Genomic DNA, 144179 nt, shown 5'->3' with positions numbered 1-144179 from the left:
CTATTTCTAGTGCTGTCATGTTGATTAATGGTGATCAATAGCATAAAAGTTTTTGAATATATGTGTGTGTATGCATATGTGTGTATGCATATGTGTGTGTGTGTGTGTGTGTGTGTGTGTGTGTGTGTGTGTGTGTGTGTGTGTGTGTGTGTGTGTGTGTGTGTGTGTGTGTGTGTGTGTGTGTGTGTGTGTGTGTGTGTGTGTGTGTGTGTGTGTGTGTGTGTGTGTGTGTGTGTGTGTGTGTGTGTGTGTGTGTGTGTGTGTGTGTGTGTGTGTGTGTGATTAATCGATTTGACAGCATTAGCTATTTCATTAAACCCTGAGAAAAGGTCCAGCATTGTTTGTTTGCAGATGCCACTTTTTATATGTACAGTATGCTTTTTGGAGTCACTGTAATCCCAATATATTGAAGTAGTGAGTAATTATTCAAATTAAACATCTATAGTAATTAAAAAGTAAAACATAATTCAGTGATGCAATACTTGTGTGCTTTAAAATTCATAAGTCAGACTAAGATTCAAGCAGATATTTTTTTTGTAAAAACATAATTTGGGAATTTTCTAATACACTGCCCTGAAGCTCTCTGGCATGAACCATACCTCGTTTTACAGAATGGGAATGTTATGACGCAGGTCATTAGAAATATTTACTTTCAGAAGTTTTTAAGATGTTTTACAAATTCTATACAATTAACTTTACTGCATGGAAAATAGAGGAGTGTCTGGGAGTCTGAGAATACATGATTGTTAGACTAGAGATTATCACCAAGAAGTAGCTCCTAACTTTTACAATTTGAAGACTTCAAACAATTCAGCTGCTTAATAAAGAGACTACAGAGAAATTATTTTTAATGTAGGAACAGGCCTACTCCAATAAAAAAGGTTGTAAAAAGTCGGTAGCTCAAAGAGCTGCATGATCGTTCACCGTGCTGAACGATCTAAACTGAAAGCTATATTGAAAAAAAGGAGGAATGTTAAGTAGTGAAATAACTCCTGTAAAAATCCACAGCTAGAGTAGTGAAGCTAATAATTTTTGAGAGATTTTTTTATTTGTATTTCCTCCATTCAGTTGCTTATCTAAACCTTTTTTTTTTTTTTTACGCACTTCCTTATGATCAAAAACATGATTCTCAACATGTGATTTTAGATCAGTAGAGCCAGTGCATTTTAAAGTTTAGGCTGTAAAGTTTAGGAATTTTCTTTTATTTGGTTTGGCAAGATAAATAAGTCATGAATTGCTTTTATTGGTCAATTAAAAACATTTTAAGTGATTCTCACATGTATATACAGAACGCACAGCATAATATGAACACTTTCTATTAGTGTTCCTTAAACTCCTGTTTTTTTTTCCTGTTGTGTGAACACAGGCAGCAACGCCATCTAGTGTTTCTAGAAGTTGCTACTTCACTGCCAAGATTATAGGTGAGTAATATTTTCAAAACAGTTCTTGTTACTGGTCTCATCTGAGAAGAGGGAAAGAGTATTGCGTTTAGCTAAACACTAGGGGAATTTCCTTTCCTCGAGATTTTGAAGCAAATTTTTATCCTAAAAATACCATGTAAAACGCAGTGCAGCTGCACAGCTCTCAGCAGGAAGCAGCTGCGTGCTGATTGGCTGTGCCGCTGCAACTGCAGGAACCTATGGCGAGCCCGCTGGACGGGAAGGACCAATCAGGTCCCTCTAATATTCCCGCCACAAGGGGTAGCAGAATTTGCATAGCCAAGGGTATAAAAGACCCTATCTCACCAGGTTCGTCAGGTTAATCGACTGAAGCGACTCCCTGAGCAAGCGAAACACGGCAAGTAAACGCAATACTTGTTCCCTCTTCTCAGGGAACCGAGGTTACGTTAGTAACCGAAGCGTTCCCTTTCGAGAGTACTCTCGTATTGCGTTTAGCTAAACGCTAGGGGACCCAATGCAAAACGCCGTGCTCGCTTAACGGCTCTGAAAGCCTGGAGACACCATACCCAGACCGACCTAAGTGGGCCCGTAAATATGATATTCATAGAAGTCCCCAATATGAGTCAGACCTGAGTCGGGCCATTTAATGAGAATAACACGCAAAGATATGTGTAGAATATATATATATATATATATATATATATATATATATATATATATATATATATATATATGTATAGACCAGACATAGTCGGGCCAAAGAATATTGAATGACCAGATCATTTGAGTCATGTAGGGAATGTGCTTATGACTTATACAATACTTAACCCAGACCAGACTGTCGGGCCATAAGGGGTTAATATGTATTACACAGCGAGAAGCCCAGCCTGTAAGGCAGGGACATCCAAATTATAAAACCTGATAAAAGTGGACGGGGAGGCCCAGCCTTCCGCCGCACAGATATCATTCAGAGAAATGCCAGTAGACCAAGCCCACGACGAGGCCATGCCTCTAGTAGAATGAGCTTTGATGCTTATAGGGCAGCTGAGATCTTTGGACTCATAAGCCAGCGAGATAGCATCCACTATCCATCGTGACAAGGTCTGCTTTGTAACCGCGCACCCGCGGGTGCGGCCGCCAAATCACACAAAGAGCTGTTCAGTTTGCCTGAAAGCAGCTGAACGCTCTATGTATATTCTCAGCGCTCTGACAGGACAGAGAAAATGTGCATCTTCCTCATCTAACGATGATGAGAGTGCTGAAAGTGAAATGAACTGTGCTCTGAATGGAGTTGAAAGCACTTTAGGTACATATCCATGTCTCGGTTTGAGGACGACTTTAGAGTCGTTTGGCCCAAATTCCAGACAAGAGGCGCTCACTGAGAGCACGTGCAGATCACCCACTCGCTTAACTGATGCGATCGCTAGCAGAAAAGCGGTCTTGAGTGATAGGAGCTTGAAGCTCACCGAATGCAGAGGCTCGAATGTTGAGCCTTTCATAGCATCTAGGACCGTGAACAGGTCCCATATAGGGACTGAAGGGGGGCGAGGTGGGTGAAGCCTTCTAGCCCCTTTGAGGATGGCCTGTGATGGGGGGCTATTTGTATGTGGAAATAGGCATCCTCTAGGTCTACATTGAAAAACCAATCTCCCGGCTGAATGTGCGCGAGGATTTGTTTAATTTTTAACATTTTGAACGGGCGCTTCATAAGGGCCTTGTTCAGATGTCTGAGATCTAGAATGGGCCTGAAACCACCGTCCTTTTTTGGTACAAGGAAGTAACGGTGTACGGCTTCCACCGCCCCTTTCATTAACAGTTTTGATATTTCAGTTCGAAGCACGTGACTTCTCACCACTGTCTCTACCACGGCGCGAAAGCACAGTGGTCTGCGAGCAAACTGTAGTGAGTAACCTTGTTCTATTGTGTTCAACACCCATTTTGAAATGCCGGGAATGGCCCGCCAGGCCTCGGCCTTCGAAGCCAGGGGCTGAATTAATTTATGGGGCGAGTCGCTGGGTAACAGGGACTCAGTGGCCCGATAATGTTGTGTTAGAGTGGCATTCACCAGAGCGCGTTTGTTCACGGGCTCTCTGACTGGGAGGGAATTGTTTCCCGCCGCCTGAGTGCAGGAGGCCGGGGGACATAGAATATTGGTGCTTGTGTACAGGCGAGCGCATTTGAATATGGGCTCGTAGACTGTGAGGATAATGTTTCCAACCACCTGAGTGCAGGGGGCTGGGGAACATGGGGGAGTGATTGAGTGTAGGGGTACATGCTTTAGGCTGCCACACTGCCTACAGAGAAAAAACCCTTTTTGTGATTCATATGGGTCGCCGTGAAAACGGCGTTTGTGTACAGGCGAGCACGCTTGTTTGCGGGCTCGTTGGCTGTGTATGTAGTGTGCCCAGCCGCCTGGTTGAAGGGAGCTGGGGAACGTTTTGGAAGAGAGCGAGGTGGTAAACCGGCCGAAGCGGGTATTATCCACCTTCTCTTTGTGCCTCTGGCTAGGACGGCTTCGGCGGCTCAGGTTTCGACACATTGCTGGGTCGGGAACCTTGACGCTCTGGCGGTCTGCTGCGGCTCGTAGAGCGGGAACTCTGTCCGGGCTTAGAAGCCGTGCGAGGCTGGTGAGCTGGTGGCACCGCCTTGGTGGGCTGGGCTGGTCCAGCCTTAGCGTGACGGCTAGCGGAGGAGCTGGAACGCTTGGGCAGGAAATGTCTCATTGCCTGTGAGGCCTTTTGAGCCTAGGTGAAGCGTTCTGTGAATCCAACCACAGAGGGACCGAATAATCCTGAAGGCGACATGGGCGCGTCCAGAAAAGCGGTCTTGTCCGAGTCTTTCATCTCGGTTAGGTTAAGCCACAAATGGCGCTCCAACACCATCAAGTTAGCCATGCATCTGCTGATCGCCTGAGCGTTGGCCTTGGTAGCACGCAGGGCCAAGTCAATGGCGCCGCGCAGGTCCTTCAGGGCCTCGGTATCAGGGACAGACTCATCCAGGGGACGGAGGAGTTTGGCCAGGGAGACCTGAAGCACTGCCAAAGAGTGACGCGCTGAGGCCGCCTGGCCGGCGGAGGCGTACGCTCGACCAGCGAGGCTGGAAGTAGTGCGGCAGGCTTTAGATGGGTGTATAGCCTTTGACTGCCATCCCCTGGAGGAGGGCGGACAAAGGTGTGCAGCGACGGCTTCCTCGAGGGGAGGAAGAGCGTGATATCCTTTTTCCTGAGCGGCATCGACAGCCGAGAGCGCGGGAGAAAAAGCGGATTTAGCGTCGAGATGAAAATGGCGCCTTCCACGACTTGGATAATTCCTCATGGACTTCTGGGAAGAAGGGAGCGGGTTTTTGAGCGGTCGGGTGGTGGCGGTTCTCGAAAAACCACTCGTCCAGTCTGCTTCTCGTGGGCTCCTGGGGTTGAGACCAGTCAATACCGAGGTTGTCCACGGCCTAAGTGAGCAGGCGCATAAGCTCAGAGTCAACTGAGGTTTTGCCGTCCATGGCAGTCCGCGTTGAAGTAGCGCGCTCCGAGACGGTGTCTGACCACCCGCTTTCAGATGCAGCAAGCAAAAGGCTGTCATCCTCCTCCTCTTCCGGTCCACCGAAGGAAACAGTAGCAGCCGCCAGATGAGGGGAGCTGTGCTGTTCCTCGGCGAACATGACAGGCGATGGCGAGGCACACGGGGAATGACCGGCGTATGCCCGTCAGAGCTCTCCGGGGGCCTCTGGTCGCGGCGTTTCTTCTTACGCGGCTCGAGAGGCTGAGAGCAAGGATTCGGATCGAAACTGGCGAGCCGAGCCCGAAGGGTCTGCAGCGCCAGTTCATCGCACTCCGGGCAGCCGCCCTGGTTGAGTGCGGCCTGCGCGTGGTCTCGTCCGAGACATGAGACGCAGATTATGTGTCGATCCTCGTCCGGGAGAAAGCCTCTACACGAGGCGCAGGAACGAGACATTGCAACAACGTCTCGGCTCTTTTCGTGAGTGTGTAGCAACGGCAAACACACGGATTGGTATAAAAGGATTTGTGCCGGATGGCGCAGCTGGAAGACAGGCTGAAGGCAGAGAATCCGAAATCCTCAGGCTGCAGAGTTCCGCTGGGTGCGTGTCGACGGAAATTCCCCTAGCATTTAGCTAAACGCAATACGAGAGTACTCCCGAAAGGGAACTATATAGAACAATCACACTATTAAAGTGTACATCAAAGGTTTTGGAAGCTTACTGTCAAATTCAAATACCAGATCTCTCAAATACAAAGGATTAGTTGAATGAGCAGCATTACAGTGGTGCTTGAAAGTTTGTGAACCCCTTGCAGAATATGCGGAAATGTGAATAATTAAAAAAAAAAGAGGGCTCAGAAATGCATGTTATGTTTTATTTAGTATTGACCTGAATAAGATATTTTCCATAAAACATTTTTACATATAGTCCACAAGAAACAAATTGCTGAATTTATAAAAATGACCCTGTTTATACCCTTGATTCCTAATACTGTGTGTTGTTACCTGGATGATCCACGGCTATTTTTTTGTTTTGTGATGGTTATTCAGTCCCTTGTTTGTCCTGAGCAGTTAAACACTAAATAAAAAATAACATGCACTTTGTATGATCCCTCTGATTTTGTTATAATTATTCACATTTTCAAAGATTCTGCAAGGGGTTCTCAAACCTTCAAGCACCACTGTATTTCAATTGGCTGTTTGAAAGTTTTGCCTCACTTCATATGTGTCAACTTCATAGCCAAATTTGCAGCTTAATCAAAGAAAATGTCACTAATACTCATAAATTCATTTTGACTTTTGTGTCTTGGTCTGAAGTTACAAAAATGTTTGCAGTAAGAGCTTTCTTATAGCACCTATGTTTATGTTTTGTTTGTTTTTTTTACATTGTCAACTTTCTTTAGTGTGTAATGTTTCTGTTTGAGCATGAAAAGGTCTGAAAAGTTACAAAGCACAAAGACCACTCCAAAGGGATTTTTTCGTAAGCTCTGAACTCTCTGAAACACCTCGACTGTAGTCTTTTCTTCTGGGAACGTACACATCACAATATCCCCCATCTAAATAATTCCTGCCCAAGGCATATGCAAAATAAAGGGTCCAGGGGTTAGTAGTTGTTGAAAGGGGCGTGACATTTCCAAAACACACTAGAAGCGGCTGACTAATCACAACACACCAGTCCAGCCAACCAATCAGAGCACATTGCGCTTTTTTCATAAGGAGGATCTTCATAGAGACCACTACTAAACAGAGTGTTACTGACAGACTGGGAAGAGAGGTGCTGCAACAATTTAAATTATGTGAAAAATCATGAAAACATATTTTAGCATATATTTCCTATATATGACAAGAAGGTCAAAACAATTAGTTTGGAGGAGGAGGTCTAAACAATTAGACCATATTGTTCCGAATAAAAGACAATGCTTTTTTTCTGAAAAAATTTTGATCTTAAAAAAAAAATGGGTTCGTCTTATATTCAGGGTCTCTAGAGTTTTACATGTCAATAATACACCCGCAACAATAGGTGTCACCAAATATGCATAAAACAAGTGTGTCAGAGTGTAATGTTAGAACATCGCGAGTGCAAAAAGATAGTCTTAAAAACTCAAACAGTCAAAGAAAAGCTTACGGTCTAAAAGCCGCATACTGTCATGTTTGCATGTCTTGCTGACGGGACAAACGCTCAAATGTAGCCTATGCGATTTTAAAACGTAAAACGGTATCCAGATTTCAATTACAACTCCATTAAAATGTGATAATTTATAAATAAGATTTCACTTCAACTGTTAATTCAATTTTGGTAGGCTACATGGTTTTCATTATGAGATGGATAACCAAAATGTTATATAATTCAGATGAGCTACGAGTTATTTGGTAACACTTTACAATAAGGTCTCATTAGTTAACATTAGTTAATGCATTAACTAACATGAACTAACCATGAGGAATACATTTGTTACTGTATATGTTCATCTTTGTTAACGTTAGTTAATAAAAATACAGCTGATCATGGTTTGTTCATGTTAGTTCACAGTGAATTAACTAATGTTAACAAAATTTTAACAAAGCATTAGTAAATGTTGAAATTAACATTAACAAAGATGAATAAGCAGTTCATTATTAGTTCATATTAACTAATGTAGTTAACTAATAAATTAACGGAAAGTGTTACCGGTTATTTTTGTGGTATGCCAAAAAGTGTTTCTTTTTAAATGTGGTTGTTGGTTTTACCAGTATTTACCATACTTTAAATATAAAATGTTAAATATACAGTATGAAAATTATTTTCAAATAAAGCATCGTCTTTATCAAAAAGCCTTTTTCCAAAAGGTACATCTTAAAAAAGGTGGGGTGAGGGTTGTCTTATAATCAGGGTTGTCTTATATTTGGAACAATACTGTACTTTAAAAATAAATACAAATATAATTATATATTGAATATAAAGTGTATATGCATGATTATACTTACATTATTTTCTTCAGACAATACTATGATGTGGTTTAGTAAGCACTTGCAAAATAAATAGAGATTGAGTGTTCTTGAAACACACTTTAAATTCAATACTGTATCAAGCTGAGCCAAACAAAATTTTGTTTCAGTATGTGGCTAATGAGAAGCTTCTTGTAAATTCTTGAGTGAATGTTAGTGAATTAATATCTACTCATACCAAACAGCACATAGATAAACTAAGCTGAACTTATATATTTTATCCATGGCCATATGCATTGGTATTGCTTTTCTCTTTAAATAGCTTTTTAACTAAATTCTGCTGTAATAAAAACCCATGACCTTTACAATTCTGTTAACAACTAAAGCTAAATTTGTGATGCCATTAACAGATGTGATAAGTAGCCAGAATAGCTGTGTTAGTGCAGAAACAAATCAGTTGAACCTGTGATCCTCCAGGATAGGGGTGAGATGGTTTGTTCACATTAACATGTGCATTCATTTTGGTTTATTCTCATCATTTACACAAAGTAAACTGGTTGAGTCACATCTTCTTTGTGTCATTATTTTGTATGCTTTTCTTCACCAACACACCGCACCCCATCAAGTAACATTGGTGTCCCGTGGTGACGTTCTGTGAAAGACAATAGGTCTTATTTTAGTGATTTTCTATTAACAAAGGAATTCTCATTTAATGTTTCTTAAGCATCTAATTCTATCTAATTCATTATCATACTACAAAATATTACAAAAAATAGTAGTATTACCAATTCTGCTCTTGTTTCCCAAGCAGACTAGAAAGTTTAGAGTTGTAGCTACATTTATGGCAGAATTAAAGGTGATGCATGTGGATAATATTTTGGTAACACTTTATAATGAAGTTTCATTTGTTAACATAAGCTAAATACTGTATAATAGTTTAAATAAACTAACAATTAACAATACTTTTGCAGCATTTATTAATCTTGTTATTTATTAATATATTGCTCAATATTAGGTCTTGTAACTCTTTCCCCGCCAGCATTTTTGAAAGAAATTGCCAGCCAACGGCAGCATTTTTGATCATTTTCACAAAAGTTTCATAGCCCCCAGAATATTTTGTTGTATGAATATCTCTGAACATGCAGAATATCTGAACATGCAATATCAAAAGAAAGAACAGACCCTCTGCTTTTAAACAACAACAACAACAATAATCTGTTTTATTCTAACTTCATGAATTCTTTTTTTTAATCAACATTTGAAAGTGGGTAAAAAGTGAGCAAAAAGCTGAGAAAATCGCGTTTTTGTCAAAGACTACGTATGGATCGGATTCACAATGATGATCAAAACATTAGGGGTGTAACAGCTCACAAACCTGATGGTTCAGTACGTACCTAGGTTTTTAAGTCACCGTTTCGGTATGGGTTCGGTACAGCAGGGGAGAGAAAACTAAATATAAAATTGCTTTTTATTTATTTTTATTAAAGAGTTGTTAACTGAACAAATTGTCTCTGTCCTTAAATTAATTCAATTATAACTAAAAGTTTCTTAAAGATAATGCTGTAAACTATATAGGGAGCCCTTACTTGCACATTACTGTAATATAACAACAGAGCCCAACCTATTAGCCTAAATTCAGTTACTATTTATTTTTTGATACAGTATAATAATCAACACTCAAATAACACATTGTATGCAAACATGTAAACTTCACATACGGCAGTTTTTGCATTAACTTCTAAATCTAATTACAAAATTATGTTTTTACTTCAATTCGTTGTTGAAATAGGCTAATCATTTATACACAGTGACTTTTCATGACAGATTTATTTAAACATACATTAAATAATCAAGACTTCAGTAATAGGTTAAGTAGAATATAATGAATATACAGGCTAATATAGTGCACATATATTTAGTGAAAGAGTTTCTTTAGTGAACTAACCAGCTATGGATGGTTTGCCTGAGGTAAATGTAATGCTACCTGCCATTGTTTACAAGCTGTTTTATTGACGTCTTTCAACCGTTTAAACACTGAATGAGCAATTACACAACATATGATACGTTTCAGTAAGTTGTAATGTATCCTCAACATACCTTCAGATGTTGATTCATGTTTATTCTTTGACTAAGAAGAGATGATCACGTGCCGTGCCGTCGCTTGAACTGACGCGCATATACAATGATATGGAACAATATCATATTAAAGGGATAGTTCACCCAAAAATGAAAATTAGCCTATTGCCCATTTACTCACCCTCAAGTCATCCTAGGTGTATATGACATTCTTTTTTCAGACGAATAAAATCGACGAGTTATATTACAAAAGTCCAGGCATTAGAATTGGATTCATAGTTGCTCTGTTTTTGAAGTCCATAAAAAGTGCATCTGCCCATCAAATAACGTGCTCCACGCGGCTCCGGGGTGTTGATAAAGGCGAATCGATGTGTTTGTGTAAGAAAAATATCCATATTTAAAACTTAAATATGTAATAATTCCATGAGTAATAACTTCTGATTTGAGTGAAGGATTACGGCGACCTCTTTTTAATCATGCGAATCTGCTGTAAATAACGGTGTGCCATTTTTAACGATCGGATAATGTTTCAAGAAGTTACAAGCATAAACGCGACTTAGCACAACAATAGCATATTTAGCCTATTTGCCTATTTTTTAGCCAAGTCTTGCTTCCTGCAACCCATACAGGTTTGTAACAAATTAGACCTTTGGTCTCCTTTGACCCGCCCTCAAACACTATTTGTAGCCGAGGCCTGGAAGAGTTTGGTTCGTGTTGTCAATATGTCGAAAAGACGCTGTTTTCTACGCTGCGAAAAGCAAATCCACTTTGCATGCACTTCCAAAGGATGAGGACTCTGGCTTAAATTGATAACCAATGCCGTCATTATTTTTCGTATCACTGTGTACCATGTGCTGAGGAAGATCCAGAGGTGAAATTCAGATATGGTAACGGATGTTTTGTTTCCGACATGCACTGTAAGCAGTAGACTAATCACAAATCAATCAGAGGGCTATCAGATCAATCAGAGCAGAGTAGGCTCTTGGAAAGGAGGGGAATAGAGAAACCAGATTCTTGATCAAACCATTTATAGTGTGATGCTGCAATGTACACTGACCAGCCCAAAAAAAATGCTGTTTGGATTTGGATTTATATAGGCAAATGCTTGAGTCAATGATTGGATCATTATTGCAGTGATTTTTCATGTTATAAGTTTGGCAAAACTTCTTCTAACCCTAATTGATGGAGTGTGTAGGTTTTCACATAGGACAACCACATAGGAAGACACATCATGGTCATTTTATGAATTTAAGGTCTGGGCTCAGAGGTGCCAATTAATGTGTGAAAATGATTCTTCATGATTTCTCCCCCAACATTTATTTTACAATTTGTGCCTGATGAATCTTGACATTGTCATCCTGGAATATGGCCATGATGTGTCTTCCTACATGGTTGTTTAAGAAATGAAAAGCTACACACTCCATCAATTAGGGTTAGAAGAACTGTTGCCCAACATATAACATGCTAGAAACATAATAACTGCAATAATGATCCAATCATTGGCTCATAAGTATTTTTTTGGATCTCCAAAACAAACTTAAGAAACTTTAAAATAGCATGCATTGACTAATGGTTACAAATCAAACTGTATTCTAAAGTGTTACCAACATTATTTTCATGTCAGCTAAATATTTGAGAGACAGCTACTGTTATGAATGACTAGAGATCTGTCAGCAGTTGGTGTGTGTGGAGAGTGTATCTCACCCATAACTCTGGCCTGTAATCTAATTCGGACGCTGCTGTCCCGTCTGCTCCTGTTGACCAGGGTGAGTTCCTCCTGCACAACTCCATCCTGCTGAGCGCTGTACTCACAATCCACCCTCACTCCCCCTTAAAAGAGCAGAGAAAGATGGAAGGCAATGGGTGGGATGGATGCAGATGGACAGGGGTACAAAGACAACACAAAATAAAAGGGACAATAAAAAAGATAGGTAAAAGTAAAAGCATCAGTGATTGAAGATCGAAATCATCATAGAGAAATAATCATCCAACTGAGTGCAGAGTGCTAGCATCTTCTTTTAGAATGTAAAATGTATTCTCGGATACGGCAAACCTAATCAGAAGAAACCTAATATAGAGATTCAACTGTGGGAAAAATGACACCACTATAAACGCACTGTGTGTTTCAGCTAATGGAGAGATCGATGACGGATTGAAATAGGAGTGTGACTATTGATCGTAACATGACGTATAGCATTTGGCTTGATGTGTTATTACACATTAACAGCTCTGATAGAGCTTACACTACTGGTCAAAAATATGAAATAATAAAGATTTTTTTTTTGAAAGACATCTCTTATGCTTACCAAAGTTGTAATTATAATTGATAATTAAGCAGCAAATCAGCATATTTAGACTGATTTCTGAAGGATCATGTGGCACTGAAGACTGGAGTAATAAAGCTGAAAATTCAGCAAGACATTTGAAAATATATTCAAATAGAAAACATTTATTTTAAATTGTAGTAATATTATTGTTGTCTTTATTGTATTTTAATTTTAAAAAAAATTTGCCTTGGAGAAAACAAGTCTCTCAAAACATGAAAAATTTCAATTATTCCAAACTTTCAACTGGTAGTGTATGTTTTATGACATTTTCAAATAATTGACAGAGTATATTGCTTAGTTTTAGATACCCATATATAGTGGCACACATGCATAAGGCAGACCAAGATGTTTTCTGTAATTTCTCATGCTTCATTGGTAATAAAAGGAAGCCAAGGAATTTTGAGGGCAACTTCCATTCATTTCAATAGCAATTCATGTGATTAGGAGTTTCACGCAAAGACGAAAACGTTCGGCATGCAGATATTGCTTATGTTTAATGTTTGGTCATGCGAATGTCCTACGCTGACCAACAGTAGGCCGCTTGGTTTGAAAATGATTTCTGTGTGAGTAGTTCTTCATTCATCGCTACACTTTTGGAAATGGATAATTGACCTTTTTTGCTGAATGTGAACACACCTAAAAGTCAGTATGAAACGGAAGTTGCGATAGTCTTTTCTTCCCTTGATTTTGTCCATCTGGAATTGATTAAATCATTTGATTATTGTGGTTTGCTATTGATGTGATTTCATGTAAGTGAAAACACTTCATCAGAGAATAGAAAGGATGGTGCTGCAAGAGGGAGGGGAAGTTATGATAAATCACGGATAAATCATTTATAATAAATCCTGCAATATTCAATTAATTTCAATTAAAGTTCCAAGAGGTCGGATTATACAGTTATACATTTCCAGAGGGGCAGCCGTAATACCGTATAAAAGAAAAAATCCTCAACACTCAAAATGTAATGAAAGATGAGAATTTTGGCCCTCGAGAACAAAAGCAGTGATGTCTAAGAATTTTTACCAATATTTATGAAAAAAAGTAAATATTTCTCTGGAAATGAATATAAAAAGGTAAGATCAGATGTTTTATCAAGCTACTATTATTATTTCATTTTTACATTTAGACACCTATGTGTATGGTACATAGAAGGCCTTGGGACTGAGAAAACATTCTGGGGTTGCAGGGTTTACCTCTTAAAGGTCCCATGGCATGGCATTTTTCTATTATTTTATAATGTTTCCTGAGGTGTACTTATATTGTTAGTATGACTTTTACATCATAAAATGTCATAATTTAGAAATAAAAGGCATTTTTTCTATATTGCTGTTTGCCCTGTGGCTGAATGCCCTGCTTCAAGAGGCGTGTCTGCTGTGAGACTTCAGTAAAAACGCCCACTGTTGTGATTGGCTGACATCTTTGCATTTTAAATGAGCGGAGGGGGTGTGGTTTAACGAGGTCTACGAGGCACGAGCAGGCACGAGTCTGCTGCCAGAGAGACGGATGGACTTGAGTTCACTTCACATCAGTTCTCAGCATGTCTGAACTGTTGCAGTTACAGCATATACTTCAGGTTATTAGTCTATTTCTAGTCGGAGGGACTGTCACTCATGTCAGAAAGTTAGTAACTTTAGTAAATTATGGATCAGCGCTGACTGGAGACGCGAACCCTTTAGAACGATTCAGTCCGATTTGGTGAACTGGTTCGGTTAACTAAAAAGAACCGATTCAAAAGAATGATTCGTTCGCGAACCGGACATCACGGAGACGGAGCGATTGCTAACAAAGTTATTTATAGTAACTACTGAGTTGTGAGAGCGCTGTCTGTCAGCGCGAGTTTATTGTGTTTGTATCTGAGAGTTCTGAATAAACACGAGTCCCAGTCACACCGAGTCCGTCTTCATCATTATTACCAACTTTGTAACACATGCAAAGTACCATTACAGCTGTCGAGATGAACGAGTTAAAAGTAAGTGTTGATAATAGCATTATTTTTAAAATAAAATAAAAGCGTCAGTGACGCGCGTTGAGTACACAGCGCAAACAAAGACACAACAGCAGTAATCGAATGTAATCCAGTTTATTGTGGGGCTAGGCTGGCTAGCCCGGATATGCTCACGCTTACCCCCTGTCTGCTTAATCTCACGCCGCGTTTGGTGCCTCCGCTGTGGGCCAGATGCAGTACTGGGGGTCGGGGATGTTGAAGGCCGAGTCAGTGCAGCCCGAGCTTCGGCGTGTGTGAAGTTTATCTCTAAAGATCTGACTCTGCCGATGTTGAGCAGAAACTCATGACTGTATGCACATTTTAGAACCGATAGACGCGACGAGGACGTACAAAAACACTGACTCACAAGATAGAAATCACCGTTCTGTCTGGAGAGAGAGAGCTGCGTGTGCAGGAATAATAAATAATTAGCTACACATCAGAAATCACTGATCACAGATCAGAAGGAACTGAAAAAAGACTCCTGTTTTCATTTGTACATCCAAACACTGAGAAACTGCCAGCGTTCACTCGTTCACAAGTAATGATCTCTCCAGCGTTTGCATGGGCGTGCCAGATTCTCTGGGCGGAGGAAAGGGAGGTAACCGTTCCTGCTTGGACGTCAAACCAGGAGACTTCAGGATTGGCTCGTCTGGCCTGTCATTTTCTCAAAGGCAGAGAAAGACAGCCAGAACTCGGGTTTACACCGATCAACATTTCTATCCACTTGGGGACAATATTCAGGCTAGGGGAACTCATATTAATGTTGAAAAACCTCATAAAATGATAATTTAATGCCATGGGACCTTTAAGAAAAGCATGGACCCCTTTTATATTTTTCTCAAAGTAATAAACTACTAAAAACAAACAACGTACATAATCTAATAATCAAAACTCTCATCATGAGCACAAAACAAAGTTAACTAGTAATTAAAAATTTTCCAAATTATAACATTGTTTATTAAGCAATGCTCTTAGGCCCAATCCCATTTCTACCTCTAAGCCCTTCCCTTTCCCCTACTCCTTCGTTTTGCGCTTTCGCGTGAAGGGGGAGGGAAATCTCGATTCTCTTTTGGCTGGAGTGGTAGGGGAAGGCAAAGGGGTATAAAATAGAATTGGGATTGGATAATAACCAACGTGACAACCTGCTTGCACAGAGAGCGTTCTGGGGACTATTTCATGCGCTGCATAATATCATATCACAGAGTTTTGATTATTAGATTATGTACATTGTTTGTTTTTAATAGTTTATTACTTTGAGAAAAATATAAAAGTGGACCCACCGCTAGCCTAGCTTAGCACAAAGACTGGAGGTAAACAGCTCCAGCTAGCCTACTGCTCAATAAATGACAAAATAACGCCAACATTTTCCTATTTACATGTTGTGATGTGTATAGTTACATCGTGTACTAAGACCGACGGAAAATGAAAAGTTGCGGCTAGGAACTATTCTCTCATTCCTGCGTAATAATCGAGGAACTTTGCTGCCGTACCATGAATGTGCATTTGCGCTTAAGTTTTCAGATCGCATATGGAAGCTAAACTATCACAGGAATTCATTGAAAAGTTGAGACACTCACTTTACTCTGCACCGCGCTCTGTTATTATGATTATCCGTGCAGCCGTCTGTTTCTTACATTCTGTGCGTGAGATCTCTCCCCTATGGGCGGGTTGATAACATACGGAACAGCGCCATCTAGTGGCTGTAGTCTTTGCCTCTGGCCAAAAAATCCTCCGATCATGCAAAATGACGATTTTTGCGTCATCGGAGGAATTTTTCCAGAGATAAAATGCATAATTCTCTCGTCTCAGGGGGATTGGAGGGGGGAAAGTACCATCATTTGAATATACAACCGGGTTTCTACTGATACAAAGCCTAATGCTAAATCACTGAAGTGTCCCTTTAATGTCGTGCTTTACGTCTTTAGTGGGAGAGAGAAGCAACGTGGAGCATGTTTGGCTCTAGAAACAAATATTATAGCGCCAAAAGATCATTACCGTAAACGACCCTGAGTGCTTGTGGTTTGAACCGCTCCATTGTTTTGAGGCACTCCTCATTTTAATCTGTAGAAACAGTCGTGCCAACAGAAATACCGTTTGAATATCGCTGCCATAAATAAATAAGAATTGTCAATTTTGATTTAATTGTGAATGATTAAGAATCGTTAATGTTTGAACAAAGGTTCCTTGTTCAATCCCAAGCTAGACTGAGGCAGTATTTTTCATTAACATTGTACCCCTAGGCAGGGCACTTAACTCAGGTTGCTCCAGTGGGACTCCGTCTGTAATAAGTCTACTGTAAGTAGCTTCAGTTTAACTGCTCAACATTTCTCAATAGGGTTTATGTGAATATATGAACACACAGGGGTGGTAAGCACTTAGATAAGTGACAGAGTATTGTAAAAGCTGGTTTAAGACCACCACAAAAAAGCATACCCTCAGGGTGTGGAGTGATGCGTGTTGCACGTAGCCGTGGTTTTGCCGTAGTACGAAGAGCAGGGGAAAGGGTGACATCTTTGCCCAGTGTTGGGACTTGGGGCAAAGAAAAGGCGATTTCATATTTGTGATGGCTCCTTAAAAATCCCACCTGCATAAAGAGTTAAGCAGCAATTTCAGCATGCAACACATCTTATACTGGCAATGCTACTTTTTAGATTATAAAATGTTATTGAAAATGTTTATTATATTTATTATATAATGTTTTTATAACTCAAAACTGGAGAAAACTTTCTTTCACCTTAACAAGATATGCACCATCAGGCTCTAGTAGAGCAGCAATGAGTTTATCCTGAAGCTTTTCATCACAGCTATTGTTAATCGAAGCGTTTTCATCATCGTCAGGGAAACGTACTCCACCTTTTGAAGTGGAGCCTGGTGAAGAGAAAGCAAGGGTGAAGTTGAGATCACAGAGATGGATACTGGACCAGAAGATACATGCTGAGATGATTAATACAGGCTGCAGCCAGTGTGGGGGAGCTGCTAGAACAAACACACTCTGAATGTGTTAAGAGACGATGAGAAAGCAGAATCTATAAATATATAAAGCACATTTAGATGAAATCCTAATGTCCATACATTTTATTTTACTATTATGTAAAAAATGTATACACACACACATTACAGACATTAGGAACATGGAAAAGACACTGACTTTTCCTTCCTGTTGCCATGTCGACATAAGGGATCCAGGGATGATTATTGGCGACAACGTGATTTCATCTCCAAATAACAGACATTGAGTCAGAGAGAATGAACCCTGCAGAGGAACAGAAGATGCCTGAGAATTGTTATCTATGATCAGTTTGTCCTATAATGTCCTATACTGGCCTATATATACACTGAACAAAATTATAAACGCAACACTTTTGTTTTTGCCTCCATTTTTCATGAGCTTAACTCAAAGATCTAAGACTTTTTCTATGTACACAAAAGGCCTACTTCTCTCAAATATTGTTCACAAATCTGTCTAAATCTGCGTTAGTGAGCACTTCTCCTTTGCCGAGTTCATTTTGTCCTTAAAGTTGATGTGTTAGAAGCAGGAAAAACGGGCAAGCGTAAGGATTTGAGCGAGTTTGACAAGGGCCAAATTGTGATTGCCAGACGACTGGTCAAAACATCTCCAAAACTGCAGCTCCCTGGGGTGTTCCCGGTCTGCAAGGAACTGGAAGGAACAGCGGTGACAGGGTCATGGCTCATTGATGCACATGGAGAGTGAAGCCTGGCCCATGTGATCTGATCAAACAGACGAGCTACTGTAGCTCAAATAGCTCAAGAAGTTAATGCTGGATCTGATAGAAAGGCATCATCGCAGTTTGTTGCGTATGGGGCTGCATAGCCGCACACCAGTCAAGGTGCCCACGCTGACCCCTGTCCATCGCCAAAAGTGGGCATGTGAGCATCAGAACTAGACCACGGAACAATGGAGGAAGGTGGCATCACGTGGAACAATTTTTTATGTTCTTGTAAGTAGTCTCTTAATCTCACCAAGGCTGCATTTATTTGATCAAAAATACAGTAAAAACAGTAATGTTTTTTTTAAAATATATATATATATATATATATATATATATATATATATATATATATATATATATATATATATATATATATATATATATATATATATATATATATATATTTAAAAATGTAATTTATTCCTGTGATGAAAGCTGAATTTTCAGCATCATTACTCCAGTCTTCACATGATCTTTGCGAAATCTAACTTGATGCTAAAGAAACATTTCTCATTATTATTAAAGTTAAACACAGTTGTGTTGCTTAATATTTTTGTGTAAATTCTGAATTTCAGGATTCTTTGATGAATAGAAAGTTCAAAAGAACAGCATTTATTATAAATAGAATGTTTTTGTAATATTTATTATTTTCATGAATGTCTTTACTGTGATTTTTTTTTTATTAATTTAATGTGCCTTTGCTAAATAAAAGTTAAAAAAATGTTTTACTTACCAAAAACTTTTTAATGGCAGTGTATCCTGATTTCCAACAGCTAAAACTGTTTTCAACATTGATTATAATAATAAAAAATATATAAAAATATTTGTGTATTAGATAGAATAGAATTAGAATATAAGAATAAATTACATTTTAAAATATAATACAACAGAAACCAGTTAATTTAAATTGTAATAATATTTAACAGTATTATTGTTTTTACTGTATTTTTGATCAAATAAGATTACAATGAGACTACTTTCAAAAACATTAAAAAAAAACGTATCTATGTGTATATCAATTATTTGATTTATTTTCATATTTGGCTCGATTTTGACATTCTAGGAAACAAAGTGGTTCTATTTTCTGAATTGGGGAATAATAATTGGCAGGCCTAATAACAGGCCTCATGAAAGATTTGCCATATTAACCTCAGTTTCTACTGAGAACTAATGATGACGATAAAGCATTAGAGTTGTGGGGGGCCTCCATCCTGTGGTGTTTAACCCAGTGGGATTTTGCTGCAAAGTCAATAAAATGCAAATCAAGACAGCTTGTGGGATGCACAATTAATAATTTAGAAGTTGGGGAAATAACCTGCATGCTTGTTATAAAGGTTTTAACAAGAAACGTTGTTATTATTATTGTTTTTCCCAGAAACGTTTGTTTATATTAATAACTAGATACTGCCTCATTTGCCCCCAAGTTTTACACTTGACACCAATCGGCATGGGTGCATGTATTTTCTTTACTTCTGATGTTTTGTTTTGTTTTGTTTTATTTATTTTCAACTATGTTTTTCTCTCATATCATATTCTTATAATAGCAGCATGAAAAATGTATATCAAAATGTATTTAAAAAATGGATAGGCTATGAAGTAAACATTATTATCATTATTATTTAAGTAAGAATTGCATGATATAGCTGGTCACATGATCTCTGCATGACCACGCCACGCTTTATTTTCAAGAACACAGAACACTTTAAAACGATATTTCACAAAACGGCTGTTCGTTTCTTCAAGTGTAAAACTTTTAATAGTGTGTGCACCCTAACAAAAAAATGTTTTAGCAAATTTATAGAATCAATCCTGCCAGTTTGAAAGCTGTTATCTCGTCATTGCACATAATCTTTCATTTTGTGCCATACATGATGGGTGTAGAACTCTGTGTACAAACCTGAGAGGCAAAGCTGTCCCTGATTGTTTCCCTGTAGATCATGCACGCAGATGGGATTCCAGACCCATCCTGATTAATAGTGACCCAAACGGCAATTTCACATGAAAGTCTTTGGCTTAATCGGGGTCATTACATCAGTTCAGTCAAGGTTATTGCAGAGAATGACACTCACATTCAAACTAAAGAGGCTTATGATACCGCTCTCATCCCAATGACTTCCCAGCCATTCTTCCAAAGCACCCCTGCAAAATCACGTCAAATATGACGGTAAGAAAAAGCGGCTTATGCAACAATAATCGCTCTGAAATCGGTGAGATGGGCGATGCAAGTTATAGATATGTCGATTTTTAATATGGGCCGTCCCCGAGGAACCCGGCTTTAGTGGATAAACAAAACCTTCGAAGGCAGCGCCTGACGACAAGGCATCTCGTTCATAATTTATTAAAGTACAGCATGTTATGTTCTGTGTAGAAACGGGACAACACTGAGCATCGCGTGCCAGTGTCCCGTGTGGCACCACTGACAGTAAAAAAAACAACACCTCGATTTGAAAAGAGTAACTGGTTAAGCGAAATGCGTGTTGTCTATTATCAATTGGTCATATAGTTTATGTATTAGACTTTGGTTTGAACATAATTATAAATAAACCTGGGGAAACGTCTTCTAAAAATGACAAGGCAGTTTATTGCAGAAATATTCAATAACGGACCGACTTTAGGATGGAATTTTGAGGCTTCTATTAGGCTAATAGATTCTGCAATTGGGTTTTAAACTGTGTGCGCGTTCACAGAGACTATACAAACATACACATTGTTGAATATCAAAATAATACTGAACGGAAATACATTGGAAATCAAACTTACCTATCTTGAATGCACTGTACAGTAGGAGCAGGTTTGTGGCGTTGCCTGAAGCGCCGTGCCATCAGTCCCCTCGAACGCAGCGTGCAGCAGGTCTGACGCTGCGCGCGGTCACAAGAAAGGAGCTGCAGCCATTGGTTACTGATGGATGCTTAACGTCTCTCTCTCTCTCTTTTCTTCCTCTCTCATTATATAGGCCTAATCACAAAATTTGCCGACAAGGAGCATGGATTAAAGTACAGGCCAGAGCCCCTGACAATGTTCTGAGTGACACCCAGTAGCCTACTGTAAATGCAAAATAAATGAAGAAGTGCTTGAATGTCTGACAATAATATAATGAAATACAATAAAAGGACACCCAAAATCAAGGATGTTATATGCTGTTGTAGCTTTTTTTTAGGGTTAGTTCACTCAGCAATGATTAATTACGACTCATGTCATTCCAAACCCGTAAGAATTTCGTTAATCAATGAAGATATTTTTTATGAAATCTGAGTGTTTTCTGTCTCTCCATTGACAGCCTACGCAACTACCACATAGTCTCGAGTGACCAGACCTTCAGACTGACGGCAGAAGGTCTAGACTTTCGTTGGTCACGGTCTGCCCAAAAGAACGTTTGACTGACATTTAACGCAACCAGTCACAGTTAGTTTTGTTCTGCGCCATGTTTAGGGCTGTGAAAATGTCAAGTGGATGTCCCTGCAATAACAGAGTGTGCATCTATAAATTATTCATTCATGAACATTGTTCAAGTTTACTGTTACAATGGAGCTGCGAACTTCACATACTTTTCCAGCGTTTAGTTGATCCTGGTAAGCGCTCAATGTCACAGTTGTAAACATGACGGTGTTCTTCTTCCACAACGGAGTATGGAGTCGTGGCATTTGTTTCTAGTCGGACCGGTAAAGAACGTGACACACATATTGCGGACATCCTGTAGAATTCAACCAATCAGAGGACGACTTCAAAACTCCTGAAGTGTTTCCAGATAAGTGTGCCATGTGCATCAGACGTTCAGCCAACGGTCCGTGGGCGTGAGGTAGAGTTGTAGTCAAGTCCACCTAAACCGAGACCAAGTCGAGACCAAGACAAGACCAAGACCAAGGCAGGGAGAGACCGAGTCAAGACCAAGACCAGACCAGCACTCCTTAAATTCATCTAAAAGATCCATATCTACTGTCTGAGAAATGTCTTATATTTAATGAACAATTAGAATAGTAAGACACTATAGCGCTGTTACCATTCAAATCACTAACAATAAAATTCATGGCACAGAAGTTGCATCTGAATTGGTACAATTACACCTGCATAAATAATGTTCAGATTAATTCTAGATTAAAACATTACCATTATCACAGAATCATTTATTCAATCCAATTTGTTCAAAGTAGCCGATTCGTTTAATAACGAAACATTGCAGAATTAGAAAAGGCACAGTTTAAAATTTGTCATTTAATATTAACCTCTTGTTTATTAAATGATTGTATCAAAAAATCAATATCATTTGCAATCATATAATCGCTTATATTCATGAAAACAGCTCTCTTGCTCTTGTGATATTGCTTAATTATATTCTGTTAAAAAAAACGAAATCTCAGAAATTTGTGGGCATTTATATTCATTTTGGGCATTTGACAGTGCTGCTTTGATTTTGAACCCGGCAGCACAGTAACACAGAAATCATATTACAAAGAAGTTATTGATTGCATTTTAAGAGGAAAGTTTTACAACAAATCACATTAATGTTAAATCAGACAATACACCGGCAATTTAGTGATATCCTTGCAGTTGTGGTCTTGAGATAAAATTCAGAGTCCTTTAAATCTGAGACCAATACAAGGCCGAGGAGAAATGCAGTCGAGACAGAGACAAGACCAAGACCTTCAAAAAAATGGTCTTAAGACCACTCTCGAGACCAAGACCGGTCTTACTACAAAGGTCTGAGACTTACCACATTCAAGCTCTGATGCCCAATGTATGCATGTTGTGTTGACTCGAGAGCAGACGTTGTTGCACGTTGGAGATTAATATTTTGTAAATAAAGTAGGGCTGTCAAAAGATTAATCGCGATTAATCGCATCCAAAATAAAAGTTTGTGTTTACATAATATATGTGTGTGTACTCTGTTAATTATTGTTTATATATAAATACACACACATTCATTTATATATTTAAGAAATATTTGCATATACTGTATATACATTTATATAATCTATAATATATATAAATATAAATGTTTTATATATAAAAATAATATTTTTTTCTTAAATATATACATGCTTGTGTGTGTATTTATATATAAATAATAATTAACAGAGTACACACACATATATTATGTAAACACAAACTTAAAAAATCGAGGTTAAATCACTGGAGTCACATGGATTACTTGGTAACACTTTACAATAAGGTTGTATTAGTTAACATTAGTTAATGCGTTAACATGAACTAACCATGAACAACACAACAAAACTCTGTTCAGCATTAGTAAATCTTTGTTAACGTTAGTTAATAAAAATCCAGCTCTTCATGGTTTGTTCATGTTAGTTCACAGTGCATTAACTAATTTTAACAAGATTTTAATAATGCATTAGTAAATGTTGAAATTAACATTAACAAAGATAAATAAATGCTTTATAAGTGCAGTTCATTATTAGTTCATGTTAACTATTGTAGTTAACTAATTAACCTTATTGTAAAGTGTTACCGTACTTTAATGATGCCTTTATACCATACTGGGGCTTGAAAGTGGTAGTTGCATAAGCTGTCAATGAAAGGACAGAAAGCTCTCAGATTTCATTAAAAATATCTTTATTTGTGTTCCGAAGATGAACGAATGTCTTACAGACATAAGGGTCAGTAATTAATGACAGAATTTTCATTTTTGGCTGAACTATCCATTTAATGAGAATGCAAGATATCAAGAAATAGGCTAAGCCCGCAACAGAGAAGTTGCATTTGAAAAAAATATGACGTCGGTTTTACAAAAAAATATTGTGAATTATTAATGAAAGGCAAAATGATTGTTTTTTTATTATTACTACTATTGTGTAACATAAAGTCCCTGGCTTGCAAACAATCCTGTACATTCTTTTCTCGCAAGACCATATATAATTCTCCATGGACCGCAGAGATTCAAAGAGTAAAGACAACCCAGAAATAGAAGAGAAATGCAGTGGCTTATATACTATATACAGATTCACATTTATGTTTTCTTTACTAAAAGAAAAACACATATTTGAACATTACAATTTTTTATGCTTGATGAAGCTAAATACTAATTAAATGGGGGGTTATTTTACAATCATAGCTCCATATAACATCACCACCCAGTGTTGAATTCAGTGTCAAATTACATTTAAATTGATCACATGGATTGTAAGTTAAAACAATAACAATGTTTAAAATTTGGATTGGAATTAAATAACTAGAGGAAATAAAACCTGTGAGCTATATTTCTTTGTTTCCATCCCACTATCCTTTCATTTTTCAGTCAGCCAGCTTGGGTCAGCTGGATAGGCAGGACATATGATAAGGGGTGCCTCATTTTTGCCAGATTTGTTGGTGCATGGGCTGAAGAAAGGATATAAAGACTCTGTAAAGGAGTCTGTAAAGGTAAATATCAGTGACTTTGTTTCTGCATTATAAAAGGACAATTGACCTTTTTCATAGTCCACATACATGCCGACACTCTGCGGTTTTGGGTTTATGTTTATAGGCGTCGATGGTTCTGTGCGAAAGGCATATTCATTCTTGTCACGTAGACTTAGGAACCAAAATCCATTCGCTGGGTTTGCGGCTATTTTTCCTTTCCTGTTGATAGAGCGGCTGGCAATGCCCAAATCCCAGTCCGTCTTCTCACCCACGAAGACCTCCCAGTAATGGCAGCCAGAGCTGATATCTTGGCGGCCAAGTACACACACCACGCGGTCAAACCGTTCGAGTGTGTCTGGCACCATCTGGTAGCGGTCACTGCAGCGCACCTGTTTACCATCCTCAGAGATGATCAGGCGTGGATGGGCTGAGTCTTGATCTAGGGTCACATCCACTGAGCAGACAAACAGAAGAGTTGAAAACACAATGATTGCAGGAATACAATTGAAAGTGGGGACACAAATATTTAGAGTATCTTATGATGCGCAGAGAATAAAAAAAGATATCATACTTGCATATTCCGGCACTCTCCAGGCTTCTACATTTAGAGAAAAGCAGAAGAAAAATATTACTTTAAAAATAAAAAATTGCACAATTAAGTGGCTTTGACCAACATTTGTATCATATACACTACTAAAGTTTGGAATAATAAGATTTTTTTTCATTTTTAAAAGAAGTATTTTATACTCACCAAGGCAAATTTATTTGATGTTATTTATTACCATTTAAAATAACTGTTTTCCATTTGAATATGTTTTAAAATTTCATTTATTCCTGTCACAGCAAAGCTGTACTTTCAGTATCATTATTACTCCAGTCTTCAGTGTCACATGATCCTTCAGAAATCATTCTGATATGCTTGATTTACAGCTGAAACATTTCTTATTATTATTAATGTGCTGCTTAATATTTTTGTGGAAACCATGATAAAGTCAGTTATCATATATATATATATATATATATATATATATATATATATATATATATATATATATATATAATAAATCATATTTATTCAGCAAAGACGCATTAAAGACATAATAATGTTAATATTAATAATTATTAAACCATAAATGTGGTTCTTTTGAACTTTCTATTTATCGAAGAAAAAAAATCACAGTTTTCACAAAAATATTAAGCCGCAATAACTGTTTTCAACACTGATTATAATAACAAGACATAATATTTCTTCTGATCCTGTCAAAAGCAAAAGCAGTGTTTTAAGTGAAGCTATGAGAAGTTCAAATCTTTGTAATTTGTGTGATACTCTTGGGGAGGACGTAGTGCTTTTACACTTACATTTTTGTCTTTTAGCAGACACTTTTATCTACAAAAAATGTGTCATTAGAACCAACAATATTTGTAGTATATGCTTTTAAAGTTTAAGCTAGATCAGTAGTAGACATTAACCAAGGCTTTGAAAAATTCACTATAAAAGAGAAAATGCAGTTCTCTGTAGAGTGTGAATGAGGAAAAAACTTTCAAAAAAGTAGACAAAAAACTTACTTTGTTGATATATTTCCTGTGAGTTTTCCATGGAAGTGCGCAAACCTGACAGTACAACATGCATACCATGAACATGACTGAAAACAATTATATGTGCATACAAAGATAAATTAAAAAAAAAAGATCTGCACTTAAAATCTCAATGGTTTTAAACAAATATTGTGTTTGGTGAGGTGAGGCATCTGAAGTGATATTGAATCAAAGAAGACGCCCTGATTTTGTTCACATGAACCATGTGCAATGTGAAATGTGCATACATGTGTAGGATGTTAAAGAGCATTTCAGGAAGGAACTTTCTCTTACAGGTCGCTGACAGTCTCCTCAGCCTTTCCTGAGCCTCCTCCACCATCTGAGTGACATTTCTCAGCACTGCCCCTGCAGTGGGGTCAGGGGTCAAGGCCACTTCTGCCCAGCTCTTTGTCACAGGTAAACTATTATAGGCTGGATAGGTCTGAGAAGAAACAGCAATAAATAAAATACTGGTTACATATTGGGGTATAAAATACAAAACGAACAATACAATTGACTTTAGGCATGTTAAAATTATTTAAGCTTTAAATAATGGTTGAATATATGGGATAATTTCTTGACTATCATTAACTAAAACACTAAAGTCTGGATTTAAATGAGACCTTGAAGAAGGTGAGATGATCTTGGGATTGGGTAAGCTGACTGAGGCTGCTGCATCTTTGTTTAAGTTCTGAGATCTCTGTCTGAAGCTCACGTATGAAGGCCTGAGAGCGAAGTTCGGCAGCCCGCTGTCCCATCTCCACCACCTCCAGAAGTTCAGCCTGGGACTTCTCCACAGCTTTCATCAACTCAGCAAACATACTCACTGTGCCTACTTTCTCTCGCTCTGCATTCACCTTATAGCAAGCAAATGAGATGAGAAAATAATATAGCAGAAAACCAGTAGAAAATTATGAGAGTGAGGAAATGCTGAAGTATAAATAACATATTTAAAGGCATAGTTCACCCAAACATGAAAAGTTCTATCATCATTTACTCACCCTCTTGTCCTTTAAACCCATATGACTTTCTTCTGTGGAACAATAATATTTTGAAGAATATTCACACATCCTTTCCATACAGCAACAGTTAACGGTGAGATTGACAGTTGACGGAAACCACCATGAAAGCAGTCCATATGGATTTACTAACAGCTTGCGCCAACGTAAACTCTCTTTTGGCGTTTCAAAAACTATCGTCAGGATTTACTAAAGTCCCGCAGTGAAAAATTAGTGCTGAAAAGGCGTGGGCAGTTATTTTTGCTGCTGACCTTATTGTAAATGCATTTGTTGGAGTTTCCCTTTCAGACATAAAATTTATGGGAGGAGAGTATTTAAATGAATCATGCAAGGTTTGCGCTCTGCAATATACTGGTGTTTTGCGCCATTATTTACTGCCCCCCAAAAAACACGTATTAAACCAGACGCTGACTGGTAGATTGCTTTGGTCATTATGGAAATGATCCGGCTGCGTCTGTTCTTTAATTTGTGTGTTGTCAGTAAATCAAGCGCAGAACTTTCCACTCCCATTTGCGCTTTTTTGGAATTGCCCTGTTTAGTAAATCTGGCCCTAAAGGTGCGATCACATTTACTGTTGTTTCACAAAATTTTGCACGTAAAATCCTGTCAATCAATAACGTCTGAAAAAGCAACGCCCCAGTGACAACTTTGTATAGTTTTAGTGTAGAGCTTAAAATCACCATTAATTTTTTTATTTTTTAATGGAATACTAAGGTATTTATTATAGCGTAAATTATTTATCTGTGCACATCATTACTTTTTTGAAATTCATGTGCCATCATAATCTTTAATCAAAATAACTTCCCCTCCCTGATGACGTGTTTACTGGTGCGAGGGCGGGACAACCTGTCACCCACATGACATCACAGCAATAGCAAACTACAGCCATTCAACGATCCAATCAATTCAAGATGGACAAAATCAAGTCCCACCCCACATTTTTACTTGTTCGAGAAGCCGTTTAACTCTGATATACATCACAATAGGAAAGAAAAGACTATTGCAACTTCCGTTTCATGCTGACTTTAACAGATAAATGTAAAGATTCTTCAAAAATGCTCCTTTTGTGTTCCATATGAGTTTGGGACAACATGAAGGTGAGAAAATATGACAATTTTCATTTTTGGGTGAACTATTCCTTTAAAACATTATATGATTATATAGATGCACACACTTGAATTTCTGCGAGCGATGTTTGGATCTCCTCGATCTTCTTCTCTCTGACTGAGATCAATCCTTGTACCTCCACCTCCAAGATACGCAACTGGGACTGAGCAGAGATACAACATGTTAAAATGGGCACATACATAAATAAAAACTGACACTGAGTATTACATTCTCACACTAACCTTCTTAATATTCATCTCTCTCTTGGCCTCCATCACAGAATGCCCATAATGTTCCCTCTCTGCACATATTATGCAAATACACGTCTGGTCATTCTTGCAGAACAGCTCCAAAGTATACCCATGTTTGGGACACTGTGGCCCATTGGAAACTGCTCCAGTCACTCCTTGCACACTAAAGTTTCGTTTAGGTGTCTTGGCTGGAGGGAGAAAAGGAGCATCATTGGATACCAAAGGCTCACTGGATGATGTTTTTTGGAAGCGGCTCTTCATCTCTGGAAATAGCCCACTGGGTAGCTCTACCGGTCTGTGCTGCCCTCCAGGCTTCGCTGCAGAGAAAGGGTTGGTGGGTAAATCTTCAGGTGCACTTCTGGGTGCGCTCATCGTGGTCTCCGCCATCCGTTTAAACTGCTCTGTGATCTCCTTGAGCGTGTGATTGATGTGGAGCTCAGGGCGCTTGCGGAAGCTTTCCTTGCACAAAGGACAGAAGCAGCTTTTCCCCTGGCCTTCCCAGTAGGAAGTGATACATGATGAGCAGAAGCTGTGGCCGCAGGGTGTAGAGACAGGATTGGTGAAGACATCTAGGCAAATGGAACAGGTGAACTGCTCCTCTGACAGGAATTCACCAGGAAATGACATTGTAAATCTGAAAGCATACAAACTGATTGAAAAACACAAAAATATGCAGATACACTCAAACACGTCATCCATTGTTGCATCAACAACTACAATAAAGATGTTTGTTTTACAAATTTATCATTTACACATAGAAAAATCACGATCCTTCAGAAATCATATTTTGATCGGTATGACTTCTCAAAACTTGAATAGATTGCTTTAAAGTGAATGTTTATACAAAACACAATTAAAACATAAAAAACGGCATAAAAAAGGAACAATTTTCAGTTACTGTAAACCATTGCTAACTGAAATGTTGGAATGAAGTCAGACCAGCTACACGTATGCAACAAAGCTGATCTGGGAGCAGTCAACTATCATTACATAATGAAAAAATGATTAAATAAAACATGTTGTCACAAAACCCAAAATACTCTGGCATGCTCTTAGAACACTATGACAAATTAGTTCATCTTAAATGTAAATTAGCAGCCAATCACATGCTTCATTTATGAAACGTGTTTATAATTACACTGTAGGGCTGCTTTAGACAGATGTACCTTGTTAAGAGCAAGTCAATTACATGTCGTCATTTACATTCAGATAGGAAAGATAAGTAGAACCCAACTTTACATACAGACACATATGAGTATATGGAAATATAATCTAAAAGACAAATTCACAGACATAGATACTCCTTTAAAAACTAACCTCTTATCTGTCCTTTTCTTTTCCCCAATGCTTCTGTTTTTTTGCCTCGGTTCTCTTTCGCTCCGTATGTGGCGTATAGCACACCTTCACTATTGTAGAGACCTCTTTGTAACAGGTGTGTCCGCATACCAACAAGCAAACACAGTTAAGCAAACACCTGGCTGCCGATCCAACCAGTCAGACAAGTGCAGATTTTTATAGGTTTTAAAACTATGTTTCCCATCTACGTTTTAAACATTTTTAACATTATTGCTGTTTCATAACTCAGAATAGGCAAACTGTGCAAGTTCATTGTGTGATTTTACTAAAGATAAAAAAAGAAGTTAATGTTAGTTATCAGTCAAAATCTGCTGGGTAATTAAATGTGACAAATCATGTAAAAATGTATCATCTTTCATTGGAAAATGTAACAAAATTTATCAAACTTTGATAATTGCCTTCATCTTACAAACAACTGAGTAGAGTGATCAAACTACATTTTACAAAACTCACATGTCAAGTTTATAATATACTGTATATTACATCAGCATATCAAAGTCAAATTGGATGACTACATGCACTCATCTCAGGATTACGTTCATTTATTACCAAAGTGATACAAAATAATTGAAAATATTCAAATCAGTAATGTCACAATCAGAATCAGTATGCATAGTTTGTGCATAAAAAATGTCTGTCAAAACCAATACATGTTGGACAATGTTCACTAACCCAGCAAAGTTTTACAGTCGGATTGGCAGTGGGGAGAACAAGTATTTGATACACTGCCCATTTTGCAGGTTTGCCCACTTACAAAGCATGTAGAGGTTCAAGAAGTTCAAGATGACGGTCAATCTCCCTCTGTCTGGGGCACCATGCAAGATCTCACCTCGTGGGGCATCAATGATCATGAGGAAGGTGCCAGGGCAACTAAGGAGTAGCTCCGTAAGAAGCATCTTAAGGTCCTGGAGTGGCCTAGCCAGTCTCCAGACCTGAACCCAATTGAAAATCTTTGGAGGGAGCTGAAAGTCCGTATTTCCCAGCGACAGCCCTGAAACCTGAAAGATCTGGAGAAGGTCTGTGTGGAGGATTGGGCCAAAATCCCTGCTGCAGTGTGTGCCAACCTGGTCAAGAACTACAGGAAACGTATGATCTCTGTAATTGCAAACAAAGGTTTCTGTACCAAATATTAAGTTCTGCTTTTCTGATGTATCAAATACTTATGTCATGCAATAAAATGCAAATTAATTACTTAAAAATTATACAATGTGATTTTCTGGATTTTTGTTTTAGATTCCATCTCTCATAGTTGAAGTTGAAGTGATATAAATACCTATGATACAAATTACAGACTTCTACATGCTTTATAAGTGGGCAAACCTGCAAAATCGGCAGTTTATCAAATACTTGTTCTCCCCACTGTATATTCTCTTTAGCATGTAGTGTGAAGTATTTCACTCATTTCCCCGATGATCATACTCATGACTTTCGAAAATTACTGATGCAAGTTGTTTTTGTCTCTTATAACAAAAATCTTTTATTTATAAACCCATGAAAATGCAGATCCGGTTGTAAATAATAGTAAAAAATCACTTTTGAAAACTGTTGTTCTGTTATTACCCCTTAGCAGATCTGTAATCATCAAATTCACCATGATATCAAAATCGACAATTCTTGTTTTTTATATTTCAGTATTTATTGTAAATTATTTATTTGTGCACATCATTTTTTAAAATTCATATGCCCTTGTGATCTTTAATCAGAAATAACTCCCTTTATTACTTAAGGTGACATCTCTTCTCTTCTCTGATGATGGGTTTACTGGTGCGAAAAGTACCCCCCCCCCCCCCCCCCCCAAAAAAAAAAAAACAATTTAAGTAGGCCTAGCCGTTTCACTCAGATATATCAGAATAGGAAAGAAAGACTTCAGTTTCATGCCATGAAAAAAAAAATTAACAGGATAAAAATTAGGAGCAAGAGGGTTTTTGTTACACTAATAACTTGGACATATTTTTACAAAGACTTTATTTAAAAAATGATATACATATTAAATTGAAATACAATTTCTGTTAAAAGCCCTGCGGTGGAGCATTAGTGAAGGAGATCTGCTCCTTTTACAGCCCCTGATAACTCAAAGTCAGGGAAGGGTTAATTTTCATCATTAATAAACAGGGACTTTTTACTTTGAACACACTGTGTCAATTCAATTAGAAATATTATTCAATCACCTGTACTTCTGAGATATAATAATGCGGATAGGTGAGCCTGTCATTGTTCTGTTATTGAAAACGATCTTTTGATCTCTTTAGTGATGATGTGAAGGACTAATTGAGAGCTTCCATGTCTGCCACCGCCTTACTTTTACTCTTTCAACCCAGACACAGATCAGCACTTCTGAAGTAAAGCTGACAAGCGCATTAGGAACATAATGCAAAATATATAATATTACAATTGCATAGTAACAAAAATTAATGAAACCGAAATATCAATCTATCAATCAAAACTTTTATTCAGGACACACATGGTCCAAAAAAACACAAACATAAAACCAATACAGTCAGTAATACCAACACGAAAAAAACAACAACAAAAAACAGAGGGGGATTATTGATGCTAAAACAATAAATACAATGTTTTTTAAAGTGTGATTAAACCCCAAGCTACCCTTTTTGGCTGATTATAAAGAATCTGATTCATTTTAGAATTAAATGAATCTTTGTAATTTATAACTGTCATGCATGTTTGCTGAAATTAACACTTGCTATAGTGTATATGGTAGCTATATATGGTAATATTGTTTGCAAAACATGCATGTCAATAAAGCTGCTTTAAAGAAAGATGAGAGAAAGAAAAAAGTAAGAGTAACAAAATGTGTCAAGCTCAGGTCTTGCGTGTTTGATGTTTACGAAGGTGTCTGTACCATTTGGTTTCACACCTGATAATGCAAACGCCGCTTGCTCTGACCTTGCATTTGTTCTGCGACCCTCCGTATTGAGACCATGCGCTCCGCTCACTTCATTTTTCTTCTTACCTTACAAATGAAGGCATTCGGAATTTTCTTTCAGTCACGTTTGGCTAAAGAGTTTGTCCCACGCACAAGTGCATCTCGTGAAACTTCACTTGCCGATCCAAAAGGGGGCGGCAGGATTGAGCATTTGAGAAGGGTGGTGATGTTGGGAAATGCAACTCAAGAAAATTCAAACCAACCTTTGGGTGTAAGTTTGCAGGGCAGTTCTAAGATCTCCAACCCAGCTGTGAACTTAGCTCACAGCAGGTCATCCTCTACAAATGCGAAAGGATTCTGGAATCAGTTCATGTTTCGTGGAAGATCAGACTTCAGATACGTCCTGCCAATTAAGAACATCGAGGTCCGTCAAGAAAAGTGTCGCGCGCTCAGTTTCTCTCAGGTACGGGCTGTGGACAAGGATTTGTATAATGCATAAATAATCTGTGATTTTGTAAATGTAGTTTTTGTAAGCAATTTACAAAACTGTGTTTTCTATTTCACAGAGGATCTTCAATGAAAACTGTGAAACGTTGGAGCTCCAAAACAACGTCTGTTTCGGAAAATGCGACACGTCGCCCTCTAGTGGGGAAGACGGGGGCTCCTATCATTGCGCTGTCTGCTCACCGGTTACCGTCGCTCACAAGACTGTGAAACTTCAATGCATTGGCAACACAGAAATCACAAGAGTGATTAAAATAATCGCGGACTGTCAATGCGAAACAAAACAAGGACAACATTCACATCATAACGCCGGTCCTGTTCTGGTTGATCCAAGCGTTCATCAATAGTTCATCAAAACCGATAAACTGTAATTAACAATAACTGTTAAGATGTATCTCTTGGTTTAATGTTTAGCTATAGTAGGCTAGTGTTATATAAGATCTGTTTCAAATAGGCTACACACCACATTTTTCTACCCAGCTTTGACAACTGATCAAAACTGGCATTTTAATCTTAAAATATAAGATATATTTTTTCTTTCTTTTTTCAAATTAAGTAACATGATTTAATTTAAAGATACTTTTTACTACCACTACACTCTTAAAACCTTTATAGCTGCACGAGAGACATTGAGAAAACAAGAACTGAAGCTACTTTCACATCTGGAACAAACACATGTAGGCCTAAATACAATAAAAAAACTAATAAAAAAAGAAAACGAACAGTTTGAAGTGTGTGAATGGTCTTTCCATTTTTGTTTCCACCTGCTATTGAATAGTAAATTGTATTCGATGTAACATTACACATAATGTCTATTTACATCGATCGGCTCTGCATGTCATAAACCGGTGGACCAAACCGGTGGAAATTTATAAAATATAAAAAAAAAAAAATTTCTTTCGTATTTGCTTGTGGCAAACGCCCATATCTTTACTGAATTAAAAGAACATGAGTTTAGAGGACGTTAATGTAAGTAAATGCTATTTGTACATGACTTACCCGCTGTGATACATCTTATGAAATATGTGTATCGTTTTGCCGTGTAGTGTATATCTTTCACTAGAAGGGTACATGTTGTTAGTTGGTGTCTTTTGTTTAATCTTACTGTACATTATTTTGCTCTCAAATTGTGGTTTGCGCCATCGGGTTCAAACAACACAACGTATTCTCGCGATAACCTGGAAGTCTATGTGAGACTTCGAGTCGGATATCCGGTCTCTTTTCCGTGGTGGACTCCAAGCGAGAAAGTCCTCCATAATGAAGGTAGGAGGACTGAAAATGCTATTTTATAAGTTTTGTTATTCGCAGTGGGTTCAAAATATATTACGGGTTGCGTTTTACAGTCTCAAAACTATCCGATGTACTTTTCTGAATCGAGTTGGGCTCGAACAATATGAAGGATGGACGTTGATTTTGTTAGATTCGGAGGACGGCCGTGGAAGTGCGGCAACATGGCAGCCGCCGTGATAGACATGCAATGAATAAATGAGCAAACTATATAGTTGTTGCGGGTAATTAGCAAGCTTTGTCGCCAATGGTGGTACGGTGAATTTACCGTTAGGACACGAGAATCGGGTGTCAAACCACTGAACTGTACTGTAGCATTAGCGGTTAGCTAGCAGAGACGTGTCAGATGAAGACCTCAGCATTTTGGCCTATTTGTATAAGACCTTGTAATTATCCCTGGTTTGTGTTTCACTATTATAACCACAGTACATAGTGTAATTGTATCTTTTGTCCAACTAGCTCAATATCTCGTTCCCCGCCACTGGCTGCCAAAAGCTGATAGAAGTGGATGATGAGCGCAAACTAAGGATCTTCTATGAGAAGCGCATGGCCACAGAGGTGGCTGCAGACTCTCTGGGGGATGAGTGGAAGGTGAGTAACGTTTGTGGTGTTTACAACATTTGAACGCTTCACTTGTTGATAGTTGACACTACAGGCCGGTAAAGTTAACCCCAAAAATACCCCTCCCCCATGTTTAATCATGCTTGAGCAGTCGTATCTGTTCAAGCCTTAGACTTGTGATCTATTTAGGAATGTTTTTGGGTAAATTATTTTTAAATGAGGGACCGGAAGCTCTCAGATTTCATTAAAAATATCTTCATTTTAGTTGTGAAGATGAACGAAACTAACACAATTTTAATTTCTGGGTGAACTAACCTTTTAAGATTGCCTGGTCTGAACCCAAATTTGATTGCTCCCCTTGCCCCTGTTGGGCTGTGTTCAGATTGTGGGCCTGTTTATACCTGGTCACTTAAGCCCTGTTCACACCCAGCGATTTTGTCGCCAGCACCAGAGATTCATGTCGCTGGTGGGTAAAATCAACTTCTCCATCTTGACAGCGCTCCATTGAAATGAATGGGATCGTGTCGCTTTGTCGCTGGCAGTGTGAATGGGGCTTTACTGTGTTTTTGCTGATCTGATTTATCAAAACTATTCCATTACACTTGGTCACATAAATGTATCTCCGCAAAACATTTATAAATCCGATCTTCAATTCCTGCGTATTTGCAGATTTAATGGAGTTAACGTCACCGAAAACAACAAATATGAACTGCATTTTTATTGATCAGCTAATTTCAAAATCTAAGACTGCAATAGGGGAGAGTGTGGCAACAGCACTGTTAAAATAATTTAGTTTCTTAACCTTTAATGAAGGTTATTAAGTGTTAAGCGTCTGCGAATTTGTTTTATTTGCTGTAGTTTGTGCAATGGCTTGCTGAAAAGGTACTTGCCTTCAGCGACGCGTGCTACAGTAGCGCAGGCATATCTGGCTATAACATGTCATACAGGGTTCCACTTATCCTGGAAAATTGATTATACCTTATATAATGCATGGAAAATTAGAGAATGTCCTGGATTTTTTTTATTTAAAAACAGTTTATCACTGGCCCAAAACAATTACCATTGGTTGCAGAAACTCTTTAATCTCATAATTCAAAAAAAAAATCTCGCAATTGTGAGTTTACATAATTGTGAGTTATAAAGAATTTGACTTTATAACTCACAATTAAGACGGGATAAGATTCCAGCAACAAGCAACATGTCTGGAAAATGATCGCTGGAAAAGAGTGGGAACCCTGTATATAGCCTATAACTCGCTCTCACATGTTTATTTTTTAGCATTTTTGGGAAGAGTAAAATTGACACATTTGGTTTCAACAACCAGATGAATTTAGACTTTCTGCGATTTCGTACGATTGCATTCATATCGGCAGTGAACCTTACTGGCGTTCACATGAACCGTTCCCCATACCACCCTTTTAAAGTGGACTTGGGTGTGCTTCGCAGGTGGGCACCTGAGTTCAGAAGACCGTGTTTTCATCCAAACAAACCCAGGTGTTCACCAAAAGTGCTAGTGTGAAAGCACACTCAGGCCGGTTTCACACCGCACGCGTTAGCAGGGCGTAAGCAGCGCGTGTTTTTTTCGGCCCCCATGTTAACAGATTAGAGCATTCACACTGCACGCAGAGGCGGCGCGGCAGCGTGTAGCAGAAGCAGCAGTGCCGCGATCGTTTCGGCGCTGAGTCTGTTTTTGCCGCGCTGCTCACGCTGAATTAAAGCCACAGTGGATTGTTCTTGATCAAAACTGACCTGATTAACATGGAAAATAACAAATTTCACCATGAAATCATGTAGTGAAGAGTCCCGTGTGTTTTACGATCACCATATGACATCCAGCGCTGTGAAAAAAATTATAAAATACACGAAAACACAACACTGCCAGAAGTTTATGCCCAAACTTGAAAGGTCCGTTTAAATGATTAAAACTAGAGGCTTATCTTAATTTTAAAGGTTACTTTTATCATGTAAACTACATATATATATATATATATATATATATATATATATATATATATATATATATATATATATATATATATATATATATATATATATATATATATATATATATATATATATATATATATATATATATTTATATTATTTATTTATATGGAGGAAGCATGCTGCTCATCATAAATCAAAGCACTAGACAGACAGGGGTCGGGGGATAACACCGGGAAAGGTGACAATGGACGATATTCGTCTGTATTTGCAATATACAAGCTGCAGTTCAGCTGCGCGCAACAAACGCTGCCAGTGTGAAAGCACAAAGGGTGCGCGCGGCTCCCGCATTCCATACGCTCCGCTCCTGCGCTGCTTACGCGTGCGGTGTGAAACCGGCGTAAGACTGTACAGTGACTGGCTGGAATACACTAAGCGACTTGTAAAATCTGAACAGATTTTAAAACACTATGGCCTGGTTTCAGATGAGGCTTAGATTAAGACCGGAGTAGACCTTATTTAAATTAGGACATTTAAGTAGCTTTTTTTTTTAAAACATGCCATAGAAAAAAAACAATTCTGGGGGTGCTTCTTGAGACTACAATGGCACTAGGGATGGGCATTTTTGTCAATTTCTCATTTCGATCATCGATAGGTCTCAAAAACGAGTACTCGAGTAATTGGGGGCGGGGCATGTGCAGGGGGCGGGGCATGTCCGTCATTGAGATAATGAAAATACTGTTATGAAAATGGTTGTTGACAAATACAAACGTGACATGAAAACGGGTATATGAAAACATGAACATATAAAACAAAAAATTACTGCTAGATTATGATGCATAAATGTCTTTGAAAAAGAAACATCTTTATAAAATGACCGTCTCAAATAACCAAGTCAGTAATATCGAGCATTGCCTTTGAGCTGAAACTGTGAAATAACACCAGCCTGCAGAGCTTGCTAGCTGGTTAATAAACTCAACCAAACGCACCCTATATCAATATTAATATGAGATTATTATGAACCTATAACGACATAAATCAACACAAAAGGACGTGAATGCGCACGTGAACTTCAGCGTGCTAGATTTTACAGGCGAAGGGTTTGAAACGGAACATTTTGAATGCGCTCTTCCCTTAACAACGCTGATACACGGACAACGAAAGCACACAGAAACATTTTATTAAAATCCTGTTCTCATTATAATGCTTTGACAGATTGACTCTGCACATCATGCACTTCATTTTATTATTCATGATCGAGCGTTACAGACATCACTGCGCGTTTTCGAACTCATAGCGAAAAACCAACTTTAAATAAACTAGGTCTACTGTTAAAAAATACGAGAACAGTATAGCAGTGCTCCATTACTAATATCAATGATTCTGAGAAAGAAATAGCCTATCTGAAAAGAATATGACTGTCTCTAAACCATAATGTCGAGCATGAAATATGCGTTTGAGCTGAAACTGAAGAGAATGAACAACAGCCGGTATAACGGCAGCGCTTTTCTAGCTTATTAAGCTCAACCAAACGCTTCTTATATTAGATTAATCAGATATAGACAACATAAAAGTATCTTACAACGTGCATCTGCAGATAAGGACGCGAATGCGCACATGAACTTCACGCGCTAGTCTGAGTGTTATCGCTAGTTTCTCTGTGGATCAGCTGATACACGGGGAACTAAGCACAGATCATTTACAGCATTCTAATTTCCATCGTGTTTTCATTATAATGCTATGTAGGCTATGACAGATTGGCGCTGCACATCTTGCACTAACCATTTAATGATCTCATGATTCCAGACATAACTGCAGTGCACGCCTTTATTTCGCCGCGGTCTGGAGGCGTGCTGTAAAACGCTAACCAATCAGACCTCTGCAAAACGATGCAATAACCAATAAAAAAAGAGACAAATATATTTTTTTCAGGGCGATCATCGTTCTCATGATCGATGATCGCTGTCACGTTCGAGTACTCGATTACTCGACCACTGTTGCCCATCCCTAAATGGCACTGACATATTTTAAGAGATGCCAGTGCAAGTTGCTTTCAGTTAAACGGCTCAAACATGCATTTTAGTACTTTTGCTGATTTTGACAGTGGTTACAGAGAAAATCTTGGTATCATACAAAATCAATTAAACATGCTTGATTATTCTCTGACTGTATGGAATCGTAGTCTGAAGCTAAAAAATAATTTAAATGATTAAAGTTTGTGGCACCTGCAGACCCTTTTGGCTGGTCGATAGCTAAAAAGGGGGGACAGTTGGTGCCTACAGTAACAGTGGAGCTGCTAACGGATAACAATTCATTCATATTTGTGGCTGGTTGTACTGCAAAGCTCTGTCAAACTTTGTGCAGTGCATTTAGTGAATCTGGAAAGGTTCTCAATGCAAATCTGCTGACTCGTTTGCCTCTTTACATGCATTAAATGGTGTCCAAATTCATGTTGTTGTACATAATCGCTGGCCTGGATGCCAGCCGAACTTAGCCCCGCCAACAACATTTTTACTCGGGCAGTTCGGTCTGGACTTGATCCGTAGAGGAGTAATTATGCCCGAACAGAAACTGTTCGGACCAATGAAATCATCAGGGCGGGCTTTAGACGATGATGGACAGATGATCAACAGTAACGTAATCATCCACGTCACCAAAGAGCGCTTGGGTTCAATTTGTTCTAATCCTAAACGGAGAACTTGTTCGTATATGCATTCACCTTTACTATTTCTCGCAGAAATGATGATCGTGTTGGTAAGTGCTCTGTGTATCCTTAAATTCTTTTTTTACAACACCGGCAAAGATCGTTTGCACATCTTTTTCTTCTAACGTTAGGCTACTTATTCCAGCGTGCGTGCAGACAGGGTTGCCAAGTTTTTAAAACAAAACGCGCCGAAATGCTAACGTTCCTCAAAACTAGCAAAAAACAAGCCCAATAGCTTTCCAGAGGGGGTTCTCCGGGGAAAAAGGCATTTGGGGGGCAAAATATGTTATTTTGGCAGGGCTGGCAGCTAAAAATCGCATTCCTGGGTCTGTATATCACATAATTGGGGTCGCTTCAACCCGCGGACATGGCAACACAGTGCAGTTGAGTTCTGTTGACATTTGATAACTAAAGTTATGCGTCGCTCCGTTGCTCTGATTGGTTGTAGGTCTATCCAATTGAGGTCTTTCCTGGTTCAGTTGAAACACGCCCCATAATCACAGCCCAACGGAGCAGTTTCAGACTCATATTCTGACTAGAATTGAGTATGACCACGTCAGGCTACATAATCGCATCCCGTTATGTTGTTCTCTCTACCTTCACAAGTGCCTTTATACTTAATGAGTCACTTCAGTTAGATTAGTCAGTCTGCATCTAGTTTATTACAGAAGCTATGGCTCATTGTTGGAATCATAGTCTGTGTCTGTGGACAAACGACATGATTTTCTGTGAAATGTTAACTCGGACTGCCCAAAATCTGCAGTCTGTCTCAAACACTTTTTCCCAGATTTGCCAAAGGTCAGTCTATTACTGCCCTATAATCGGCTCAAAATATCAAATATGTTTAATGACCTCTCATTGAATGGAATCATAGTCTAAAGCAGTGGTTCCCAACCACGTTCCTGGAGGACCCCCAACAGTGCACATTTTGCATGTCTCCTCAATCAAACACACCAGATTCAGGTTATCAGCTCATTAGTAGCTACTCCAAGACCTGATGTGGGTGTGTCAGACAAAGGACACATCCAAAATGTGCACTGTTGGGGGTCCTCCAGGAACGTGGTTGGGAACCACTGGTCTAAAGCTGAAAAGTCTGTGCCCATCATACACTTCAATTTTTTGTGAAACTAGTCAACTCCAACTGCCCAAAATCTGCAGACTGGCTAAGACTTCCAGCAACTAGCTTTGAGCTCCAGAGTGCAAACCGGGGGAAAAGTTGTGTAGTATGTTCCAACCTTAAAGTGATAGTTCACCCAAAAAATGAAAATTATTTACTAAAGTTGTTCCAAACGCGTATACATTGCTTTCTTCTGCTGAACACACAAGATATTTGCAGAATATAGGTAACCAATGGACCCCATTGTCCTTCATACTATGGAAGTCAAAGTCAATGGGGTCTATCAACTGTAGGGTTTCTGACATTTTTCAGAATATCTTGTTCAGCAGAACAATTTTAAACAACTTGAGGGTGAGTGAATAAGTATTCATTTTTGGGTGAACTATCCTTTTAATTGGACTTTATGGTTGGCTTATCCTAAATATGTAGGTTTAACCTCCTGTACACGGGACTTAAAATCTTTTTCCAACTGACGTTAACATTTACACAACCATGCTTATGTGTTGTAGGGCTATGTTGTGCGCATCAGCGGAGGCAATGACAAACAGGGCTTCCCCATGAAGCAGGGTGTGCTGACCCACGGACGTGTGCGTCTCCTCCTCAGCAAGGGTCACTCTTGTTACCGCCCTCGCCGTACTGGTGAGCGCAAACGCAAGTCTGTCCGGGGCTGCATCGTCGACGCCAACCTTAGTGTTCTCAACTTGGTCATTGTCAGGAAGGGTAAGTATAGCTAAAAGGAAGCTATAATTTAATATGGGATTTATCCAGATTGTTCAGACAACTGTGGATCGGTTTTGTTTGAACCATTCTGTCAAGAATGCAATTGGACTCATAATTCATAGAATTAAATCTTTATGAAATGTACTGCACTCCAGTAGCCCTTTTCTGTTACACTAAAGGAGACTTATGAGTGAACATTTAGCCTAGTATTTTAAGTAACAATAGGGATGTTATTTGTTGCCTAAAGAGCTACGTTTATTATAAAAATAAAAATGGTATGCATGATTGCATTTTTTTTGTGGCACTAGCAGACCCTTTTTGCCTGTTCAGTAGCTTGAAAGGGGGGACAGTGTGGTGCCAACAGCAACAGTGGAGCTGCTAAACGGATAACAACCTGATCATGTTTTAGTGGCTGGTTGTACTGCAAAGCTCTGCCAAAATTATTGAGTTGCAATGAATACATTAGAGAACTATAAAATTGTTCCAAGATGGGGATATTTAGCCAGCGTTGTCCCCAATGCATAGCCTATTTGTAAATGGGAGCAGGGATTTAGTATACATGTCCATAGCATCTAATTGATAGATTTTCCTCTTTCCTTCAGGTGAGAAGGATATTCCTGGGCTGACTGATAGCACCGTCCCTCGCCGCCTGGGACCTAAAAGGGCCAGCAGAATCCGCAAGCTCTTTAACCTGTCCAAAGAGGATGATGTCAGGCAGTATGTGGTCAGGAGACCACTCACTAAAGAAGGTACGACTGTTAATGCCAAGTATTTTTGGTCATGTGTTAGCCTATTTTCTTGATTCATTTGGTCACAATAATTTATTTTCTAAAACAATGGTATGGATGATTTTTACGGCACTAGCAGACCCTTTTTGCCTTTTCAGTAGCTTATAAGGGGGGACAGTGTGGTGCCTACAGCAACAGTGGAGCTGCTAAACGGATAACAACCTGTTCATATTTGTGACTGGTTGTACTGCAAAGCTCTGTCAAATTTTGTGCAGTGCATTTCGTGGATCTGGAAAGGTTCTCAATGCAAATGTGCTGTCTCCTTTACATGCATTATGAGGTCTCCAAGTTAATTTAAGTTGTTTTCATTGAGACTTTTAGTCAAAATTTTATGAAATTGCAAGCACTTTTATTTATAAATGGCATAAGCTGGAGGTCTGGGACATTTGTTTGGAAATACTCACTTTTTAGATGTGATGTTGTACGCAAATGCATGCTTTCCACCCAAATCTTTAATGGGATGGTGATATTCTGCTATTTGTTGAGTCAAGTGACTATTTTCCCTTCAGTTAGATTAGCCTCTCTGCATCTAGTTTATTACCAGAACATATGGCTCAGAAAGATTTAAAATGCAAATCCATCACTCATGGGTGATCATGTTCTTCCTGATAGGCAAGAAGCCCAGGACTAAGGCCCCCAAGATTCAGCGCCTGGTGACACCCCGTGTGCTGCAGCACAAGCGCAGACGCATTGCCCTCAAGAGGCAGCGCACACTGAAGAACAAGGAGGAGGCCGCAGATTACACCAAACTGCTGGCCAAGAGGATGAAGGTATGAAACTGGTTTAATTTTTACTGGAACGTTTAATTGATTAGTATTTTCCTACAATTTAATCTTATGTGCATGAATTAAGCTAAGAAATGCATGGATCGAATCTTCATTATTGAAGTGCTGCAAAAGTGTTAAGCACAAACGGTGTAAATGAAAGGTATGTTACGAAAAGCTTAACATCTTTTTTTTTTTTTTTGTAGGAGGCCAAAGAGAAACGTCAAGAACAGATTGCTAAGAGACGCCGTCTCTCCTCACTGAGAGCCTCCACATCCAAGTCAGAGTCAAGCCAGAAGTGAGACATGTACCTCACAAATAAAACATTTTGTTGAACTTTCTATGTTTTCTTGTTTCTTCATTGACCCTTAGAGTGGTATGTTTCTGAGTTGAATTTATGATTAGTCTTTATCTTGGCCGTTCTACGTTTATTTTGCAACACTCGTGTTGCAAAAAAGTGCGATCATGATGACTAGTGAAGTATTTACACATTTTAAACACTAATTTTACATTAAGCATTATTCGCAAAGCATTTCTTGTGAAGATTTTGTTCCAAAGTTCAGATCTAATCTAGAGTACCTAAATAAATGGGGTGTAAAAAAGCATTAAGCAGAATTTTCTTAAATGGTCATTCCAATATTGGTGTCTTCATTAATATAATAAATAATGGTGTTTTATGCTTATCTCCACAATTTGATCTACCTACCTCCTAAAATGCTCCTTTATGCTCCTTTTTTTCAAGGTTTGCCTGGTTATGTTCATTGCATGTAGAAGCTTTTATCGGGGCAATAACAGTGGATGTATGATAGCTAGCCCTGTTCTCCCCTAAATGTACAAGAACTCAAGTAAATGTCAAGTACCTTTTCTGTCCTTTTTCTTACTCGTTTATGGTCAATGCGGCCAGTGGGGGGCAGCAAAATCACACTAACAAATGTGGGCGCTAAAGACATGGCAAGCCATTTAACATTTAATCCTGTACATTAACAGTATTCAATTTCAGTAGTGACAAATACAGGGTTCCCACTCTTTTTGAGCAACCATTTTCCAGTACTTTTCCAGGACGTTTTTAATTTTACTACGGCGGGAATAAAAGACAAGGATCATGCCAAATATTGCTTTCTAAGTCTTTAAAAGCTGTACAGTTTATTGCCATTACTTAACAATCCAGCATTTTTCAATATGAGCTCTTAATCATACATTATGACTATGGAAGCTTGTTTAAAACCCATAGAATAGAAAGAAAAGGTAATTGTGACTTTTTATCTCGCTATTCTGACTTTCTCGCAATTGCGAATTTACATATTTGTGATATAAAAATTATTTTTTCCTCAGAATTTGACTTTATAACTTGCAATTGCAGTTTAGATCTCACAATTCTGAGAAAAGTCAGAATTGCAAGATATAAACTCGCAACTGCGCAAAAAAAGTCAATTGTGAAGAAAAGACTTGCGAGTTTATATCACGCAATTCTGACTATATCTTGCAATTCTGACTTTATAACACACAAATGTGACTTAATATCAAAATTATGTGATTAGGTAGCAGCTTATGAGTTAACATTCACTGCATACATTTGAGCAGTTAATAGCATTAGCTAACGGCTGCAAGTGGCAACACAAGACTAAACATAATTATTCAAAATACTACACACATCAAACTCCGCATTCCCGAACATGTGCTTTCTGCAACTAGCGCTAATTGTTTGGGTCAGCGATTAACTCTTTATACTCGGCTAAAGAAATAACTTTTTTTTAAAGAATTTTCCCAGACAACAACAAGATTTTCCAGGACATTTTACATTTTCTCTAATTTTCCATGTGTTTTCCAGGACTGGAAAATTTGTCATCAATTTTCCAGGTTTTCAAGGTTTTCCAGGACGAGTGGGAACCCTGCAAATAGCTTGTTTTACCACTGAATGCTTTGGTTGACTAGATGCCAACTATTAATTTCTCACTAGTGTTCCAATTGTTGGTGCCTATTGTCATTTTATTAGCAACTACCTCAATAGATACAGGATTAGATGGTTTCAGGTAGTTTCTAATGAGGATTGAAATTGAAAGACCGTGTAGCAACTCATAATGTAGTAACTGCACATAATGTAATGTGTAATACATTATAATAAAATGTTCATAATGTAATTTTCTCAAAGTAATAGAATCTTGAGCTCATAATGTAATTTTACATTAAGGGTTAGTTCACCCATGAATGAAAATTAACCCATGATTTACTCACCCTCAAGTCATCCTAGGGGTAAATGACATTCTTCTTTCAGACTAATAAAATCGGAGTTATATTAAAGTTCTGGCTAATCCAAACTTTATATTAGCAGTAGTAGTTGCTCTTTTTTTAGAAGTCCATCGAATAACATGCTCCACACGGCTCTGGGGTGTTAATAAAGGCCTGTCATATACACCTAGGATGACTTGAGGGGGAGTAAATCATGAGCTAATTTTCATTTTTGGTTTATTACATTATAAACTCACCAAATCCATGTCATATTTTCATTATTGTAATTATTGTAAACATAAAAATATTAGTATTCCCTTACATTACATTTAAAAAAATCTAAAGCCAATCTCCATGCAGATATTTGTATTATTTATTAAACCTAATGCATTGGTATTCCTTTACAGTACATTTTATTTATTTATTTATTTTATTTTAATTCTAAATCTTAACTTTTGCATTTTAATACTAGTAGTATCAGTAATCTGGTGGATTTTGTAGGCAGGTTAAGACTGGATTTAGATTTTTTAAATTCACTGTAAAGGAACACCAATGCTTTGTATAATAATATTAGCATGAATATTTAAATCTGTTGCATTTCACAGGTAGTTTAAGACTGGATTTATATTTTTTTAAATGTACTGCAAGGGAATACTAATATGAATGTTATTACAATAATGAAAATAGTTTTGGTGAGTTTATAATGTAATACATTTATCATAATGTAAAAAAACAAGATTTTATGTTTTGAGCAAATTGTTACATATGAACATTTTATTACAATAACGTAATACTTGTTATTATGTGCATCTATTACATTATGAGTTGCTACAGACAGTTATCACTATGGAATTACTTGGAACTGAAAAATATGTAGACTACTAGTAACATAAACAGACACTATAAATATGAATAACGCTTGCCATAACAGACCGATACTGGTCTGCGACACCTGTGATGCGTTCTGTATTCTAAATAGATGATTGTGTATTCTATTGCCAGATTGGCTTGTCGATTGCTAATAGACCAATGCCTAATATTTTTTATATAAAATGATTCGCGTCAATACACTTGCGTATTAGTTGCTTATAATTGATGATTGATTGATTCACGGTATTCATTGTGCTGCTTATAATACATCAGCTTTATGGCTTTGGTGCAGCAGGTTCTCACGGCACCTGATGGCAACCTTGCGGGGTTTTTCCCCAATGAATTCCTCCACACGCGTCATTAATCCGCCCTCCCAAAATCCGCAACAATTTGTGAGAGGTTCCTGTGATTTCAGACGCGTGAGCAATAAATACAACAGCACGTGTAATGGGCGGTCACGGCCACACGGTGTTCACGTGGCTGAGGACCAACACAACACAGCGCAGCGCAGGCGAATATATTGGCACATTCTCTCTATCCAGACGGCGACTTCATCGACAACCTCGCGCGACCATGGACCTCGAAGTGGAATCCGCAGAGTAAGGGAACCGTATTTCACTTCTCCTAAGCGAATGCATGGGATTCCATCACTTGCTGTCTTTAATCTATTGATTCCAGATAAAGAAACACAAGTGATAAACTTAATTTTGATTGTTATAGCACAAAATAGATGCTAAATGTCAGAATTTTTCACTATGTATGTGTGTGATAATTTTCACGTAGCAACCTCGTGTTTCTGCAGTCGTCAGCTTCTGCGCTAGGCAAAAGTTTTGAGGAGAATTTATTAATTATAATAGCATACACTTATGGAATGTGTTTCGTACAACGCTGCATTTTTTTACATATAAAGATACAGACAGTTTATTTTGTTAAACTATAGGGTAAAGTTATAAATGTGACAGCTCGTATTACCGTCAATGTTTGCAGCGTGATTCGCTTGATCATGCAATATCTGAAGGAAAACAATTTGCACCGCACTCTGGAGACGCTTCAGGAGGAGACGACCGTCGCGCTCCACACGGTCGACAGCATCGACAGCTTCATCTCCGATATCAACAACGGCCACTGGGATATAGTGTTGCTCGCAATCCAGTATCTGAAACTTCCTGACAAGCTGCTCATTGACCTGTACGAACAGGTAAATAAGTCACTATTTACTTTGAAATAAAAAATATAGCCTCCTCAGAAATGGCAAACTTTACAAACTTTATTGTTCATTTATAAAAAGGGGAAACTAAATAATATTCAGTAGGTTATCAATATCAAGTGCAGAAATTCTTCAGGCGGACGCCTACTCTACAGTTTGTGTGAAACGTTTGCTTGCTTAAAGGGACAGTTCACCCAAAAATCATTTTCTCATCCTCAAGTTGTTCCAGACCTATATGAGTTTCTTTCTTCTGTTGAAAACAAAAGAAGATATTTTAAAGTACCCCTATTATGGCATTTGAAAGGTTCTTATTTTTGTTTTGGGGCTCCCCAACAACAACAACAGGATTACATGCATGCAAGGTCTAAAAACACTTTCATTGTCTTAAAATATGCATTTATTTTTACCTTATTTGCTCAACAAATCTCAAAGGACTCGTTTAACAATTAATTTTTCCAAACCCCTCCTTTGCGTGGCGCTAATCTGCGGTGGTTGGTCAGATCATAGATATCCATAATAAAGGCTAGATGTCTCGTGCGCGCTGCTGGCCAATGGAGTTCGACGTCCGCACCTGGCGGCCATCTTGTCACAGTCAGCTCGCTCACTCGTAACATTGTTTTCATGGGTACTTGCACTTTTTAAATAACCATAACTTGCTCAATTTTCTACCAATTTTCAAACTGTTTGGTTTGTTATAAACGTCAGAGATGTAGTTATGACACTGCATACGTATGAAAAAATATTCATAATTTGTTCAAGCATCCATAATTATAGCCACGTTAATAACGTTTGTAAGAAACCAAACCATTTGTAAATCCGTCAAGATTTCTGTGAGATAAGAGTATTTGTGTTCATGCAGATCGATCGCCTTACATCAGGTACCACAGAGTTATTATCAGCTATTACGGACATTGACCGTGAGATTGCTGAGACAACGCGCGCCATCGAACAGAAAAAGCAAGACTGATATTTACTGAACGCAGAACGAACCTCGCAAAAGACTTTTAAAAATGCCGGTTGACATAAAATGCTGCGTGAGCTCACCCAATCATCATGTTCGGCGCCCAAGTCCCACCCCCGAAAGTTCCTGAACTTTGAAAAAGTACTACCTCGCGAGCAGGGCCGTTTGGAGGGGGAAATATTTACCCGGAACTTCATTTAGACCCTGGTTACAGCGGTCGAAACACACAGAGTACCACCCCAAAGTTCCTAATTCCTGGGGAAAGTTACTGCGGTGGAAACGCGGCTAAAGTAGTTTATGGCACTTCAGGCCGAATGAACATGCAGAATCGGAGTAAGAATGTCTGAGAAGTGAGGTGTTGTAATCTGATTAATCTTGCTGTCTGTCGCTATTTGTTAGTTCAGTGTAACGTGTCACAGACAAATTAATTGCCGTATTTATTTAGGAGCAGGTGTGTGGAACTGTATCAAAATGCCAAGTGAGGCTGAAAATGCGGGCAATATGCTAATGTTTCGTCTTGACGTCACAGCGAACCGGCTTGCGATTCGTTTAATTGATCGACTCTTGCCTTTTGAGAGACAATTACTTTATATCATTCACTTAGAGCTATGTTACACACTGCATGAAAAGTAATTTTCAAAAATCCATAATTGGGGCACTTAAAAAAATTCTGGTAATCAAACAGTTGATGGTAGCCATTGACATCCATAGTAGGGTAAAAAAAATACCATGGAAGTCAATGGGATCCATCAACTGTCTGGTTAACATTCTTCAAAATATCTTGTTTTGTGTTCAGCAGAAGAAAGACACTCATACAGGTTTGGAAGAACTTGAGAGTGAGTAAATGATGACAGAATTTTCATTTTTGGGTGAACTATCCCTTTACAGTAATTTTTCCCACAGTTAGAGTTAGAAGTTTGTCTAAAGTTGATACATTGCTGTCAGGTGTCTGGTTGCTGTTCATACCTGTGTTTTAACTGGGCAAGGACTGGATAGGTTCTGTTGTCGTATGTGTAGATTGTGCTGGAGTTGATTGAGTTGGGCGAGTTGGGAGCAGCCCAGTGCTTACTGAAGCAAACTGACCCCATGATCATGCTTAAACACACTCAACCTGAGCGCTACTCGCACATGGAGAACCTTCTCACCCAGCCATTCTTTGACTCACAAAAGGTAAGTGTTTAAGGCTGATTTTGTAAATTGTATCAATAATTGGATTAATGGTTCAGATGAGATTTTAGATAATAGTCCAGGTGTTCCCAAACTTTTTTGTCAGTCGAACCCCTTAAAATACCCTTAAATTTTTGGTTAATTTTGGTTAATTTTTGGTTAATTTAATGTCACACTTGCATGTTAAAATATTTAAAATATTAATAAGTGTTCTATTTTGATTGTTGTTAAAATTATTTATATATAGGGTTGCTAGTATATAATACTTATTATTATCGTTGTTGTTGTTTTAACTCTAATTATAAAAATGAAAATATACATTTAATACATTGCTGTTGTAAATCACAGTTCTGTATCAGAAAAAAAATGTATAATATCTGATCATTATATTTATATACAGTATCTCACAAAAGTGAGTACACCCCTCACATTTCAGCAATCATTTTAGTATATCTTCTCAAGGGACAATACTATATGAAACTTGGATATATTTTATAGTAGTCGGTGTGCTTCTGGTATAGCAGTATAGATTTACTGTACTCTGAAAATAACTTAACACAGCCATTATTGTCAAAATAGCTGGAAAAAAAAGTGAGTACACCCTAAGTGAACATGTCAAAACTGGGTCCCAAGTGTCAATGTTTTGTGTGAGAACCATTGATATCTAGCCCTGGCTTAATCCTCCTGGGCATGGAATTCACCAGAGTTGCTCAGGTTGTTGCTGGGATCCTCTTCCACTCCTCCATAATGACATCACGGAGCTGCTGGATATTAGACACATTGTGCTTCTCCACCTTCCCCTTGAGGATGCCCAACAGGTGCTCAATAGGGTTCAGGTCTGGAGACATACTTGGCCACTCCATCACCTTCATCTTCAGCCTCCTCAGCAAGGCAGTTGTCATCTTTGCGGTGTGTTTGTTGGAAAACTGCTTATCTGAAGGGAGGCCATCATGTTCTGCCTCAGAATGCCCCAGCACATGTTAGAATTCATGTTTTCCTCAATGAAGCGCAGCTCCCCAGTACCATGCAGCACCAGACCAGGATGCACGCTTTCAACAGACCCATGGCCATCCAAAACGCTTTACATATTGCCTCACATTCACCCATTCATACACAGACGGCGGTGTCAGCCATGCAAGGCGCCATCCAGCTCATCGGGAGCAGCTGGTGTTAGGTGTCTTGCTCATGGACACCTCGACACTTGGTCAGGTGGAACCGGGGATTGTACCTAACCCTTCCGGTTTGTAGACAACCTACATGAACCACTGAGCCACTGCCGCCCAAACAAGTTTATCTTGGTCTCATCAGACCACAGGGCATGGTACCAGTAATTCATGTTCTTGGCCAGGATGTCTTCAGCAAACTGTTTGCGGGCTTTCTTGTGAGCCAGCTTCAGAAGAGGCTTCATTTTGGGACGACGGCCATGCCAACCGACTTGTTGCAGTGTGCGGCGTATAGGTCTGAGCACTGAGAGGCGGACCTTTCGCTTCTGCAACCTCTAAAGCAATGCTGGCAGCAATCATGCGTCTGTTTTTTTTTAAAGCCAGCTTCTGCACCTGACGCACAGCACAAGGACTCAACTTCTTTGATCGAGGCTTGTTCCGAGTGGAACCAGTCTAGGAGAACCTCTGTTTGACCCTGGCCAATGTACTGTAACTCAGATTCAGGGTGTTACCTATCTTCTTATAGCCTAGGCCATCTTTGTGGAGAGCAACAATTCTAATTCTCAAATCCTCAGAGAATTCTTAACCATGAGGTGCCATGTTGAACACCCAGTGGTGAGTATGAGAGAATTGTACTCATTGCACCAAAATTTTAACTGCTCTAATACAAGATACACATATTTGAATGGTCCTGTCAAGCAGACAAAAACATGAACGTGATGAATAGGACATGTGGCTTTGCATGGTTAAACAATGTACCGTTGTTATCTCTTAGGGTGTACTCACTTTTGTTGGCAGCTATTCTGACATTATTTTATAATAATGGCTGTGTTATATTATTTTCAGAGTACAGTAAATATATACTGCTATACCAGCAGCACACCACACAAGTTTAATTTCTATAGTATTGCCCCTTGAGAAGGTATACTAAAATGGTTGCTGAAATGTGAGGGGTGTACTCACTTTGTGAGATACCGTATATGCCTAAAAATTATTTTATTTCACACTGTAAGTTACAACGAACCCTGTTTGAGTGCATGCAAATTTATTGCATAGAACATAATATTATTTGATATAATAAGCTATTTTTCGTCATTGTGCAAGACTTTTAATTCATTAGCTTCTATAGGGAAATAACTAGAAGAAAGTGCAGTAAATGGTGTTTATAATAAATTAACATCAAGCAGTATAACAGGCTGTTTTTTTAAAACTAAAATAACTGAAAATGGATGAAACCGGTAGCCTCACACGTTCAAGTTAGAAATGGCCGCACCCACTCTTATGTTAAAAATAAGGTGGGTTATATGATGATTCACTCTTTTTGTGTCTCGCCTACAGGCATATCCAGTGGGCAGCAGTAAAGAGAAGCGCAGACTGGCTATTGCTCAAGCTTTTGCAGGAGAGGTCTGTTTGGTGCCACCTTCTCGTCTCATGGCTCTTCTGGGCCAGGTTTGCTACCTTTTATGTATGTTTTACCTAACTAGTCACGTTCTAATTATCCGTTGTACCTGTTGTATTGCGTCTATCACATATCTTTTGTTTTTATAGGGCCGTGTATGTGAGGGGGCTCTATACAGGTTACAGGAAACCAAAGCACTAAGGCAGTTTGGCTCATTAGCAATGCTGGTAAGTAAAAAAACACTCTAGTTTTCATGTGATAAGCATATTTTCAAGTCACCTATGTACATAACGCTTTATACAATGTTGATCGTTTCAAAGCAGCTTCCCAAATAACAGGCAAGATTATCAGAACTTTAGCTAACGTTCCGGCAAGGTTCTCTCAAAATTATGAAGAAAAATTCTTCCAGTAATTATAGTAAAACATTTTCAAGTTATCTAGTCTTCAATAATGTTAACATTAAAACAGTATTCATTCATCGGTCATGAAACATGTTTGTATATAATTTAATTCGATTTATTTATATTATTTGGCGTTTTTGCCTTTATAATGATAGGGCAGTAAGCACACAGGAAGCGAAATGTGAGAGAGAGAGAGAGAGAGAGAGAGAGAGAGAGAGAGAGAGGACCAGGAAAGGTCCCAAAGCCGGGACCTGAACTCAGGTTGCACAAAGCGCAATGGCACCACACGTCAACACGCTGCCCACGAGGCTATCGCCGCTGACTAATGAAATGTTTTAGTTGGACATTCGTCTACATTTTTTAAAAATGTTATTACTTGTTTCAGAATCTTCAGAGAATGTCTAAGTAACGTTCCCATAATGTTTGCTGAATGATAAAATGGAACTTTCCCCTAATGTTCGCATAACCATGAAAAAAAGGCTTTTTATAACATTTAAAAAACCGAACATTTTGAACATTCAGAGAACATTCAGAAATTAAATGAATGGGAATGGGAAATAAAAACTTAATGGGAATGTTAGCCAAATGTTCTTATATATAACATATTTCTGTTAGCTGCGTTCACAGTTATGAACAGGAAAATGACAGAATCGATGATGTGAACATCTTCAGATATGAGACAAATTCAAGCTGTAAAGCTGATCTAAAAAAGTTAATAGTGTCATTGTTCAGATGAAGTTCAGTGTTGTTCAGTTCAGTGTTGATTCAGTTTAGTTCAAAAACTGTGTAAAGTTCTTCAATTATGAAACAAGTTTAATTCAGCTATAAGCAGCTCTACAGAAGAAAATAGTCTCATTTTTCGGCTCAGTTTAATGTTGATTCAGTTCAGTTCAATAACTTTGTAGATGTTCATCAATTTCAGTTATAAAGCAGCTGAAGTCAATAGTGTCATCGACCAGCTCAGTTCAGTTCAAGTTTTGTTCTCATCCAGTATTCAGTAAAGTCAAATCGCTAGTATTACTGCAGTGTTTCCCACAGATTAGACAGCAATTTGTGGTGGGGGGTGGGGGTGGGAGGGGGTGTTGTTCCATGTTATACCGGGGGGTATCGATTTCGTATAATAATTTTCATATGTATATAGCCTACTGTACATATAAGGCAAAATAAGTTTGCCTTTTTAGCACTATTTTAAATTATATTTGCTTGCATTCATTAATATTCACTTGTGTGTGCTTATGTAAGTATCATTAAAATATTAGGATGTAAGTTATTAATGTTTTAAAATGTCACATTTAAAGAAATCTAGTGTTTGATCATGTCTAAATATGTATTCAAATGCAAAACCTAAAAATAAGTAAGCAGTTATGATCTGCAATATTAGATTAGATACATGTATATTTATTAAAAAGCCATACAGGCACCTAGTGGGTAATGGCATTACAAATGAAAATTATTATTTTTCCAGCCACAAAAAGACTCTAATTTGCCTCTTTGTATTGGAATTCTCTATTTTAACCTTAATTACTACACTAATTCTAATATAAATAATACAAATATTAGAAGAAAAATATTTTAAGTGGTCATTAATGGACCATAGTTATTGCACAAATAGTATTTAGTACCAAAAGATCTTCTCAAAATATTCAATAAATATTATTAAACTAAAATATAGATTTTTTTTTTACATTGAAAAATAGTTAAGGTGTATGGTCACATTTGACCACCAATGAGTATGAGTGTGACGGAATACCTGAGGGCTAAATACAAAACATTAACATTTAAGGGTTAGTTCACCCAAAAATGAAAATTGTGTCATTAATTACTTACCCTCATGTCGTTCGACACCCGTAAGACCTCCGTTTATCTTCGGAACACAAATGAAGATATTTTAGTTGAAATCCGAGGGCTCAGAAAGGCCTCCATTGGCACAATGCACTTTACACTCTCAAGACCCATAAAAGGTACTAAAGACGTCGTTACAAAGTCCATCTCACTAAAGTGGTTCTACAATAACTTTATGAATCGGCGAGAAGAGTTTTTGTGCGCAAAAAAAACCTAAATAACGACTTACATAGTGATGACCGATTTCAAAATAATGCATCATGAAGCTTCGAAGCGTTATGAATCAGTGAGTCGAATCAGCAGTTTGGATCGCCAAATTTCAGCAGTTTGGCGGTTTGACACGCGATCCGAATCATGATTCGACTCACTGATTCATAACGCTTCGAAGCTTCATGATGCATTATTATGAAATCGGTCATCACTATGTAAGTCGTTATTTAGGTTTTTTTTGCGCACAAAAACTATTTTCGTTGATTCCTAAAGTTATTGTAGAACCACTGTAGTGAGATGGACTTTGTAACGACGTCTTTAGTACCTTTTATGGGTCTTGAGAGTGTAAAGTGCATTGTGCCAATGGAGGCCTTTCTGAGCCCTCGGATTTCAACTAAAATATCTTCATTTGTGTTCCGAAGATGAACGGAGGTCTTACGGGTGTCAAACGACATGAGGGTAAGTAATTAATGACAGAATTTTCATTTTTGGGTGAACTAACCCTTTAATGTTAACAATGTTGCATCTCCATAACTCTCCATAATAAAATGATACTGTAAATATTGTTGACGTAATAATCAATGCACACTATGCTGTACTGTTTACCAAAAATTGCTGCATGTATAGTGAAGCTGTTGTCTATCCGCTTAAGCTATTCAAATGTTTTGACAGCGCTGGTTTATGTGGAACTATCGAGAGCTCCATGAACCATGTGACCGGGTGCGCCGCCTGGAGATTAAAGCATGTCGCAACTCTGTTTTTCAACGCCTCTGGCTTTAACTGTTTTATTTTTAGCTGTATTTTTTTTCTTCTTCAACTCTATGACTTATGCTCTTTTTCTCTTCTCACTTTGTCTTTTCTAAGTCTCTGAAGTGGCAACAGCACCAGGGTCTCTTACCTCCAGGTATGTCATTGGAACTGTTCCGGGGCAAAGGTGCATTGAAGGACATGGAGGAGGAGCGCTTCCCTACTCAGCTCAGTCGCCTCATAAAGGTGCTGTAAACACAGCAGTGTGATATCATTATGTAATTTTATAGCCAAGAGGGGCTTGTGAGAGAGGTTGTGATGTACAACATTGTAGATGCATAGGCAGCAATGGCAATTTCATTTTGTAAATCTAATAATAAAGAATGTGGTAAAAGCTTATATTAAAGAATGTGGAAAAAGACTATGAATGTTTGAAAGAGGTGCACATGTTTTAATTTAAGATAAAAATAAGTAATGGATGTTATGATCTCCATTATAAGACATCTTATCAAAATATATTGCATGCTACAGGACTCGGCATATGCACATTTAATTGCTTTTGTGACCTGAGGCTTTCATCTGTATCCGGCACTCTCTGTGTTGTGTTCTACCTTGCTCGCTTTGGCACACTAGACTTTTGCAATAATATTAACACACGATTTTTTGGGGGGCTGATAGTGTCTCAAGGCATTGTTGGAGCAATATTTATAGTGAAAAGTGCTACAAAAATATATATATTTTTTATTTTAATGTTTTCCATTTCCTTTTTGTGTATGTGTGTTACATGTATTATACAGTTTGGGCCAAAATCACATGTAGAGTGTGCTCGATTCTCTCCTGATGGACAGTATTTGATTACTGGATCTGTTGATGGTTTCATTGAAGTCTGGAACTTCACCACTGGTAAAATTCGGAAGGTGAGTATATACCAGCCATCAAATTAATTATATTCCCCATAAATTAAGAAAAATAAGTATATATATATACATTTTATATGCATTTGACTTCACTGACACTATTGGATGAGATTTATTTATACAGGTTAATGACACTTTTGCATGGAAGCTTGTTTCCGTCCACAAAATAAAACATTTAAAAAGATAATTACGACTTTTTATCTCACAATTGTGTTTACATCTTGCAATTCTGACTTTTTTTAAGTTATAAAGTCAGAATTGCAAATTATAAAGTCAGAATTGCGAGATATAAACTCACAATTGCGAGAAAAGTCAGAATTGCGAGTTTTGATCTCACAATTCTGACTTAATAACTCGCAATTATGACTTCCTTTCTCATAATTGTGAGGTATAAACTTGCAATTGCGAGTTATAAAGTCAGAATTACGTGATATAAAGTCAGAATTGTGAGATGTAATTTTTTTTTTATTCTGTCATTTATTCACCCTCGTTATTCCAAACCTGTATGAGTTTCTTTCTTCTGCTGAACACAAAAGAAGATATTTTGAAGAATGTTGATAACCGAACAGTTGATGGGCCCCATTGACTTCCATTGTATTTGTTTCCATACTATGGAAGTCAATGGGGCCCATCAACTGTTTGATTAACCATATTCTTTGAAATATCATCTTTTGTGTTCAGCAGAGGAAAGAAACAATTTTCCTGTTTGGAACAACTCTTGGGTGAATAAATGATGACAGCATTATCATTTTTAGGGTGAACTATCCCTTTAACTGTTATTCTGCAGATGTTCTGCAGGAGGAATCATGTATTGACTGTGGTTAGTCTTTGTCCAGTGTGACGCCAAGGTTTTTGGCATTCTGTGTGGATGAAATCATTGAGCTGTGTATTGAAATGACAAGGCATTGGCAAGGGTAGTTCTTGGCGGGGATGAACAGCAGCACAGCAGTTTTCAATATATTCAGCTTCAGATGATGAGCATTCATCTGGGGTGAAATGCTTGCCAGGCAAATTTTCATAAGGGCACTGTAACTGGTTGTCCGAGGGCGGAAGAGAGAATTAAATTGGTTATCATCGGCATAAGAATAGTAGAAGCTATAAAAGTTAACTTTACTTAATGATTTGTTGTAAGTGGACAATAAAATGCTTCAAGTTCTTTAACAAAACTTCAAGTTGACTTTCATTTTCAATTTTATTGAATGACTTTGTTTAATCGCTGTACAAAACTTGATTTTATGGAGTGTAGCAGAGATGGGCGTCTTTCCAGCAGGTTCATCTAAGGTTCTCGGACAATTATGCAGTATGTTCACTGGATTGTTTTGTTAACTAAAAGTAAATATACATTCTTAAAAGCAAAGATTCTTTACTGGCATCAATGGTGCCATAAAGAACATCTTCAAATGCACAAAAGGTTCTTCACACACTTAAAAATAAAGGTTCCAAAAGGTGTTTTTTGCAGAGGACGAATTCCGAGTAACCTTTTTTCTCTATAAAAAACTTTTTAGGCATTAAAAAGACTGAAAAAAGGTTCTTTGGGAAACCAAAAATGGTTCTTCTATGGCATCGCTGTGAAAACCCCTTTTTGGGACCTTTATTTTTAAGAATGTATATTAACAAAAAATAAACTTTCAGTCTGTATATTCTCAGTAGCCTGGTCCTACCTGACTCTCGTACATTTCATTTGTACTGAGAGTCTGGCCACTCTCCATTGACAAGCGTTAACTTCCTTGAAGGCGGGTACTCTGTTGAAGTTTAAAACTATTGGATCTGCCCAGAGCCACTCTGGATCTGCCATAACCAATCGCTGACGTTTGGTCGTGACGTATGTCATCTCAAACTAGCGCATGACATCAACGTCATAGTTATTAGCCACTCCCTCTGTTTGCTGATTGGACCGGAGAAAACCAGAGAATATACCACAATCCCAGACGGAGTACTGAAGGAAAATGAAAATTGAGCGGAAGTACGTAGGAGGGCGGAGCCAGGCTATATTCTCAGAGCCTGATCTTCCCAACCACACAGATCAAGAACTCCTTGATGCATGGAAGAGGCAACACAAGTGTGCTGTCCTAGACCCGTTTTGTGGGAGCAGGAAAACAAGTTCTCACATTTAGTTTGGCTTAATTTTTTTGGTTTTGACTAAAACCTCAGAGGTATAGAATATGGGTCACCCTAACACTCTATGACGTCTATTAGGTTGAGTTGAAGCAGTTGGGGCCAAAAATAAATCCTGCCTCGTTCTCAGACATGGACTTTTCCACTACTAAGGAATTTGAATATACAGTATGAGACTCAAAATAATGTGTTTTTCTGGTTGTTTGGAACAGTTTGTTTTGATGGTGGTTCTTCTTTGTAGTAGACATAAGAAAGTATCCTAACTATCTCAAGAAACTCATCATGTGGATGTATTTTCCCTTAGACTGTGGCCAAAAGCCTCAATTTATTTTATGTGTTTATGTGGTTACGTTTTATGAGTGATGGTTTGCCTGTCTGTATTTGTTTCTTGTGCGAGTAGGATCTGAAGTACCAAGCTCAGGATAATTTCATGAAGATGGATGAGGCTGTGCTGTGCTTGGCAGTAAGTCATGACTCCGACATGATCGCCTCTGGAGCTCAGGATGGAAAGATACAGGTATGGACCTTGCTCATCACCGATCAACATTTTCACTTGTATGCTATTGTGTGTTTGTTTCTAGTATTTGTCCATTAGAAACAGCACCAAAATGTCAAAGACTTAACAAGTATTAGCTGTTTAAGTGAATAAGTGAAAGGTAATCAACCTACATGCTTGGTTTCTAGCAGATCTAAGAAACATGGTCGTCCTTATCAAACAAATGAATACTTTCACAAACTGTCTCACATTTTGAGTCATAACGAAGGAAGGTTTCTGGTTTACTATCTTTATGGTGACTCTCCATAGGTGTCATGTTTTTTATAATGTACAAACTGTATACTCTATCCCCCTACACTAACCCTATCCCTCAACCTTCCCATCACAGAAAACTTGGGGACTAAAAATGTGGACAAGGATTTCAGATATTGCCATCTTTGTGGGGACATTTTGGGGACACTTTGTGGGGATTACCTGGACCTCAATTTATGTCCCCATGAGTCAGTGTGCATTGAAGTCTCCACAGGGATAGAAAAACATGAACACACACACGTTTCTTGAGCAGCAAATCAGCATATTAGAATGATTTCTGAAGGATCATGTGACATTGAAGACTGGAGTAATGGTGCTGAAAATTCAGCTTTACCACCACAGGAATACATTGAAAATGAATTGAGAAATTTTAAATTGTAATAATATTTCACAATATTACTGATTTTACTGTATTTCAGATCAAATAAATGCAGTCTTGATGAGAATTACTAATCCCAGACTTTGAATGGTAGTGTTTCTTGAGGCTTTATTATTGAGACCTCTGTAGCTCTGAAGGCAAATGCTAAATAAACCCTCTAACCACATAATAAGTCTTTAATCACACTGCATCTGATTATAATTGTGACCGCAGTCCTCTATTAACATGCTGAAAGAGTAGAGCAGCTGATCTTTTTAATTAATATTTTAAAATCCCTGTTTGGAAGTGATTTTAATTCAGTATTTCATGGAGCACTGAGCTAAAAAGTACGATTCATCATCTTCATTGAATGATGATGTTCCTCATTGCACACCATTAGTTCAATTGAATTTACCTATCGCCATTCAGTCCGTTATGTGATAAGATGTGTCATTTTGTTATTCCAGGTTTGGAGAATTCTGAATGGGACATGTCTGAATAGATTAGAACGAGCCCACAGCAAAGCGGTCACCTGTGTCTGCTTCAACAAGGACAGCAGTCAACTATTAAGTGCCTCCTTTGACCAGATCATCAGGTTAAACGTGCTTTTATATTGTCTGAATATCAAAAAGCCTTATTTTGTTCATAATTGGCGTAATAATTGTTCCAATAACAAGGAAGAGTAGGCTACCTTAGTCAAATGTTTTGCCGTGGATACTTTGTAGACAGAGAAGGCGGGGAGGAGGGGAAAAAAAATTTGAAGTCGTGGTCTAGGTGTTAAACATCATTAGGAAAATTCCGTCACATGCTCAGACTCAGTATCGCTCCCTCTCTTGCAGAACAGACTGCAGCACTGGCTACGGCTGGGTGTCAGTTCTAGGCTCTCATGGTGCATGTGGGTGGAAAGAACCATGATTGGCCACGTGCATGAGAGAGGGGGCATGCACAGATAATGTGTTTCTGCTCCTTGCTCAGCTGCCCAAACAGCGGCTGACTGAGGCAGACGTTTTGTCATTCCAGCTCCTTAGCTGGGAATGGAATGGGAGGGGGGTGAAATGGCAAGCTGCTCTGCGATTGGCCACTTATTGATAAATACTAGCTCCTCCCGCTTTGCAATGGATTGGATTTATGCTGTCGGTAGTGTATGTGAGGGAGACACGTGAATGCCTGGCGTTGAAGATGATGAATAAAAGTTGACCTTTTTCAGTTATTTGACATTGGTCCTTTTTGGTTCATTAATTGTGTGTTTGGAAATGTGTGTAGGAAAGTAGTAGGTACGTTTTAGGGGGTTGGTAAGCGCGCATGACAAACGACAGTACAGTAGAGGCATTTCAGTTAACATGCTGTATCTATTGTTGACAGAAAAAGAGATGAAGTGGAAGAAATTGAAATGAATCAAGGTCTAGGTGTTTCGAGTCGTTAGGAATATTCCATCACATGCCTAGAGCGAAAGTCTCTCCCTCTCTTTCTCTCCCTCTCTTTCTCTCCCTCTCAGCCCTGACTGCAGTAGTTCTGCGGCTGGGCGTCAATGCTAGACTCTCATGCGTGTGGGTGGAATTTCTTGTGCACGAGGAGAGAATATTTTAGTAAAGATGATCAAATCACGTTGTAAGCTGCAGACAAAGGTTGTGTTGTTTTGCTGTCTTCTAGTATGACCTTGATGTATGCTTTAAAAATGTAATTATCTGTGATCTTGAAAAGCCTCTTTGATAATGACAATGATTCATTGCTGACACCACCACTTTTTGTTTTGTTAGTTCTTTGCTCAAGCCTTGGATTGCAAAGTTGATCAAATCACGCAGGTTCCAGACAAAAGTTATTTTTCGCTCTTCTCTTATGACCTTGATGCATGATGTTAAAATTCTCTTTGATGATAATGATTGATTAATGACATTATTACGTGTTTTGTTTTTACGTTTTGCTGTATGTTGCATTTTTGTTTTTATGGTGTCACTCCATTGCTTAAAGCAACACGCCGACTTTTTGGGACTTTAGCTTATTCACCGTATCCCCCAGAGTTAGAGAAGTCCATACATACCATTCTCATCTCTGTGCGTGCCATAACTCTGTCTGATGCACCCACCGCTAGCCTAGCTTAGCACAAAGACTGGAGGTAAATGGCTCCAGCTAGCCTACTGCTCAATAAGTGACAAAATAACGCCAACATTTTCCTATTTACATGTTGTGATGTGTATAGTTACATCGTGTACTAAAACCGACGGAAAATGAAAAGTTGAGATTTCCGATATGGCTAGGAACTATTCTCTCATTCCTGCGTAATAATCGAGGAATTTTGAGCCGTACCATGGGTGCAGCGGCGCAATGATATTACACAGCGCCTGAAAATAGACTAACTTCCGTCAACATAACCAACTTGACAACCTGCTTACACAGAGAACGTGCTGGGGACTATTTTCACGCGCTGTGTAATATCATTGCGCGGCTGCATCCATGGTACGGCTGCAAAGCTCCTTGATCATTACGCAGGAATGAGAGAATAGTTCCTTGCCATATCGGTCCAGAAAATCACAACTTTTAATTTTCCATCGGTCTTAATACACAATGTAACGATCCACATCACAACATGTAAATAGGAAAATGTTGGTGTTATTTTGTCACTTATTGAACAGTTGGCTAGCTGGAGCCGTTTACCTCCAGTCTTTGTGCTAAGCTAGGCAAGGCTATGTCATTGATTAATGACATCATAACGTGTTTTGTTTTTGTTTTGTTGTATTTTTTTTGTATCACTCCATTGCTCAAGCTTTTTTAAGAGATAAGTTGAATTTGTGGATTGTGGTTTCATTCCTAACTCCTGGATTTGTTTAATCAGGCTTCATGGTTTGAAATCAGGAAAGACGCTGAAGGAGTTTAGAGGCCATACGTCTCATGTAAATGAGGTCATCTTCTCACACGATGGCCAGCATGTCATTAGCGCATCGGCAGATGGCACGGTAAAGGTAGGTGTTCATTCTGTGGCAAACCACAGCTAATAGCCTATGCATTTTCAATGAATACATTTATATTTATTTGTGTGGATTTCCTTACTTACTTAGGTTTTTTTTTTCCAGGTCTGGAACATGAAGACAATGGATTGCACCCACACAATTCAAACCCCTGACATTCCTGAGGGTACAGACATCACTGTTAACAATGTTGTGCTTGTCCCAAAGACTCCTGAGCACTTTGTTGTGTGTAATAGGACCAACACAGTGGTTGTTATGAACATTCATGGCCAGGTGAGAATAAAAATTAACCTGCATATGATACATCACAGACATAAAGAAAGATACACTGCATCCTGCTAAATATATACTATACTATACTATACTATACTATACTATACTATACTATACTATACTATACTATACTATACTACACTATACTAATATAAAATACTAAATATATAATAGATTGTTTTAAAGTCCCCCTGGAGTCAATAAATGTATCCCTTAATACTCATATTTAAATACCAAAATGACATATTTAAAAGTTTTTTTTTTTATTCATGCCTTAAAATAGATTGAATGTAACTCTACACCCTTGCTTCATTTAGTATATGCAGAATCATGAATATGTAAATTAGCCCCGCCTCCACTCACTCACACCAGCTCAGAAAAGCTGATCCACTCTGCCATATTTACTGTAGTAAACGCTGCACAATAATATCGCTCTTTACAATGTCGGGGACATAATGATAATTAATATGATAAGCCTTTTGCTTGACTACGTTATCAAACAGCTAATAATGTGTTGCTAATGTTGTACAAACCATGTTCCCTATTCTCCATCTCAGAGTCAGATGGCTGCCTTCTGAAAATTTGTATCCTTAGAAACGCTTTGAACAACTTAGAACGTCAGTTCATCATAAAATCGTAATATACTTCATATACATAATTCAACCACTATATTGCTAAATGTACCCAATTTTTCATATAATAAAATATACCGGGATAACCTGGCTTCTCTTGAGACTCGCCTGCTTCAGAGCGGTTATAGTTAATGATATGCTAAAAGCCACCCACACTTTAATGTGATTGATTATAAGCTGGTTTGTGACGTAAGAAACACCAGCGATTTCAAACCGTGTTTTTGAGACTGTCTTTGCTGCACTGCAGTTTTAAGGAGAAAATACTCAGCAATGGTGAATTTTCACACGGTTTGTCTTAAAGTATATTAAAAACACCACATAGACATATAAACAACATTAAAAACTTAATTTTCACCACAGGGGGTCTGTAGCAACTCATAATGTAATAACTACACACAATGTAATAAGTATTGCATTATTATTGTAGTAATGTTCAAAATGTAATCATTTTCCCAAAATGTAATAAAATCTTGAGCTCATAATGTAATAGCAATTTTTACATCATGAGAAAATTATTACATTATCGACTCTCCAAAAACATGTCATATTTTCATTATTGTAATAGCTTTTAAAACATAAAAAATATCAGTATTCCCTTACAGTACATTTCTACTTCTAGTATTCATATGGCATACTTGCTGTTAATTGACAAACAGCGTTAAATACCAGCACTGTTCAAATGTAAAAAACACATTATCAATATACTAATGTGTGTGTACAGGTATGTGTGGTTTATGAGGACACAAATGTGTATAATGACATGGGTATTACAATGTAAACACGGTTTATGAGGACACTTCCTGTGTCCTTGTAAACCAAACGGCTTAAAACAACATTTGAAAAAATGTTGAGTGATGGGTAGGTTTAGGGGTAGGGCGGAGGGATAGAACATACAGTTTGTACAGTAAAAAAATCATTACACCTATGGAGAGTCCCCGTGAACCGCATATTCGTGTGTGTGTGTGTGTGTGTGTGTGTGTGAGTGTACTCAGTGCAACATACCCCTGCTAAAACTGTTGGGTTAGAAACCTTGACTAAAGGTTGGATGTTGAGCAGAAGTTTTAAAAAAGCCACTAACTTCCATTGCTGGATGTGAGGTTTGCTAAAAATAGCTAAGCTCTTAATATTCAGACTGTCTGATGGCGTATCCTTATTCAGCCGCCTCACCCACTCTTTTCTTGACGTGCTCGATGACTCACTCTTGCATGCTTTTTGGTACTCGCTGAAGCGTGCCTTTACCTTTTTCGTCTGCAATGCACTTGCTGACTCTGTTGCCCCCCCTCCCCTCCCCTTTCTTTCCCAGGTGATGAGAAGTTTCTGTTCAGGCGTAAGAAGGGGGGGAGACTTTGTTTGCTGCACGTTGTCGCCACGTGGAGAGTGGATTTATTGCGTGGGAGAGGACTATGCGCTGTACTGCTTCAGCACCATCACTGGCAAGCTAGAGAGAACCCTCACGGTACCGTCCGCCCTCACAGCACATGCTGCATTTCCACGAGATCCGTTCTAGTTTGGTGAAGTGTGATATATATGTTAGACCAGTTAGAGATATATATCAAATCTGAATGAGAAACTAAACTTTGAAATTAAATCTCTTTGGTGAGCTTTCATTTTGTTTTGTTTTTGGGTGTTACTCCTTTGCGCAAGCTTTACTTTTTGAAGAAATAAATTACATTTGTGGATTGTTCCAATCAAACTGTGGTTCTAACTCTTGGATGACTTTGACATGTTTTTGATGAAAGTCTCTTTGATGATAATGTTTATTTGATTAAAGTCTTTTCGATGCTTTTGTTTTGTTTTTGGGTGTCGCTCCTTTGATCAAGCTACACTTTTTAATGAAATCAGTAATTTCTTTGATGATTGATTTGTGACATAAGTTTTGTTTTTATTGTATTTTGCTTTTGTTTTGTTTCTTTTTGTTTTGTTTTTGGGTGTCGCTCCTTTGATCAAGCAACACTTTTTAATGAAATCAATCATTTCTTTGATTCGTGACATCATAATAGGTTTTGTTTTTATATTTTGTTGTATTTCGCTTTTTTGTTTTGTTTTTGGGTGTCACTCCTTTGCTCAAATCCACAAATTCAACTTATTTCTTTGAAAAGTAAAGCTTGTTTTTTTGAACGCCTGGATTTCTTTGATCAGGTTTGAATCAGGAAAGATGATGAATTCATAAAATGAAACATTTGATTAATGCTGTACCTCTAAGGAGGACCAGAGATTTTATTTATATCTTAATTGGATAAATATATATATAAAAAAATCTGCTTTTAAATTGAACAAGTGCTTCTGTGTACGTCCTCTACAGGTACATGAAAAAGATGTGATTGGCATAACTCACCACCCCCATCAGAATCTCATCGCCACATACAGCGAGGATGGCCTTCTGAAACTCTGGAAACCCTGAGTCTTGTCCTTCATAATATTGACTCTCTATACGCGTCTTGTGTTTCTATGTTCTGGATTTGTGGCATTCCCACACACACGTCTCTGCTGTTATATGCCTGCTATGAAATTGTGTTCCATTCAAGGAATTCAAAGATACATATTTACACATTATGCTTTGAGAGAGGCTCATGTGCCAAAAAACTGGGTCCACAGCATCATGAGACCTCTTCAACATCCGAAACTAACTACATCTAACTTCATTATACTAACATTCCTCTCAAGTCTCTAGTGGTAAACATGAAAAACTGCATGAATGTACTGGTCTTTTACTATTATTAAGGGCTTTGTAGTATTTATCTGTGATAATATCTGCATGCAAGATTTAGCCCGAACAAAATTAATGTGGTAAATGTACTGGTTTTCTTCACAAAGACCATTCTTGAAGTTTGACATCTTTTATGTGAATGTATGTATTATCTTTGATCATTTTGGCCAAAGACAATTAATCAGTATGTACTTGCTCAAGTGCACTAGTCTTGGACACATTGAGGACATTTTCACATATTTGTACTTGTGTACATTTAGAATTCATACGGTACAATATTGTGTTGATTATAATGGTTTGGTGTGTTTTAACACTCAACCAAGCACATCTACTTGTACTGCATGCAGTTGAACACATTATGCAGTTACTGCAATACTGTATGAGTAATCAGTGTGGTTTATATTCTGATATTTACAGATTATTTTGTATCAAAGATATTCACTTTTGTTTGAATATTGGTATAACACAAGTGTAAGTATCTTCAAGTGTCTTACAGTGTTGGTAAACAATGTGCTGATATTGCTGCGGTTTAATTAAAATTCAAGCATGAATAATCCATGATCTTTTCAAAAAAGATTTAGCAGATTTAAAGATTCATCATTAACTGGTTAGATGTGGATTTCTTAATATTTGCAGATCTCAAATAAAGATGTAAAGACATCTTGATATGCAAGATGTTCATGATTTTTGTGAAAGGTGGAGTTAACGCCGAACACCAAGAAATACAAGTGACGAAATGAATAACATTTTGACATTTTATAGATAGAACTACAAATGGCGACGTTATTGGTCCTAATTAAAATTACACATTTTCACAATTATTCTTCAGTCAACACCAATAATAAAATAATCAAATGTAAGACTTATCTGCTGACAAAAATGAAATTAATAACAAAAGGGATAAAAGTGCATTTGCAATATTCAAAAATGTCCTTGAAATGTAGGCAGTTAACAGATAACTAAGTTATAAAAGTTTCACTATTCTCGCCAGGTGGATCATACGTTTTCTGCAGAGGTACAAAGGCCAGCTGCAAAAACAGCTATTTTGTTGTGCCATTCGATTAAGGTTTTTTTTTTGTCGCTGTTTAGATAAAGCTTCTAAATAAGATTTGTACAAATGCAACATGACGTATTTTCGTTAAAATCCTTGGCGGTTATTTCTAAGCTATGATAAAAATGTAAGTGTAGTAACGATTTCAAATGGATTTTTAACCTAAAATGTTACACCCCTCTTATTAGTTCAAAATGTTTTAGAAAAAAAACATTTAGCAACATAGCAAATGTCCAACAACATCAAGATCAAATGGTCTTACATGTAACCCACAATTAATTGGCATTAAACAAAACACCACAAAGATTGTAATGTTTCCTCAAATTGATGACGAAAATTCCATTTTCAAGGTAAATACATTTTAGAGAGGTGGAATTTACTGGGATTATGGCACAACCAACTTCACACCCGAATGCCCCTTTCATTTCCATAATAACTGCTTCACAAATTTCCAGACTATGGTACCTGTCTCAATCACTTTAGACGTCCCCTAAATTTATTTAGATCTTGGATGAGGAGATTCTTCCATAAAATGACACAAGAGGTCGGCACTAAGAGGTCTTATTTTAGGCACAGAACTAGTTGAGAGGTAATGACCTTTTCCTCTTGGTCCTTTTTTTCCTTGCTTTCCAGCAGAGGTGGCATTTGTTGTGTAAGGGAATCTCTATGAGGTTTGGCACTGCACTCCTCCCGAAGGGTAAAAGTCTTCCTCCTCTATAAAGTGGTAATGATTGCGTTCATTGGTGGGATCACAGTCTTCAAGGTCAGCATAGATATAGAGGTCGTCATCCATGGCTTCAGGCTCATTGTTTGCCTGTTTTTCAGGTAAGTACCTTTCTAACTCCTTCAGTTTGTTTAACGGTAGGAAGTTCTCTTCAGGGAAGACAACCTTAAGAAGAAAAGTAGTGCAATTAGTCTATGTAAATCATCATAAGTGAGAAGAACCACAAAAAAAAGCTGTAGAGTACACTTTAATACAACTTAGTAAACACGTTTTTATGTTTTATGGGGACTTTCCATAGACATGATTTTATATTGTACAAACTGTATATTCTCCTAAACCGACCCATCACAGAAAACTTTCAGCATTTTTACATTTGCAAACAACATAAATTTCATCAGTCTTATTTATAAACTGTCTTTGTGGGGACATTTTGTCCCCATAATGTAGGGACCACACTAAACTCATGTATTTGCTCTGAAATGTTTTACAAGCTCATGTTTTACAATTAATCGATTGCCCATCACTAAATAAAATACAGTAAATAGTTAAAAATAATATAAGTTCCCCAATCTTTTTATCAATATTTATAAATGATACAATATTTAATCATATGTATTGCTTGGTAATAAACAGCAATATTTATATCTCCTTTTTGTTTTACTTCCTTAGTCAACTTAAAATTACATTAAAATCATTGCAATTCAGAATATTGTCAGCAGCATAATCATTCTGATAGTTTTAGTTAATATTTTGAGTTATATAAAATTATAAATTATTTAAAGAAGGGGGGTTATATCAATAATTAGTACTCACGTTGAAAAGGATGATGAGTTTCCCTTTTTCAAATGGCCGACGGTGCAGAGGCATCCCCTCATTCAGAACACATTTCTTATCTCCAGGTCTAATCAGCTCCCCTATTAATGAAACAAAGAATGACAATACATTTGCTTTACACTTCTATAGTTTATATACCATTTATATCTACACTGCTATTAAGATTAACTTCACAACTAGCCAAGCTTCAAATTAGTAGGTTTTACTCTCCAAAAGGCTCAGGGGGGAATTGGGTTACTCCAAAACAAGGTAGACAAAGCAGGTGAGCACAAGTTGGATGTCTGAAGATAAACAAGGTCAACAAGACACTAAGGATGCCTATTAGGAACCCTGGGGCCGGATTCACGAAAATCTTCTTAAGAAAGAAGTTAAGAAAAGTCTTAAGATAAATTCTAAGAAGTTCGTAAGAATGTTCCTAAGTGCAATTCTTGAAAAATTCTTAAGAAGTTCTCAAATATCTTCTTAAGAACATCTTAATTTTTTACTTAAGAAGAAAATAAAAGGTGTTCTATGGTGTTATTTTATTGAAAAGGTATTACTGAACACTCGCTGAATGAAAAACACCTCAAAGCTCGTCGTTTTGCCCTTCCTGCAGATTACCGTAGATATCATAAGTGTGCAGACTATTTTCGTCGTGACTTGCTTGGCGGGAGTTAATCACTCAATGTCATGTTTTTAATGTGCCGTGTCTGTAAAATCGTTATTTTATAAGAGCCTAACCGTTTATCAAGAACGCTGCTCGAGTACCAAAGATCGGCCGTTAGATCGACACAAGACGAATCATCTCTCAGAGACGTCAGAGCCCGGCAGAGGGCAGAAGGACTAGCCGAGGAAAGGCTACTCCCGCCGGGGTTAACGAGCGCTGAACACCCGCTGATCGCCTGGATCTCACAACTCCGAAAACGGCAGATCAAATTGTAAAAAAGGGGCTCTCTTTATAAATAAACCACAGATTTAATCTTTAAACAAGTACATACTTGCCTGAAAAAGTCTTAAAACTACAATTTGAGACACATTAACAGTAGTATTGGTATTTAAGATAGGTTGGAGGTTATCCTAACTTTAAGAAGTTATTTACGATGATTTTAAAGAACATTATTTCCGTGAATATGAATACTTCTTAAATTTTACCTTAAGAACAATCATAAGAAAAAATATAAGAATATTTTGTATTCCCAAAAACTTTAATTAAGAATGTTCTAATCTTTTTTTTCTTAAGTTAGAAAATAAGAAGAAATTGGCAGTTAAGAATAATTTCATTCTTAAGAATGTTTTGTGAATCCGGCCCCTGGAGAAGGCAATAGCAAAAATGACCATATGGTACACCATCTGCCAAGGTGATGCACGTATAACCCCTGCCATTCTCCCCCAGCCAGAGCATCACTAAGAGTGGATATGGTTAGAGGTTTGAGACAGACACTTCCATCAGCCACCTCCTGTATATCATGCTACAGTATATGCCATCACTCACTGATTCACCAGCAATGACTCACAATAGTGCTGATGTTATGGAAACCTGCATGTAATGCTGGAATATGTATGCAGGGTGGTTTACCTGGGTGGGATGTGATGAGTAGAGTTCTGTTGTCCAGTGTCTTAATGGGTTTTTGAAAACCGCATAATGATTCTACCAACTGTACTTCCATGTTCATGATGAGGTCCTCTCCTTGTCTGAGAAATGTTAAGTATATACATTTTTATGTTTCATACATATCTACACATTCTGTCCCTCATTTACCTTGTCTAAATGACGAAGTACTGTAAAAGGCTGCCCCATACACAGAGGAAGTGTGACACCAACATTGAAATAAATGAAACTCTACTGCCCTCTACAGGACACAATCAATGACATACCTCTTAAAATAATCGGTGCTAACAATAGCATTACCAGCATTATTTGCCATAAAAAACAAACAAATAAAAAAACGGATTACATAAGACATTTTAAAAAATATATTAATAGGTATTATCTAGTAATTTTAATTTAGCCCTACGCATTAAATGACTTTTACGGAGTGGTTTACCTGGTGAAAACTAAGTGTGCTCTCTGATCTAAGACAATGATGATGTCTCCAGGTTCAAGGCCAGGCTCCTGGTCCCCCTCCCCATGGAACACTATTTTCTGCCCATCTTTCATACCTGCAATAAAACATAATCAAGCATGAACAAAAGCAACAAGCTGCAGAAAACAAATGTTTTGGACTAAACCACTTTTTTTAATTGCTTCCTATTATTTCTAATTCTGTCAATTGGTTGAAAACACATCTTTCTGCAATTAATCACATTACCATAGAATCTCCAAAATAATGTAGAAACAACGTAAAAAACTGAATATTTTAAATACTGTTTGATGGCATATTTTGCTAAGCACTAATGAAGGCCAGTATCACTGATACCAATACTGATATATTCGGAAGACTGCAAGCAAGCATGTGCAAACAAGTGCTCACACAACCGCGGTTGATTTCTTTTTCCGTGTTGTGTCCGTTGCTATAGCGACTGACGTGAGGCTGCGCACTGCACATAGCGGGACAATTCAAAAACAGATTTAAAATATAGACAACAAAACGGTATGTTATACACTACAGTACATGTTTTCCTGTCACTATAAAGTAATTATTTTGACTAGATGCTGTAATATTAATGCCATCGAGGCTGAAAGGATGCAAACATTAGAACCTCAAGCGGTTAAAACAACGTGACAAAACACACGCAAGTCTGACCCAAATGTTTAATGTCAAGTTTGTTACCATCTAGCCTATTTGCATTATTTTAAATCCATCTATCTGGACGCTTTTATGCCGTCGTTATGCTGCGAAGTGGCATATTTGAAGCTAGAGACATGAGAAATCAAACTGTATCCTCATGCAGCCCACAGAAACATATAAACAAATCAGAAACCATCATCATCACTGTAACCCATTTTGATTAGATAACCATCAAGTGTTCTAAAGTAGAAGCAAATAAAGTGTGAAACATACATATAATATGCATATACTGTGTCTAATTTCAATGCGATGACTGTGTAAATATGGCCATCTTTAAGCATGACTGTTTGGATTTATATGAAATGGTAACATTTTACAACAAGAGCCCATTTTTAACATTAACTAAGGTTGATAAAAGTATTGTTCATCAACATTTACAAATACATTTTAAAGTTGTCTCTTACATTAGTTACTTTACTGTATGAATTAACATGAATGATCAAGGTATAATTAACATATACATTTTTTTATATTTAAAACAGTTTGCCATTTTTTATTCAAAGAAATAGAAACAGAGTTAAAACTGAACTCAATCCTGCTGCTCAAACTGTGTATAGAACAATTTTTTAAAACATTTGTTTGCTCCTTTTGTTTTGCATTTACTTGTACTTTTACTTTCAATACTTAAGTACGTTCAATATGAAAAAAATACTTTTCATAATTAAGTACAATAATACTTTAAAACTTTTACTCAAGTACTGTTCTAAACGGTGACTTTAACTTCTACCAAAGTCATTTTCTGGCACGATATCTACACTTTTACTCAAGTATGGCTTTGGAGTACTTTATCCACCACTGATTCTGTGTGTGTGTTTTGAGTGTTTGATCACAGAGAGCAGCTTCACAGACAGCGTGCCAGTACAGATTTGAGTTATGTTTTGCACCTTGTCACACTTGAATGAATGATAGTCAAAGGAAGATAGAAAAAAACAGATGCTGTGTTAATCATGTAAAATATTCTTAGTGTGTAAATTGCAAAATTACTGTACAAAATTGCTGTTTTGACAGCCCTAATTATTACCTTTATCAATGTGCACCTCCAGAATCTTCTTCTGCCGTAGTATCTTGCGACCAGCACATGTTTTGCAGCGGTCGCGGTGACCAAGTCGCTGACCTTGCCCCTGGCAGCCGGTGCAGACTGTTGATATCTGCTGTACCATGCCAGGTGCTAAGTGATGTAGTCTGACCTGGACACCCACCCCACGGCACAATGGACACACTTCTATCACTCCTTTACGGCCTCCACGACCTGTAGTAAAATATCCAGTAAAAAAACTATCCAAAACAAAATCCAACTATTAAAGTACTACCAGAACAAACAAGGCAGTATAATTGTAATACAATGCTTATAAACACACTACCATTCAAAAGTTTGGCATCAGATCATTTATATAAAAAAAGAAAAGAATACTTTTATTTAGCAACGACGCATTAAATTGATTGAGTGACAGTAAAAACACTTTTTAAAAAATGTATATCAAATAAATGCTGCTCTCTTGAACTTTCTACTCATAAAAGAATCCTGAAAATCAAATTTTTCACTAAAATATTAAGTAGCACAACCATATTCAACTGTGATGATAACATCATATGACACTGAAGACTGGAATAATAACATTATAATAAACTCTAAAAAATGTGCCCTTATTCAAATACATTTCAGTCATTTATTACCTTCACACTTATCACAGATTACGTTCTTCTGGACAGCTAGTTTCCTCGTGGCTCCATTATAAAGGTCATCCAAAGATACTGTCAACTGATGCACCACATTCTTTCCTGTGTCAGGAACAACAAAATATGCCTCATGAGACTTTGGCTGGCTAATTTGTGAAAACCTGCATGTAATGCAGTGCAGCAGTAACACATGCAGTAGATTTGTGGACTCCAAGTGCAAAGTATTTATGTGAGCCTATTAGAACATTTAATCTCATCTCAAGTATGGACAAAATTTGAACTTGTGAAAAAATTATTTAAACCTGTATTTTTATGATTTTTAAAAAAAATGTACACAAAAATATCAAGAAAAAAAAAAACAAGACAAGAAATATTTACACTGTTCTATTTTAGGTTAAATTTGATTCCAATTTTAAATTTCTCCAAATTTAAACCAAAGATGATGTGAAAGAACTCAATTCAGCATGCAAATACTAAATTAAGTTCTCTTTCGCGTCTTCTTATGCTTAAACTGAGAAATACACACAAAATTAGAGATGCTCCGATCAGCATTTTTGGGGCCGATTACGATCACCAAGATCATGATCTGCCGATTGCCGATCACTGCCGATCACAGAATGGCAAGGGAATGGCAATCTTTTATCTATAATCTTGCAGAGTTTGCACCATTTGTAGAAATGAAACATTTGTAGAAATGAAACTAACTCTAAATTAACTGAGTCAAGATCTTGAAGAACCAGCAAGTGTTTATTTTAGAAAATTAGATAACTTAAGGCTACTGTAGGCCATCTTTCCCAAATAAATGTATATAATAAATGTATATAATTATCTCACCTAAATATTTGATCATGCAGTGCATTTTTGTTTTTAAAAACAATTTTTCAGCTAGGTCTAACATTAGTATTGAGGTAAGAAATACTAAATACATTTATTTAGTATTAAGAAATCAAATGCAAATTATTATTGGTCTTCCCTGAATAAATTAAATCAGATTAATCCTTACACTTAAGGTTGCAAAAGTTAGTCATTCAAGTGCAGTGAGTGTCATAAAGGTTCAACACAAGACAAAGAGAAACTCAGAGACAGCAGCAGTTTATTCGACAGCTGTCACTTTAAGAGCGAACACGGATACGGTTACATGCAGCTGCACAAACGTTCACTCGCGAGTCATGACGGGGTTTACGTGCACTCGTCAAGACGGTCATTTAGTACATAAATTTGTGTGTATCTGACCATTTCAGGGCAATTTGTACTCGCAAGCTTTTTGTGAGATGGCCTGTGTGTGTGTGTGTGTGCGCGCGCGTGCGCACGGTCTGGAGAGCGCGCGAGTGCTGAGCGGTTTGAACACTGGCAAGACTTAAAAAATAAATGCAAATGATAAACTTTAGTGACGATGCGACACTGCCTCGATTGTGCAAAGTGGCAAATCATGTGTCAACTGTGCAGCTCAATTTTAGTGCAGATGCGATGCGATGATGTGAAGCCATTTGAGCATTAAGTTTTGAAAGGGAGAGAGAGAGCGCGCGCACGCAGTAATTCACGCGCGCTATTTGTGAACTTACATCCCACAGAAAGTTTTCAAATGACTGCGTAAGTTATTTAATATAGAAATATGAATTGTACCTCACCTTCAGCATTATAATTATTTTACCCGCGCTGGAAAGAGAATGAGACGGTGTCGCTGCATATCATGCCCTAGCTCTCATGGCAGGTGCGGGTTTATGTGTCGTCAGCATGCGATCGGTTCATGAGATCGGCCTTTTTGGAGACCACCGATCAATCATCCCAAAGCGATTATCGACCGATCGAGATCGGTTGCCGATCAATCGGAGCACCCCTACACAAAATTATGTAAAAAAAATCCTTGTGAACACAGTCGATTATGTCTTAAGTGAGAACAGTTGAGAAAGAAAATGCATGTGTAAGTGTATTGGATCCGTGCATGAGCTCTTAAAGTGACAGCATCTTAATAAATCTGCTGCCGTCTGTTTTATTACTATTAATCAAAGAACAAAAGAAAATCACTGTGATCTTGACTGAATAAGTTTTGTAACTTTTTATTACAGATTCCACCATATTTATAAAAATAAAAACTATGCAGTGTTATTTTGCAATTGATTTCAAATCGGTAATCATAATCCTAAACAGAACCCAACACTGCTAATAACAAGGGCTGCCACTAATAACTATTTTTATATCGATTAATCTATCTACTAATTTATCACAATTTTACTTAAAAACATTTAATTTAACTTGCAACGTTGGCCTTCAGTAGTGTACTATAAAAAAGGATAAATGTAAACAAGCCCTTGACAAAATGTAAAACTAAAAGAGTAAAAATGTACAAAGGTACAAATTTGTAAACCAACATAACAAAAAAAGAATATCAGCAAATACTTTTTATATAGAATAGTGTTGTCACGATACCAAAATTATGACCATTATTGTCAATCATGTTAACACTAACCACTATTCTGAACAGGTTGGGATGACCGAGATCTTATTTCATGATACAAGTAATTTAATATTGTTTTTATAATTACAATATATATATTTAATTTGATCAGTTTTTTTTAAATAAGCCAAAATGTAAATTACAAACAATAAGACAAAAACAGTCCTTTATATTCAGCTACAGTAGCTCTATTTAACAGTAGCATTAAACAAAGAAATTAATAAATATATTAAAGTTATTCAGTCAAGCATGGGGTGAAGCATTGTTTTGCCCTCCAGGTGGGCGTTCCTATAAGCGTGTGACGACACGTGAAAACTAAGGATTGTTTAGTGAACGGTGGAAGCAGAGCTCACACACGTCCTCACTCCTGCTGTCATACATTGACGCACATTAAGAAATACTGCTCTTATTGTGTGCCGTCATTTTTAAAGTACCGGTACTAATACAATTTCATATCGTACCCAACTTACACAGTCAACTAAAAATATTGACGTCGACTAATTATCAGCGTCGACGCAGTCAATTGTATCGACCAATCACAGGCCTACAAATAACCAAGCAAATTTGTAACATTAACCATGTGACTGAAAAGGGTCAGATTTCCTTGCTTAATCTGAAAAACAAGATCTCAACTCAGAAATCTTGCAGGAATATCATGGATGATCAGCACAAATTGTTGAGTCTAGCCTAGAGACAAACATGACTTACCTCTCCTCTCCCTGTGCATGTGTCCCCCTCCTCCAAAGAACATGTCAAAAATGTCCATGGGGGAGCCAAAACTTGGCCCTCCACTTCCTCCCTCCTTAATCGCCTTCTCACCCCCCCGGTCATACACTTCTCTCTTCTTGGCATCTGACAAAACCTCATACGCCTGGGAGATCTGTTTGAACTGAAGACAGAGAATAGTGAAAATCCAAACTTACGGTTCAAACATTGAGACCACCCAAAGATCTCTCAACTGCTATATATAATTCCACATTATAAAATTACTCAAATATAAGTGAGGTGACCATATTAGCCATCTTTTCCAAGTATATATTTTAGACCATGTATACACTGCCGATCAAAAGTTTTTGATCAGTAAGATTTTCAATGTTTTTAGAAGAAGTCTCTTACACTCAAAAAAAAATGGTGCTATATAGAGTACTAAAAGTGGTTCTTTGGCTCGTAATCATAGGGGAACAACTTTAAGTGCTGTATAGCACCAAATCTTGGTGCTTCAGTGGTTCTTTGGGATGACTACCACCGCTACCATATACCGAACCTCTTTAGCCCCTTTATGGTTCTTCATCGGCTTTTCAGCAGTTCTTTGGGGTGGTAAAGGTGCTATATAGCACCACTGCCAGACAAAGAACCTTTTAAGCCCCTTTAAAGGTTCTTTACGGGCCGAAAAACCACTGTTGGTGCTGTTTAGCACTAGACTGGGTAAACCCAGTCTGATCTGCCGGCGATTTGATTTCGCCCTGCAGCTCAGTCTGGAAACCTGTACATTCAGTTCTACTGCTTCTGTTACACTTATGCAGGAACCAATCACAGACTGGCTTATCCACCTGGCGTGCTATTGGCGGGTTTAACACGATGACGGATAGAAAAGCGATGGGTTGTTGCCTGTTGATCACGCCTCTTGTGGTCTGATTGGTTGAAGGACTATCCAATTGCGTACAGAGTCATTTGATTTATGCTCGTTGATCACGCCTCTTGTGCAGTAGAAAATACAGAGCAGACTCCCCAGACCAATGTTCAATCTTAAATTGAGCTTGGTCTGGTGATAGCCAGACAAGTTTAGCGCCATTTTTATGAAGAAATAAAATGCGATATGGCACGATATCATCGTCCATCGTGATGGCTAACCGACATCACGATGGAGCTCCACCATCGTGATGCCACACCCCCATTGCGAGTCTGTTGTGAGTGCGACACACACTAATCCTCTTCTATAGTATTAGTTAAACTAAAAACTTAGCAGGGATTGCTCTGTAAATTAAATTGAGAATGTAACTAATGCATATATGCTATTTTAAATACTGTAGTCTATGCCAGATATATATATAGAGCCTACATTTTGAAATCATTTGAGGCTGAAACATCCATCCGTGTTTATTTTAGCACTTCCGTCAGTGAAACAACACAGCCTATAAAACCTTTAAACGATTTTCAGTAAATAATGGTTACCTCAAGAATATAAGAAAAAAAAAAATGAGTTCGAAAAATATTTGATTAATACTATTTCCCCGCAAAGATGTGTCATACCGCTCTGCGCTTTGAGAGGAATGTGGGACACAAGCTGGATAGACACCTTTCGAATATGTTCATCTTCATGCGTTCTCCTGATGTTGCAAGGCAACACTTGTTGTAAAAGGTCTGAAGAGCAGATTTTATCTTCCACAAGGTCAAGACAATTAGGCAATGTTTGATTATTCACTGCCAGAGAAACTAAAATCACCGGCGTGTGTGAAATGCGCTATTCAAATAAACCAAACTTGATGCGCGTTACCAAGTTTAATAACAAGAACAAACTGTGTTAAATAGAATTTGAAGTAAAAAGGTATTCGTCCCACAGTGTTTTTATACTTTACCACAGTAAAGGATGTGAATAGTTATACTAGTTAGACTTAATTATAAGCCAACGAAAGGAAGAAACATAATCCCCTGCGAAAATGGCGACGTGAGTGAAGATTTAGGAAAAGAAACGAGAGGTCCATGTCCATTGGGATAAGATGGACTAGGCCTATAGTTAAAATTCACGGAAAATCGAGTGACCAGATCCAGATCGCAAAGCAGAATGAAAAAGTGCTATCTGACCATTATTTCCTTTCTAGGCTAAACAAAGCTTTGTGCTTCACTCCTGTGGTAATATTCACGTGAAACAGCATTCACATACAAAACACTGGGTTAGTAAAATAACAAAATTAATTTTTTTTAAAGTAGAAAATAGTATTTATGTAAAGAGATATAGTATATTATCTACCTATTTACCTAATCCAGCTTTGAAAATTCAGCTTTGACATCACAGAAATAAATGACATTTTAAAATATATTCAAATAGAAAACAGTCATTTTAAATTGTAATAATATTTCACAATATTACTGTTTTTCTTTGTATATTTAATAAAATACATGCAGCCTTGGTGAGCATAAGAGGCTTCTTCTAAAAACATTACAAATCTTACCGATCAAAAACTTTTGAATGGCAGTGTATACATCATAATTACAGAAAGAGCATTATTTATTTTGGCACAAGCAGCTTTTAAAATATTTTCATCAACAACAACAAAAAAAATTGGTCTTATATGGTACACAATTTATTTGGTTCAGTTTCTATGACAGCAAAGAAGAATCTGCAAAGATATATTACTGTAATCTGGAATAATGTAGTGATGATACATTAAAAAAAAGAGTGACTGTCTTACCCTTTCCCCCTCTGTTGGATTTTTATCTGGGTGATATTTCAGTGCCAGTTTACGATAGGCCTTCTTCAGCTCTTCGGCGCTGGCATTAGGCTTTACACCCAGCATATCATAAAAACCAGTCTCTTTCACCATAGTTGCCCTCAAACAGGTTAATCTAGAGAGAAAAAAAACATTTCAAAAACACACCGAAGAAACTGACACTTGTGACTATTCAATTTTTTTTAATTAAAGACTAACGTTAGTATTTAGTGTTAGAATGAATCTAACGTTAAACCTTGACCATATTTTAGTCTCGTAATATCAATGGCAATGGTTATTAGAAAGCAATGCAATTAAACTCAAGTAAAATCACCATAACATTCAAAAATATTTAACTTGACCAAGCGCTTTAAAACATTTGATGTTACACCTTTGCTGGGCACGAATTTTCAAAATCACACGACATTAAATAGCAAGCCATGAGGTGTAACGCGTTACTAAACGTCAATATTTTATAGAAAAACGAGCAAAGACGAAAATCACGTGATTCATGCCATAACATTGTTTTAATAAATCGACTTGTACCGTGAAATATGGTGAAATCCCTTCTCGTCTTATGACTCCGTGTACCAAACAAGAGACTTCCAGAATCTTCCAGGCCAGCGGCTTTACATCTTCTTCTTGTGGCGCGTTATTGAACTTTGATTGCAGTGCGACCTATTTCTGCCACCTACTGTACATGGTGACATATGACAGGCAATGACGAGCAGCTGTTTTATTATCAACATTTTGCAGTCGACTGTAGGTGTTTCTCAATGTATTTGAATTAGCTCTGCATAAGCGACGATACTGTTACAGTGGATTCCCTTTCAACGGTTTTATTTAACGTTACATTATTCAGTAGCGTTTAGGTCACAAATTAAGTTTTATAATACTGATCTACGTTAAAAAAAAATCATTATCAGTGTTCCTACAATTCCATATCAATAACATATTTGTTTACTCATTGGCTCAGCTGTGGTTTAAAGATGAAAAAAATACCCCTGTGACATCCATCCATTGTTTTAGTTATTTTTACAATTCACCACCAACTTTTCCCTGACGTCCAATCATTAACGTGCGTGTCTCTTGTCTTGAATGAGTTATTTCTTCACATTACGCAGTCAAACTCAGCTGCTATACTCAAAACTGTGTACAAAAAGGAATACTCGCCCGAACAGGGACTTGAACCCTGGACCCTCAGATTAAAAGTCTGATGCTCTACCGACTGAGCTATCCGGGCTTCGAAAGCGCATAATGATACAGAGATATCTATTTCCTCCACCACCCGAGTGTTTAGTCGATCTAATTCTAAACGCGTTGGGAATGTGAGGAAATTACAAAGTGGCCAATTTCGATTACAAGCGCTAAGACATTTCAAGTCCATTTCCGCATTCTTTTCGATTTTTAAAACACGGAGCACTCTTAACGGTCGCGAGGGCACAGGAAAGAGTTTGATGCGAAACTATCTTGTAACGTTATATTATATAAGTGTAAAGTATGTGGCGTGCCATCCAAAAAAACGCTGGCATGCCGACTGCATTTTCAGACCGTGTCGGTCAAGCCGCTAACTTTGTGCCGCCCAAAAAACGCTGGTGGTCATTGTTAGCTGCCCATTGATATTTATAAAATTCCACAGCATTTTAAAGGTTTATCTTCGACAGGCTCCATAGCTCAGGGGTTAGAGCACTGGTCTTGTAAACCAGGGGTCGCGAGTTCAAATCTCGCTGGGGCCTCACTTCCGTTTTGTGCAGCCGATTCTACTTAGAGAATATAAAGTAAAAGGCAAGCAAGCGTTCGTGAAAATTTCACACCGGTTTCATATTAATCCATTTGCTATTGTTATTTGCATTAAGGATACCGTGCTTCTGGAATCTTAGTATTTCAGGCAAGGTCTGTAGTCTACATCACAGTGCATTGTGTTATTTATTTATATTGTATTATTTTAGGAGCTCAACAGGACCCTTTTATATGACTTCTTCAGCGCAAAAATGATGACTATTGGAGAGGTTCACTTTCGCTATGAACGATAGATGGCGCTAAAATGTAAATCTATGAGGAACTTCGTGTCTTGAACCAAAATGTCACAGAGCGTCATTTCATTGCCTGTTCAGTTGGCTACATTTTTCACAGCAAAGTCATACACAATTGAATATTTCCCTCCTGTATTTGAAAATGACTATGTTCTCAACAAATATATTTTTTATGTTTATATTAATGTAATATAGCTTGTTATATTATAATTATATTATACCTGCTTCATGGCACATGTTGTTTGTATGAACTTGATTCCATTGTTGTATTTATTTTCAGGATTTAAAATATGAATTGGGCAATAAAATAGTCTACTTTTAATAATAGAAATAAACAAAAAAGAAGAAGAAAAACAAACAAACAGCTGTAGCTTTGCTGATTATTATGGAAGCCAGTTTCCGCCACAGAACAAAAACATTTAAAAGATAATTGTGCCTTTTTGTCTCACAATTCTGACTATAAAAGTACCTGAAATCCACACTTGAGTAAAAGTATCATATCTTACCAGAAAATGACTTTGGAAGAAGTTACTGCTAAGAATATTACTTGTGTAAAAGTTTTAAACTAGGCCTATGTGATATTTTACTTAAGTATGAAAAGTATTTTTTGATATTAAATGTGTGCTACTCAAAGGGATAGTTCACCCAAAAATGAAAATTAGCCCATGAATTACTCACCGTCAAGTCATCCTAGGTGTATATGACATTCTTCTTTCAGGCGAATTAAATCGGAGTTATATTTAAAAAGTCCTGGCTAATCCAAGCTTTATAATGGCAGGGACTGTTGCTCTGTTTTTGAAGTCCATAAAAGTGTCCATAAAAGTCTTATAACGTGCTCCACACGGCTCCGGGGGGTTAATAAAGGCCTTCTAAAGCGAATCGATGCATTTGATTAAGAAAAAATATCCATATTTAAAACTTTATAAAGTAAAGATTCGGCCGATCGCCTTCCGTATTCATTGATAGTGCTTCTGCCGATCAAAGGCTTACGTTACCAGCATAGACCGTAAAAAAATATGGATGTCGCGACTTCATTGCTTCCGCTGACCAGAGTTGAAGCTTTCATAGGCCGGCGAACGGCGCTTACATCTTGGGACCGAGTCTGCGCAGTAGCGATCTTGGAACCGGAGTTGCACAATGCACAGTAGAGAGCAGGAAGTAGAGGCGCGATTATCAAAAGCCCGCCCACACTCTCGCAGATGCAGAACAATTCATTATGATGGTGTAAAATAAATAGTTATGGAAATGTAGAAATTAAAGCTAAAGGTCCAATCTCCTCCCAAAAATCCAGAAAAAGTCCGTTAGTGCCTCAGTGACAACTTCACTCAGAGAAGCCGTCAATCTCAGCTGTCAATCATGACGTCACACCCCCCGTTTTTATAGTCTCAAAATAACTAACTAAAACTAAACTTATTTAAAAAATGAACACTTGAAATTAAATCATCGTGATAAAAACTGCCTTAAATGACAGAAACCATCTTTAAGAAACAATTATTTGAAGTGTAATTGAATTGTTTAGTGTGTCTCCCGTCCATTCTAATACATGGAGGGGTGGGGTTTAGGAGCTATACTAGGACCAACCACCGGGGGGCGATCGAGGCGCGGAGGCTTCAGTTTCTGAGAGGAGTGCTGCAGGCTTGGTTACCAGGGCTGCGTCTGAAACCTGGAAAATGCTGCCTTCGGAGGACACATTTCAAGGCAGGAAGGCACCAAGGCACGTCCGAATCTAATGTTAGCTTCACTTCCTGTCTCCAGAGATACCTTCATCTGATCGATTTTTGAAGGCAGCGTATTTGTATCCTTCGCTGCCTTTGCTATCCCACAATCCCGTGCTTTCCATTCTGTGACAGTTGAGCTGGAAAAAAAGATGGCGTCCGAAAGTTGCGTTTGCTGGTCAGTTTGTGTGTAAATGTAAGTTTTTTACCAACATTTGTCACTTCTGATGTCATTTCTAGCAAGAAATTACTAATGTAGTAATTAAATAAGTGTTTAGTTCTCACTAAAGCTCTCTCTATTTTTCTGTAGATCATTAAACTGTTACCCTGCCTAAGAAGTCTGTCCGAAATTTGTTTTGTGAGGTGCCTTCATGCTTAAACGCTGCCTTACAAGGCAACGAGTCGGCTGCCTAGGTTTTCGGACGCAGCCGAGGTATGCTCGTCAGACGTCGCGTGCGCACGCATCTTGAATTGCGAGATGGCACTTTCAACATGGAAGGCGATCGGCTGGAACTTTTTAAATATGGATATTTTTCTTACACTAAGGCATCAATTTGCTTCAGACGGCCTTTATTAACACCCCGGAGCGGTGTGGAGCACGTTATTTGACGGACAGATGCATTTTTTTATGATCAGTCTCTGCCATTATAAAGCTTGGATGAGCCAGGAATTTTTTTATATAACTCCGATTTAATTTGTCTGAAAGAAGAATGTCATATACACCTAGGATGACTTGAGGGTGAGTAAATCACGGGCTTATTTTAATTTTTAGATGAACTATCCCTTTAAGTACTGAAAGTAAAAGTAAATGCGATATCCAAGAGGAGCAAAAAAAAAAAAAAACATTATAATGGGGGGGGGGGGGGGGGGGGGGTAATGTATTTCTGTGCCAAATACACAAGTTTCGGAAAGTTTTTTTTCAGAGTATGGCCCTGTATGACCTCATAAATTCCTTGTATGTGAACTTCTCCCGGAGCGCGTGTGCATCAACCATAGCGAGAGCAAGAGCACGGCTATCAACGAGCTTCATTTGGTTACGGGAGCCGTCGACAGCACTGTCATTTTGTTTTTAGACCACAAAATCAACAATGTCACTAAAGAAGTGTGTTTTCGGTTGTTAGGGAAAGATAACCTTGTTCAGCTTCCCAAATAACCCAGTGTTAAGGGAACAGTGGATGCAGTTTGATTTTCTGGAGCAGCAACAGAGTTCTGCAAATGTGTTTGTTTGTTCCCAGTCATGAGTTGAAACCGCAGGTGGTGAGTTAAAATGCATCAAATGTCTGTGTTTTGTTGGTAAGTGCATATAATGTAAACAACACGAATGTATAGTGAATCTAAAGTTATCCAGGGATAATGGTATTGTGTGTGTGTGTGTGCTTTGTGACTCTTTAGCTCCGCCCACTACACGCCTGCACAAGCTCAGCTGTTTTCGGAACAGTTTTTTAAAGAAACGGTACCCTTTAAAAATCTATACCCAGTTTGAGCAGCAAGATTATGTTCAGTTTTAACTGGTTCTTCCATTAGGCTTTCTTTGAATAAAAAAAATGGCAAAATGTTTATTGTAAGTTTTAAGTAAAAAACAAAAAAAAACATGCAGTTTAAAATTTGAAAAATTAGCTCTTAAGTTTGGCGACATCAATGTGTTTCTTGGGGATGGAAGGTGAATTTTTTCAGTCCTCTCAAATATGGCCACAGGTGGACATTTTCTTCACCACTATCACATAAAAAAGTGCTGAACTTTATTACAAAAAAATAAAAAAAACAGTACTGTACCATGCAAATGAACAGTACTTTTTAAATATAAAAAATATTAACATATTATTAGCCCAATAATACCTTGATCATTCATGTTCATTCATAGAGCATTAACTAATGTTAAGGGATACAACTTTACAAGCATTTCATTTAAATCCAAACAGTCATGCAGTTAGATGGCCATCTTTAAAGAACACTTGATGATTACCTGATCAAGATATGTAGGCTTATTACAGTGACGATAAAAAAGAACGGAAACCAGATGCGTTTCTGATTTGTTTATATGTTAATTACGCAACTTCACTGGATAACGAATGCATAAAAGCGATCAAGTGGATACAAACGTGTGCAAACAGATTGTAACAAATGAGACTTACTTGTGTGGCCAGTGTTTTTGTCACATTGTTTTAACCGCTTGATGTATTAGCCTACTAATGTTAGGGTCCTCTCGAACTCGACGGCAAACACACTGCTGTTCTCCACTAATACAGCATTTAGTCAACAAAAATTAATTACTTTATAATAATTTGAAAACATGTACTGTAGTGTACTGTATACATACCGTTTTGATGTCTGTTTTAAATCCGCATCAAGTGTCCGGCTCTGTGCAGCGCGGAGCCTCGCGTATCAAAACAAACTCCATGAGGCGTCAGTGATGGTTTTTTATGTCGCCTCTAGAGGCCGTTCTCGTTCTGTATAAACCGCTAATGTATCAGATAGTGCTGTCAATTGGTTAAAGGAACACTCCACCGTTTTTAGAAATAGGTCTTTTTCAACTTCTTTCCTACATTTAGATATGTGGGTAAATGCATTTTTGGGGACTATATTATGGGGAAGCACAGGCGCTGCTACTAGGGCGCAGAGATGTCCCGTTTTTTGTCGGGTTGCACGCTGTTATGTTGACGGAAGTTTGGGGATTTCATGTGTTGCGTGATATCTCTGCGCCCAAGTAGCAGTGCTTCGCCTGTGCTTCACCCTAATATAGTCCCAAGTTAATATGTGCCTAGGAAATCGCCTAGTCTTAATCTGCATCGCTACTTGTTTTCGTTGTGAATACGCAGGCCACAAGAAGTAATTAGGTGGGGGGGGGGGGGGGTGACTCAGCATAGACATAAACAGAAGTGGCTCCGGCTGCAATGTTCTTCCGCAAGACACATGCAGTTCTGTTTATTAACCGCTAGAGCGCTAGAGCGCACAAGTTATGGACTGCAGCTTTAAAAAAATATTGAATGAATTGCAATTTTTTTTCTGTAGCCTAATTAACCGCGATGAATTTATAAAAACCTAACATTAAAGTTTTTTATATATTATTATATTGTAATAATAGTTTTAGTAAATAGTAAATATTGATTAATTCTTAAAGCTGCCAATGTTATTCAGTCAAGAGAAATAAGTGATTTTCTCTTTCTTTTGTTCTTTTATTTACATTAATGACAGATGCCAGCAGGTTTATAGTCTTCTGTCACTAAGACCTGACGCACATGACAGATCTGACACGCATCACATTTTCTCACTACTCTTTACATTTATTTAAGACTTCATGGTAACACTCTAGGATAGGCCTGTTCATTCATTGATGAATAACTACACAGGAACAAATGAGTAACGCAATTCTAGTAGGCTAACTATTAACTAACAAGAAACTCTGATGAATGAATTAGTAAGTAATAACGCTCAGGTGAATGTAGTAGTTCACTATTAGCTAATCAATAATATATAATATCAATAATATAACTAATTTTTTGAAGACTACTAAGAACTGTATACAGGTCCATAAATAACATGAATAATGCATAATATATAATTAATTTTAAAGTGAAGGTAATGATAACCCACTGTAATGACTCAAGTGTTACTACATCCTTCTAAAGGAATTACAAAAATGACAGTATTCTATAGAGAAAAACATGATAACGCTGTAGTAATTACTGAAATCATTAAGCTTTTGAGGTTTCCAAGGTTTTGGATAGTAACACTATCATGATCTTCACCGTGAAAAATACTGATCCAAGTATATAAAATTGAGTCGCTACTATCCAAAACCTTACAAAAACGTCAAAAGTTTACAATATCTTCAGTAATTACTACAGAGTTATTATGTTTTTCATTTTTGAATACTGATCCAAACAATTCCTTCTAAAGGATTTAGTAACACTTGAGTCATTAGGGGTTTACCATGATCTTCACTTTAGAATGAATTATACATTATGCATTTTTCACATTAATTATGAACCTGTATATAGTTCCTTGTAGTTTTTTGGGAGGTTTGGAAAAAAAAGAAAGAAAAAAGAGTAGTATATGTATAATAGTAGTTACTGATTAAAGCACTACTTACTAATGTATTAATCGGTTTCTTGTTAGGTGTTAGTAGTTACTAGAGTGTTAATACTGCATTACTCACTTGTTCCGGAGTAGTTATTCATTAATGATGGAACAGTATTCTAAAGTGTTACCGACTTCATTTAACTTGTTTAAGACTTTTGCGAGGATACTCAACAAAACTGGGCATAATTGTGTGTGTTTTTGATGATGCGTGTGTGCATGAAAACATAGTAGTGGACTAAAAGTTGACAGAAATATAAAAACTCAAATAAAGTACAGATTCTCCCAAAAAATACTGTAAGTTTTGCCTCTCGCCATATCTGTTTGAAACATGCATTTGCAGTTATTTGCAGAATTATCGTCTTTACGTGGGTTGTGCACATGTGGCTCCTCAGCGCATTAATCTAATGTTTTGAGAAGTGTGTGGCTGTCAGTCATTCACCGCACAGGTGTGGATACTGCACTTCGGAATCACATATTTGACATTTTGGAAGAATGCCCAAAATAAGAATTTTAACCGGAATCTGAACATGTCAGCCTCTTTTGTTCTGACCAACTGAGAAAAAATAAATGGCACTACCAACAGTTATTGACTTTATTGATTTTTTTATGTTAACAACAGTATTGCACTCCTTAAATTCATAGAGATCCACATTACCACCAGAGAAATGACTTATTACTTATAATAAATTACTTATAATAAATATAATTAGAATAAGACACACTCAAGTGAAATCATTAACAACAAAATTCATCTTTACGCAACAGAGGTGATACAGAAGATGAATCCGAATTGGTAAATTACAAAATGCATAAATAATGTTGAGGATAATGCTTGAAAAAAAAAGTTTGTTAAAGCAATATCATGTTTGCAGTCATGCTCAAATTTGTGAAGACAGCTCTCTTGCTCTTGTGATATTGGTTAATTATATCACATGCATAAATCCAGATCTCATTCAATAAGTTTTTGCAACAATATTTTGAATTTTGTGAGTATTGTATTAATCTTTGGTGACATTTTTGACACATTCCCTAATTAATTTCTGAATCGACACACTAAATCAAAGAAATAAGTTATTGATTGCATCTGAAGCAGTAAGTTTTACATTCAATCACATTAATGATGTAAAAAAATAAATCAGGCAAAGCACTGGCAATTTAGTAATATCCCAGGATTCCCAGCAGTTGTGGTCTTGACAGTCTTGAAACAAAATCCAGAGTCTGAGACCAAGACAGGACCGAGTACAAATGTGGTCGAGACCGAGACGAGACCATAAGACCGTCAAAACATGGTCTCAAGACCGGTCTCGAGTAGGCTACTAGGCTACAAAACTAGGCTAAAGGTAATTTCTCTTTTGATGCGGTTTGATTATAGCTTGTTTCGTTCAGTTGCAACACAAAACCGCCTCTTTTACTTGCCTGCCAAGTATACATGAAAAAACATGACCAACCAAACAGGTTTAGTCTTCTGTGTTGCGTTAAAGTTGGATGTCTGATTCATGACTGAATCGGACTTTGAGTCATATAATTTCAATGAATCAATTGAACCACTTCCCAAAACCGGTCTGACATATTTATTTCACGAATCGAACTGAATCGGTCCGACTGAGAACCGTGGCTGTTTTCTGATTTCGGCTGAATAGAACACTCTCACTCTCATATTATATAAAGACAATAAGGCGGCGTACTATTATTCTACTCGGAATGCAGCACTTCTCTCACGGACTCGTTACACTCGTACATTTTAGAGCATGTAATATATCACGTTGTTGGAATGACGCTCATTTTTAAGCGGTTCAATAAAACGAGCTGTTCGAAAGAACCGATTCGCGGATATGACTCGGACTTTCCAGCACTAGCTCCTCCAGCATTACTCATGCTTATGTGTGATGAATGATGAGGTGGTGGTGTTGGGTGTCACTTTATCAACCCAGTGCGCTGAACACAAAACCGCGAGCTTTTCACCAGAGAACATTTACTTAAAGTCTACATGATTTTCGATAAATTGCACCTCGTGCCGCAAGAAACTATTAAGAAGGAGAAGAATCATAAACTGAGCGACAGTCAACGCCGAATGTGTAGAAGAAGAAAGAAGAATATTGGTCCGTTGACTATTTGTTGACACTCGTAAGGACTTGTTGGGATCGCTTGCGAGTGCGACCAGCCATGGAAGTGATACGGAGGTTTATTTCCTGATGCTGCGATACGCGTTTTCTACATAAATGTGAGTGAGATTTTAAGCTTATATGCAGAGAACCAAAATATACAAGCTCAAAACAAATCCTCGTGTGTTTATTGATGATATCCAGACCAGGCACGAGGCACCACAATTGCCGTGCTTTACATTAGCATTAGCAAACCTGTCTTTCACAAAACCGGCTGTTGAAATCAAGAGCGTAACGTTACTTAGTTTTTCTATTCTACTTGTAGGGACACGATGTTACTGGCCTCCGCCGTGGTCGTCTGGGAATGGCTCAACGAGCACGGGCGCTGGCGGCCGTACAGCCCGACCGTGTCTCACCACATAGAGGAGGTGATAAGAAGCGATCCCCGCGGCGGCAGCGTCGTTCTAGGCCAGGCCGACAGCCGCCTGTCGCCCTACATCATCGATCTACACTCCCTGCATCAGTTCAGACAGGATACCGGTAAGATGAAAATCAGAGGAGCATCATTCGACATGTGGCAAGCCATACTAACATGTATTCCTTATAATGAACTGGTGTCTACTGTCTATTTTAGGTTACTGTTTTATTGTCTTATCTATACTTGTAAGTACGTTAGTCTAATTTGTTGCTAGTATCTTGGAATTAAATGCCTTCATCAAGCATATGGTATACTAGTACTTATTCCTTTGCTGCTAGTCACGATCCAAGCATTGACAAGTGAAATACAATTTTTATTAGTAATATTTTTAAATGTATCAGCCATTATCTAAATTATCCATTCTGAGTAGGCTTTGTAATGTTGATTCAATAAGCAATTACAACTAGTGTAATATTTCTAGTACCATTTGGGAATGGATAGTGTATCATAAACTGGTACTAGCAAAACTGGAATAGGTACTAGTAACTATTGAAATTCCTAGCAGCCAAACCATAAGTGCTAGTACCTAATGAACCATACTGGAATATAATCGAGTGACAATTAGATATAACAGTCAAAATGGACTTACAATGGGATAGTAGTTAGTTGGAACTATTTGGATTGTGAGTAGTAGCAAATTAATGAGCGATAGTTTCTCTTGGTGAAACTAAAGAAGATACTAGTCATTATTGGGTTATTTGCTAGCAATTAAAAAACAAGTAATAGTAACAGATGATTTTATGTAATATTTGATACGTCTTCTTGACACAGTTAAGTGCTTCCCAGGTATGGTTAAAGCAAGTATACTGGGGAAAAAAATGGTTGGTGAATATATAATTTTAACATGTAATATGACTTCAAAGCACATCTATGCTTATAGTAAACAACATTCTGTTTCAGTCTGCATTCAGCGGTTTTGATGGTTGTTCACACCTTTAGCAAATTTTTAACACTCATCTACTTTATGCGTATGCACTCATTTGAGTTTAAACCATCAAAGTGTTACATTGAATTATGTTTACTTTCTACATAGGATGCTGTTGTTTTGGATGGTTATACATTGGTGGCAAAAAAGTATTTGGATATATAAGCCACACTTAAAATGTTTTTGCATTAATTAGCAATGGAATTCATACATTTTTTAAAAATGTTTACAAATACTTTTTCGAGGCCACCGTATGACTGGACAACACAAAGGGAGGGAGGGAGAAAACAGAGGTGCAGAAAAAAAGATATAAAACTACCCTTGTTTTCTTGTAAAATTTCTACAAGCACATTATCAAGGTCTGTTAGTCTAGCCTTGCATATCAGACTGAGGCCCTGGTATGTAAGAGTAAAGTCTGGTTTGTGAAAGGACACTGATTAAAGTGACTCATAGCAAATTATTGCAACAAAACTGCCTATTTATCCCCATGGATAAAATACATCTGTGTTAATCTAGTGCATAAGAAAACTCATAACTGCACAACCCTAATGTGAATAATGGTTTAGAGATACACACCCAGGCAGCTCCCAAAAATGATCTTTTTACTAACACCCAAATCATTTTAAATGCAATTTTTTCTCTGGTAATGTTTTCAAACATCCCTAACGTGAGGTTAGTGATATTCACAACCCTCATCCCTCTGTCAAGACTTGCCCTAAAATGCCCAGACACACATGCTCAGACACACTTACTCAGTGTGGAGAGAACTTCCATGAAGCACTACCTAGGGAAATGAGCACACTTCCAAGTGAAAGAGCGAAACTATAAAGATTGATTGAGAAGAAATTGGGAGCGGTTTTATTGTGCAACAGGCTAGTATGTAGTTTCATCAACTCTGGGCCCCTGGGGTGCTGTCAGTTACTCTGTTTTCCATTGCAGATTGGAGATTAGTATCACACACACACACACACACACACACACACACACACACACACACACACACACACACACACACACACACACACACACACACACACACACACACACACACACACACACACACACACACACACACACACACACACACACACACACACACACACACAGACACAGGCCAGGATTGTGTTTCTTCTTATCCAACGACTCTCACATGGTTAGGCTAAAGAGTTGAGGGAATGTTATAATCTCTTTCAAGCAGACCATTTTGTGAATCATTTTTGTTATCACTCCCTCCTTCCCAGTACCAAAAGTTTGGAATAATTAAGATTTTAAAATGTTTTTGAAAGAAGTCTCTTATACTCACCATGGATGCATTTATTTGATCAAAAATACAGTAAAAACAACAATATTGCGCATAGGGCTGAAACGATTCATCGAGTTACTCGATTAACTCGATTAAAAAAATTCCTCGAGGTAAAAATTCTGCCTCGAAGCCTCGTTAAATTCCTGACGCGCACAATACGCGCAGGGATCTGATTCACACGGACCGCTGTTCAATGTTCAGGAAGCACACCATAGCGCGTGATACATTTTGAATTTAGTTTAGATTCTAGATGCCCAGAATCACTATAGTAACTGCATGTTTTACACAGTTTATGTAAGTTGATTACCGTTCTTATAGCTGCCACACAAACACGCGCGGCGCGCACAAGCCCCGAAGACAGATCGCTTTCTCTTTCGTCCTCATAAAGTTTGTCAAGTAAATGCGTTTAAAGCCTTGCCAGTTTGAACATTGAAGCGATTGTGCACTATTCAAAAACAACAATACAGAAAACTTATCCGTTCAGTGCTCAGATTTTTTCTGTGACATGGAGAGTTGAGCCGTCTTTGACAACGAGCACGCGCCCTGAAGGCAGACCTCTTCACGTGAAGATCGCGCGCGGAGAGCTGCGCAGAAACGCAGTGTCAACGCCGTCCTGTGACTAAAGTAAAGTCACTAAAGTAGCTTAGAAACTCAACTCAACCGTTATAGGCATACATTTGAATACCTTTGAAGTAATTACAAACCACAGCTTCATAATGAATAGATACGGAATGAGTAATTCACACACACAATCACTCTCTCATTAATGCATCCAAATAAATGTAATGTAGGTCTACTACTGTGTTAATGTATCTGTATCTGATGTACAACAAATATAAATCTGTCCCATAGACAATAACTGCTGATAGTGAACCGTTTCCTTCAAGTATTTTAAAATCACAAAGAAATGCACTTTTTGCATTTGTTGGAAAAATTCCAACTTTAATAGTAGAAAATCAGTAACACACACACACACACACGCATGCACCCTCCTCTCTCTCGCGCCAGTCAGACCAATCGTGGCAATGCATCACATATGCTTAAACGTTTATGTAGCCACGCAACAATAATTTCACTGTATACACCGGGACGTGATGTTGTGATGCGATCTTTCGAACGGGTGCTTCACCTAAAATGCACCGCAATGCAAGTGATGCAAGTCAAATGCAGCGTTCTATTAAAAATGAATGTATGTATTTCTGCTGTACCAAACTGCAATGAAGCCTCACGCACGCACGCACACACACACACACACACACACACACACACACACACACACACACACACACACACACACACACACACACACACACACACACACACACACACACACACACACACACACACACACACACACACACACACACACACACACACACACACACACACACACACACAGGTTGCTAGGTTACCATAGCAAATAGGCTCACCCCAGAAATTATATATTATTTGTTAGCAGCCTAATGGTAAATGCTGCAGGTGTAGAAATCTACATAAAATATATTTACTTTAATGTCAGGGCTAGATTACAGCATGAAACCTGTTGTGCATATTAATAAATTAAATTGCTTTTCCTCTTCATTTTCGTTATGCATTATTTGTTTTGGTTGTTTAAAAACATGGGAAACATTTTTATCCGATTAATCGATTAATTGATCGATTAAGTGCTAGATTAATCGATTACAAAAAGAATCGATAGCTGCAGCCCTAATTGCGCAATATAATTACAATTTAAAATAACTGTTTTCAATTTAAAATGTAATTTATTCTTGCGATGGCAAAGCTGAATTTTGCAGAAATTTTATTATGCTGATTTGCTGCTCAAGAAACATTTTTTATTATTATCAGTGTCTGATGCTTTGATGAATAGAACGTTAAAAAGAATAGCATTTATTTGAAATATGAAATCTAATGTCTTTACTGTCACTTTTAATGCATCCTTTCTGAATAAAAGTATTCATTTCTTTTTTAATCTCACACTTACTCCAAACTTTTGAATGGAAGTGTATCATTGTTTCCACAAACATATTAAGCAGCAAAAACTGTTGTCAACACTGATACTAATACGAACTGTTTCTTGAGCATCGAATCAGCATATTATAATGATTTCTGAAGGATCATGTGACACTGAAGACCGGAGTAATGATGCGGAAAGTTCAGCTTTGCCATCACAGGAATACATTGCATTTTAGAGTACTGTATATTAAAATAGAAAATGGTTCTTTGAAATGTTAATTATCACAGATAAATTGGTTACAGTATTTTTACTGTATTTTTCATCAAATAAATGCAACCATGGTGAGCTTGAGAGCCTCATTTTAAAAACATTCAAAAACATAATTTATTTCAAAATTGACCGGTAGTGTATTTGTTGAGCTTACTTTCTACTTGTGTTAAATATGCAAAGATTATCTTCCATCTTCACTGATTTTCAATTGTGAAACCCACTTTATAAATTGTTTAGTCCCTTCTCTTTATCTACACCCCCACCCCCACCATTGATTAATGCTATAAGGAGGCTTTGTGTGCCTCATTTTTACTTAAACCCAATGGGGTATGGGACACCCACCCGTGGTGCGAGGCAACCCCGATCCTATCTGGGGCCCCCTCACAGCTTTATGAATGTAGTACTTTTTTGGTTAAATTTGTCTAGCGCAGACATTTTCTCATAGACTATAAATGCGTTTACACTGAAACCAGAGTCACAGTTAGCAATGAACCATGTGCTAGAATATTGTTTATTAATTTGCACGGGTCACGTTGAGAACGTAATGCGCGCTGATTGACATGACCGAGCAACAGTGTTTCTCTAATGGAGGCTTTTCCAGTCCAGCTGCCTTTCTGTGATGCAAAGGAAAAGTTTTTAATTATCAAGCTTCATTTTCAGATAGCTTCCTTCTCATTTGTTACAGTCAAATGTTTGATGATTGGTTAAAATTTGACCTTTTGTCGCCCACCAGATTTACTTTTTCTAAGTGATATAAATCTAGAAACATGAACAGAATATATTTCAGCACAGAAAGTAATATAAAAGAGAGAAGTAATTAAGAAAGAGCTAAATTGTCCCCCAAAATTGTGCATCCATCGTTGATCCTATTTAATGAAATACTACAGAGGCGGTATAATACACCAGATAAGGTGCGTGTCAGAGGCTTTAATTGAATAATGTTGCATTTATAATTCATTGCATTTATTGTATCTTACAAATTCCTTTTTTTTCTTTTAGAAAAGAACAGGGAATAAAGTTGTTAGTGTGAAAGAGGGAAGGGAAATGAAAATTGGGGCAATGATGGAGGCACAGAGCCAGTAACAATGGAACAGATGGACAGTCTCTGTACACCTGCTGTATAGGGCTTTGTGCCGCTGCAAAGGTCCTGGGATCCTTAACCCAATGTCACAGTTTATGATCTGCTGAAGCGCAGCCTTTTACTCCCACTCACATACTAGCACAAGCTTACAAACTTAAGTGCAGGCAGTATGATTGGCATGTGAAAGTGGACATTGCCATCTGTTGCTGTGGCCGTATTGCTGAGAGGAGTCATAGACTCACAGTATTATCTAGTTTTATCTGGACAGACTATATTGAACTGAAATTGTAGTATTAAATAACAGTTTCAGTGCATCACGATCAATTACTGAGAGATCCTGATGGGATCATTGACTTTACTTAATGACATACATCATGAGAGTTTTTTTGTGTTAGATTACTACAGTACATGTTGAATTTTAAAAAGGTATTTTATTTTTTAAAAATGTATTTTATTTTATTATGGCCAACAACAAAAAAAAAACCTAGCGTTTTTGTAGAAGAATATGACAATTGTCCAATAAAAGTTTATAAAGAAGCGCAGACAGCCATGTTGGGAGACTTATGGGAGTGTCACACCATGTTGCTTGCAGTGCAGGCGGGGTTGAAAAACTTAAATTACATTAATTGGTAGAATAATCAGATTTAGTCACAAAATGTGTCACAATTTATGAAGTAATTATTATTATTGTTTTCTTCAAAATTGTGATGCAAAAAATCAGCACATGCAAATGCACTCCCATTCAAATGTTTGGGGTCAGTAAGTTTTTGAAAGAAATTCATATTTTTATTCAGCAAAGGGTGTATTTAATTGATCAAAAGGGCAGCAAATCAGCATATTATAATTATTTCAGTAGGATCAAATAACTATGGTTACAGTACTTGTGTTTTTATTTTTATTTTAATTGTGGTACTTGTACTCTTCCTTGAGTTGAATAAAAATAAAGTATTCAACTTCACTACATTTACTTTTCACCAAAAGTACAAACTACTTGGACAAAGGTGGACGGGCACTTTTGAAACTCCTGCGGTGGAGCCTTGCGCTTCAGCCAATAACAGACAGGTCTGGAGCAGGTGCCAAACCAATCAAAACTTCCAGTTCAGCTGGCGATGGGGCGTTCAACCCGCGCTTTGACATTCAATCATTGGTGCTCACGTTTTGAAATAGCACCGCTAACGTTTCAATATTTTAGTGTGAGCTATGATTTTAAATTGTAATTTTGGCAGCTTCTGAAATGTCAAAGAAGGATATTACCAGAGCACTGCAGCTGAAGTGAATAGGAAACTCGGCTCATACAAGGGTGCAGTTATTGCATGGACGGAGAAAGAACAACGCAAGTGTCTAAAATGCATGCACACAGTTCAGTTTAATGGCAAAGCTTGCCCTCTGTAACAATGCAGTTAGACTGTTACGGGTGTGCTCAGGCAGGAAGGCAAAGACAGGTAAGTAGAATACTCAAACAATGTTTAATACTCAGAAGACTCAAATATAACAAAGTAGCACACCTTACATAAACGTACACAAACGAGATCGGACAGAGACTGAAGGAATGGGAGGAACTTATATAGTGAACACCAAGAGGATAATGAGAACACACAGCTGACACAGATTAACTAATAATGATGTGAACCAGGAAGACAGACAAGAGGCGGGAAACTTAACAAAGGAACATGTGATAACAGAAAACAACACGACAGAAACACAGATATGTAACATAACGCCCCCCTCCCGATAGGCGCGTCCTCGCGCCGTAGAAGTGCAAATAGTGCGGGAGGGTGGGCACCCTGGAGTCCTGAGGGCGGGAGCACTGGGGTCTGACTGGCTGGGGGGCCTCCAGGGTGGAGCCGTGGGCGGCCATGGCGGGTCAGGGGCCGTGGGCGAAGCAGGAGTCTTTGGGCGCCTGGGCTGAACCAGAGCCCCACCCACATGTCTCCCACCCACAGGTACATAGGTACATTTTATTCCCCATAATTTCTTTGATCAGACCTCTAACTTACCTTTCTTTGCCTTTACCCTTCTAAAAAAAAAAAAAATGATATTACGTTGATTTACTTTTCAAAATTAGTAATAAACAATCCTCTTGGCAACAGGGATATCTTGTATGTTTGCTCAGCATAGTGTCAAACAGCAATTTATGAGAGTAATATCATGTTATTATCATTTATACCTCAGTCATATTTGAAAAACTTTTGTGGTCCCATGTGAGACAGAAAATATATTATTTTATAAAATTCTATGACAGGCTATGTCAATTAGCATGGCATTAAAGATAGCCTATACATCATTCTTATGAAAATATCCAATCTGGTTTGAAATTCACAGATATATCATCGCCATCGTGTGTTTATTGTCTTCATGTCCTCCAGAGGTCGCGTTTGAAGGCTGAATACGTCAAGGATGTCTTATTTAAGAAAAGTAACCATAATAAAATTGACTGTTCTTTCTTTCTTTCATCTAACAGTTACTTTTCTTAAATGAGACTGCCTCCATGAGGTGTGCAGCCTTTAAAGGGGTCATGAATTGAGAAATCAACTTTTCATTCAGTCTTTGATGTATAAAAGTTGATTGTGTATAAACATATATCAATATATATGCTACATAAGCTTCATTTGGATTCGGATTCCTTTATTTGAGGTGTTGTTGGTTCATTGTGCTACGATTCGTGATCAGACTCGGACATGTATAGGCCAGGGCTTGCAAAGCCCAACGTCCCGGGGCTATGTGTTTTCCAGACGGGCTACTAAAACAGCCCGTCGGCTGACCAGTGATACATCTTAAATAGTGAAATAACATTCCTTTCTTGATGTGCGTTGTTCACTCTCTTGACTTGATATTTGAAGGAAAATACAATCGCGGAAGTTTTAATCATGCTGATTTGTCTGACTCTACAGTGAGGCTTGTGTGTGTGTGTGTGTGTGTGTGTTAGTGATGCACGGTTCATTGTTATATCCACCGAACGGGCGAGCCAAGTAATAAAAAATAACATTTCAATTAATTGCGGGTGGATGAGCGATATACCATTGTGTTTGTTTGATAAAGACATTTTGCGAGCCCTGTGGGTGAATCATTCCGGTTGCCGTTTTCCCACACACTTTCAAAACAATTCCTCACATGTACTCAGGAGGGAGCCGAAGCTCATTGTAATATGCAAAGCTTATCCAATCATAGCAGTGGGCGTTTACATCCAAGTCTTCAGTGTGGCACGCCCATAAAAACCAAGTGTTCCGTCATAAGTTGACCTCAGACAACAGTATAAATAAAAAAAAAGCCAGTTCATGACCCCTTTAAATGCGACCTCCGCTTTAGAAATGAGGCTGTGAATCTCTCATTTGTGGATGTTCTGTGCGAGGGCGCCCTCTGGCTTCCAGTATGAATGAAACAGAAATTACATCAGAGTTTTTAACGCTCCGTATTGCTCACATCACCTCATTTTGGGTAAAATAGAAAAATTAAAATACTAAAGTACTTTGTCACATAGTTTTTCAGAAAACTACTTATTTACTTATTTAATTTTTAGGGGTGTGATATTTAAATGCTGATTGTTTTCAGCCGCCACATTTATTTTGTACGATTGGATAGGCGCATACAAATGTTTTTTGAATCACACATGAACCCTGCAAGGTTATTATAGTTTTGCATTTTTCATTAGTTTTTATTTTTATTTCGTTTTGACTTTTTGTTTTCAAATTCAGTTTATTTTTAATTCATTTTTAAAGTGGGTTTGCTAGTTTAGTTTAGTTTTTAGTTTTTGAAAATGCTTAGTTTTAGTTTAGTTTTTATTAGTTTTAGTGTTAGTTTTAGTCTTTTTTTGTAATTTGGGTTATTTGTCAGGGGCAAGATTCAAAAAGGTCAGAAAAAGTATTGTGTAATAATAACTCCACAAAAATATCGTACAATTTTAGAAAATATTAATTCAAAAATAAAACCAGTACATAAAATGTACATATGGGCACAAATATGTAAACAGTCTCAACCCTCCGCAGTAAGTGCAAAATGTGTAAGTGATGTGGCCCAATAAAAAACCTAAACAGCCAACAGACTAAAGAAGACATACATGAACCGCATGTATTCAACCCATTTTTGAGCTAAAATACAAATATATAGCTAAACCTAAACCTAAATTTAGGTAAACCTATACAAATATCACAGCTGTACAATTTTCACACCCTATACTAAATTTATCCTATACAATAGCCTATTCATCTGGATTGAAGCAGCAAACATTCAGTGTAAGAGTAAACAAATGACATAACATTATTTAATATTTGAATCACAGCTTATATAGTGTTTTGACATCGACAACCAAAGTGCATTTTACCTCAAACTTGCGACTAGTTAGCAATCTTTTCTCGGGTCGACATAAATACACTGACAAAATTATATTCAGAATTAAAAATATTTTTATACCACTTTTTAATGTGTGATTGTGTAAAGATGTTCACGAGATACCAACCTTTTGCGAACTTGCTTTCAACAACGAACACTCGTTCTCATGGAGACGCGGTGTGCACGGAGGGGAGGGGCTGTGTGTGTGTGTGTGTGTGTGTGCGCACTGTATGTGAGAGAGACACGTGAGTGAGAGACGCAGGGAAAGGAAATGCAGCTGAACATTATTTGCTCTATGAAAGACATTGAGAAAGACGAAAACTAAGGACATTTAATCTATAATTTTATTTTATTTTAGTTCGTTTTGCCAAACACACATTACAGTTTTATAGTTTTTTTGTAAGGCCTCATTTTTATTTTTATTTCAGTTAACGACAATGTTTTTTCGTTCGTTTTCATTAACGATTATAACCTTGGAACCCTGTCGTAAGATGATTTCTGCGCTCGGATCTGCACTCGTTGATAAATGAGGCCCATTGTAACATGTCTCCTATAATACCAGTTGGGTGTCTTTGATGTAGAGTATTGTTCTGAAAGTGGAAGGCTACTGATGGTCAAATGAAAGTTAAGGGCCCGATATACTTCAAGCGAAATCAAATAACAAACTGGTGTGACATAATTTTGAACAAAATCATTTTTTTTTTTTGAGTTTGAAACAGCTTGCCAAAAAAATTTTCTGTAAAAGTTTGCTTCCCCAACTGGTAAACACCTTTGAACTACCATTGGTCTGTGGCGATTGCGCAATAAGTAGGCATGCTCTGGGGCTCCACCTTCTTTGACATTAGTCTGCCGAGGTCTGACATTTGCAAGTAAAAACATGAACACTGGAGAGCTAAAGGATCATGTGGCACTGAAGACTAGAGTAATGGCTGCTAAAAATTCAGCTTTGCCATCACAGGAATAAGGGGCTTTCGCACCGGAGGAACCTTTTCACAGTTCCTAGAATTATTGGCGGAAGTACGTTAGCACGGCAGGAACTAGGAACACATTTAGTTCTAGGAACTCTCCTTTTGGGGGAACTAAATTAGCTCTTGCTTCAGTGTAGGGCCTAACCCAGCACAGTAGGAACTACCAGTTACGTAAGTGAATGCTGATTGGCCGAATGCACGTGAAACACCAGCACCCGCCATTTTTAAAAAGCCATCTACACACACAGATTATAGCCTATATATAAACTCCATAAACTAAGTCCACAAAGATTGAAAACAGTGATAGATTGGACCTCTCAACCTTTATGCTAAAGAGAAAATCCAATACAACTCTGAGGGGACAAGGCGAAACATGATTATGTATTTCTGCTAAGCTAGCGACATTGCACATCAGCCACACGGCAAACACAAATACTTTTTCATATACTGTCTGTTTTTTTTGTAACAGTTCTATCCAATAACATATTAGACAGGACTGGTAAACAATCATAATGAAGACAGAGAATGTGAGTGCTGTGTGCTCAGGCTCTGTTGTCCTCAGCGTCGTCAAAATAAAGGTCCACTGCGCTATCAAAATAAAAGTCACAACAACAAGCCCTGCTTAAGTTATTTCAGAGTTCCTACTGATGGTGCCAGTACCTTTAGTTCTCTGGGAACCACCCTGGTGGCTAGTTCCAGTAATGAAGTTCCCACAAAGCCCCTATCCTATACATTACATTATAAATATATTTTAATTTCTAATTATATTATTATATTCAGTGGTTCCTGAACAGACCACATTTTCTAAAAGCAGCCCCTGATATAATATCAGTGTCCCTGCCTTCAGACATACACTATATGCTACTCACTAGGGATGCCACAATTCTCAATATAATATTGAACCCTTCGGTATGGCATTCACGGTTCAATATACGCGCTTGTGAATTGCGTTTTTTTTTCGGTTTCACATTTAATTAATTATTTTTCTACAAATTCTATCATTTGCCTCCATCCCAATACTGAACAACGCGAAATACATTCACATCACACGTTAGTGGTAGAGTTATACTCACGGAACACTATAGTTATTCACAATCATGAAAGTTCATTATTTGCATGCGTTTTAAAGCCTTGCCGGTTTCATGCGCTTTTCAGAGCGCGCGCACTAAAAGCCTGTCAAACACGTGATTACTGGACTAAGTAGTCGTCTTACTGCGCTAATACTGTCAAATACACACAAGGTTAACATAAACACAGTCAGTTATGTCTAAAGTGAAAGTAAAATCGCAATCGTGTCTGTAGATTAGATGCACGCAGGTCTTAAATTGACAACAGGGCAGTAGTGAACACGCTGTCCTTAAAGGGACAGTTCACCTATAAAATGATGTCATTATTTACTCACTCTAATATTGTTCCAAACCTGTATTCATTTCTCGATGACAGAATTTTCATTTTTGAGTGAAATATCCCTTTAATGTTAATACAACAACAAAAGACAAAGAGAAAATCACTCACTGCTCTTGACTGAAAAACTAATACAGTAGCTAAGAATCAGTGGATATTTTATAGTGAAGTCTATGTAGTGTTTAATTTTTACATTAATTCATTCAATTTCATACTTAAATGCTGCTGTACAGCTCTGAACTGCCAGTGTAAATCTTTATATATATTTATTTTATATTATCCAATACACTAGGAATGTGTACAAGGTTTTTTTTAAAGTAAAGTTTTAAGTTAAAGTAAGGTTTTTCAATTCTTTTAAGTAAAATAAAGAAAGAGTATTGCAATAAAAAATAGTCTTTTTTTTCTCTTTAACCTCTTGCTGTTCTTGTCGCCTAAGAATAGAATAACAAAAAATGTATGTGACAAGCCATCAGAACCGAACCGAACCGAACCAAAAACCGTGGTTAAAAACCGAGGTATGTATTGAACCGTGGACTAACTGTATTGTTGCATCCCTACTACTCACATGCAGTTAAATTCTACACAATCCCATAATACATGTTTATCATTAGCTTGACTGTATAATTCAGTGAAATGACTTCTCACAAGCAGCAAAAGAAAGAAAAAAATGGCAAAAAGTTATCTATTCATCTGTTAACAAAAGACATTGTTTCATTCATGTACAATAGAGGTTAGAGGGCATGACTATGATTGAGGCACAGAGCTGGTAAAGTGAGTTCAGACACAATAAAGGATGATCAAAGAACAGTGACGTCTTGCTTTACTCCACCTCATTTCTGGAACATGCTTTATAAAGTTCCATAATATCTGCAGAAGCATGCAACACATAAAGTGTTTTGAACTATTTGAAGATCTAGTAGGTGTATATGGGTGTTAAAAAGAGAATATATCCTTTCACTAGTTTCTGGCTTCTAGAGTTCTCCCAGTTCTCCTTTGGTGCTAACGTTCACGCCTCAGTGGGTCTTTTGTGCTCTGTGACTCTTTGCTTTATGCTCAAATCTATTTATTCACATGGGTTTTTGTTTTCTGTTTGTGTGTCCCAGCACTACGCCATGAATTCCTAAATGTATTTTGTGCATTAGCTAAATGGATATTGCATGTGTTTCCCCAGTTACTGCTTTACATTTGATTGAAGAATTCTTACTCTAAACACCCAGGATCCTGATCTGATCTGGTCTTACTGGAGAGACTGTAAACTTATTTACGCTCTGATGAATGGGTTTAAATTCAAAGGATGCACAAAGCACTACAATAGGTATTCAGTCGGTATAATGGAGGATTGAATGCTTACATTGCAGACATTGTGATATGTCTCCTATAATACCTTTGATTTAAAGTATTGTTCTGATATCTATATTATGAAAGAAGAAAGTAGAAGGCTACTGATGGTAAAATGAAAGTTAAGGCCCGGTATACAGTACACTGACGTTCAAAAGTCTCTTATGTTTACCAAGACTGCATTTATTTTTATTTATATATATAACAGTAATATTGTAAAATATCAAAATGTAAAATAACTGTTTTCTATTTGAATATATTTTAAAATGTAATTTATTTCTGTGATTACTCCAGTCTTCAGTGTCACATGATCCTTCAGAAATCATTCTAATATGATGATTTGATGCCCAAGAAACATTTATGATTATTATCAATGTTGAAAACAGTTGTGTAAAACATTTTTTAGGATTCTTTGATGAATAAAAAGTTAAAAAGAACAGAATTTATCTGAAATAGAAAGCTTTTGCAACACTGTACTACCGTTCAAAAGTTTTTGGTCAGTAAGTATTTTTTGTTGTTGTTTTTTTTGGAAAGAACTTAAAGAATGTAATTCATTTATTCAGCAAGGATGCATTAAATTGATCAAAAGTGACAGTAAAGACATTTATAATGCTACAAAATCTTTTGAACTTTCTATTCATCAAAAAATCCTGAAAAAATGTTTTACACAACTGCTTTCAACATTGATAATAATCATAAATGTTTTTTTGTTTTTTTTTAAATTTGTAATTAAATAAATGCAGCCTTGGTGAGCATAAGGTGAGCATTCCTCTAAAAACATTAAAAATCTTACCGATCAAAAACTTTTGAACTGCAGTGTACTTCAAGCAAAATCAAACGACAAACTGGTGTGATGTAATTTTGAACAAAATCAGGCCAAAACGTTCATGTTGGGAGTAGGGATGGAACGATTACCGGTTTTACGATAAACCACGATAAAATGTATTGATTGTTAGTAATGTCGTTTAAAATTTCGTTATCATTAAAAGTGCGTTTGATTATCACGATTTCAACAACTTGCACTAAATCCTGTCTGGTGCAGGCGCAGCGCACAACGTTGTTTTTTTAATGAGAAGAAATGGGAAAAGGCAGTGAGAGCGCCAGGAGATTTTTCTGCCCTCTAAAAGGACCAAATCTGAGGTGTGGTCATATTTTGGCTTTTACAAAAGTCCTGAGGGAAACTTAATCGAAGATGGTCACCCTGTCTGCAGAACATGCAAGAAGAAATTTGCTATAATAGTAATTCACTTCAAATCTGCGAACGCAAGGCAAGGGGATTTTGACCTCAATACCAAAACTATGTCTGGGAAATAACGTGAAGCTTGAGCCAAAGACGACCGAACAAGTTCAGACAAGACTAGGGTGACATTTAAGGAATAATAATGTATATTCATTGTACACTTATTATTACACAGATTTTCTTTACCACATAAATATTTACGGGGACATGTTGAAATGAGATTAATGTTTTAAATCTGACCGGTTTATAAATCAATTTTGTACAGTGTACAAAACAATCGTCCAGACAAGATGATCACAAGAAGTTATAGTAATAATTATAGTAGTATTAATAGTAAAGTCCTCTGATTTCATTTTCAATACAATCAAAAACAGAGACTCGAGTTGCATTTAAACAAGAGCGCGCGTCCGTTGTGATACGTGGATGTGTGCTGTTATAATGCGTTGCTATTGACGACGGTCATTATACATCCCACATAATACAATCTTGCTTAAAAAAGTGCATAGAGCTGCTTGTTTTATTTCTTGTTTGTTGATTTTCAAATTTAAAACTCGTTGACATGTTTTCAATGTGTGCATCTGTTCTTTTTGAACTTCTGTTCTTTTAGAACTCAAAACCGCGACAATATTGATAATCGTGATAATTCTGGTCACTTTAATCGTGATATGATTTTCATACCGTTCTATCCCTAGTTGGGAGTTTGAAAAGTTTGCTCCGACTGGTAAACACCTTCCATGGTGAATATGCAATAAGTAGGTGTGCTCCTAAAGGCTCTGCCTTATTTGAAATTTCTTCTGTTCAGTCCATCGAGGTCAGATGACCGCAAGTAAAAAACATGAACCCCGGAGAGCTGCTTTATAGTAGAAATTGAAGCTGTTATTCTAACAGAAAAATATAGATTTTTTTTCATGTTTAATACTGTAAAGCTGCTTGCTTTAAAGCAATCTGTTGTATAAATTTCTATATATAAATAAACGTGATGTGACGACTTGCCTGGAGTGCCAAATTACAGAGCTGCAAAAAACATATCGCTATGATCAGATGCTTACTTAACTGTTTTCTTGTGTATTTTGTTATTGAGAGAGAAAAAACGTGTAGTATATATTTACATATTCATCTAAATGTCGCTCACAGCAGGTGATGTTGGGATTTTCGTTAATCTGTTAACCACTGCTCGGGTATTTCAAACTTCTTTTTACCCGATGAACAAAACAAGTTTGCCATAAGTATATTGGTGCCTTTAGATGGGTGACTGGCTGCCTCTCTTGTAAGAAAACACTTAATTAACTGGTGTATTATATCCCTTTTATTAAGATTGATTTATAACCCTTCCATTTACCTCCTCAGGTACGTTACGACCAGTGCGACGAAGTTTCTATAACCCCACCTCAGCACCAGGCCAAGGTTGGATATGGGAGTGGGAAAATGATGCAGGTTCCTGGACAACCTATGACATGGAGGTGAGCATTGCCTTGCAAGCGGCATGGGACCGACAGCAACCATGGCTGGACCTGACATCGTTGGGCTTTTGCTACTTTGTGGACTTCCAGACAATGACCCAGATTAACAGGCAAACGCAGAGGCAGAGGCGCATCCAGAGACGCTCAGACATGGTTTACCCTCTAGTTACTGGGCCACTGCCTAAAACTTCACAGGCTTGGGGGACTGCCTCAGGGACTGGAGGCATGGCTAGAGGAGGGTCAACCGGGGCACTTCTTGGGGTAGGTGTTTCTGGTTCTACCATGAGTAGAAAAGGAAGTGCGGTTTACCCAAGCGGGGCACTTTCGGTATCATCTCTTGCTCCTTTTGGACAGCCCTGTGCCTGCCAGCAGTGCATGCTGGTGTTGAGTGTAAAAGCAAATGGCACTGCATCACAGACACTAGGACGTGCAACAAAGCCAAAAAGCCCTAAATCCAATTTTGGGACACTTCCATCCTCCTCTGTTTTAAAATCGTATTCTCATACTCTACCACGTGGAACATCTTTAAAATGCACGCCCTCTGAAGAAGCCAAGAATTCTGCTGTTTTTGATCAGTCCTTGTCCCTTCTCACATCAGGCACTGCCAATCTCTCAATCTCCTCTAGCCGCCCAACGCCATCATTTTTACCCCCACCTCCAACTCTGCCATCACAGAATCAGCAGCCTCCATCTGCCCCAAGCTCATCATTTTCAGCTACGTTTGTGCCAACTGCCATACTTGTTAACACATCAAACAGTCCCACACCATCCACAGTTTTGACGTCATCTTCAACAACGTTGGCCTCTCAGCGCTCTGCTGCCTGTGCTGCCCCTCTACCACCTCGTGCCAGTCTGGCAGGACTTAGTCGGCCTGCTTTGCAGAGAATTGCCATGGCACAGTCACGGGCGCTGATTGCCTCTGGGTAAGAAAAGGCATTTAAAGGGGGGGGGTATCACACACTGTTTCTGTCAATTTCATGTCAATCTTGAGTACCTATAGAGTAGTATTGCATCCTTCATATCGCCGAAAAGTCTTTAGTTTGATCATATTTATAAAAGACAGATGCGCTGTACCAAGTCTTTCCGAATAAAACCGAGCAGCTGCAGGCGTATCGTGTGGGCGGAGCTAAGCCATGAGTGCGCGCGGCTATTGCATTGAGAGCGTCTGAAAGCTATGACAGCCCGTTTTTAGAACACCATCTCTAGAAGCGTGTGTGCTTTGTGTGAACAAACAATTTTTTTTGGAAGAAATTACTACTTTTATTAAGCAAGGAAACATTTTAAATAGATGGTTTCCACAAAAGTGTTAAGCACTAAAACGGTTTCAAGCATGGATAATAAGAAGAAATGTTACATATAATATTAAAATGATTTCTGAAGAATCATGTGACACTGAAGACTGGAGTAATGATGCTGAAAATTCAGCTTTGATCTCAAGAATACATCATTTTTAAAGTATATTCAAACAGTTATTTTAAATTAAATTAATATTTCACAGTATTTCTGTATTTACTGTGTTCTTTCAAAAACTACCCCAAACAAAGTATTATTATTATATTATATTATATTATAAAACAATAAATAAACTGTTCATAAATAACAATTTGAACACTTTATTGATGTTATTGACATGTTCCACTGACAACTAGAAAGCTGTCATATATGTATATAATATAGGTGTCAGCCTCACTCATGTATGAGTGTGTTCATATTTCCCCCCCTCCTGTGTGTAGGAGTGTGTTTCTCACGTTTCTCACACTGCTAAATCATCCATGTCTGCTCTGTTTGATGACCATCTGTGGACAGAATGGTCTTATTCGTTCCATCCCCACCCCCTTTATGTCTATAGCTGTTTCTGTGGCTTTTCCTGCAGCTCTCAGTGGTGATTTTGTGTTCACGCTGGGTTTCTGCAGCAACCTTTGTTGACATGACATGGGCTGGTCTGCATTAGCAACACAATGCTGTCTCACTAAAGCGTTTGACACAGTAGAGTGTGTGTGTATGTCTATGTTAGGAAGGAGTTGGGGTAACGAGCAAAAGGTTTTGACATTGAATGTAGTAACAATGGTGTCCCAGTGTTTCCTGAAGCATTAGACGTGACTTTTGGTGATAGGGGTTTGGGATGTAGCTAGGGTGGATTGAAGCGCCTTTGAGAATACACATTGTACCTAGGCTAGTTTATAAAGCAAATACAAAAGCTATCATCTTACACCGGTGTTGTGACATAATGTACATGTGTGCTTTCTAATGCAGGGGAACATTGTGAGTCTGGTGCTCTTTGTAAAGGAATGTTCTGCTTCAGACGTAAAGCCATCTGGAGTCTTAGAGCAGCAGTTGTTGAGCATGTGTGTGAGAGAAAACAAAGAGACAAGTCTGTTGTAGAGACAAGATCAAGGGTCAGTGGAGGTCAAAAGCTTCCCCATTGGCCTTACCCAAACAGCCATTTTCCCTCCCATGTCTGACACTTCTGTTTTTCAATGGAAAACAAAACAGGCATATAAACAAAATTTACTGCTGCAGTCTTGATGATTGGCTAAAATACATTAGTAACCAGTCATGTCATCATTTTAAGCAGACACTCAACAATTCATTCTTTTACCGCATAACCACTTCAGCATATTTGGTTCAGTTTTCACTTTCGTGTGAAAAACATATGTTGCAAATAAAGTATGACTCAAACAGAACTTCTATTCAAGAGAAAAAAATGTGGCAGTATTTAGTGTTTTTTTCATTTGTATTATTATTGTGGTGTTGGTGATTTACAGATTCAGCTGTCCCTAAATGTCACACCACAGCTCATTTTTTTCTATGTCAACTGTATCCTTTGCTGGCATCAGAACATTATTGTTATTTGAGTTTCGGAAAGAAGGGAGCATGAAAATGAGGATATGTAACTGGAAACGGAGGCATTGCTATTTAGGTCAGCTATGTACCTGTTACACTTCAAATCAAGCTATTCAAATATAATTCTAAATCACACATTTTGCATTTTTATGCACAGACAAACAGGAAGAATCTAGAACAGTGGTTTTCTACCAGGGGGCCTCAACAAACTTCCTAGGCAGAAGTCACATTTACTTAAAATTATTTAAAATGATGGCATTGAGATACTTTGTCGCTGGTAATGAGAACGCAGCTCAAGACTTATAATCAGATCGGAAGATCAATACATGCATACAGACAGACCCAGCAACAGCTGACAGGAACAAACACACTTTGCTTAATTCATTCACATTTTCAATAAATTGCGTACAGACACTACTTTTTTTTTTCCTTCAAAAAGGCTAGCGGCCAATATACAGTCAAAGGAGATAACAAGCGTGGGAAAACACTACAGACAAGAATTGAGTTGAGTTTGTGAAGAGGGAAGTAAAAGGGCTGTATATTAGAGTTGCTTTCTGGGTTTTTTTTGCCTTCTGGTATTTTGTTTCCCATTTTTCACATTGATTTGACCAAATATATGCGTCTATAAGAGTAAAATGGTAATTTGATACTTAGCTGAAAGTGTCAAAATGCTCTTTCAGTTAGGTGTCATATAACTGTTGATGTTGGAAGAAGAACAATAGTTTGTTGTGTGCATGCAAGTTGTTGAACAAGTACTACACGTTAAACTTTTGAAATGTAATAGGTTGCAAGAAAATACTTGATAATGTAGAAATTGGTAGAACGTCTGTCTTAGTTTTACACATTTAATAATCATCTTCGAGAAGAAAGTTCAGAGGAAGTAAACACTGAATTAGGCCTGTCACTATATGAGATTGTCACGAAAGAGTTCATGATAACGATATCAGTGTTTCCCACAGGATTTTGATGAAACTGTGGTGGGTGGACTTTAATGTTAAATTCATCAATCTGCACTTTGGGAGTTCAAAATGAAGAGCTCCAACCCATATTCATTGCGCAACTTGAACAAAGAAAAAAGTCTGAACTTTAAAGGGGACTCAACCCTCTTATAGTTGTGATATAGTGTCTCAGTCTACATTACACTACTTAATAATAATAATAATAGTTATAATATAAATCCTCTGACAATAATAGCCATATATTGTAAAACAAATGCACTGAAAAAAATAAATGAAACTTTAATCATTCGTTTTGTAATAATTTCTATACTTGAAAGAGAAAAACAAGTGAGCTTTTATTTTGACGGACACTGCATTCAAGCTTTTATTTTGGCGGAAAACACGTCTCATTACAATTCTAGTAAGATGCAGTAATCGGCAACTATGCAGTTGTAAAAATAATGCCTACTACGTTCCCAAAAGCACGCTAAACTGTTCACTGCATTCATTCACTGTGAACTGAGAGCTGATCACATGAGTGAAGCGCGCATCTTTTGCAATTTTGATAAGGACTGATACGCCTTATGCAGCTTTCGATTTTAGTTTGTTTGACAGCAATAGACCCTTTTCACATTTCCGGGTTTCTCAGAGCGGAAGTTATCATAGTTGGGTTAACTTTTTTTTTTTTTTATAGCGGTGAATGAGAGTATACATTCAATATATTTTTTGTGTCCCCATTTGCTCAGATATCAAAAGAAAAACTCCAAACCATCACAGCCGCGGTAACTTGTTTTTTGTAATTTGATGAAAAAGGAATAAAATACATAGTATTAGTGTTATAAATTTACATACTTTAAAAAAAAATGATTTACTATATTTATGACCGTTAAAACCATAGACAGTAAAAGAAATAGACACAGCGACCCCATAGGCTTCAACGGGGAAAATTGAAGTCATGTAGAAGCACTCACTTCCTGATGGCTGAGTGTACTGCGCAGCCTCAGACTGAGCTTGACGGCGTAGATGTGACGTTATCAGCCTGTCCGACAGTGGCAAGTCTTCTAGTAGTTGTGCAAAGTGAAATCTGAATCACCTAATCTTGCAGAGACAGAGAGGGTGAGCAGGAGCAACTTTTGATGAATGAAGCAGGATCTGCAACATCTCTATCTGTGTTTATGCCTCCACGTTCCCCCGATTGCCTCATAGACAGTAAAAGATTGCCTACGAGCTTCTCCTCGGGTCTTTATGGTAATTTGCTCAACAGCGCGACATAGTCGCGTGGTTATGACGCAATCGTTAGCCTATATTTTACAAAAACAGCTTCAACGTGGCGATAGTGTAAGATACAAGGTAATGGAGCCTTTTATACATTGTTGTGTTTGTTTAGAAATAAACAATGTACGAATAGAGTCTTTAAACGCCTCAGATGTAAAGATATTCACTGTTAAAGTGAGGCCAAAATGAATGGGAGTCAATGGGATGCTAACAACAGGTGATGGCTTGGTTAGCAATGGCCGCGCCTATGGGTGGTACACTCTCCGGGGGCTGGGCTACCCCCTTGGTTAAAACGCGTCATCACAGTCTGTGAAAAGGGTCTATGGCGCAAAACACGACATTTAACACCTTTTGGCCCGGTTTCACAGACAGGGCTTAGACTAAGCCAGGATTAGTCCTTAGTTCAATTAGGACATTTAAGTAACTTTTATAAACATGTCCAAGAAAAAAACATTACTGGTGTGCATCTTGAGACAAAACAATGCCACTGACATATTTTAAGATTTGTCAGTGCAAGATTCTTTCAGTTAAAACAGCTCAAACATGCATTTTAGTCTAGGACTAGCTTAAGCATTGTCTGTGAAACCGGGGGTTTATGTTATTATGAGAAGTTTAAAGGTCCTGTTCTTCGTGATCCCATTTTTCAAACTTTAGTTAGTGTGTAATGTTGCTGTTAGAGCATATATAATACCTGTAAAATTATAAAGCTCAAAGTTCAATGCCAAGCGAGATATTTTATTTAACAGAAGTTCCCTTTCAAAGCCTACAGCGAACGGCCGGTTGGGACTACATCTCTGTACATCCTGCTTTAATTACGTCAGTAGAGCAGTTTGTCGACTAACCTCCGCCCACAAGAGTACGCGAAAAAGGGGGCGTGGTCTTGTTGCTCCCGCGTGGATAAGAGGAAGTGTTGCGTTCGGTTGCGTTTGTATAGTTTGTTTGTCGCCATGTCGTCGAGACGCTGTTATTTTCATCCCGGAGTCAAGTCACCTTTGTTTGGCTTTCCCAGAGACGCTGTACTTAGAGATCATTGAGCGCATGCATCCCCGTTATGGTGAGAGGCGTGACCTTTCCGGTAACGTGTGCTGTGCGTGCGCTAAGCTGCTGTCGAATCACAACACGGGAACCGCTGTCACAATCAGAACTCGTTACGTGTTTCTGAAGGAGGGACTTCATAGAACAGGGAAATCTTTCAAGCCGTTTTGAGGACAGTGAAAACAGCAGTTTACAGATAAGTAAATTGTGTGAAAAATACTGTGTTTTTTTACACGCGAAACATGAACACATGTTATATTGCACACTGTAAACACAATCAAAGCTTCAAAAAAACACGAAAAACGGGACCTTTAAATATATTTTTGGGGAATCTATTTGTGATGGTCAATGTTGATATTGTGGCGGGCCACCACAAATAAACCAATGAATGGGAAACAATGCGATATGTCTATTGATATTTTGAAAAAAAAAAATATATGTCTAGAAATGAGCATGAAAAGTAAATATATATATATATATATATATATATATATATATATATATATATATATATATATATATTAGTGCTGTCAGTTAAACGCGTTATTAACGGCGTTAACGCAAACCTATTTTAACGGCGTCAATTTTTTTATCGCGAGATTAACGTTCTTTTTGGTCTAACAAACTTTGTAGTTTTTTCACATGCTGTTGCAACAACTAGTAACGTTAGAAAAACTACAACACCACTCCGGATGTAGCTAGACCGGAAACAAAACATCAGGCACGCTGCGCCTGCGGCTGCCCGCACTCGTTTGGGCCATTAAAAGAGTAGACGTGGATGGCAAGCGTGAGACGCCGAAATGAGAAACGTATTAAGCCATGGTTTAACTCAGGGGTCTTCAACTAAAAGTGCTTGTCTTGAGCGCTGCTTTCTGCTCTGATGGTGCGTAGCCTACACACCAGACGCGAATGAAGCGTTTTGCGCGAGTGATTTAAGTCAATGCAAAGACGCAAATAGACATTCTGCGGCGCGGATTAAGCGGTGTGCATGTCGCGTCATTCGCGTCCGGTGTGAGCGCACCATCAGTCTCTTCTTCACTGCATGCTTGACCGCGCGTCTGGGTCTGAACGTAGTAACTGAGCATTGCAACGTTAACTGTTTCATTATGTCAAAAGGCTTCGCGGTCCGGATGGACGCATCTCGCGGTCCGGATTCGGACCGGAGTTCACTAGTTGGCGACCCCTGGTTTAACTGCACTATAGGCGGAGTCCTAGTTTACCTTGCATGTGCACTTTGTAATTTTATTTTGTATCACCCTGTTTTGATCCCTTAGAAAGGGCTGTTGAAGGGGCTGTTTGTGCAACAAAGTATTTGTTTCACCCTTTTATTGATGGGCAGTGTTACATTGTGTGAGATTATTTGCTCCAAGTGAGAATGTTGGTGTGAAATCGAACACTAAAGTATGCCAATGTTGTTTTCAATAAAACAAACATTTGAACAAAGCAAGCCGATCCACTTTTCTATGTTGATAAGAGCATTAAAATAAGAAAAAATAATGGGACAAAAAGAAATCAAGGGACATTTAGAATAAATAAAAATGTGCGATTAATTGTGATTAATTGTGAGTTAACTATGACATTAATGCGATTAATCGCGATTAAATATTTTAATCGTTTGACAGCACTAATATATATATATATATATATATATATATATATATATATATATATATATATATATATATATATATATATATATATATATATATATATATATATATATATATATATATATATATATATATATATATATATATATATATATATATATAGGGTTGGGAATCGTGAGAAATTTTCCGGCTCTGGTTCCGGTTCCGCCTAACGATTCCGGTTCAGATTCCGGTTCCATTAAAATGATTAAACAAATAGTGGTAAAGGAAAAAGGCACATATACGCAACTCAAACAATCCTTTTTGTGTTTATTACTTGCTCTAAAATGTATTTACAGGTTGGCAATGTCAAAAAAAGTCCTGTACTGTACATACATTACAGTATTAATTAAGCCATTCTTGCAACAAAAAAATGTTCAATTGAACACCTCTGAAATTGTCTTATTACATTTTCTCTCTCTGAATAAAACCAAGTTATAAATTATATTTATTAGTTATATTTATGAATTAGTTGTATATTAATTTAATAGTAATTCAGTTATTCAGTGAACTTGTAAATAATAAATGGTAATTCAGCATTACAAAGGTAATTCTGCCTAAACGCTTACCTAAACCATGGAGACTCAACAGTTGACAAAGGATATAGGCCTTGCACTATAAATCTGGTAACAGCTTTCAGTGCTGAACTGCTAATATATATTAAACAACAGTGTCCTGACCTCGGATAATTTTTTCTCTATCCACGCAATGTTCTCACCTTTTTTACCCCTCACCCATTTGCATCCTTGATATTGTACACTGCTACACTGAATAAAATCTTCAATTTCAAGAGGGGAAAATTCTGCAGTTTTGAAGTTTGTAGGTTCAGCGTGTCCACAAATTCTGTTTCATGCTGACTTTAAGAGACAACAATTTGTTTCATAAAAGCAATGATGTATATCCGGCTTCTCGAATGAAAAAGTGTAGGGCGGCACTTCATTTTGTCCATTGGGAATTGATTGGATCGTTGTTGTTGTGAACATTTTGTAAGGCAGCAATCAGTGTGCCCACTGGCTTTATAGCAGAGGTGGGTAGAGTAGCCAAAATCTGTACTCAAGTAAAAGTACAAGTACTTATGGAAATATTTACTCAAGTAAAAGTAAAAGTAACAATCGTAATATTTACTTGAGTAAGAGTAAAAAAGTATTCAATGAGAAAACTACTCAAGTAGTTAGTTACTAGTTACTTTCGATCTGATTGATAAGAAGCGAAAACCCTGAATTTCAGGCTACTTGGAGAGCTTTCACACACCTCTCTGTAACACTTTACAATAAGGTTGTATTAGTTAACATTAGTTAATGTATTAGTTAACATGAACTAACCATGAACAACACCTCTGTTCAGCATTAGTTAATCTTTGTCAACGTTAGTTCATAAAAATCCAGCTGTTCATGGTTTATTCATGTTAGTTCACAGTGCATTGACTAATGTTAACAATATTTGAATAATGCATTAGTAAATGTTTAAATTAACATAAAGATAAATAAGTGCTCTATAAGTGCAGTTCATTATTAGTTCATGTTAACTAATGTAAGCTAATGAACCTTATATATATATATATATATATATAAATATATATATATATATATATATATATATATATATATATGTGTGTGTGTGTGTGTGTGTGTGTGTGTGTGTGTGTGTGTGTGTGTGTGTGTGTGTGTGTGTGTGTGTGTGTGTGTGTGTGTGTGTGTGTGTGTGTGTGTGTGATTAATGGTTAAACAGTGTAAATTATTGGTGTGCTGGGCTAACTAGAGCTCTTCTTAAAACATACTTTGTTCTTATATTTTTATAAGTATATAGGCTATTCTTTAGGAATAAAATACAATACCGTTTTTATTTGTATGTATTTTCTACACTTCAGACAGGTGTCTGTCTGGATTTGTGTATAAATGCAAGACGTCACATTAGCACATTAGGCTATTCAATTTGTTTCATTTTGTGAAGAAAATTATATGTAAATGTGAAGATGTGAACGTTTGTTCGTGGACGTGTTGTTTGGAGGATTCAAACGATTTGTCATTGCTTGCACAAGAGCGCATATGAGGAAAACACTCGGACAGTGTGTGAAATAGTATTATAATAAGGGAAAATTTCCCATAGTTACCAAATGACCGTTAATAGTGTTCAAATATAGGCATCATTGTGACACTTACCGCTACATGTTCTTTTCAGGGTGGAATTCTTGTATGCTGAGAGATGTCAGTTCGTTTTGGTGCACACAACATGCATCGCATTATGAAACTATTCTTTTTGACATCTTGGAGTGAAATCATAGACTGAACTTGAGGCCACGGGTGATCTGCCTCCCGTAGCTCACACACATCTTCCTCTGCTTCGGCCATCATCTTCCGACGAAACGCGCGCTAATTATAAGCGGGTGATGCGTAGCAACCTCTCGCGAAGCAGCCTCCAACGTATCGCGAGACTTGCGAAAGTCATATTAACTTATTTTAAAATATATAATATAATTATTACCATTTGACAGTAACGGAGGAACGCCACCGAATGTAACTAAGTAAAAGTACAGTTTTTTCACAAGAAATTTACTTGAGTAAGAGTAAAAGTACCCATCTTTAAAAAGTTACCCAAAAAATGTACTCAAGTAAATGTAACGAAGTAAATGTAATTCGTTACTACCCACCTCTGCTTTATAGAGCTTTTTTTTCCCTCCTAGGGTACCAACAGTACCAGTGAAGAATCTTAATGGCTCCAGCCCTGTCCATCCGGCATTAGCTGGTAGGAAGACATTTTCCTAATACACCATCTGTAATTGATAACAATAAAAAGTATAAACTGAAAATTACATAAGTGTGAATGTACTATGTGCATTTTGATGCATTGCAGGTATTACTGGTATTCTGATGAGTGCAGCAGGACTACCTGTATGTTTGACCCGTCCACCAAAACTGGTTCTGCATCCTCCACCTGTCAGCAAGAGTGACATCAGACCAATTCCTGGCGTCGGGCACTGTTGCCGCAAGACCACCAAGAAACAAGCCCGCAAAGGTGAGAATCCATGTACTTCTAGACATATTCACAGATAAAAAACATTGCACTGCTATGGAATTCCAAAGCCGACATAATTATAAATAAATAAATATACAAAGAAATGTAAAAAAGCAAAAATATATAAATAAATAAATATACAAAGAAATGTAATTATGTCAACATTTATTTATTTCCACATGTATTTATTTCTACATTTATTTGTCTTTATGCTAATGAGGGGGCATGTTTTACCTCAGACATAGCAATCGAGCTCAGAGTGGCAGTGCTGAAGCTTTGAGGCCACAGTGACACCTTGTGGTTCGACCAAACGAAACGCAAGCCCTTGCAAAAAGTCCCACAGGGAACGAATGGGCTTATAGATGGGCAATATATCCAAAATCTTATATCACAGTTTGTCATTTAATATCACCTTAACTGTATGCATGTAGGGTTACCATACATACTCTTTATTCCGAACATGGCTGTAAAACTATGCCTGGTCGGGATTTCTAAAATGTCCTGGCACACAGGAACAGAAACTGCATCTTCAACAGTAATGATAACAGATACTTTGATATGGAAGCAAGTGAAATTATCCAATATTAATCACAATTAATGTAAATGCGCTGGATGGAGCTGATAAGAGCTTGCGCTTATTGTATTTTTGCATTTCTTTGTATATTTATTTATGTATTTTTGCTTTTTTTACATTTCTTTGTATATTTATTTATAATTTAGTCAGCTTTGGAATTCCATACACTGCTGCATAAGTTTGTTTCTGAAGGTTGCTATTGAGGAAGCAAGGAACAAAATCCCTAAGAAAGAGTTCCTTAACATTTTTAAGTTTTCCTTAACCTATGCCACAAAACATTCAGGCTGTTCTGTTGGCAAAAAGAAGTTTTGCTTGGTATGACAGATTTAGACTTAAGGCAACCACTGAAACGCAATGGCCACCAATCACTACCAGATGTTCCTGTCGATTGTCATAAAGTAGATTAATACACACGACAATTGAAATGTAAAATCTCATACCGCATACTAAGCATAAGTGATTTGTTTTCCAGGTAAAACACCTGAGGAAGTGGTAAAGAGGTACTTACAGAAGGTCAGGAATCCACCAGAAGAAGTAAGACATCCTTATTATTTTATTTCCTTAATCCCTATGTGATCAAAACATCTTCTGTAACTCTTGGCTTCAGATCTAGTAGATTTCTGAGCTGGCAGCAAAGGGTTCATACAGGGTAAATATCACTGTAGATCTGTGGCTTTACGGATCCTCTGGAAGACATGAAGAGACAGGAATCAATTTGAATGAATTTTACTTTAAATATTTTTCTCAGATTGTTATTCTACACACACACACACATAAAGTTAAAAAGCTATAAAGTTGAATATGTAGTACATCCTACTTTATCTGCATATTCGGATAAAGCAATATATATATACTATATTGCAATTCTCAGCTGCATGGTTGTTTTATATTTTCACAAAAATATATTACTGCACAGCTCTATATATAAAGTTGGATATACATATTTTATCCCACATTTTCTTCAAACATACATACTCACGTAAAGCGATATAGTAAATACTGTATAGCAAATCTCAATAAACTTGACCCAGACTACATTGGAGATGGGTTTATATGCTACCAGAATAAAATGTTTTTTGTTCTGATTACAATGTCTTTTGTGTGGTGATTTTCTTGGTTGCCAAAATCATGAAACCATTGAAATTCAAGAGACATTTATAAACCAAACACTCCAACTAAAAAGACGACACATAATATGATTGGCTGGATAGAAAATATAGCATCTTCTTGGCTAAAGGAGTAAAAAAAAACATTGATGTTACCAATAAAATCCATTTCTTAACCTTTTATATCTACGTGTTGGCTAATGACGTGCTTTATCAGCATTGTGTATTTCCTTTCAGGATTGCACTATCTGTATGGAGGCTCTGCTGGGACCCTCGGGGTATAAAGGTCCAGGTGTAGCGAGTGTTTCACGTGCAGAATCGGTTGGACAACTGGCACAATGTGGGCATCTTTATCACATGCAGTGCCTAGTGGCCATGTACAACAATGGCAACAAAGATGGCAGCCTTCAGTGTCCCACATGCAAGACAATATATGGAGTAAAGACAGGCAACCAGCCGCCCGGTAAGATGGAGTACCATGTCATCCCGCACTCACTTCCAGGACACCCAGACTGCAAAACCATTCGCATCATCTACAACATACCGCCCGGGATACAGGTATGACTAAATCATATGATTTTATATATATATATGTAAGGTTATATTCAAGAAAGTTAGATTGTAGTCCATTTTCAGTGCATCTTGCTTGCATTTACACTTGGCCTGCACGCCATCATTATCGTACTTCATAAAATATCTTCTCTCTTGTCTCTCTGAAGGGTCCTGAGCATCCAAATCCACGGAAGCCTTTCACTGCAAGAGGATTTCCCCGTCATTGTTATCTCCCAGACAATGAAAATGGACGCAAGGTAAGTCCTCCTACCTTACAGTGAAAAAAACTTCACCTCCTACACCACCATTTAAAAATTTGTGGTTGGTAAATAAAATCTTTCTTTTTATTTTTTATTTGATTAAAACACAGTAAAAACAGTAATATTGTGACACATTATTACTATTTAAATGAACAGTTTTCTATTAAGATGTACACTATATTGCCAAAAGTATTGGCACACCCCTTCAAATCATTGAATTCAGACCACAGGTATTCCATGGCCACGTGTATAAAATCAAACAAACATTTGTGAAAGAATGAGTCGCTCTCAGGAGCACAGTGAATTCAAGCGTGGTACCGTGACAGGTTGCCACCTGTGCAGTAAGTTCATTCGTGAAATTTCCTCACTACTAAATATTCCACGGTCAACTGGTATTATATCAAAGTGGGAGAAATTGGGAACAACAGTAACTCAGCCACGAAGTGGCAGGCCACTTAAAATCACAGAGCGGGGTCAGCGAATGCTGAGGCGCACAGTGCGCAGAAGTCGCCAAATTTCTGCAGAGTCAATAGCTACAGACCTCCAAACTTAATGTGGCCTTCAGATTAGCTCTTGAACAGTGCATAGAGAGCTTCATGGAATGGGTTTACATGGCCGAGCAGCTGCATCCAAGCCTTACATCACCAAGTGCAATGCAAAGTGTCGGATGCAGTGATGTAAAGCTCACCGCCACTGGACTCTAGAGCAGTGGAGACGTGTTATCTGGAGTGACAAATCACGCTTCTCTGTCTAGCAATCTGATGGACGAGTCTGGGTTTGGTGGTTGCCAGGAGAACGATACTTGTCTGACTGCATTGTGCTGAGTGTAAAGTTTGGGGGAGGGGGGATTATGGTGTGGGTTGTTTTTCAGGGGTTGGGCTTGGCCTCTTAGATCCAGTGAAATGAACTCTTAATGCTTCAGCTAGGGGTGCACCGAAATTTCGGCCGCCGAAAATGGCATTATCGGTTTCGGGCCAAAATAAAAAAAACTGCCGAAAATGTAAACCGAAAATGAATGTCACCCGCCCCTCCCATCCGTGCGCAAGCGCTTAGGTTTCACTCACGGTCGAGCTGTTATCACGCGACGCGTCTGCCTATCAAAGATTAAGCATGTCAGCGGTATGAGAACAAATAGAGACGTATCCAACTGAACTACCCATTGCCAGAAGTGACAATCCCTTTGACTACTGGCACGCGAACGAAGGCCGCTTTCCATTGCTTGCGCGGATTGCACGCAGGTATTTATCTGCCCCAAGCAGTGTTGCCAAGTCTGCGGTTTTCCCGCGGGATGTTTTTCCATGTCCGTGGGTTGAAGCGACCCCAATTATGTGATATTTAGACCCAGGAATGCAAATTTTAGCAGGCAACCCTGCCAAAAAAACACATATTTTACCCCCCAAATGCCATTTTTCCCGGAGAACAGTGACAGACAGTGAGAGACTATTCAGTGCAGCATCTCATGTTCTTAATGAGAACCATTCTGTGATTTTGTGTGCAGTTATTCAGATAATTGTGGATCTTTTATTGCACAACTGTTCAAAAACGAATTTATTTGATGGAACATAAAACTTGAAGAATAATATTAGGCCTATTTGGTATTATTATTTATATTTATTGTTAAAAATATTTTAGGTTTTGTTATGTAACTTAATAAAAGTTTGATTATTCTATTGGTTCCTGATTTTTTCTTTTCAGATCCATTAACTTCAAGCAATATATATATATATATATATATATATATATATATATATATATATATATATATATATATATATATAATATTAATATATATGTATACGTTTTTAAAAGAAGCCATTTTCGGCTTCAGTTTCGGTTTTCGGCCAAGTGCATCCTAAATTTTCGGTTTTGATTTCGGCCCAGAATTTTCATTTCGGTGCATCACTAGCTTCAGCATACCAAGACATTTTGGACAATTTCATGCTCCCAACTTTGTGGGAACAGTTTGGGGATGAGCCCATCCTGTTCCAACATGACTGTGCACCAGTGCACAAAGCACATAAAGATATGGATGAGCAAGTTTGGTGTGGAGGAACTTGACTGGCCTGCACAGAGTCCTGACCTCAACCCGATAGAATAACTTTGAGATGAATTAGAGCGGAGACTGAGAGCCAGGCCTTCTCTTCCAACATCAGTGCCTGACCTCACATATGTGCTCTTACAATAACAGCTGTCATTTTGGAAACCTTATTCCACGTTGTTTTTGGACACAGAATGTAGTGGACCCCATCCAATTGATGGCCAAACTTTACTGATGGTTTATGAAGTTTATTGCATCCCTTTTCACTCCACAAAAATCACTATAAGAGCTGAACAAACAAAGCAAAAGAAGTGCGCAATAATGTCTCATTCACAAACTCTTTCTCTCCGTTGCATTATCATTAAAATACACAGCAAATTACACAAAAACACTCATAAAACTAACAGTAAATAAATATATACAGACCTATGCCGTTTCGGGGGGTGCACTTGGAATAAACTGAATAAACTTTGGATCTGCAAAACAACTTAACTGCGAGCTCTCCCTTTCACTCCCCTCATTGCTCCGTTAGACTATAACACCCATCACGTTGTCATGTTGGTTATGTTGACGGAAGTTAGCCTATTTTTAGGCAACTTTTCATTTTTTGTCGGTCTTTGTACACAATGTAACTACAGAAGAGTCCAGTTTTAAATAGGAAAAATATTGAAACTCTTTGGTCATTTGATCGAGATGCTAACGGTCTAATCAGATTTAATGATCTATGGTAAGCTATGCTAAAATAACTATTCTCTCATTCCTGCGTAATAATCAAGGAACTTTGAGTCGTACCATGGGTGCAGAGGCGCAATGATATAACGCAGTGCCTGAAAATAGTCCCCAGCACGCTCTCTGTGCATGCAGGTTGTCAAGTTGGTTATGTTGACGGAAGTTAACCTATTTTCAGGCGCTGTGTAATATCATTGCGCAGCTGCACTTGGTTGCACATGGTTCGGCAGCAAAGCTCCTTGATTATTACGCAGGAATGAGAGAATCGTTCCTAGTCATATCGGTCTAGAAAATCTCAACTTTTCATTTTCTGTCTTAGTACACAATGTAACGATACACATCACAACATGTAAATAGGAAAATGTTGGCGTTATTTTGTCACTTATTGAGCAGTAGGTTATATGGAGCCATTTACCTCCAGTCTTTGTGCTAAGCTAGGCTAGCGGTGGGTGCGTCAGACAGAGTTATGGCATGCACTGAGATGAGAATGGTATTTATGGACTTCTCTAACAAAGGGGGATACGGTGAATGAGCTATTATAATGTTCCTTTAAGTTTTCCAATGATATCAATACATTGTCTGGTACTTAGGTGTTAAGGCTTCTGTTGCTGGCGTGGGACCGACGGCTGATCTTCTCAGTGGGAACCTCCAGCACCACAGGAGAATCAGACACTGTCATCTGGAATGAGGTCCATCATAAAACAGAATTTGGCTCCAATCTTACTGGACATGGCTTTCCAGACTCTGGCTATCTTGCTAATGTACTAGAGGAGCTCAAAGCCCAGGGCATCACTGAAGACAAGGAACAGCAGCTGTGAGAGGAAGTGCTCGATGGCAACGAAAGAAAAATGATGGTACGAAATGTGCATTTGAAATAGGGAGCACAGAAATATGTGTGATTTAATGATGATTTAATGATTTAAAAATGAATGTGACCAATTGGTACTGATAACTGTGTGAATTAGCACGGAGGTACAAGTCGGTGTTTATTCTAGAATCTCAATACGAAGTACTTGGGCATGAAGTAACACAATTAAGATGATTTTTGGTTAAAGGTAAAAGATAGGTTTGAAGGAAAAAGGAAAGAAAGGAACGTATGAAAAGCAAGAATGGGAAGTGGAGGGGACTCATGAAGTAGAAAAATAAGGGAATAGAAAGACTAAGAAAATGCTGGTTAATGAAGCAGCAGAGGTGTTTTATTTGACAAGTTTTTTTGCAGAGTGAGTTTGTGTAAGTTGTGTAAAACAGTCAACTCATGTACCTCTAACAGGAAGCAGTTTACTAGAACTGAGAAGTATAGTTTGCATATGAATGCTTGTATTGTAATTTGTATTATCATGCATCATTCCATGTATTCAAAATGTATCGAGAACTTCTACTATTTTTGTACGTCTGATGGGGTGTGCATAAGATTCCGAGTTTTGTCGAGTCAAAATAGAGCAGCAATTTTAATATCAAGTTGATTTCAAAATGAGTTTTGTGGAAACATTGAAGTCATTTACAGTATGCTGGTTTATTTGAAGCACGAGAACCCCAACTAATTGTTCTTCTTTAGATAATGTAACAGTACTTGATATGCTCATTGAGAAAAAAAGATGTCTCCAATGCATCATTATGAAATATCACCTTTTTACGGTACAGAAAACCTTTTTGATGGTTTAAGCTTAGTAGTGCTGCTTCACTACGAATACACCTTTAAATATGTTCAGCTAAGCTGACAGAAGAATTGCAAGCACTTCATAGATAGATAGATGGGTAAAGAGATAGTTTAAACTTTAAATCCCCAAGGTTCAGTTTAGTAATCCTTTGCCAAAATGAATTCTGCAATTCATTTTTGAATAAAATATGATTTAGCTCTTTTTAACTGTTCTTTACTGTCCTTGTACCCAGTTTTTAGGCCAGTATGTTAGGTCAGTTATTGACCTGTTTTATAATGATCCACTTCTAATGACCTAAAGAACGTGCCATTGTTTGGCATGTGTTTATCTGTGCACTTGGATACTTGCGTGTGCATCATGTGTATGCTTGTATTTGTGCTTTATTAAACATAAGAGTGTATGCTATGCATCCACCACCAAGAGGTACGGTGTGTCACTCATCTGTTGAATTTTCTTCATGTATTTCTCTTTTGTATGGATGTTTTCTTCTATTTTCATAGTGTACTATATTTTAAGAATGTTTCATATTGAGAATTTTTATGCTTAAAGGTGAGCCTCAACTGTTTTTTTGGTTTCTTTTTGCCTGCCTACATAATAAATGAAATTTTTGTTCATAAGAATTGTAGAGATTTCTCAAGTTGTGGGGTAAAAAATTATGTGAAGTGTTTTGTAATTTGTTAAGACCCAGCAACCTCTCCTTGCATTCAGATAATATGATCTAATAAAAAATATTTTGAAAGATAATTTTTTATTTTTATTTTTTGACATGGAGAATCAAAACACCTGCACGTGAAAAATTATATACACTGTCCAGCCAAAAAAAAGTCTGTGGAATAAAATAGGTGTAACGGAGGCCAGATAGTAGTTGCTGTGCGAGTAAACCTCACTCCTCTGATCTCAAGAGATGCTCTCCTTGTTAGAGCGTCTGACTCTCATGTCGGTGAACCCGGGTTCGAGTCCTGCTTGGAGTGGGCGGGGTTACATTGGTGCCGTGACCCGGGTGGGAGTGAGGTTTAGGGGGGTGAGAGTAACGGAGGCCAGCTAGTAGTTGCTGTGCGAGTAAACCTAACTTCTCTGATCTCAAGTGATGCTCTAGCGACTGCCGCTGGGGGTTGCAGCCTTCAGTCTCCTTGTTAGAGCGTCTGACTCTCATGCCGGTGGACCCGGGTTCGAGTCCCGCTTGGAGCGGACAGTTTGAACAGGAGGAGTTCCATTGGCAAATGCTTAAAGAGTCTATGATCATTATTGCAGTGATTATTATGTTTGTATGTTTGACAACAGATTTTCTAACCCTATTGATGGAGTATGAAGCTTTTCATTTCTTAAAGTGCCCCTGTAGTTAATGTTATTCCTTAAAACTAATCTTTGATCTCCATATTGACATATTATATTATTATCCAGGAAAAAAAAAAAAACGTCATGCCTTAACATTGCTTGAATGTAACTCTACACCCCAGAATATGCAAATTTGCCCCACCTACCCTCAATCACCCCAACTTGGAGATCCACTCTGTTAACTAAGTTACTTTAGTAAACACAATCTAGAACGTCATTGGAGAAAGGCATATAGTTCACCATAACATCACAATGTACATCATGTACATCATTCACCCGCTATATTGCTAAATACACACTAACATCACAATGTACATCATATACATTACATAAGTCACCCGCTATATTGCTAAATAAACACAATTTGTTATATCAACAGAAAAATAAACCAGGATAACCTGGGGCACTTTCAAGCTCAAACCGGTGCGCAATGTTTTGCTACGGTTTCCGGGTTGAACGACTTGTTTCCTGGAAACGGGATGTTTCTCAAACGGAGGGCTGCATCCTACCGAGACTGCGTCCTTCCTAGTTCAGTCCTTCAGAGGCTTGTAGGCTAGTGTCCTCCTCAGCAATTATGCTGCCTTCACGTGCTATCGGAAATTTGATAATTCCGACTTCTGAAGTCGTGATTACGAGCTCATTGCATTCAAGTTTCAAAATGTGAGGGTGTTCATGTCATGTGCAATTTTTACCAATGAAACTCCGAATCACGTGAAGGTAGATTAAACACTAGGGCTGCGTTCCACTCCACTTTTAGACACGCACTTGCAAACTTCCCTAAGCACGTCCCCTTGGGGGAATCCCCGCCGCCATTTTGAAGTGCGTTCCACTTCGTGAAGTGGACGAGGGAAGTTTATATGGACAGACCCTCGCTCCCTCCGTTTTCACCAAGGGAGCGAGTCTACTTCATAAATACACTTCAGGCAGCTTTAATTTAATTTCGTGAAATTAAATGCATGCAAAGGATTGTGAGTGATTTAAGGCCGCAAAGGATACATCCAATGCGTCCTTCAAAACAGGCCAAATGAAGGACGCGAAATGAAGGCTGCCTTCCAAGGATCCTTCAAATTGAGATGTCCTTCAGCTACCGTTGATGACGTGGCAGCCGAGATTTGCAGCCTTCCATTTGAGAAACACGCACAGTGTGTAACTTCTTCTTTGACGTTTTATGGTGGTTGGCAAACCAGCTTTTGGTGCATATTTCACCACGTACTGGGATGGAGTGTGGAGCATTGACATTGAGAGAATACTAATAATTAATAAACAAATAAAATTTAAAAAAACTTGACAACAAACTACATGTAAATCGTAAATCCTGATCTTTAACTTTGTATCTTTTGAGATATTTAAATAGAATGTTGAACACTCTTATGGTTGTATCTTTGCTTACAAATTCTGCAGTGAAAGCTGATTAACTCCTATATCTCTAAGTGCTTCTATAAGTTATATTTTCTCATTGTCAACCTTCACTAAAACATGCTCGACTGTTTCAGGATGAACACATCTGACACAACATCCAGATTCATGTTTTCCAATCCTATGTAATGTCTGGTTAAGTGCAGAATGCCCAATTCTGAGACGCATTATTATGCAGTCTTCCCTTCTATTCCCAAAACTTCTCCTCTCGCTCACAACTATTTTCTGAATATTATATACAGTAGATGTCCTTTATTCTCACTGTCCCATCTTCTTTGCCACATATCCTTTACAGCTCCTTTAATTAGCCTTTTCCGTCCTTTGGATGAGACGTTAAACCAACGTCCTGACTCTCTGTGGTCATTAAAAATCCCATGGCACTTCTCGTAAAAGAGTAGGGGTGTAACTCCGGTGTCCTGGCCAAATTCCCTCCATTGGCCCTTACCAATCATGGCCTCCTAATAATCCCCATCCACTGAATTGGCTCTATCACCCTCTCTCCACCAATAGCTGGTGTGTGTTGAGTGCACTGGCGCCGTTGTACTGTGGCTGCCGTCGTATCATCCAAGTGGATGATGCACACTGGTGGTGGTTGAGGAGAGACCCCTGACATAGTTGTAAAGCGCTTTGGGTGTACAGTAGTATGAAAGTGCAATATATAAATGCCTCATTCATTCATTTTACTTCCAATTTACATCATTGGAACATTCAACTCTATGACTGTATTGTTTTAATGCTTGATTTGCTATTCAATCCACCGCTTCATTTCCTTCTACCCCTATATGAGTGGGTACCCATACAAATTAAACTACTATTATTACTACGATTATGTGTTCTGAACAAAATAAGTAAAATATCTGTTAAAATGTCTTGCCTAGTTGATGATTTTCCACTCTTTAAACCTGATAATGCTGCAAAGGAGTCTGAACATATGACTGTGGCGAGCAGCGAGGCCTAGGGACCGTGAGGGCGGGACGAGGCGGCGCTCATCAGAGAGGATGAGCGCCAGCTGCGAGCCACAGCGATCTCGGCCCTTGCGGAGGAGTGAGGGAGTATAAAGGAGGAGTGACGACAGTGAGGGACGAGAGAGGACCAGGCCTGGATTTTATGTTATGTTTTATTTTGTGTTCGCTGCAGTCGTCCGTGAGGGGCTGCAGCTTTTTATTTTCATTTGTGTTTGTATGTAGGCGGCAGTCGACCGCGAGGGGCTGCCGCCGCCATTTTATTTTGTCTTTATTTTTGATTAAATATTTTGAATGTCCGCCGGTTCCCGCCTCCTTCTTCCCGGACAAACAACATTTACTACAGTGGTGCCGAAACCACTCCTCCGCAAGGGCCGAGATCGCTGTGGCTCGCAGCTGGCGCTCATCCTCTCTGATGAGCGCCGCCTCGTCCCGCCCTCACGGTCCCTCGGCCTCGCTGCTCGCCACATACCCCCAACGCCCTTCGCACGGAAGATCCATCTGTATATAGCTATAGTTACTGATACATATTTCTGATCCAAATATTTGTATTATTTCTTTAGGTTCTTGTCTGTTTTTATCATTTATACTCACTAAAAGTTAAAAGTCATCTACAGGCATTAGGAATAGCCATGGAGGTGTTACTGGCAATACTACAGTAGGACAAATAGCACAGTTACTTATTCCAATTTGATGTGCCTCTTTATTTGCTCTCAATCCAAAGCTATTCAGATTTTATATTCATGTTCCCAGCAATTCTCTAAAACTATTTTAATAGCCTACTTCTGAATGCCCTTTTACATTTGCCCAATATACCAATTTCAGTTTTAACCTCTGAAACTCAAATGGCATCTCACCCTATTCAACCTGCTGAGTTTCAACAGGTGATGTTTTAAATGCTCCATAGCATATTCGTAATGCTTGATTTTGTATTATATTTACTTTATTAAGCAGAGATGCTGATGCTGTTCCATAAATCATACTCTCATAATCTACTGCAGACCTTATGAGTGCACAGTATATTACTGCCTATACCGATCTATACCTGCCAAACACCTCAAAACATTTATTCCTCTCTTACTTTTATAATTTATCTGTTGGATGTGTGATGCAAATGTTGTTGTTGAATCCCTCCAAATACCTAAAAATCTGATTATAGTATAGATTCTTGTTTCAGTTCTTGATCATATGGCTATAACCTTAATTTGATAGATGCGGTTTTCCTCTTTTTTGAAAAACACATTACTTTCGTTTTTTCCTCTGATAATCTAAATCCCCAATTATTGGCCCACATCTTTAATAGCATTCTGCATGCTTTCTTCTACATACGACACATTTCTACCCCTTTTTCATAAAGCACCATCGCCTTCATATAACGGTTTTCCAATACCAGGACCAAAACTATTAAAAATAGCATTTATGTTGGGTACCATTTCGATTGCATTTTTTTGAGTATTAAGTAGGCCTATTCACACTTACCTGAATGGTTCTATCTATTTAAAAGAATCCTAAATCCAGTTTGATTAAAAGTCCTTCCTTCCATCTAAAAACACTCCAATTAGTATTTCTTTATTGACCTGAGCCTTTCTTATATCAGATTTGAATCTTAAAATTACTTTTAAAAAAACGTTTTGTCGGGTCTGAACGCAGCCCAGTGCTTTATGTTGCTTATTATGCAGGTCAGTAACCATGTTTTGTCACTTTTTGTCCACTAGAAGGAGCTGTTCAGTCTATTCTGAAACTGTGACAGGTGTGTGTTCAGACTTTGATTACCATAGCCAATGAATCAAAGGCCTTTCTTATAATAAAAGAGTATGATCTTTTGATCACTGATCACCTTTATAAGTTCAGTGGTTATTTCTAGATCTAGTCTTTAAAACATAATGCTGTAAGACCGCATGAATTCGCTCCAAGGATCGGTAGCGAACCGCGGTGAAGGCCGCACGCGTTCAGTGTTTCAGCTGGAAGAATGGATTTGATTATAATATTCTTTATCTGACTCCATTTATCATAGTTGTCGCATTTAGAAGAGAATCCCAACCGGTTGTTTGGTCATCTATATTTGATAGTTAATCATACATTTGATCGTTCCGTTTTAACCCTTTGTTACAATTATACCGTTCCACATTGGAGATAGTTAGTAATTACAGATTAATTCAGAAAGGATCAAAATGTAACAATTTATTAACAATCAAGTAAATGTAAAATGTCAATTACATCATAGACATAAATCTCTTCTAAAAGGAAACACAAATTCTAGTTATGGTTACACTCTAAATAGTTTCAAATAGATGTAAACATAAACCATTAATTATGCTCTGTAGGCCTCTGCCTAGAATGTTACCTGTGAGAGAGAGAGAGAGAGAGAGAGAGAGAGAGAGAGAGAGAGAGAAAGAGAGAGAGAGAGAAAAAGAGAGAGAGCTAAAGAATAGCTCTCTCCAGAGAAAGCAGAGAATCAAAAGAGAGCGAGCTACAGTTGAAATCCTCTTTTATCCTTTTCCCTGATGTCACCAAATTCAAATCTGACTCTTGTAAAACTGACCAATTCGACCAAACCGTAATACATTTGAAAATAACCAATCAGACAAAACTTCCCCCATTGTATCAAAGGTGCGAAAACCTTTTGGCCAGCCAGCCAGTCATTCTTTTGTCTTTCTAACTCCAACTGGCCCTTCTGATGGCGTTAAGGGGGAGGGGGTTGAGTCAATTTCAATATCTTGATCACGACGATGGCAGTTAACAGCAAAGCAGATGATTTTGTTCTATTTCAAATTACTTTGATTATTTTCCACCTTACAATGCTTTATACTATAACCACTTTAAATTTGATCATTGGGGTTGGTCATTGTCGAACAAAGCATATAAAAATTACATTGAAAGCCATTAGAAGGAAGTTTAAAGTCACCATAAAATCAAAATTGGCAATTCGTGTCTTTGTTTTTTTAAAATGCTGTGCCCTCTTATCTTTAATCAAAATAACTTCCCCTCCCTTTTGCAGTGACGTCTCTTCTCTTCTCTTCTCTTCTCTTCTCTTCTCTTCTCTTCTCTTCTCTTCTCTTCTCTTCTCTTCTCTTCTCTTCTCTTCTCTTCTCTTCTCTTCTCTTCTCTTCTCTTCTCTTCTCTTCTCTTCTCTTCTCTTCTCTTCTCTTTTCTTCTCTTCTCTGATTAAGTGTTTTCCCAGCGGGACATTTTTCTTGTTCAAGAAGCCAATTCCCACGGTTTTAAATATACCATGTTAGAGAAGAAAGACTATATCACAACTTCTGTTTCATGCTGACTTGAAGGCATGGCATTTGTTTTCACATGCTATACATGTATGCAAGGATTTTACTTTCACATTTATTTCTGTGGAGCTGATGTATCAGTCTGGGCGCGGTGTATAAATGTCTCATGGCCTAAAGGTGAGGAAGGGCCAAAAATATTTTGATTGTTTTATTGTATTTTTGCGGTAACTTGCTGACAGCACTATTGCCAGTAAGCTACTGTAACTGCCCCTTTACAGTAGCGTACCTGTAAATGTGTTTTACAGTATGATGCCCTTACCGCAGTTTCATTTTACTGTAAAATACCCTTACTGCTACTTATTTTTACAGTATAATAATTTTACAGTAATTTTACTATAATTTATATACTTTTGAATATTTTACATGAATGCTAAAGAATAAATAATACATTTAATAAATTCCAAATAAGAGACTTGAGTCCATGTACATCAGTATATTTTTTATTCACTGTCACTATCAATTACCAAAAAAACAACAATAGAGAACTGAATTCATAACAACAAATCAAAGCAGCTAGTCATGACGATATGGCAACAAAAAGCATTAACAAAATATCCCAGTTGGTCTTGCTGGCCTCCATACTGGTAAACTACTGATGGCTGATCTGAAACAAAACAGGGGGAAAATGGGTGAGAAATGGTCATGAGTTTACCTCATCTACATTTGTTCATGGACAGATGAGGTAACAACTTGTGCTACAGCAGTTATTCGATATATCTATTTATTTATCTATCTATCCCGAAGACAAGCGTGCACGCTTTGGAGATTATCGCGTGAAACGAAACAATACCCAATCAAAAAGCAAGCTACTGACGGAAAACACCTCCAGCTCACGCTGTAACATGCAAAGGCCATGTTCACACCGTCTCCATGACTTCATCTAAACACCCCACCTTCCCCTCAATGCTAACCATCCAGTGGGTTTCAGACATCTGACTACTCCCTAAAACCTCAACCTCAAAAGGCATTTCAGCTAAATTGTTTCAGCTAAAACTATTTCTCATACCTAGCATATCACCTGTGGGGATGGTAGGCAAACGTCACCTCTCGCTCAACTGACATGTCATGCTGCCTTCGCGTGCTATCGGAATTACTGAACTAGTTTCCTAATTTAAAAAATTGGACATGAGTCAAAATCTGAATGCGATGAGCTCGTAATCACAACTTTAGAAGTAGGACATTTCCAATAGCACATGAAGGCAGCATAAGACGAGGTTGGTTGAAAATAAAAAAATAAAAGTCTCTCAGAAATTGCAAATAATTAAATACTTGCACCTGTACATACTTGCATGATTAGTTTTAAGTTCAGGTTTTAGTTCTAGTTCAGCTTTATCCATTTCTCCGTCTATTCACCAATCTCTCTTTCTCTCAAAGTTTTCTGGTCACTGGTTGTATATGATCTGCATATAAAATAATGTATAAATATTTGAAAGTGCATGCAATTAATTATTTTTAATTGCTTTGTCATGTTATGCAGTGGCATATCCAGTGTTGCCACAGTTACTTTGAAAAAGTAACTTAGTTACTTTACAGATTACTTGATTTTAAAAGTAACTAAGTTACTTTACAGATTACTTGATTTTAAAAGTAACTAAGTTAGATTACAAGTTACTTTATTAGTTACATTCATCAGTTGCCGACAACACCTCTGCAGCCTCAACATAGAAATGACAACCGTTTTTGCCAACACTTTATTGGAAAGTGCATTTTTAATAGTAACGTCAACAATGTATCTCCTGAAATTGTATCTCCAAAAAAAATATTTTGACTAATTTTATAAAATCTAAACATGTTAATGAAAAGGTACAAATTACTTTGTGTTCTTATTAAATACATTTATGAAAAACAATTTAAATTTATTTTTTTTATTTATATTTATATATGAATATAAATAATTATATGGGCCTACACAAATAATATAAAATTACAAGATTTATAGTTTATTGTAAACCTGATGTGCAGCTCTGTAAAGGGACAACAATTATATGATCGATACGTGAGAACAATATATTTTTTAATAATCTTTAAGTGCACAAAACTATGAAAATATATGAAACGCTTCAAAACAGAGCGGCAACAAAGCGCTTATGCGCATCCCGTGTGCAGAATGATGCGCTTAAAGCAACATGAAATCAGAGTGTGCAGTGCAGCGCGAGTGCACATTGAAAAGTTCACGGCATAAAGAGAAGATGAGCGTTGAGCGCACAAATCCTAGTCTACTATGTAGCCTATATCGGTCCAAACATTCACTGATTATTTGTTTCTTCACAGTTTTAAATTCCGGTTATTGTGCGTGTGATGCTAATTAATAGTCCTTGTGTTTTCACCTGGGTAGCTCGAGCACAACATCTTTCAGAAACCGCTAGATAAACTCCAGCAAGATAAATTATTTTATCAACATATCAAGTATTATAACGGGAATATTTCATATGGAGTGAGCTTTACCGAGCAGCTGCTGAACCGAACGCGACGCGCAGTTTTGCTGAACGGAGAATGATTGAGCTACAGCGGAGGAAAGACATACATTCAGCTATGGAATGGCTTTAGATGACTTTGTAGGCTGCTAGCAAATAATAATATGTGAATAATGATTGCTGAAGGATAATGTGACAATATATATTTCTGATGATTATTTATGATCACGACATGCCTAATCTGAGCAAGTGACTGCCTGTCTTGAGACGGAGTGGCTGCCTCGTAATTCTCCTCTATGCAGGAAAACCCCTGCTGAGACTCAACAAGCAAAAATATATATTTTTAGTAAGGAAAATGACAAAAATAGTAACGCACAGTGACTTGGATAAGTTACTTTAATCTGATTACTGGTTTGGAAATAGTAACGCGTTAGATTACTCGTTACTGGAAAAAGTGGTCAGATTAGGGTAACGCGTTACTAAGTAACGCGTTACTGGCATCACTGGGCATATCCCACGTGAGACTCAACAGTCACAACAAGATAACAAATAGATGATATATATATTAATCCACTGGTGTATTACTGGCGTAAATGTTATATTTAAAAGAGAGAGAGAGAGAGAGCAAACGCGAGCGCGGGGGCGCGCAAGAGAGCTGAGACACCGCTCTGGCGCTAAAGGCCTGTACACACCGGCACGAATATCGCACACGCTTATCGCCAGCGTTTTTCGTGACGTTTTTCGGCGCGTCTTGAGTGTTCACACCCAAGCGATTTTCACTGGCGATGCGGCGAGTGAACATGCACATTCAGTAGATAGCGCTCCCGGTACACAAGGTGGTGCTGCGGCACTGTACGCTTCTGACACTCGCTTATCACACAGAAAAAGAAGAGAGACAGTATTTACGTGCTTGCCAAAATCATAGATGTATTATGTCTATGGCAAAAACCATTCACACACTTTTTGCTGACTGGCAAGCAGCATTAGCAGCCCATCTTCTTCTTTGTCTACTTACTACTTTTTCGTCGTATCAATGTGTGCTCGGCAAGGCCGATTTTGTGCTTGAGCGCCACCAAGTCGTGTTTTACTGTCACTTCAGCAGCCCCAGGCACGTGAACAAAAGCGCTGATCTCATTGGTCGGCCAGTTTTTAACGCTCGCATCAAAATAAAAAAACGAACCCGAGGCGTTTTTTTTTTAATGATGCTTTTACGCCTGGCGTTTTACGCGTCTGTGTGCACACTCACATTGGCGCCCATTGTTTAGTCACAAGGCATTAAACGTTGGCGATAAACGCGCGCGAAAATCGTCCCGGTGTGAACAGGCCTTAACTTACTTCAAATGGCGTCACACACATTTGTCAACGAAAAAATTTATCTATAACTGGCCGTAAAAAGACGGAAACCATTGTTCGCGTAAATACTAAATTTGGTACATTTAATGGAATATGCAGGTAGTCAATTGTATGAAACTTGAATGGGGTTATGAAAGCGGTTCTTAAGGAAAACGAACAGTTCCCCGAGACCGTAATAGCCATTCGATATTATTATTTACTTTCTTCATATATTTAGCTATATTTAATGGATATTTGTTTACGTTTTAAAAGTAACAAAGACATTTGTAACAAATTTGTTAAGTAAAAACTTACTCGCAGAAAACTCGCAGCTGGCGTCATGGTGATCCGATCTGATCCACAGCAGCGACGTCCGTTATGCGAGCACTAGACACAAACCTCCGTTGCGCGGGCTTTGCACACGAGTAACAAATTAAATTGTGTGAGGTGTAATTACATTTATATCAGCACACTTGTTCTGTTATTACTCTGGCATTAAAATAATACTATATGAAATAGAATGATTGATCCTTGTACAGACTGTGATGACGCGTTTTAAAGGTCATCAATGTCGTAAATCCTGCAACGTTTTTTGTATTTTCATCTTTAAAAAAATTATGAACATTTATAACACTAATACATAAATTTTTTTTTTGCTATTTGAGCAAATGGGCACACACACAAAAAAATATTTAATGTATTCTCTGATTCACCGCTATAAAAGTTAACCTAACTATGAAGACTTCCGCTCTGAGAAACCCGGAAATGTGAAAAGGGTCTAGGAGAAAATACTAAATATAAAAATTACTACTTGTCTCCCAGAACTCATTTTACATCCTTCCATCCACATGTTTTTTATTTTTTATGTTTTAACTTTTAAACTTCCAGTGTGTGTGTGTATTCTTCGTTTACAGGAGCACTAACATTACTGCTTTTACGTAAACAGTAAAAGACTGCAAATTCCCATATACAGTAAATTATTATAAATCTCATTAAAAATACCCATAATACAGTGTATATTACAGTAGCTAACCGTAAATAATATAAATGGTATTTTACTGGCCTTTTTTGCGGTAAGTAACTGTAAAATTGCGGCAAAGTCTAACAGTAAGTTAACATATACATTCTGTTCCTGTGGCCACTTAAGGCTTAAAGGTTTAGTTCACCTTACAATGAAAATTCTGTCATTACTGTCTGACCCTCATGTCATTCCAAACCCCTCATGTCATTCTAAAGACTTTCGTTCATCTTCAGAACACAAATAAATATCTTTTTAATGAAATCTAAGAGCTTTCTGTCCCTCCATTGACAGCTACGCAACATTTTTCATCCTTCAGAAAGGTTTGAAAAAGACATCTTAAAAGTAATCCATGTGACTCCAGTGGTTTAACCTCAGTTTTATGAAGCGATGTGAGTGATTTGTTTGTAATTAAGTAATTGATGACAGAATTTCAACCTAGGTTCTCATTCAGTCAGTCACGTTCGACGTTACGTCAATACTGACATATTGTGGTCTCGCCTTCGAGCCCAATCAACTTCAAGTGGTTGACAAAAAATACAAGTCTTTAAATTGAACGATATATTAAACGTTTAAAGTATATATATATACACTCACCTAAAGGATTATTAGGAACACCTGTTCAATTTCTCATCAATTATCTAATCAACCAATCACATGGCAGTTGCTTCAATGCATTTAGGGGTGTGGTCCTGGACAAGACTATCTCCTGAACTCCAAACTGAATGTCAGAATGGGAAAGAATTTAAGCAATTTTAAGTGTGGCATGGTTGTTGGTGCCAGACGGACCGGTCTGAGTATTTCACAATCTGCTCAGTTACTGGGATTTTCACGCACAACCATTTCTAGGGTTTACAAAGAATGGTGTGAAAAGGGAAAAACATCCAGTATGCGGCAGTTCTGTGGGAGAAAATGCCTTGTTGATGCTAGAGGTCAGAGGAGAATGGGCCGACTGATTCAAGCTGATAGAAGAGCAACTTTGACTGAAATAACCACTCGTTACAACCGAGGTATGCAGCAAAGCATTTGTGAAGCCACAACCTTGAGGCGGATGGGCTACAACAGCAAAAGACGCCACCGGGTACCACTCATCTCCACTACAAATAGGACAAAGAGGCTACAATTTGCACAAGCTCACCAAAATTGGACAGTTGAAGACTGGAAAAATGTTGCCTGGTCTGATGAGTCTCGATTTCTGAATTTGGCGTAAACAGAATGAGAACATGGATCCATCATGCCTTGTTACCACTGTGCAGGCTGGTAGTGGTGGTGTAATGGTGTGGGGGATGTTTTCTTGGCCCACTTTAGGCCCCTTAGTGCCAATTGGGCATCGTTTAAATGCCACGGCCTACCTGAGCATTGTTTCTGACCATGTCCATCCCTTTATGACCACCATGTACCCATCCTCTGATGGCTACTTCCAGCAGTATAATGCACCATGTCACAAAGCTTGAATCATTTCAAATTGGTTTCTTGAACATGACAATGAGTTCACTGTACTAAAATGGCCCCCACAGTCACCAGATCTCAACCCAATAGAGCATCTTTGGGATGTGGTGGAACGGGAGCTTCGTGCCCTGGATGTGCATCCCCCAAATCTCCATCAACTGCAAGATGCTATCCTATCAATATGGGCCAACATTTCTAAAGAATGCTTTCGGCACCTTGTTGAATCAATGCCACGTAGAATTAAGGCAGTTCTGAAGGCGAAATGGGGTCAATCACAGTATTAGTATGGTGTTCCTAATAATCCTTTAGGTGAGTGTATATATACATACAAAACACAACAAATTTACATAAATTCTCGATAAAACCTACAATTACAATAATTAAACAGACACTCAATAACAGTTACTGTACTAACAGCAAAGTAGTTTATATTCTTGGTATGCTACAAACCAGCTTCAAATTACAGCAATTATTTTTCAGAAATATGACCATATTCACCTCTGGCAAAATACGACACCTCTTCTGGCATATTGCATGTCCTGCAAAGGAGAAAACTCTCTTAGACGGGGTCGATGAGGTCTGTACACACATGTATGCGTTTGAAAGTGCAGACTTTCCCCACCACCAGGCCACAGGGTCTTGTCCTGATGGAATTGGAGGCAGACCTGTGTAGATCTCAATCTCTTTCTGGACCTGTTCAGCTATGGAGAAGAGGGCACCACTTTTTGTGGTTTTGAGGACTCTCTGTCCTCATGCTCAAACAGCTCTTCTAGGTCTGACTTCTTGGCACGCTTCTTGTGAGATGGATACTGGAAAAAAAATGTGTCTAGACAAACATGCTTCAAAAAAATTTAAATAGCCTATTCCAAGATTATGAACTTTCAAGTTCCTCTGCCTCGTCTTCCTCATGGTCATCTGATCCTTCTTAATGTCCTGAAGGCCCTCCATTGGAAGCTGTAAAAAATAATGTTGCACATATAAATAGCAATACCTCATCACAGAAACTGTAACATGGCACACATGGGAAACAAGGCTGAGCATAAAATACCTGTTCTGTTACATTGCAAACTGCTGCTTTCTCCAACCGGCTCCAAGAATCAGCAACAGCACATCCTTTTTAAGCATAAGCTCTTAATGGAAATGGAAAATACCTGATATAGTTTTTCCAGACCTTCTCTTTCAAAGCACTGGTAAACAGAGTGTCCTCTTCAGCCACTGTGAAATGCGCCTCCAGATTAGTCAGTATGGGGAGAATTTGGCCACATGTGGGGCACTTCTCACTGGATACACAGAGGATCTTCTTGTTTATCACTTGTCTTTCTCCATTGGCTTCCTGAGTCGTTGGTCAAGTGATTGCTGCCCGGATGGCCAGGTACTACTACAAAAATCTCTCCACTATCATGAAAGGGAGTTCCACCGTGTTCTGACATCCAGAATCATGTTGTGTTCTGGCAAATCTGAAACACATATGTACATTTTGAATCCCAATCGGTAACACTTTACTTGAAGGGGTGTGCATAAGACTGACATGACACCTTCATAATCATGACATGACACAAGTCATGAATATGAAGGAGGTTTTATGTAGGGATGCACCGGTCGACCGGCCAAAAACCCGAACCGGCCAGTTTTTGCTTCTAGCGCGCGATCGGCAACCGGTTTTCTTTGTATTTTTCCGCCGATTTATCCGGAAGTGCGCCCGCGTGCACATACACCTATATTGCAATAATTCGCGAACATGTCACTTGTGTTACAAACAGAACCTGGAGAACTCAGGGAAGAGACGAGATGCGCTGAAGGGAATGAAGAGCCGCTTTCCTGCGCGAGCTGAAGTTGCGCGAGCTTACCTCTCCGCGCCCTGCACAAGCGTAGATAGTGAGCGTTTGTTCAGCTCAGCTTCTCACGTGTTGGATCGGATGAGAACGAAACAGACTAACTTGTGGAAAAGCCGAAATACTTCTTTTTGTAGCCTAAAGAAGAACATGCATGCACTTTAGAAATGAAATACTATCAGTTCTGTATAGCCTAGAGGATGATCATTTTTATCTGGTAACACTTTAGAATAATGGTCCTTAGTTAACATTAGTTAACTTAACTACATTAGTTAACATTAACTAATAATGAACTGCACTTATAAAGCGTTTATTAATCTTTGTTAATGTTAATTTCAACATTTACTAATGAGAGATAACTGCATTATTAAAATCTTGTTAACGTTAGTTAATGCACTGTGAACCAACATGAAAAAACCATGAACAGCTGTATTTATATTAACGTTAACAAAGATGAACAAATACAGTAACAAATGTACTGCTCATAGTTAGTTCATGTTAGTTAATACATTAACTAATGTTAACTAATGACCATTATTCTAAAGTGTTACCTTTTATTTTACCTTAAAATTACATTGACTTAATTTGATTTAAAAAGCACCTGCTGTAGCATCTTAGTTTTTTTCATTGCACTAAACATTATTTGATTTTACATTTTGGAACAATTATATACTTTGGTTTTATTGAATTTCACTGGTAAAGACTTTTTTTCTTTACACTGAATTTAAAAACAAATGCTGATTTAAGTAACATCTTTATTTGGATTGCAGAATATGCAGTTCTTGCCTTTAATTTCACCTTTCAGCTTTTTAATTTCCAATTCAATTTCCCGTTAATTTCGGATTGCGGACTTGTTTTCATTAGCCAAAAGGCAATTTAGCCTGTTAAATACCAAATAAACATCTTGTTCATGTATACTTTCATTATTTTATTGTGTAAAAAAAATATCGGAATCGGCCAGTTTTCTTGAAAAAAAATCGGTATCGGAATCAGCCATATAAAATCATGATCGGTGCATCACTAGTTTTATGCATGTTTATGACAACAGTCATTAAGTGTCATTCGCTCAATTATGTCATTTTTAATGCAAAGATTACATTATTTGAGATGTCTTTGTTATGACAACTTGACATTACCAAGACAACATAACCTGTCATATATCTGTCATAAGCATGACATAGCAGATTAATTATCAAATTTAAGAAACTACTTAGCTTTATAGGGTTAACATTAAACTGTCATGTGGTTGGTTTTGATGTTGACCCAGGCCATTGTAATGACATGATTTTTTTTTCAGTGGTACAAGTTGAATTTGTCATTAAAATATTATTAAGTGTTAATACTCTGTCAAATTATATAATATTTTTTAGTTCATAATGTTTTAAAAAAGTTTCCTCCACCAGCTCCAACAGAAGGTCAGATAATAGACAATTTCAAATGTCTTAAATATATGAATAGGTGTTTGAGAAATAAAATCAATCATCCAATTATTATAATGGATAAAATGATATGTTATTGTCAGGGTTCTGCCCTGGCAGCCTGGTCTGTGTTGTCCTTGTTTAATGTTTCTATGTTTGTGTTGTGTCTAAGCACATGGCTCTGTCTTTGTATGTGTCTGCCGTGTGTTCCTCTGGTCCTGCCCCCTTGTTTAGTCCTTGTCTAGTCCTCGTTTCACTAATTGTGCTCACCAATCCTCATGTGCTGTTCCCTTTATATTGAGCTCCTTTCCCTCTTGTCTTTGCTGGTTCGTTGTATGTACGTTTTCAGTGTTTGCTCGCTCATCTTGCCAAGTCAGTTTTAGTGTCTCCTATATTTCTGGCTTTGAGTTTATTTATTTTCAGTTTTTTCTTTGTTCCTGAATTTTTAGTCAAGTTTCTATCTTTATTTTGCTCTAGTTTTCTCCAGTCTTAATTTTGGTTTCTCTTTTGTTTTTTCCTTTTTCTAGCTACAGTTATATTAAGTTTATCATTTGTTCTGGTGTTCTAGTTTTGCCAGTTTTTATTTTCTTGGTTTTCTTTTGTTGTCTTGAGTGTTGTCTCGAGTTCCTGCCTCCTCTCTGGGATTCCCTGCCTGCTGGTTCCTTCTGCCTGGTAGCTGGACTGGCTCTGAGTGTGTGAGCAGCAAGAACGGATCTCTGCTTCATTGTGTCCTGCCCTGTCTTCACCACTACCATCTACCTGGCATGGTCAGTCCTCAGAGGTTCTTCGACCTGCTGTATCTTGGAGCTGGTTCCAGCAGTCACCCTCATCTGTCCTGTCATTGTTCCCCGTTGGCCCTGCTGTTTGGACTCACTCATCCACTACCCTCTTGTGTCTTGTTGAACTATCCTGTCAATAAATTGTCTTTTGTTCACTCTGCATCTGGGTCCTCCATTTCAGAAGTCCTAACAGTTATTGCATTTGGAGACTGATTCACCCAAACTTAAATGAAAACAGTACAATGGTGGGTTAAGTCATGCAGCGTTTGTTCCATATTACTGCAAAAACAGTTAATTACAGCATCCCACACATTTATATTTTCTTGAAATGCTTCATGGATAAGTCTAGCTAAGACACCATCATAATGGCGTACACCTAACCAGTGGTGCCACTATCATTTTGAGGTGAGTTTTCAATGACTAATGAAAAATATGTATGACACTGTTATAAAATAATTTTACAGAGTATTGACACTTAATGACATTTTAATGACAAATTCAACTTGTACCACTGTAGTTTAGGTCAAGAAATATATTCACAACACTGTTATAAAATAATTTGACAGAGTATTGACACTTAATTACATTTTAATGACAAATTCAACTTGTACCACTGAAAAAATTCATAACATTATAATGGCCCCAAGACAGCCAACATCAAAACCAACCACAGGACAGTTTAATGTAATGTTAACCCATAAAGCCAAGTCGTTTCTTAAGTTTGATTAATCTGCTATGTCATGTTTATGACAGGTTATGTTGTCTTGGTAATGTCAAGTTGTCATGACAAAGACATCTCAAATAAGGTCATTAATAATAATAATAATAACTTTATTTTATATAGCGCCTTTAAAGGCAACTTCTCAAAGCGCTGTACATAAGAACATAAAATCACAACAGAATATAACAATATGTGCATATATATATATATATATATATATATACATATATATATATACATATACATACATGCACACATACACATACATGTACATACACATACATACATAAACACACACACATATATATGAAAAATAAATAGTACAAAAAGAAAATATAATACAACTAAAAACAACTTAAAATAAAATTACACAAACGCTTCCCTAAACAAGAATGTTTTTAAGCTGGATTTAAAAATGTGCAAGGAATTTGCATTTCGTAACTCTACAGGCAAGGAATTCCAGAGTTTAGGCGCAAGATTCGAAAAAGCCCTATCTCCCATAGATTTTAGGCGAGTTACAGGGACCGATAAAAGACCTGCATTGATGGATCTAAGATTTCGAACTGGGGTGTATGGTGTCAAAAGGTCAGTCAAATATTGTGGTGCCAAATTGTTTAGTGCTTTGTAGGTCAGAAGTAATACTTTAAAATCAATACGGAATTTAACTGGCAGCCAGTGCAGTGATTTAAGAATAGGTGTAATATGCTCTCTTACACTAGCTCCAGTTAAGATGCGTGCAGCGGAATTTTGTACCAACTGTAATTTGTTGAGATTTGTCTTTGAAATTCCAGCCAGCAAGGAGTTACAATAATCAATGCGTGAAAAGACAAATGTGTTAATTAGCTTTTCTGCCACAGTAAAAGTTAACATTGGGCGCAATCTGGCGATATTTCTGAGGTGAAAGAAAGATACTTTAATAGTGTTTCTAACCTGTAAGTCGAACGTTAGGTTGGGATCAAGTATCACCCCCAGATTTTTTAATTTGTCTTTAAACTGTACAATGGAGTCATCCACCTGTAAGGATGGCAGCTCCATTCTACGTAACTGATGTGGTGAACCAATCAGCATGACTTCGGTCTTATCACTGTTTAGGCAAAGAAAGTTCTCAGACATCCACTTCTTTACCTCAGAGATACTTTGAGACAGAGTTGAAATCTCAACATTTACATCAGATTTTGAGTGTACATATATCTGCGTATCATCAGCATAAAAATGAAAGTTAAAACCAAGCGACCTTAAAAGCTGACCTAGGGGAAATATATACAGACTAAAGAGTAATGGACAAAGTATTGATCCTTGAGGAACACCCGATTTCACAACCCCGACTTCAGATCTTGAACCCCCCAATACAACAAATTGTTTACGGTCGGAGAGATAAGACTTGAACCAATTCAAAGCAATCTCAGAGACACCAAAAACATGCTCAAGACGTGAGAGTAAAGTACAATGATCAATGGTGTCGAATGCCGCACTGAGATCAAGTAGAATCAATATAGATATATGACCAGAATCTGAGGCAATTAACAAATCATTTAAAACCCTTACCAGTGCTGTTTCAGCACTGTGCAACTAACGGAAACCAGACTGAAGGGGCTCAAATAGTCCGTTAACAGTCATGTGAGCTCTTAATTGAGAAGCCACAACTTGTTCTAAGATTTTAGAAAGAAAAGGAAGGTTAGAGATGGGTCGAAAATTTGTAAGGTTCTCAAAATCAGCATTATTTGTCTTTGGTACTGGGGTAACAGCAGCAATTTTAAGTGCAGCTGGTACCACACCAGTAGTCAGAGAATCATTGACTATACTCAGTACAGCAGGACAGAGAGATTCAAAACATGACTTAAACAAACTAGTTGGTATGGGGTCAACAACAGAAGTGCTTGCTTTCATACTTGAGACAATGTTGCACAAAGACTGTGAGTCCAAAGTAGGAAAGTTGGAAAGTGGAACACCAGTAAATACATAACCATTTGATGCGTTGACTGATGGCACCTGTACAGTGACAATATGATTACGTATGTCCTCAATCTTGCTGTTGAAAAACTGTAAAAACCTGTTACATAGATGAGCTGAAGCGGGCACATCGAACATATTATTCCTATTTAGGAGATTGTTTATCGATAGAAAAAGTTGCTTTGGGTTGTTTTGCTGACTTGTAATCATTTGTGAGAAATAATCTGACCCAGCAGATACAATTTGTCCCTTATACTCAACCAGACTGTCTTTCCAGGCCTGGTGGTGGACAGTTAAGCCAGACATACGCCATCTGCGCTCAATTTTTTGGCAATGAGCCTTGTAGGATCGCAGTTCATCAGTAAACCACGGTGCATTTCGTACAAATGAGACAGATCGAGACTTTAAAGGAGCAAATCTGTCCAACCCAGTAGATAAAATCGAGTATAAGTCCGTTACTTTGTCATTCAACTCCTCAGATAGTAGACCACAATGAGATGAAGAATTTATATAATCAGAAAACTCGAGAGGCTCAATGGATCTCCATTTACGATAGCTTATAGTGCGTGGAAAGTTTTTGTTTGTAACAGGACAGTCAATATTGAAGATCGCCCGATGGTCAGACAGACCTAACTCTGTGGTACATAGGTGAGAAACAAACGATCCATTTAAGATTACAAGATCTAAAATGTGGCTCTTATTGTGAGTGGGAGAATCCACAAGTTGATGTAGCTCGAAGCACTCCAATAAAGATGCAAAGTCTCTTGTGGTTGAACAGTCTATATTGTCCATGTGAATGTTAAAATCCCCCACAATCAGAACTCGCTCAAATTTAAGGACCAACACAGATAGCATATCAGCAAAATCTGTTATAAAATCCTTATTTCTCTTTGGAGGCCTGTAGATAGTTGCTATAACAGTAGATATCGGTGCACAAATACTCAAAACAAGACTTTCAAAAGACTGAAACTGAGGAACAGCCACCGGACACAGGTTTTGTGGATGTTTATACATCACAATGATGCCACCACCTCTGCCAGAGGATCGCAGGGAGTCACATAATCCGTAGCCGTTTGGGGTCAGCTCATTAAAAAGAAGACCATCTGATTCCTTATGCCAGGTTTCTGTTAAGCATATAATATCCAGG

At 37.8% G+C, this 144179-nt stretch overlaps 6 protein-coding genes across 6 annotated transcripts; 3 read left to right on the top strand and 3 right to left on the bottom strand.

The window, feature by feature from the left end:
- Positions 1–8397: 8397 nt before the first annotated feature.
- Positions 8398–17412, bottom strand: adisspa (adipose secreted signaling protein a; the record flags this gene model as incomplete). Its single annotated transcript, XM_079813227.1, has 5 exons — positions 8398–8468; positions 11597–11722; positions 16640–16790; positions 16941–17074; positions 17355–17412. Coding segments are annotated over 5 exons (540 nt in total), but the record flags the coding sequence as incomplete, so codon positions are not given.
- Positions 17413–23491: 6079 nt separating this feature from the next.
- On the bottom strand, positions 23492–29670 carry btr01 (bloodthirsty-related gene family, member 1). Its single transcript, XM_079812062.1, has 8 exons — positions 29558–29670; positions 28232–28874; positions 28057–28152; positions 26487–26720; positions 26158–26305; positions 25855–25899; positions 24860–24886; positions 23492–24742 (listed from the first exon to the last, which is right to left on the bottom strand). The coding sequence occupies exons 2-8, from the start codon at positions 28865–28867 to the stop codon at positions 24177–24179; spliced, it is 1752 nt and encodes a 583-aa protein (XP_079668188.1). The 5' UTR covers positions 28868–28874; positions 29558–29670; the 3' UTR covers positions 23492–24176.
- Positions 29671–34203: 4533 nt separating this feature from the next.
- rps6 (ribosomal protein S6) lies at positions 34204–43210 on the top strand. The gene is made up of 6 exons (XM_079812073.1): positions 34204–34247; positions 34731–34862; positions 41107–41317; positions 41920–42066; positions 42718–42875; positions 43076–43210. Exons 1-6 carry the CDS (start codon positions 34242–34244, stop codon positions 43169–43171), a joined length of 750 nt encoding a protein of 249 aa, XP_079668199.1. The 5' UTR covers positions 34204–34241; the 3' UTR covers positions 43172–43210.
- A 3218-nt stretch (positions 43211–46428) lies between these two features.
- Positions 46429–66500, top strand: smu1b (SMU1 DNA replication regulator and spliceosomal factor b). Its single transcript, XM_079812072.1, has 13 exons — positions 46429–46564; positions 46953–47163; positions 49151–49303; positions 51802–51912; positions 52012–52089; positions 55180–55308; positions 55860–55979; positions 58495–58611; positions 59728–59855; positions 62091–62217; positions 62329–62496; positions 64432–64584; positions 65431–66500. Exons 1-13 carry the CDS (start codon positions 46539–46541, stop codon positions 65527–65529), a joined length of 1620 nt encoding a protein of 539 aa, XP_079668198.1. The 5' UTR covers positions 46429–46538; the 3' UTR covers positions 65530–66500.
- A 76-nt stretch (positions 66501–66576) lies between these two features.
- Positions 66577–84926, bottom strand: dnaja1 (DnaJ heat shock protein family (Hsp40) member A1). The gene is made up of 10 exons (XM_079812296.1): positions 84838–84926; positions 79319–79466; positions 78755–78908; positions 76053–76233; positions 72887–72991; positions 72234–72461; positions 70469–70583; positions 70000–70115; positions 68424–68524; positions 66577–67775 (listed from the first exon to the last, which is right to left on the bottom strand). Exons 3-10 carry the CDS (start codon positions 78884–78886, stop codon positions 67551–67553), a joined length of 1203 nt encoding a protein of 400 aa, XP_079668422.1. The 5' UTR covers positions 78887–78908; positions 79319–79466; positions 84838–84926; the 3' UTR covers positions 66577–67550.
- A 3543-nt stretch (positions 84927–88469) lies between these two features.
- dtx4b (deltex 4, E3 ubiquitin ligase b) lies at positions 88470–123932 on the top strand. Its single transcript, XM_079811602.1, has 9 exons — positions 88470–88821; positions 89028–89242; positions 105340–106375; positions 115874–115935; positions 116044–116205; positions 117252–117313; positions 118123–118443; positions 118605–118694; positions 122055–123932. Coding segments are annotated over exons 1-9 (2178 nt in total). The 5' UTR covers positions 88470–88819; the 3' UTR covers positions 122283–123932.
- The last annotated feature ends 20247 nt before the right edge of the window (positions 123933–144179 follow it).

This window comes from Gobio gobio, assembly GCF_949357685.1.
Source record: "Gobio gobio genome assembly, chromosome: 3".
Lineage (NCBI taxonomy): Eukaryota > Metazoa > Chordata > Actinopteri > Cypriniformes > Gobionidae > Gobio > Gobio gobio.
The sequence above is the reverse complement of the archived record's forward strand: the minus strand, read 5'-3'. Positions and strand labels throughout refer to the sequence as shown.

What these genes read in the sequence shown, in the direction of transcription:
- btr01 (XM_079812062.1), bottom strand. Translation starts at nt 28,867, where the DNA reads ATGTCATTTCCTGGTGAATTCCTGTCAGAGGAGCAGTTCACCTGTTCC. An exon ending in GAGGAGACTGTCAGCGACCT is followed by an intron (nt 25,900 to 26,157) that starts GTAAGAGAAAGT and finishes TTGTACTGTCAG; the next exon opens with GTTTGCGCACTTCCATGGAA. An exon ending in GAGAGTGCCGGAATATGCAA is followed by an intron (nt 24,743 to 24,859) that starts GTATGATATCTT and finishes TTGTCTGCTCAG; the next exon opens with TGGATGTGACCCTAGATCAA.
- rps6 (XM_079812073.1), top strand. An exon ending in CTTGGTCATTGTCAGGAAGG is followed by an intron (nt 41,318 to 41,919) that starts GTAAGTATAGCT and finishes TCTTTCCTTCAG; the next exon opens with GTGAGAAGGATATTCCTGGG. An exon ending in TGCTGGCCAAGAGGATGAAG is followed by an intron (nt 42,876 to 43,075) that starts GTATGAAACTGG and finishes TTTTTTTTGTAG; the next exon opens with GAGGCCAAAGAGAAACGTCA.
- smu1b (XM_079812072.1), top strand. Translation starts at nt 46,539, where the DNA reads ATGGACCTCGAAGTGGAATCCGCAGA. An exon ending in CATTCTTTGACTCACAAAAG is followed by an intron (nt 49,304 to 51,801) that starts GTAAGTGTTTAA and finishes TCTCGCCTACAG; the next exon opens with GCATATCCAGTGGGCAGCAG. An exon ending in TTATGAACATTCATGGCCAG is followed by an intron (nt 62,497 to 64,431) that starts GTGAGAATAAAA and finishes TTTCTTTCCCAG; the next exon opens with GTGATGAGAAGTTTCTGTTC.
- dnaja1 (XM_079812296.1), bottom strand. Translation starts at nt 78,886, where the DNA reads ATGGTGAAAGAGACTGGTTTTTATGATATGCTGGGTGTAAAGCCTAAT. An exon ending in CATGCACAGGGAGAGGAGAG is followed by an intron (nt 72,992 to 76,052) that starts GTAAGTCATGTT and finishes TTCCTGACACAG; the next exon opens with GAAAGAATGTGGTGCATCAG. An exon ending in GGAGGTGCACATTGATAAAG is followed by an intron (nt 70,584 to 72,233) that starts GTAATAATTAGG and finishes GTTTTATTGCAG; the next exon opens with GTATGAAAGATGGGCAGAAA.
- dtx4b (XM_079811602.1), top strand. An exon ending in TCAGGAATCCACCAGAAGAA is followed by an intron (nt 117,314 to 118,122) that starts GTAAGACATCCT and finishes ATTTCCTTTCAG; the next exon opens with GATTGCACTATCTGTATGGA. An exon ending in ACAATGAAAATGGACGCAAG is followed by an intron (nt 118,695 to 122,054) that starts GTAAGTCCTCCT and finishes TCTGGTACTTAG; the next exon opens with GTGTTAAGGCTTCTGTTGCT.